This window comes from Sylvia atricapilla, chromosome W (genome assembly GCF_009819655.1).
Source record: "Sylvia atricapilla isolate bSylAtr1 chromosome W, bSylAtr1.pri, whole genome shotgun sequence".
Taxonomy (NCBI): Eukaryota; Metazoa; Chordata; class Aves; order Passeriformes; family Sylviidae; genus Sylvia; species Sylvia atricapilla.
Genome location: NC_089173.1, coordinates 8,441,176 through 8,585,354, shown reverse-complemented (window position 1 = coordinate 8,585,354; position 144,179 = coordinate 8,441,176). Strand labels below are relative to the sequence as shown.

At 42.9% G+C, this 144,179-nt stretch overlaps 1 protein-coding gene across 1 annotated transcript; it reads right to left on the bottom strand.

Moving 5' to 3' along the window:
* Window positions 1–42,366: 42,366 nt before the first annotated feature.
* LOC136373304 (zinc finger SWIM domain-containing protein 6) lies at window positions 42,367–142,229 on the bottom strand. Its single transcript, XM_066338199.1, has 13 exons — window positions 141,878–142,229; window positions 131,694–131,842; window positions 131,025–131,175; window positions 116,000–116,179; window positions 114,221–114,397; window positions 113,787–113,933; window positions 111,472–111,618; window positions 109,025–109,285; window positions 105,696–105,831; window positions 98,742–98,899; window positions 98,057–98,220; window positions 46,162–46,243; window positions 42,367–44,874 (listed from the first exon to the last, which is right to left on the bottom strand). Exons 1-13 carry the CDS (start codon window positions 142,197–142,199, stop codon window positions 44,012–44,014), a joined length of 2,937 nt encoding a protein of 978 aa, XP_066194296.1. The 5' UTR covers window positions 142,200–142,229; the 3' UTR covers window positions 42,367–44,011.
* Between the last annotated feature and the right edge of the window lie 1,950 nt (window positions 142,230–144,179).

Genomic DNA, 144,179 nt, shown 5'->3' with positions numbered 1-144,179 from the left:
ACGGCCTGGCATCTGTTACAATGGTCTCACATCCCCAATGTCCGCAATATCCCCAGCCGGGGTTATTACAATAGCTTTTTCCTCCGTTTGAAGCTGGGCACCAATAGGATAGGTATGTGTGTGATGAAAATGGAGAATGAGGGTCTACCTTTGGTTGTCCTGGAAACAAATCGATAATACGAAGCACGAAGGATGGACTGTTTGGTGTGGTGATGTCTCTGAGCACCTTACCACTGGTAAGATGTCTCATGACCCACCTGAATGGCTGGTGCGGGTAGAAATCTGAGCTGGCTTGTCCTCTGGCGACAAACCCCAGCAACAAAATCACATAGGCATATCGTTGGTGCTTGGATCTCGCCCGCGCGGGTTTTCTCTGGTGCTTTCTGATGGCTTGGTGGTGTGTCTCGTTCCTCTGGCAACAAACTTAAATCGGTTAGTTTGCACTGAGTTTGTTCCTTTACATTGTTAAAAGCTTTGCTCGGTTTCGCTGTAAACTTTATAAAATCTGTTATCTCCGTTTCCGAATCGGACTCGGAGCTCTCTGTAGAGCTCGCCGTGGAGCTGTAACTCCCTTCCGTATCGGAAGTGAACTGGTGGTAAGCTTCCGGTTTACCATGCTTTTTCGTCGGACTCCGCCCCCGTTCCGCCTTCCGCGGGTGGGCTCGGATGTCCCCTCTACTTTGACTCCATTCCGCCTCCCGCGCCCGGCCCCCCCCTTCCGACCGGGGGTGACGCCGGCGCCTTTCGCGGGGGTAGTCCCACGTTCCCCCTTTTTGCTCGCTCCCGCGCTTGGTAGATGACATTGGTAAAGGTCCTTGTCCGCGCGTCCGCCACCCCCCCCGCTCTCCCGCGCATGCGCCATGTAGGTCGGTGGCTCCGGATTTCCTCCGACCCCCCACGCATGCTCGGTCGCGGGGTTTTGCACTTCCGGGTTCGCATCGCCACGTGGCGCCCTCCCCCGCGCGCGCTCCACGTGGCCGGCGCCATCTTGGCCACATGGCGGGGGGGGTAGCGGCGATTGGTCGCCCCGCCCCCGCGCCGGACCATCGGCACCATATTGGCCATATGGCGGGGGGTGTATTCCCTCCGCGGTATTGGCCAATCTCTCGGCGTCTCGCGCTTGCCGCGCGAGTTCTTCCCAGACGAACCGCGTACGCTCCTCCGCCCGCCCACGCTGCATCTCAGCGCCAGGAGAGACTGCCGTTTCGGACCGCGCCGGACCGCCGCCGCTCCGCGCGCACGGCGCCGCCGCCGGTCCTAGCGCAATGTCGCCGCTCGGACCCTGGACGCGGCAAGGAAAAGCGGTCGGGGAAGCCGCGGTTTTTTCGGGGGTGTTCGGATCTGGGGGCTCTCGCGGGGGGATTTGGGGTTTTTCCGCGTGCTCCGCGGCTTTTATGCATGCATTTGTGGAGGGGGTTACCGCGTCTGATTCCCGCTTTTCCCCTGGGGTTTTTGCAGCACTGCACCCCCCCCCCGTCTCTTCTAGGGCTTCTCCGGAGGGTCCTGCGCCCCCTCGGTCCCCTCTCCCCGGCTGCTTAGCCGTGAATAAACACGTTTTTGCAGCGTTCCAAGCCTCCTGTTCTTCCATTACTTTTCGCAACACTTTTTCAACTTTTCCCCATGCTTTTAAAACTTTTCCGCTGCCGGTGGCTTTTGTATCTTCAGCCAGGGCAACTGTATATTTGTCCCACCCCTCTGAATTTAATATATATATTGGGCGTTTTATAACGCCAAAATCCGATAATCTTGCAATAGCAAGAAATAATTCCCTTTGGTCTCGCTGTTTCCAGTGGACCGCAACTGAACTCACGACCATCGTCACGGGCTTCATGCTGTCCGCGGGGTCCTGGGGGCGTCCCCCCTTTTCCTTCTCCTCTGCAGAAGTTCGGACCGGCCGACTCCTACCCGCTGTGCCTTTTCCAAAGCGTAGCTCCCGTCCTCCGAGGTAATCGTTCCCGGGTTTCGGCACCACTTGTAGCAGTCCGCTGTTTCTGCCACAGTGGAGGCTTTGGTATTTAGACATACAGCACGACTTCCACTTTGCTTTCATGAGTGGGTCGGGTCTTGTAACAGACGCATTGTACCAATATGGCAGACGGTTACAAAAGACGTTTATTAAGTAAAAGGTTCAGGTTATATACCCTCGGGTCTACTACTACGTCAAACAGGATATTGCCACACTTCCTGGGTTAGTAGTTGGAGTGGAAAAGTACTGGCACATGTTAGTAGAGGGTCTACATTCCTTTCAGGGGTAGCTTATCTTGAGAGGGGGATGGGGCTTGCTCTTTTCCTCTCCGTTACAGCCCGAAATCTTCCGCGCCGCCTGTCCCTATCTAACCACAGCGGCAATTGACACTTGTTGCTCTTCCCCCATCCTGCAGCAGATAGGTTATCTGATAGTCCAGACAAGGTGTTCAGTTGCTTAACACCCTCTGTCTCTACAGCTGCTATCCCAAATGCCCACCTGAGTCCCTTTGGGTCTTTGAAATACCCATTTCGGAGGAAGTCTATGCCCAAAATGTGTGGTGCCTCTGGGACAGTCACAATAGGGTGCCTCTTCCACTCATTTCCAGTCAAACTAACATCAGCTTCCACCAAAGTAAAACCTTGTGATCCCCCTGTCACCCCAGCAATAGAAACAGATTCTTCCCCCACATGTCTTGATGGGAGCAATGTGCACTGTGCACTGTGTCAACCAAGGCCTCATATTTTTGTGGTTCTAATGTGCCAGGCCAATGAATCCACACAGTCCAAAACACACAGTTTTCACTAGCCTCTACCTGGCTAGAGGCAGCGCCTCTCTAAGCCTGATTATCCATATGTCTTTGGGTGATTTGAGCTACCTCCTTCTTAATGGAACTTCCCCTCTGAGTCTTGCCGTCCAACAATTCACGCAGCCATTGTGCCAGATCATCAATAGATTTCTTGTCCCATCTCCTCATGTTTTCTTCACAATCACACAGGAGGGACCACAGCTTACCTCGTGGGATACCCCCTCCCTCTCTATCTGGGGAACGTCTGCGTTTGGTGCCAGAACCTCTGACCTGCACAGCTGAGATTTGAAGAAAGCCCTCTTTCATCTCTTTAATCTCGTCTCTGAGTGTATGGTGATTCTCCTCTATTTTACTTTCTAATTTCTACAGACAGGTTTCCACAGCTGCTATTCTGACATGTGTTGGGCCATGCACAGCATCTGCATATGCTCAAAGTTTCTTTGCCATATCCAGCACGATCTCCCCCATGTCATCCTGCTTCATTATTGCTAAAGCAGAAGAGTATTCTTGCGGCCCAAATTGTACAAGTGTTCGCCACATCACGGGTGTACATGGTACCAAATCTGGCTTCTTAATGTTTAGGCCATCTGAGAAGACAATCTCTGCCACTGTCATTTCTATCAAGCATTGAATCCCTTGTTCTATGGTCTTCCACTGGGTTTGCTGCATGTAGAGATTGTCTGCACACAGATATCTTTGTGCCACACTTCCCAGGACCCGTTCCCAGAGACTGCAAGGGGTAACCTCCCTCATCATTCCTTGGTCGATAACTGGATCATGTGACAGAGATCCTAAATGCCTCACTTCAGTGCCATCTAGCATTGTAGCCTCACCTGCAGCATCCCAAAGACGGACTAACCAACTATTTATAGATTTATCAGGTCATTGAGTATAATCCTTTCTTAGGCCATGAAGGTCCTTCAGGGAAAAGGACTCAATAGTGGCTCCTGATCTTGTGCCAGTTGATTGCGCTTCTGATTTTGTGTCAATTTGTTTGGCTTCTGATTGTGTGTCAGTCGGTTTGGCTTCTGATTGGGTGTCATTGGGAGGCATTGAGTGTCCTTCACCTAGATCATCATCACCTGGTTGATCTGTTTTTTGTGTGCGTTTCTTTACTGGAGTGACTGCCAGTGTCTTAGACTCACTGTCTGGTTTAGCTGCTGACTTAGGCTGTTAGCATAGGAAACACATAATCATGGAATGATTATATGCGATGCTTTATTGAAGAGCTCTGGGAGTCGGGGTACAGACCCAAATCCAACTCCAACGAGGGCTCAAAAAGTATACAGTTTTATATCCTTTTGTTATACAACTCTATGTTAATCATTAACCCCCCATTGTTCTATTGTATGCACCCAAGCATAAATTTTGGTAAATATCTTCCCTTGTGATTCTCACGATTCTGGTTTAAGGTAATAATCACATTCAGCTACCAACAATCGTTACAATTATATCATCTATCATATGATGATTAGGTACAGTTTCACCTAACCTAGTAGAGAATAGCTTTATTTCTAAGATACATAGGCCTATGTACAAATCGTCCTAATCCTCCCTCCCCCCCAATTACCCAGGTAAGGTTATACTTGATTTGGTTAAAACAATAGCATGAAAGCCACATCCTGGTTGCAGTGAAGCTGAGGTTCTATTCCCCAGGTTTGCAGCTGCAGAAATAATTTTAATTTTAACCCTATACACTACCAAGGCTCCCTATCTGGTTTAGCTGCTGACTTAGGCTGACTGTCTGGTTTAGCTGCTGTCTGAGTAGCTAGAGTGTTGACTGCAGCCTGAATGACTCGGGTAGCTGCTGATTTATCTCCCTGCCTCCCTGCCCCTATCTGCTGCCCTACAGTATCTAGCAGTGTGTGATAAGCATATGCTGGGGCCCAGCCTATTGCAGTGAGCTTTTTCTCATTAGAATCATCATGGCAGTTCTCTCTCAAGTATTTCCCCACCTCAGCCAGGTTCTGAATCTGTTCACATGGAAAGGCCCAGGCGATAGGGTCGGAAAATTCCTTCAGGGTTTGGCCCATATTTCCACACCACTCAGGATTTTCCACACCTGTGCCTACTTCTGGGTCTACTTCTGGGTCAGGGGTCTCATCAGCCCCTCTGGAAATCTCAGACCTCTCTCTGGACCAGCTACAAACAATACAGAGGAAGCTCACAACATGAAATACCAGGAAGGTGGTCTCTTTAACATTCAGGGGACTCTGAACATTCCCCAAAAGTGATGTAACTGATTCAAAAGAGAAGAGGGACAGGAAGGGCTGAAAAGTTTCATCCCCTATTCCTTCTCTAACAAACAGAGCGCAATTATTCATAAATCCCCAAAACATGCTGCCGGAACTAGGACACATGGTAGGACGAAAAAACCATAAACCAAAAATACCTGGCACAAACTCCCGTACTTTCATAAACTTCCTATAAATCATGATCAGTGAGCCCAACAAAATAGCAATCCTAATTCGTGCACCTCTAGTGTAAAAGCTATGTGTTAGGGACAACATTGGAGCTATTTCTGGATAAGAAAACAAACCTAGGGACCAGAAAGGTATTAAAACCTAAAAAAAGCTTAGGGAACAGAAACACAGAAAGGACTCTATTCCAGGAGACATTATGAATTCAAGGAGTAACATGGCTACTGACTGCTATATCCTCACACAAAGTACAATCAAAATGCAATCAAAAATCAGTACAAGTTTTTTCCACTCTTGTGCCATGCAGTTGGGCACCAGGTATGTTTGGTTTGGCAATCAGGACAATCAGGACCTTTGGCAATCAGGACAAACAACAATAATTCTTGAAGCTTGGTCTTTAGTAATGCCAAAGTGTCGAATCAAAGTGGCAGCATTTTGGTGAAAAAAAAAAAAAAAGGCTCAATTTAGCCTGTTTTATCTTATTAGGTAGAATAAATCATTGCACAGGCATTGCTAAAAGGTCAACTTGCCTGTTCCCTTCAGCCAATAATCCAGGAAGAACTCTATGTGATTGAATATGCATAATAAAATAAGGACAGGTTCTGTTTTCTAAGGAAAAAACAAGGAGCTGCAACCAATAAATAAGTTGTGAATTTTCAATCTCTTTCAAAACTGATGCTTCAGCTCTCATTACGATTCCTGCAACATAACCTGAATCTGTCACCAGATTAAAAGGAACAGAAAATTTTTGAAAAGCTCTGACAACAGCAGCAAGTTCAACAATTTTGGGGGACCCCTCAACTGTGGATACATCTGCTCTCCAGGCACTAGAAGAGGGGTCTCCATACTATCACTGATTTATGAGAGGGACCAGAACCATCTGTGAATACTGTTAAGGCTTGAAGTGGAACCTCACTCCTCTTTGGTTTTTCTATCAATTGAAATAAAGGATGTATTGAAATTTTTCTGCTGAATTCAGCAAAGGCCATCTGAACAGCCTCTGATTCCTGAAATATCCAATTCAAATAAAAGGTGATAAGAGGTAGGAAAATAGTGGAAAATTCCACTCCTGCAAGAGAAGTGAGTCTTTGTCAGGTCTTAACAACCAGTTGAGCCATCATTTCATGTTGGGTACTGATGGTTTTGGTCATTTGATGTGGTAAAATATCCATTCAATGATAAGCAAAGGGTCCGGTACCTTGGAGTCTCATTGATAAATCAAAGGCTGGGGCTGTTTTGTTGGATGCAAAATTATTAAAAAGAAAGGCAGCTCAGGTGCCCAGTATGCAGCTTGCCGGTTTACTATGGCACCAGTTACACACTGCAGCACCTGCTGAGCTTGTAAAGTAAGTTGTCTAGGTGATGAATAGTCTGAGTCTCCTTTCAGCAGTTCAAACAAAGGACTTAGCTCTGCATTTGAAATCCCTAACAAGGAGCACACCCATTTGATTGTTCCCAAAAGTTTTTGCGCATCATGTAAGGTGTGAATATTTGTCTGAATTTGCAGAGCTTGGGGGGAAATTAAATGGACTTCAATGTGCCACCCCAAATACTTCAACGGAGGGTGTTTTTGTACCTTTTCAGGAGCTATTCAAAGCCCTGCCTGATTTACAGATTTGGTGACAAGGGCTAAGGCTTTCTCTATGACTTCCTCTTGTTCAGCTGATACATGAATGTCATCCATATAATGGTACAAAAATACATTGGGCATTTGTTGATGAACAGGACTGATGATCTTGGCAACATACCACTGGCAAATAGTAGGGTTGTTTTTCATGCCTTGAGGTAAAACAATCCAGTGATATCGCTGTAAGGGCACATGCACATTTGTGCTTAGAACTGAAAAGGCAAATTTAGGAGCATCATCAGGATGTAAAGGAATATCAAAAAACCAATCTTTTAAATCAGTAACAGTCAAGTGCCAATTTCGGGAGATCAAAGTAGGAGATGGGAGACCAACCAGTAAGGTCCCCATGTCCTCCATAGCTGCACTAATTTTTTGGAGATCGTGGAGCAAACACCACTTGTCAGTTCGTTTTTTGATAACAAACACAGGAGTATTCCAAAAAACTGGTAGAAAGGACAGTATGCCCTTTTTGAAGTTGTTATTGGACCAACTCCTTTAATGCACATGGTTTTTACAATGGTAGGGGCCATTGATCCACCCAAACTGGATTTTCTGTTTTCCAGATTAGTTTTAAAGTGCGCTTCAGTGGCCTCCACTAAAAGTCTGATTGAATTCTGAAGCCCCACTGGGACAGAAAATCCCTTCCCCATAGTACCATTGTGTCAGGGTCCGCAAACATATGCAGGGAACCTGATGGTTCGTTTTAGGATCTCAGAGCGCAAAAGACACAGCGGGGGACAACTCAATACAACAAAAATGCACCTTTATTTAGTGCCACCAAAATGCGATAGTGGGAGAGAAAATAGAGAATAGTAAGAAAGATAGAAAAGAGGGTAAGGGGATTATAGCTACCAACGTGGAGGGCCGAGTCCTCGAGGCCGAGATGCCTATAGACGCGGTTCTTCTCCAGTGGGGTGTACAAGAAAGTGAGCAGGGGTCTCCAGGGTTTTATAGGTTGGTCAAGGCGGGGACCAAAGCGAGTGGCACAAAGCCAAAGCAGGAGCCACCTGTGCTGAGGCAAAGCAAGGGGCCCAGGGCCAAAGCAGGAGCCGCCTGCATCAGGGTTGGGACAAAGGAGAGTCACAGGGCCAAAGCCGGAGCCACCTGCATTGAGGTTGGGTGCTCAGGGACAAGCTGCACACCGTGCGTGCCGTGCTCTGGTACGGAACGACCAGTTTGGGCAAGTAGCCTTGGCTCAGTCCACTGTGACCAGTTCCATTGTTCTTGCACTCCGTTCTCATGGAGATGCATACCAGTCCTCCAGGACTTGGCAAACGTTCCACCTCAGCCAGGCCAGGGCTCCTTTCAGAGTCTGGGGTCTCAGTCCTCAGTCATTGGAGATGGTCATGAGGCATATCACATCCTTGGACAGACTCTGACACATTGGCACTGGTAATACAAATGGTTTGACTGAGGTTAGATGTCCCTCGGGGCCTTTGATCTGTTTCAAGTGGCAGCTTTGGTAGCTATAACTGCTTCCTCCAGTGCCTGAAAGTGCTTGGGGCACTTCAGCAAGCGACCATTGTGAAGGCCATTTGGCTTGAGATATAACTGTAGTGTAAACCCCTGTGTCTATGAGGTTGACAAGTGTTATCTTTTGTCCTTTTAATGTCAGAATACATCAGCATGTGGAGTGTTGTTCTAGTATAGGTTGTACCCAGCATACTTAGGATGTTCCAGTAGACCCAAATCCCCCGTGTCGCATTACATCTGTGAAAGGTACACTCATGGTTTGAGGAAGTAAAATCAATTGAGCTATTCGAGTTCCTTGGGGCACGGTGCAAATAATCCAGGTGTCCAGGCCATGATCATAATTTCATTGTCAGATTCAGAGTCAATAACCCCAGGGAGAACAAACAGCCTCATCAAAGAGGTGGATGATCGACCTAAAAGCAATGCATGCCTATGCTGCCCTGATGGTCCAAAAACTCTTGTGGGAAGCAAATGAACAGATGAATCAAATAACATTACTGTGATGGAGGTTGCCAGGTCAAGTCCGGCACTCCCTGGTGGGGTGAGTTGTAAATCGGCAATGGTCTGGTGAAGGCTACTGGGCAGAGGCTTGCTGTGGTCCGCTCTGAGGCATTGGCTGGGGCATTTGTGTCTGCATGTGGTGCCACCCTGCACTCTGGCTCCAGTTTCCTGATATCAGACCCTATTCAAAATCACAGTTGGAACTACATTGATTAGCATAATGTCTTCCTTTACAGCACCAAGGGCAAATAAATACCGGGAGCTTTGGATATGCCCCTCTTTTTCAAAACAGTCTTTGTTCAAATGCCCAGATTTTCCACACCCAAAGCACGTTTGGGGGTGCCCTGGTGTAATCTTCAAAGTTGCAAAAGCATTAGTTATACCAACCCCCACAGCTTCATAAGTAACTGCTGCTGTATGCTGAAGCGTGCCGAGGCGATTACATGCCTCTATAATTTCCAGCAAGGTGGGTTCCTCCTTAGGCAAGGACTTAAGCAGTTTTTTACAGTCCTCATTAGCATTTTCAATGGCTAATTTTAAAAGCAACACCTCTCTGGCCATGTCATTCTCAATTTGTCTTTCAAGAACTTGTTTTAAGTGGTCAATAAATTGTATATAAGGCTCAGCGGGTCCTTGCTTTACATTGGTAAATACTTTTTGGGGAGTTGCAGCATCAGGAACCTCAAAAAATGTGGTACGCTCAGCTTCAGTAATACCCTCAAGGGCTTCTCTAGGAATGTGTGCTTGCCGAGTGGGATCTGAGTGAGCCCCTTCTCCAGCCAGCTGGTCAGTCGTGAGGGCTGCGATAATCTGATTTGCATTCCCTACAATTTTTACAAGCAAAGCTTCTAATCCCTTTTTCCACTGAGCATCAAAAATGGCATAATGAGTTGGGATTAATAATAAATTCACCAGTCCCTTTAAATCATGAAGGGTCATAAGATGAGTTGACAACGTAGACCATAAAAGATTGGCGAAATAGGGAGACCCCAGTCTGTGTTCTGTAGCCATGTGGCATAGTTCCTTAATTTCCAAATAAGTGAGAGGTTCTCACTGCAGGTTGCTTTCCCCTGGCACCATGAAGCCTGACTGGAGATTTTCGTTGAGATATCGAAATCCCCCTCCTTAAGAGCCTTTTTCTTTAACTGCACCCAGTTATCATGAGGGTCAGGAGGGACTAGGTCAGGCTCAGCATCAGGATCTATTGGTCTCGGATTGAAGAGGTCCCCCTCCTCCACACTGCTAGAGCCATAGTCGGCAGTATAGGCTACTAATGACCGCAAGACAGGATGTCTTCTCCTCCCTTGACTGGGCAGAGGGGGAGTTGATGGCTGCAGCCGCTTTTTGGTATCAAGGGCGCCAGTTTCAAGTGGGCAGGGAGAGTCAGAGCGGGGTAGGGGGCCAGGGGTATCCGCAGAGGATACAGCCTGAGACTACTCTTGCTTTTTCAATGTCTCAAAAATCACCCTCCAAGACGGGAGCATACGCATGGCTGGCTCGTGTTCTGTAGTAGCTAAATCATAGAGCTTAATCCCCCCATCATCTCAAACAGCAGTTGTAAAAATAGAGGAGGCAGTTACGTTGGGATGCTTAAGAGCTACCCATTTAAGAATAAGTTTCAAGTCCAGCTTTGGCAAGGATTTGCCATGTTTCACAAGCAAAGCAAGCATTAGCTCAAAAATGCCTCTCTCTGCATTAGCCGTACTTTGTCCTATGTTTCCCCTGGCTCACCTCCTTCTCTGTGGAGGGATTATTTCAAGCCCACTCCTGGTTCTCACACCAGCACATGCAGTTCCAGGGGGCTCACCGACAGCAGCACAGGTAGGCTGGTCTTGCTCCTCACAAGGAGGCATCAATTATTGGTGACTGAGAGACAGGGACATCCAAGTTTGGATCAGAAGCTGATTTTATTGAGTATACAAGGCATTTATATAGGGTTTTACCAGTATGGCACTTATATAGGGTTATATTTTTGGTAACAATTTCCCACTGGTTATACATTCTTCATGACACCACATCACCTGGTAATATTATCTTATCACAAAGTTTCACAACATGTTTCCTGGTCACTTCTTGCCAAGGGAGCATCTATCTGTGTTTGCCTGTCCCACAGTTTCTGCTCAATCAGGCCTAAGATATCAGGCTCGTTTATCAGTTCCATTGTACTCTCTGTTTTATTCCCCATACCTGCCTTTGGACTTTGCTCTTCATAACATCCAACCAGGGGACTGGGTCCTGGTTAAGAAGTGGAAAGAAGCACCACTGGTGGTGAAGAGACGTGGACCTTTCCAAGTGTTACTGACCACAAAAACAGCTGTCAAGACAGCTGAACATGGGTCAACCCATCACACCTGGGTATAGGTCTCTGAAGCCCCAGAGATGTGGATATTACAGTGTGGAGGCTGTTAAGCCAGACTGGACAGTGTTGATACAGACACACTCCCCTGGAGAGAAGACAGACAATAATGTAAACACGTTTCCCTGGAGAGAGAGTAGTCAAGCCAAAGAGTATATATACACAACCTCCTAAAGGAGAAACCCTGGCAGACAGTTATGGTGAGGAAATGTGTTCCCTCCATGAGGCTTTGTGGTTGATATGTTAATCAGTTATACCCCATTTGGTCTTGCCCTACTTCCTCCTTTATACCCCAGACGAGTGGTCCATTTTTGATCCTTCCCCTGATTGGTTAATTTCTCAATCTTCCACTCGATTGGCTCAGATGTTTTACCCTGTCCCCTGCCTTCCCTATATAACCCCCTGTTTCCCCTGGCCCTTCAGCACTTTGTCACTGGACTCCTCCTAAGAAGAAGCTGAATAAAGCCTCCTGCAGAACTCCATATGAAGGCTCCATCTCTTCCTTCAGCGTTGTCCCAAAGAGCTGATTTCACTGCAGACCTTGAAATCACTCAGCAGGCAGCAGAAGCACCTGTGCCCCTGGAACATCCTTCTAAGGACGCTTGTCCAGGAAGGTCGCGGCACTCTGACCATCACCCACCACAACATCTCAGCTGGAGGAGAAGGATGGCGGGCCGCAACTGACACTCTACAGGAGTAGACCGGAGCAGTAGCCAGTGCACTGACATCGGGGGAAGCCTCGTGTGCCTACCCAGACTGCTGAAATAGTCTGTATGGGCATCCTTCCTTTTGGAACTCCAGTCATTGGAGACTAATCCTTGCTGTCATTGTTTTCTTTATGTTAAGCTGTTTCTGTGCCTTCACTTGCCACAGGTGGTACGGAAGACAATGTGAAAATTAGATTGGGAAATTAGATTACACCATTAAATGTTATTCTTAATAATCTTACCTTTATATTGTCAGTTAGGTTTGGGCCAGAGATGGGAAAATCATTTTTTAGTCCTAGAAGAAGAAGTAGTGAGACAAGGGGTTAGAAATTAGAGGGTGATTGATTAGAAATAGATACTTAGATGATGCATATTTGTTAATATTTGCTGCATTTGTGAATGTACTGTGCTGGTTGCTTGCGAAGAGAAGACAGGGTGTACGTGCAAAAGCAACATGAAAGAATGCAAGGATGTGTGATAAGGAGAAGGACTGTCTGCAGAAGCAGGACAAAGAATGCTAAACTTGCAAGGCTACAGAGATAACAAGGCTCCTCGGACCCCTAGAACCAGATTAGACCAACATTATGGTTTGGACTGTGACCAGGGCATTAGAGAGCATGCACAAGGAGACGAGGTGAAAAGTTCAACCTTGATGAAGACAACTTACTTCATCCCATATGACCACCTGCAAGACCACTAGAGTTAACTGTGCAATTGTGAAAGACTATTAAGATAATTAGCATATGAAGTGGGGCTAGGGGGAGCTAGGAAATGAATATACATAGATGTATATCAAAACTTAATGCATATGCAACATTTTAGAGGATGCAACATTTTAGAGGATAACCCTACACTGATTGAATACATACCTACTCTCTAACTAACTCTTATTAGTTGTGGAGTCTTTCTTTTCTGCAAAACAGTAGCAAAAACTTTTAACCTTAGCAATTGCTGGGTCTGTAGAGGGCCAGGAGGATCTGAAGACTGGCCTTGTCAGCCAAGTCGAACTTCAATGGTGGGACAGCACCCTGAGTGAGGTCCATAACAGAATGAGATTTTGGGATCAGGAAGAAAGTCCATGGCAGCTTCATTCTTCTAAAAGAGGCATTTATTGTCTAAATAGAACAGGAGGCATATACATGGGAAAAAGTGTTTGTAACTCCACTTTATCTTTGTGTTTAGATTGTTGGACCTCCAATTGCCCACGTTATGATTGTTTCAAATATCAAGGCAGATGGAATCAAGCACATGTTAAGCTCACTAATGGTAGGTGGGCAAGGAGTTCCTACCATACTGTCCTGGTTTAGGGCAAATTTGGGAGGAAACCTCTGAATGGGGTTCCTCTGGGGAGCAAACCCAAACGGCTCCTCCCCCCAGTTGGTCTGGGAAAAAAAAATTCCTCAGAGAAAAGTAGAAAAAACTATTTATTTAACAAACAAAATACCCACAAGCATGAAGAATGAAAAAAAAAAATTAAACAACAAAACCTCTTGCTGGTACAAAGAGAGATGGCAAAACTGAGGAGGTTCTCACCAGGAGTTAGCTCGGCTCTCTCTCAGTCTTTTATCAATCCCAGTCTCTTTGGTGCTGGAAAATGCCAAGATCCAGGCCCCGGTGGGCCACGGATGCCAGATCCCAGTCCTTCTCTGGATTTTCAGTCCAGAGCAGATTTAAACAATCACAAGGAAAAAGGAAAAAAAAACCAGTCCAGGAAGCTTCTTTGCCTCAGCTAGGTAAACTAACTAAAACAAAAATAAAGCCTCTCCCTGGTCAGTGTACGAGTATCCAATGAACACACCGTCCCAAGGAAGAAGGGAGAAAAGGAATGTGTAGGAGTGAACAGTTTTCAAAACAAACTGTGAGCGTCTTCTTCCCTGCTCACCCTCTGAACCACTCTTAAAGGTACAGAACACAACATGAAGCACACACAGAACAGACGATTGGGGATACAGAGGCATCATAGTCAACCCAGGACATTCCACCCCTTATCACCATATTGTCAACCTACTAAAACTAATTGAATTCTAACTCTACATACACATCCATTATACATGCATATATCTATATAAAACCAATATACAGCTATATACAGACAATGGCAGTGACATTCAACAAAAAGTGATATTTATACATGGTTCTTACCCAATAATCAGATCTCCCTGAGGTACACATCGTGTTGTTCCATCTTTCTGCATTATCCACCATGTGCAACCTGGTCCCTGAGCAAAGACAATCCCACGAATGGGTTTGTCTGTATTTGAGGCAGAACTGATCCAAACTGTCTTCCCTAACAAACCTCTTACATGTACTACAGGGACTTTATCTCCCTCTACTGTATGCAAGAGCTCAGATTGGACAGGGCCTGCTCTGTTGGTGGAACCTCGGGTGTTAACTAACCAGGTGGTCTTTGATAGATGCTGCTCCCAATTCTTGAAAGATCCCCCACCCAATGCTTTCAAAGTGGTTTTTAACAGCCCATTGTATCTCTCCACTTTCCTGGCAGCTGGTGCATGGTAGGGGATATGGTACACCCACTCAATGCAATGTTCCCTAGCCCAGGCGTTGATAAGGCTATTCCTGAAATGAGTCCCGTTGTCTGACTCAGTCCTCTCAGGGGTACCATGCCTCCACAGGACTTGCTTTACAAGGCCTAGGATGGTGTTCCGAGCAGTAGCGTGGGGCACAGGATAGGTCTCCAGCCATCCTGTGGTGGCTTCTACCATTGTGAGCATGTAGCGCTTGCCTTGGCGTCTCTGGGGCAGTGTAATATAATCAATCTGCCAGGGCTCCCCATACTTATATTTGGACCATTGTCCACCCTACCACAGGGGCTTCACTCTCTTGGCCTGTTTGATTGCAGCACGTGTCACAGTCATGGATAACCTGAGAAATACTGTCCATGGTTAAATCTACCCCTCGGTCTCATGCCCACTTATAGGTGGCATCTCTGCCCTGATGACCTGAGGCATCATGAGCCCATCGAGCTAAGAACAACTCTCCCTTGTGTTGCCAATCTAAGTCTATCTTTGACACCTCTGTCTTTGCAGCCTGATCTACCTGCTCACTGTTTTGATGCTTCTTGTTATCTCTGCTCTTGGGAACATGGGCATCTACATGGCAGACTTTCACAGGTAGCTTTTCTACCCTGGTAGCAATGTCTTTCCAATCATCCGCAGCCCAGATTGGTTTTCCTCTACATTGCCAATTAGCCTTTTTCCACTTCCTCAACCATCCCCACAGAGCACTGGCTACCATCCATGAATTGGTGTAGAGGTAGAGCTTTGGCCACTTCTCTCTTTCAGCAACGTCAAGGGCCAATTGAACGGCTTTGAGTTCAGCAAGTTGGCTTGACCCACCTTCTCCTTCAGTGGCTTGTGCAAGCTGTCATGTGGGGCTCCACACGGCTGCTTTCCACTTGCAGTTCATTCCCATGAAGCAACAGGAACCGTCAGTGAAAAGAGCGTAGCATGTTTCTTCTGCTGGCAGTTGGTTGTACGGTGGAGCTTCTTGCGAGTTACCAGGTAGAGAGGGCTCACAATCTGGCTGTACTCAGGGATGTGCATTCTCCAAAAGCCTATGGCGCCTAGGAAAGCTTGTGTTTCCTTCTTGGTTGGTGGAGACATTGCTGTTATCTTGTTGATGACATCAGTGGGAATCTGAATCCATCCATCTTCCCACTTAATTCCCAAGAATTGGATTTCTTGAGCAGGTCTCTTAACTTGGCTCTTCTTGATAGCAAAACCAGTTTTCAGGAGAATCTGAATGATCTCTCCTTTCTCAAACACTTCATCTGCAGTGTTTCCCCACACAATGATGTCATCAATGTACTGCAGATGTTCTGGAGCCTCACCCTTTTCCAGTACGGTCTGAATCAGTCCATGGCAGATGGTAGGACTGTGCTTCCACCCCTGGGGCAGTCGGTTCCAGGTGTACTGCACACCCCTCCAGGTGAAGGCAAACTGTGGCCTGCATTCTCCTGCCAAAGGAATGGAGAAAAAGGCATTGGCAATGTCAACACTGGCATACCACCTTGCTGCCTTGGACTCCAGCTCGTACTGGAGTTCCAGCATGTCCGGCACAGCAGCGCTCAGTGGTGGAGTCACTTCATTCAAGGCATGATAGTCCACAGTCAATCTTCATTCTTCTTCAGATTTACACACAGGCCAGATGGGGCTGTTGAAGGGTGAGTGGGTTTTGCTGACTACCCCTTGGCTCTCCAGCTCATGAATCATCTTGTGGATGGGGATCACTGCATCTCAAGTTGTTCTGTACTGTTGGTGATGCACTGTGGAAGTGGCAATTGGCACTTGTTGTTCTTCCCCCTTCACAAGTCCTACAGCAGATGGATTCTCTGATAGTCCAGGCAAGGTGTTCAATTGCTTAACATCCTCTGTCTCTCCAGCTGCTATCCCAAATGCCCATCTGAGTCCCTTTGGGTCTTTGAAATACCCATTCCTGATCTTGTGCCAGCTGGTTGGGCATTTGATCTTGGGCCAATTGGTCCAGCTTCTGATTTGGTGTCAATTGCTTCAACTTCCGATTTTATGTCAGTTTGTCCGGCTTCTGATTGGGTGTCATCGGGAGGCCTCAAGGGTCCTTCACCTGAATCATCATCCACTGGTTGATCAGTTTTTTGTGCTCTCTTTGCCCTGGCGACTACCTGTTGGAGTCCAGGACATCCCCTTGGATGGCCTGGGACCCGAGGAAGGGAATTTGAGCCCTGGACAGGGGGTGTGGAGCCGGTCCAGGGGGCTCAGAGACCTTGGCACAGAGCCCAGGAAAACACCGGGTTTGATTTTAATCCATGGGAAAAGCTTCCAACATTGCAAAAGGAATTACAAACCACAGGGATGTGAAAATAGTAGTTTAGCACAGTAGACGATACAGAATTCAGTAGTTTTAGAATTTGTAGAATAGAAGTAAATGGGGACAAGATGGTGGAATTTGGGTGGTACCTCATGTACTTCTCCTTCTTCCTCGTCCTCCATCTTTTGGGGTGGTGATGGCACAAAGTAGTTAGAGTGGATTGGAGCAAAGTAGAAATGTCACTTTTTATGTGGGCACTGGGCATTGGTACAAAATAGTAAATAACCAATACGTAGTTATCTGTATAAATGTTAGGGGACATCCCCTGAGGTGGGCAGTCACCTCGTGTCCCAGCTGCTGTCCGGACCTCGGCTGGGGAGCAGAGAAAATTCTGAGATATCAAATAATAAACAACGCGAGAAACCTGAAAACAGACCTTGAGGACTCTGCTTTTTTACACCGACGCGACTCGGGGCTTTTAGAGGGCCAAGGACTTTAAACCACCTAAATCTCGAGTGGGGAAACCCCCCCGACAACTACCAGTGTCTTAGACTCACTGTCTGGTTTAGCTGCTGTCTGAGTGACTGCAGTAGCTACTGATTTATCTCCCTGCCCCCCTGCCTCTATCTGTGCGGTAAGCATGTGCCAGGGCCCAGCTTATTGCAATAAGCCTTTTGTCCTTGGAATCATCCTGGCACTTCTCTTTCAAGTATTTCCCCACCTCAGCCGGGTTCTGAATCTGTTCACATGGAAAGTCACAGGTTATAGGGTCAGAAAATTCCTTCAGGATTTGGCCCATATCCTCCCATTCTCCACACCACACAGGATTTTCCACACCTGAATCTACCTCTGGGTCTACTTCTGGGTCAGCAGTCTCATCAGCCCCTCTTGAAATCTCAGCCCTCATTCTAGAGAAGCTGCAAACTATATAGAGGAAACTCACCAGCTGAAATACCAGGAAGATAATATCTTTAACATTCAGGGGACACTGAACTTTCCCCAAAAGTGATGTAACAGATTCGAAAGATAAGAGGGACAGGAAAGACTGAAAAGCTTCATCCCCTATACCTCCTCTAACAAAGTGGGTGCAATTATTCATAAATCCCCAAAACATGCTGCTGGAAGTAGGACACACGGTAGGACGAAAAAACCATAAACCAAAAATACCTGGCACAAACTCCCGTACTTTCATAAACTTTCTATGAATCATGATCACTGAGCCCAACAAAATAGCAATCCTAATTCATGCACCTCTAGTGTAAAAGCTGTGTGTTGGGGACAACATTGGAGCTACTTCCGGATAAGAAAACAAACCTAGGGACCAGAAAGGTATTAAAACCTCAAAGAAACCTAGGGAACAGAAACAAAGCAAGGACTCTATTCCAAGAGACATTATGAATTCAAGGAGCAACATGGCTACTGACTACTTTATCCCCACACAAAGTACAACCAAATGCAATCAATAATCAATACAAGTTTTTTCCACTCTCTCGTGCCCCACATTGGGCACCAATCTAAATTTATTGTCCTGGTTTAGGGCAAATTTGGGAGGAAACCTCTGAATGGGGTTCCTCTGGGGAGCAAACCCAAACGGCCCCTCCTCCCAGCTGGTCCGGGAAAAAAAAATTCCTCAGAGAAAAGTGGAAAAAACTATTTATTTAACAAACAAAATACCCACAAGCATGAAGAATGAAAAAAAAAATTAAACAACAAAACCTCTTGCTGGTACAAAGAGAGATGGCAAAACTGAGGAGGTTCTCACCAGGAGTTAGCTCGGCTCTCTCTCAGTCTTTTATCAATCCCAGTCTCTTTGGTGCTGGAAAATGCCAAGATCCAGGCCCCGGTGGGCCACAGATGCCAGATCCCAGTCCTTCTCTGGGTTTTCAGTCCAGAGCAGATTTAAACAATCCCAAGGAAAAAGGAAAAAAAAAAACAGTCCAGGAAGCTTCTTTGCCTCAGCTAGCTAAACTAACTAAAAGGAAAAAAAACCTCTCCCTGGTCAGTGTACGAGTATCCGATGAACACACCGTACCAAGGAAGAAAAGGAATGTGTAGGAGTGAACAGTTTTCAAAACAAACTGTGAGCGTCTTCTTCCCTGCTCACCCTCTGAACCACTCTTAAAGGTACAGAACGCAACATACAGTACACACAGAAGAGACAATTGGGGATACAGAGGCATCATAGTCACCCCAGGGCACATACTTACCAAAAGGATTTTGAAGGCTGTAAAGCAATGGGGAAGGACAGGTTTTTTTACCACGTATTTTTAAGCTGCCCTCAAGGTAATTATACAAGTAGGACACATGTTTTCCATGACAATCAGTGGAAGTGGCACAACCAAAGTGGAACTTGAACCTTTTTTAATGAGATATGGTCCAGATCCAATAAAACAGATCTGGGATCTAACTGTAGGTGGAAACCTCATGTGGGAGCTTGGAAATGCAAATATTTTGATTCTTATGGTGGCGTAACTATTGTTGGAGGAACATTAGGCCCAGGAAGCAAGCTGTATTTTGATCCACCAATTGATGATGAAAATCGGCAAGGCCCCTTTGCCGACAGTACCTGGGCTTTGAAAAAGCATTATTGGATTTGTGGCCAACATGCTTATAAGAGGTTATCTCCAAACTGGTCAAGAATATGTCATGTAGGGTATATATTAGACCATTATTCTTTTTGTTACCACATCTTCAGGGAAATCAGTTATATGTATATGTATATGATGATCTAATCAGAGAAAAGCGGTCAACTGATGTATCCCTGGCTGGAGGGAGTGCCCAAAATGTGGAAAAGATGAATGGCCACCTGAACTAATCATACAACAGTATGGACCAGCCACTTGGAATCCTAATGAATTAATATCAGAAGCCAGAGAACCCATTCATATTTTAAATTGGATAATTAGGTTACAAGCTGTCTTTGAAATAATAACCAACCAGACAGCTACAGCTCTTGACCTTCTTGCTGACCAATCCACTCAGCTGAGGAATGTGATATTTCAGTATCGGATGGTATTAGATTATCAATTAGCAGAAGAAGGAGGACTGTGTGGAAAATTAAATGACTCAAACTGTTGTTTGCAAATAGATGACAATGGAAAAGTGGTGAAACAAATAGCAAAGGGAATAAGAAAGTTAGCACATGTAGCAGTCTAAAGGTGGAAAGGATGAGAATGGGACATGTTTTCGTGGTTACCTGGGGGACTATGGGTTAAATGAATGCTTTTTTCCTCTTGTGCTGTAGCAACTGTCTCATCTTTTTGCCATATATGATCCCTTGCTTAGTGCAACTTATTCAACGATGTGATCAAGGAGGCACAGGTAGTAGCCAGGCCTGCTAATCCAGAAATGACTACAAAAAGACAGAAAATGATGTCACTGCAAATAATTGCAAAACCAAAATGGACCCAAGAACAGAAAGTTAAATCAATGATAAGGTTTGAGTTTTGTAAAGACAATTATTGAGAAAATAAGAAGAAGAGGGATTGAAAGGAATGAGAAGGAGGCATCTTTACAAACAAACTGTGGGCCTGATGGTAGATAAGGCCATATATGGAGAGGTGAAAGAAGCAATGGGGGGAACCATAAATTCCATAGGAATTCCACCAATTGGCCCAGACTGTTACTCACTCAAGACTGTGCTAAATCTCTGGATTTAGAGAAAAAGAAGAGACACAAGGAAAAAGAATGGAGGGGATTGGGGTACACATTAGAAAGGGGTCTATATTAAGTGGTTCAGGAAGCCAGTACCTCTCAAGTACCTCAGCCAATGGGGAAAGAGAGAGGGAAATGCAGCCGGGAAATTAGGATAAAAAGGAGGCTGCATCCTCTAGCAATTTGAGAGACGCCATGGGAAATGCCCATGGCCTCTCCCTTTATTTGAATAAAGTTGAAGCACTCCTCTGTCTCCTTTTTGAACATAAACTTCTAGTGTTTGTGGATCAATTTTCCTGAGGTTGTTTAGGAAGTTTCTGATCTGGGGGTGGGGCAGTCCCTGCCCAGCTTGGAAGGCAAATGGTTGTGGGTTTTGGTGCTGGACTTCTACTGCCTGGGGAACTTGCTGCTACTGCTGAACCTCCCTTGCTGATTTGATGCCTTAAGTTTTAACTTTCATGTTTTTTAGATTCCGTGCTGCCTAACGGTGTATTAAGTGCTAGTAAGCTCTCTTCACCTAGTAGGTAGACAAAACAAGTCCTTTTCCTGCTAGACCAAGGACAACGAGTACAAGTTTCAGGCCCAAAAGCATAAACAATGGTGGATTGAAGAAAGAAAACAAGAAGGATGAGGCTTCACAACCTGAAGCTGTAATTGGACAATTAAACCCCAATATGCAAATGGACCAAAACTTATCAAAGTGTAAGACCTCATGACCGGTCATCCATTTTGTGACCACTTTAAGTCTACCTTGGGTGTAGCCCTGGTCAGGCTTTTGTGCTGCCCAAGGTGTAGGCTTAAAGGCCCTTCAATAAAAATCTACTTTATTCTCTAGCTCTGTCCAGTCTCCGTTTCAGGTCAGCATTCCCAAGGCATCAATTCTCCTTACAGCAGGTAAGCCACTGCTCACACAAGCAGCCATTGGACTGGGAGTTTTCAACACCCGCCATTGCTGGGAGAGACCCTCACCATCTGCATGGGTACCTAAGGGGAAAACCGGGCCTCAACCTCCTTCCTCTTTCCAGAGGGAGAACCTCCCAGATGCTTGCTGGAGCCTCAGCTGCTGCTGCCACTGTTGCCAGGACAGCACATGGGGCACGTGACAGCCAGGGGAAAACTAAAACACCTCCTCTCCACCTTCTCTCTCTCCCTGAGGCCACCATTGCCCACTGAGGAGGCTCAGAGCTCACACTGGCCACCCTCTGAAGCTGCCTGAGCCAATAGCGCCCCCTGGAGCTGTGGGGGAGTCACTGCAGCCTCTCTGCCTAACACAAGCCATCAGCGCCCCCTGCCGGTTGTGGTCGTAGCTACACCAAAGGGAAAAATTGCTTGAATGGGCAGGAAAAATATTCTTATTGGGTTTTCTGGGGGGGAGGGGAGGGAGGAGGGTTGTTGCTGCTGTTGTTGTTTGTCTTTATATATAATATAGCTAAGAACTTATTCTTTTTCCTATATCTTTGCCTAAAAGCCTTGTAATTTCAAAGTTATAATAATTTGGAGGGGGGAGGTAATCTTTTTCCATTCCAGAGAGGTCCCTGCCTTCCTTGGCATATGCCTCTTTTAAACCAGGACAGCTATATTGCCATTTTTCCAAATTATATGCTGCATTAAAATAATATTAATTGTCGCAGTGTGCTGGCTCTCTCACCCTGGCTAGCCCTGACACCACGGCAATTTAGGTACCTTCCAGTCATTCCAGCTGGTAGAGGGGTCCACCGCTTGGGACCCAGAGAGCCACAACCACCCCCAAAAGATGTCTGGCTAAAAACAGCTTCTTGGGGGGTCAGGCCGCTCCTCAGCTGGCAGAGGGGCTTCTCAGCAGGAGGGCAGAGCAGTGATTTTTCAGCTCAGTGATTTCAGCTCAGTGTTCTCAGCTCCTGCCCTTGTGAGTTTGCCCCTCTTTTAGCCAGCCGTGATGAGAGAGAGAGAGGTCTCGTGTGGAATTTCCGCAGGTGGTACTTTATTGCAAAGGTACCAGCGAAAGGGGTCCAGGGACAAGGTACCCTCTGCCAACCAGAGGAAACCCAGGGGTTTTTATGGGACACCAGGGTGGGAGGAAAAGAGTACAAAACCAATCAATTGTAACAGATCTACATAAGATCCCGAGGGGGCTTGTGGGTCTCCGGACAGGTCGCCGTGACTAGAAAGTTTGTCTTTTGTCTTAGGGGCTCTGGGTGAAGTTGCAAAATTCTTTCTTAACTCCTCAGCTTGGCTCTCTCCAGGGCAAAGCATCTGGGGCTCTGCCCACCCCCACACCAGTGATTATATCACCTTCGAGACACTGTGGGAGAAAGAAAGAGGGGATGCTGTTGAGGGTTCACCAAACTGGGTTTATTGCTCCACAGGGGAGACCACTGCAGCCCAGTCTGTCAGCCTCAACAGAGACCCCGAGCAGCCCTGTGCAGTATCTTTTATTTGGGGGTAGTACAAAGGGTTGGGTTCAGTGAAGATCCAATCAACAATAACATGGGAGTGGCTCTGAATATAACAGACAAATAGAGGGACAAACCAGGTTGGGGTAGGAGGGGGAAGCCGGGATCCTGTCCAATCACTCGAGGCCCTTACTGGAATTTTCCAGGTGCAGGGAGAGGCTCCAAAGTGACAGACAGGACCCAGGAGTTATATAACATATGATTGATGGGTAACAGTAACTGGGATAAACCAAACGGGGGATCAACAAAGGGAGTACATGGAACACACCATTACGTAGAACATAAAGTGAAAAAATATATAACCAGAAAATGCACTGCCACAATTAATTACTGGGAAATTTGTTTCAAATTCAGAAATAGAAGGCTGGATTCTTTTTCAATAAAAATATGTATTTTAATCAGATTGAAGGCATCTGAACATAATACATTTACTTCTAGTGAAATCTACTCTATGGAATTACAAATTTAAGTTGGCAGGACTCAGAAAGCAAGATTTCCCTTTATGTAAGCTGCATCTTGGTTTTGATGCACTGATGTTACTTATACTCACTTATAAAAATGTAATTGCTACTAGACAAACCTGAAAGAAAATTTCAGCTCAAACTAATTTAACAGAACACTAAAGCATTTGTCACAGGCAGAATGGGAGCTTCAGACAAAGTTTTTGAGACAAGTTCTAACACTGAGTCATGAGGTGCAGAAAGGACCCCCTGGCTTTCTAAAATCCTTCTCAGAGAGGAGTCTGGGTGCAGCTGGATCCAATCTCAGCTCCAGAATTTGTCAACAGTTTATGTCTGAAGGATTATACAGATGTAATTGAACCTTTTTACAACTTTGTCCCACAGGATTAAGGATGACAAACCAGATATATTGATATAAAATTATTTATTATGATAATGATTAGGCTGAAAGATCTTAATCAGAATTATTTACTACACAATATAGGAGTTATAACTACTAGTATAGTATAATGTAGTATAGTATAGTATAGTATAGTATAGTATAGTATAGTATAGTATAGTAGAACATACATACACACCTTCCAAGAAGGACTGTGTTAAAAAACCCTCCTATTAAAAACTGGGACTGAGCTTTTATAGTAAAAACTGATTGACTGTCAGTCAGATCTCTCCAGGCCAGTTGTGTTAACTCAGAAGTTTTAGATAAGTTATCAGTAGTATCACTTGTTTTTTCCTCACCATGTCCTCCACATCTTCACCTCACTATCACAATGTTTAATTTTGGGATTGATAAGTCAGACTGGTTTGAGCATTGTTCAACAGCAAAAGCAGCATGACTCCCCTTCTCCATTCACCACTAATAGCTTTGCAAAGAAGGCGTTGTTCAAGTTGTTTTACTCCCATTCCAGGAAGAGCATTCTGCCACAGCATTATTGAAAAGTGACTTTTACACAGACCATTGAAAGCTTTCAACATGAAACTTTGTACGGATATAAAAAGAAAATGATGCAATACGAATTTTCAATAGGACCGAATTTTACTAATGCAAACCACTTTCTACACTTATAAATACTAGGAAGCCAATATTACTTTTCTATATTAAAAAGTCCTTCAGAATTTCATCTGTACTGCAGAAAACTGTTTGTTGAGTTTCATCCAAAGCACTGATTGCACACATTCAGAAATTCGAATGCCAATACATACCCATATTCCTCTTTATGTAGCATCTCAGCAAAATCTATTTGCCAGTAATCTCCTAGGAGATGTCCTGTTTTTGTTATCCTTAATACAACTCTTTTGCTCGTGTCAAGGTTGTTTCTACAACAGATTTCACACTTGCTTGTTATAGATTGTACAATCAGTCATTCCCCTTCCTATTATTACCTTCCTCAGATGTTTTAAAAGATTTTCTGTTCCCCAGTGGGTACTTTCATGCTCTCACTGTGCTATTTCTTGAAGGAGCAGGGGTGGAACCACAACTTGTCCCCCTGGGGTGACAGCCCACCCACTTTCTTTAACCTCAGCCTTAAGAAACTTAATTAACTTTTGGTCTCTATGATCATATTTTGGGGTAATGAGTCGTTAAAACCCGATATGATCACAGACAAAGACCCTCTGACTAATTAAAGTTAGAAAGTGGTATGATTATTCACCAATGGGTGGCACAGGAGTCATCTCTGAAAGGCGTGACCTCCCCAAACAAGGTTCTTTGCCCTCTATTAATTTTCCAAGATCTTACATACAATACATATGCATAACCCCAGCACCTCCCGTCCCCGTTCGGTATTAAAATGAGGCTATTAGTCCTTCACACATGCGCAGTTCTTCTCTTGAATTGGGTTGGTGGCCTCAAACTGGGTCAGTGGTCTCAAGGGATGAAGTCAGGAGAGTGTTCATCAGGTCTCTGTGACCCTCTGGCACAATCCAAGATCCCCTGCTTCGTGATTGATTGATATAAAGTCCAGGTGCTGGCCATTGTTCTACTGGTTTCAATCTGTTCTTATAATGGTTCACTTACTCCACTTCCTTCTATAAACATGCTCATAATATAGCAATTAGCTCTAGCTTAAGCATCTAATAATCATTAACCTACCATTTGCTTATCCAACTTACACCCTGATCAATATAAATTGTTTCTGACTCAGCTAAAATCTTAATTCTTTAAAATCATAGTTCAGTGTTGGGGGTTAGGTTTGTTCCTTTTTACTCTAAAGAATTTTTTCCCCATAAGTTACCAAGAAAACTAAGTGTTGATACTTAACACTACTTAACAAAAAACAAGGGATGGTCAAAGCTTGGAGGGAGAGATAACGCAAGTTTTGGGGCAGGTAAAGGACAGCTTGAGGTAGCTTGACACTGGTTTTTTTTTGACATTCGGGGAGAGAGAACCGCTGGGTTGCTGCTCGCTGCTAGAAGAGTTCTCTCTCTGGAGGAGTCCAGTCCTGGGAAATCTACCATCATCTGCTCGCCCTGGAATTCTGAGCTTCTCTGCCGCCCTGAGGTAGCTGGGCCAGCACTGCCCTGCCGTCGCAGTTTCGTAGGCACTGTTCCTCTTGCTACAGCATAACTCCGCATCCCCCTGCCCTGCCAGGACACCCTGCCCCTGCCTGCTGGGACATCCTGCCATTCCAGCTACCAGCCCGGGACTTTTCCACTGTTTCCAGCTTGGTGCACTGAAGATCCTACAAAGGCACCGAGATCAAACTGCCCTGGGTTTTTGTGAAGCAAAGCCCTCGAGGTTCTTAGTACTGTTTTTGTTATTAATGCTGTAGTCGTTGTTTTTGTTTGCTTTGTTACACATACTAGTAAAGAACTGCTATTTCTATTTCCAAAATCTTTTGCCTAAAGGCTTTAAACCGCAAATTTATAATTGGAGAAAAGGGGGTGGTTTACATTCTCCATTCCAAGAGAAACTCCAGCTTTCTCTGGCAAATATCTGTCTTCCCAAACCAAGACATTGAGTAAACTTGAGCAAATCGATTTGTTTCTGTTGTACCAATGCAAGAATGCTGTCCTGGTTTGGAATAAATTAGGGAAGAACCTCCAAAAGGAGTCCCCTAAACCAAAACCTCCACCACCCCTTCCCCCCCCCCCCCCCCCCCCCCAGCCCTGGGTTCAGGAAGGAAAATACCTTGGAGGAAAAGTGGAAAAACTGGTTTATTGACAAAAAACACTCCCCAACACCGAATAGTGGGAAAAGACAGGTTACTGTGATGATGAGGAGGGTGCGACGCGTCTGTTGCAAGCCCCGGGACTTCTCCAACTTCTCAGGTCAGGTCAGGTCTGGAGCCGTTTCAAACCTTGGGGTGGGGAAAGAAGGAAGGAGGGAAAAAAAACCAAACAGAAGCAGCAGGGGGAAAAAAAACCGGCGGCAGGGGCAGCCAGAGAGCAAAGCAAAGCAAAGCGAAGCCAAGGCAAAGGCAGCCAAGCTAGCAAAGAAAGAACAGAAACAGGAAAGAAAGAAAGAAAAAAACTGCAGACACCCGCCCAAGAGGGAGGGGGCAGCTGCGAGACATAACAATGTATCCAAGATATGGGATGGATATATGGGATAGGAGGCAGGTCAACCCAGAACATTCCACCCATTATCCCATATATCCATCCAATTAAAACTTTCATCTCACTTACTCAGACCTTTGACACTTGCACATTTCCATCCATCTTACTTGCTCAGACCTTCGACACTTACACGTTTCCTTCTGTTTTATGTCTAACTGATCTAACACGCAGACAACGGTAGTAACATTCAGCACATATCAATCTTACCCCATATTCAGATCTCCCTGAGGTACACATCGTATTCTTCCATCTTTCTGCATTATCCACCATGTACAACCCGGTCCTTGAGCAGAGACAACTCCACGGATGGGTTTGCCTGTACTCGAGTCAGGGCTGATCCATACTGTCTTTCCCAACAAACCTCTAACATGGGCCACTGGGACTTTATCTCCATCTACTATATTAAGGTGCTGGGACTGAGCAGGACCCGCTCGGTTGGTGGAACCTCGAGTGTTAACTAACCAGGTGGCTTTTGCTAAATGCTGCTCCCAATTTTTTAAGGACCCTCCACCCAATGCTTTCAGGGTGGTTTTTAAAAGCCCATTGTACCTCTCCACTTTACCTGCAGCTGGTGCATGGTAGGGGATATGATATACCCATTCAATGTCATGTTCCCTAGCCCAGGTTTTAATAAGATTATTTTTGAAATGAGTTCCATTGTCTGACTCAATTCTCTCGGGAGCGCCGTGCCTCCAAAGGACCTGCTTTTCAAGGCCCAGGATGGTGTTGCGGGCTGTAGCATGAGACACAGGGTAGGTTTCCAACCATCCTGTGGTGGCTTCTACCATGGTCAGCACATGACGCTTGCCTTGGTGGGTTTGAGGCAGTGTGATGTAATCAATCTGCCAGGCCTCCCCATACTTGTACTTAGACCACCGCCCTCCATATCAGAGAGGCTTAATCCGCTTGGCTTGCTTAATGGCAGCGCACGTCTCACAGTCACTGATAACTTGAGAAATGCTGTCCATGATTAAATCCACCCCTCGGTCTCGTGCCCACTTATAGGTGGCATCTCTACCTTGGTGACCTGAGGCATCATGGGCCGATCGTGCTAGAAATAACTCTCCCTTGTGCTCCCAGTCAAGATCTATCTTCAACTCCCCTATCGTTGCAGCTTGATCTACCCGCTGAATATTTTGCTGCTCCTCATTAGCTCTACTCTTGGGGACATGGGCATCTACATGGCGAATCTTCACAGGCAGGTTTTCTAACCGGGCAGCGATATCTTTCCACTCTTCAGCAGCCCAAATTGGTTTTCCTCTACACTGCCAGTTTGCCTCTTTCCATTTCTTCAGCCATCCTCACAGAGCATTGGCTACCATCCAAGAATCAGTGTATAGACAGAGCCTTGGCCACTTCTCTCTCTTTGCAATATCTAGGGCCAGTTGAATGGCTTTGAGTTCAGCAAATTGACTGGATCCACCCTCTCCTTCAATGACCCCTACGACCTGTCGTGTGGGGCTCCATACAGCTGCCTTCCACCTCCGACCCATCCCTATGACATGGCAGGAACTGTCGGTGAATAAAGCGTAACATATTTCCTCTGCTGGCAACTGGTCGTATGGCGGAGCTTCCTCAACCCGGGTCAATGGTTCTTGTTCTTCATCTGCAACACTGAAACTTTCACCTTTGGGCCAGTTTGTAATTACTTCCAAAATTCCAGGGCGTTTCAGTTTCCCAACTTGGGCATGTTGTACAATGAGGGCAATCCACTTGCTCCAGGTAGCACTGGTGGCATGGTGGGTGGAGGGAACCTTTCCTCTAAACATCCACCCTAGCACCGGTAGTCGGGGTACCAGGAGGAGTTGTGCTTCCATACCTATAACCTCTGAGGCAGCCCGAACCCCTTCATAGGCTGCTAGAATTTCCTTTTCTGTTGGACTATAGCTGGCTTCCGACCTTTGGTAACTTCAACTCCAGAATCCCAGTGGTCGGCCTCGAGTCTCCCCAGGCACCTTCTGCCAAAGGCTCCAGGACAGACCATGGCTCCCGGATGCAGAATAGAGCACGTTCTTCACGTCCAGTCCCGTCCTGACTGGGTCAAGGGCTACCGCGTGAGAAATCTCCTGTTTGATCTGAGTAAAAGCGTGTTGCTGCTCAGGGCTCCACTGGAAAGTGTTTTTCTTGCGAGTTACCAGGTGGAGAGGGCTCACAATCTGGCTATACTCTGGAATATGCATCCTCCAAAAACCTATGACACCTAGGAAAGCTTGTGTCTCCTTCTTGTTCGTTGGTGGAGACATCGCTGTGATCTTGTTGATGACATCAGTGGGAATCTGACGCCGTCCATCTTCCCACTTAATTCCCAGGAACTGAATTTCTCTAGCAGGTCCCTTGACTTTGCTCTTCTTGATGGCAAAACCAGCTTCCAGGAGAATCTGAAAGATCTCCTCTCCTTTTTCAAACACTTCAGCTGCAGTGTTCCCCCACACAATGATGTCATCGATGTACTGTAGATGTTCTGGAACCTCACCCTCTTTCAATACAGTTTGAATCAATCCATGACAAATGGTAGGACTGTGCTTCCACCCCTGGGGCAGTCGATTCCAAGTGTACTGAACACCCCTCCAGGTGAAAGCAAACTGAGGCCTGCATTCTGCAGCCAGAGGAATAGAGAAAAAGGCATTGGCGATGTCAATAGTGGCATACCGCCTTGCTGCCTTGGACTCCAGCTTATACTGGAGTTCCAGCATGTCCGGCACGGCAGCACTCAGCGGTGGAGTCACCTCATTCAATGCCCTGCAGTCCACAGTCAACCCCCATTCTCCGTCCGACTTGCGCACAGGCCAGATGGGGCTGTTAAAGGGTGAGTGGGTTTTACAGACCACTCCTTGGGTCTCCAACTCACGAATCATTTTGTGGATGGGAATCACTGCATCTCGAACTGTTCTATACTGCCGCCGATGCACTATAGAAGTGGCGACTGGCACCTGCTGATCTTCCACCTTCAACAATCCCACAGCAGATGGGTCATCCGATAGTCCAGACAGGGTGTTTAATTGCTTAACACCCTCTGTTTCTACAGATGCTATTCCAGATGCCCATCTGAATCCCTTTGGGTCTTTGAAATACCCATTCCGAAGGAAGTCTATGCCCAGAATACACGGGGCCTCTGGGCCGGTCACAATCAGGTGTCTCTGCCAGTCCTTTCCAGTCAGGCTCACCTCAGCCTCCAACAAAGTCAACTCCTGTACTCCCCCTGTCACCCCAGCAGTGGAAATTGGTTCTGCCCCCACATGTTCCGATGGCACCAAAGTACACTGTGATCCAGTGTCAACCAGAGCCTCATGTCTCTGTGGCGCCGATGTGCCAGGCCATCGAATCCACACAGTCCAAAACACACGATTCTCCCCAACCTCTACCTGGCTAGAGGCAGGGCCCCTCTAAGCCTGATTATCTTTCTTTCCTTGGACATATGTCCTAGAGGTTCCCTCCAGGGGATCAGACATATCATCATCGTCCTGGCTGCAGACAACTGGTGCTGCTCTCTGTTTAGTAGGACTTCCTCTTTAAATCCTACCTTCTTTCAATTTACGCACTCGTTGTGCCAGAGCAACAGTGGGTTTTCCGTCCCACCTCCTCGTGTCCTCCCCAGCTTCACGCAAGAAGACCCACAACTCAGTTTGCGGGGTGCGCCTTCTCTCCCCAACAGAGGTACACCTGCGTTGAACACCAGGGCGTCTAATTTGAATGGCTGAAATTTGGAGGAAGTCCTCCCTAATCTCTTCCCTGAGTTTTTTGTGATTTTCCTCTAATTTATCTTCCAATTTCTGCAGTCGTGTTTCCACAGCTGCAATCCTGGCGTGAGTTGGGCCATGTACTGAATCAGCATATGCTCGAAGCTTCCTTGCCATATCGAGCACGATTTTACGTGTCTCCTCCCGCTTCATTATTGCTAGAGCAGAAGCGTATTCAGATGGTCCAAGTCGTACAAGTTTTCGCCACATCATGGGTGTACATGGTACCAAGTCTGGGTTCTTAGTGTTTAGGTCATCTGAGAAGATAATCTCTGCCACTGCCATTTCTCTCAAGTGTTGAATCCCTTGTTCTATGGTCTTCCACTGGGTCTGCTGCATGTAGAGATCGTCTGCACACAGGTATCTTTGTGCCACACTTCCCAGGACTCATTCCCAGAGACTGCAAGGGGTAGCCTCCCTCATCATTCCTTGGTCAATAACTGGATCACGTGACAGGGAGCCCAAATGCCTTGCTTCAGTGCCATCCAGAATTGTAGCTTCGCCTGTAGTATCCCAAAGATGGACTAACCAACTAATTATAGACTCATCTGGTCATCGAGTGTAATCCTTTCTCAAACCTCGAAGATCCTTCAGGGAAAAAGAATCAATAGTGGGTCCTGATCTTGTGCCAGCTGGTTGGACATTTGATCTTAGGCCAGTTGGTCCGGCTCCCAATCGGGTGTCAGTTGGTTCAGCTTCTGATTTTATATCAGTTTGCCCAGCTTCTGACTGGGTGTCCTCGGGAGGCCTTGAGGGCCCTTCACCTTCATCATCATCATCCTCTACTGGTCGATCAGTCTTTCGTGCTCTCTTTGCCCCTGCGACTGCCAGTGTCTTAGACTCCCTGTCTGGTTTAGCTGTTGTCCTGGAGCCCAGGCTATTAGCTGCAGCCTGAGTAACTGGGGTGGTAACTAGCTTATCTTGCTGTTCCCTTTCTTTTATCTGCTGTCCTTCAGTATCTAGCAGAATACGGTAAACATATGCCAGGGCCCAGCTCACTGCAATAATCCTTTTCTCCTTAGTATTACCACGGCACTTCTCTTTCAAATACTTTGCCACCTCAGCTGGGTTCTGAATTTGTTCAGATGGGAAGTCCCAGACTATAGGATCAGAAAATTCCTTTAAAATTTGGCCTATATCTTCCCATTTCCCACTCCACTCAAGATTCCTCTTTGTGGGCTTTACCCCTAAATCAGGAGTCTCATTAGCCCTTTTAGAAATCTCAGCTTTCATTTTATATAAACTGCAGACAGTATAGAGAAAACTTACTAGATTAAATGCCAGAAAGATGGTCTCTTTAACACTCAGGGGAAACTGAACATTTTCTAATAGAGATGTAAACAATTCAAAGGAGAAGAGGGAAGACAGAGGCTGAAAAAACTCTCCCCCTGATTCTCCCCTAACAAACTGAATGCACCACCATAACAACGAACTAAACACTCCTGGAACAGATTTAAGCATCTTAACAGCCCTCCTATAAAGTATCACAAGCAAGCCCAGCACAATGAATATTCTGGTTAGTTCCCCACGGCCCCAAAAACTACGTATTAGGAGCAATACCAGAGCTTTTTCTAAGTAAGGAAATAACCCTAGGTACCACAGAGGTATTAAAACCTCAAAAACCCCTGGGGACCAGAAAGATTGGCAGGCTTTCACCCCGAATGACATTATGAATCCAGAAAAAAAATCCCAATACACCCACAAAACAACTAGAACCACCAATATTATTATTAAGGTTTTTCCACTTTCTCTGGCCTGTTTCCCGGCCAACACATCAAGAAATGTCCTGGTTTGGAATAAATTAGGGAAGAACCTCCAAAAGGAGTCCCCTAAAACCAAAACCTCCACCACCCCTTTCCCCCCCCCCCAGCCCTGGGTTCGGGAAGGAAAATACCTTGGAGGAAAAGTGGAAAAACCGGTTTATTGACAAAAAAACACTCCCCAACACCGAATAGTGGGAAAAGACGGGTTACTGTGATGATGAGGAGGGTGCGACACGTCTGTTGCAAGCCCCAGGACTTCTCCAACTTCTCAGGTCAGGTCAGGTCTGTTTCAAACCTTGGGGTGGGGAAAGAAGGAAGGAGGAAAAAAAACACCAAACAGAAGCAGCGGGGGGGGGGGGGGGGGGGGGGGAAACGGCGGCAGGGGCAGCCGGAGAGCAATATATGGGATGGATATATGGGATAGGAGGCAGGTCAACCCAGAACAAATGCCTATTCCTGCAACCCCTTTTGCTCTTTTGTCAGCAAAGCGATTTCCCAGTTCAGGAGTTGTTTTCCCCTTTTGATGATGTCTGCAATTCATAATAACTACCTCTGTATAGATGGGCTGGATAGATGGGCCGAGTCCAACAACATCAAGTTTAACAAGTCCAAGTGTCAAGTTCTGCACTTTGGCCACAACAACCCCCTGCAGCACTGCAGGCCAGGGACAGAGTGGCTGGACAGTGGTCAGGCAGAAAGGGACCTGGGGGTACTGGTCAACATCTGACTGAACATCAGCCAGCAGTGTGCCCAGGTGGCCAAGAGGGCCAATGGCATCCTGGCCTGTATCAGGACTAGTGTGGCCAGCAGAAACAGGGAAGTCATTCTTTCCCTGTATTCAGCACTGGTGAGGTCACACCTAGAGTACTGTGTCCAGTTCTAGGCCCCTCAGTTTAGGAAGGATGCTTGAACACATCCAGAGGAGGGCAACAAGGCTCATGAAGGGCCTGGAACACAAGCCCTATGAAGAACGGCTGAGGGAACTGGGGTTGTTTAGCCTGGAAAAAAGGCGGCTCGGGGGAGACTTTATCACTCTCTATAACTACCTGAAGGGTGGTTGTAGTCAGGCGGGGGTTGGTCTCTTCTCCCAGGCAACCACTGACAGAATGAGAGGGCACAGTCTTAAGCTGCACCAGGGGAAGTTTTGGTTAGACATAAGGAAAAAATTCTTCACCAAAAGAGTGATTGGACACTGGAATTGTCTGCCCAGGGAGGTAGTGGAGTGACTGTCCCTGGATGTGTTTAAAAAAAGACTGGACGTAGCACTCAGTGCCTTGGTTTTGATGCCTTATATTTTTCAAATCCCATACTGCATTAGTGCATAACTCTAAACTCCATATAAAGTGTTAGTTAACCGTCTTCAGATTTTGGTCAGACAAAACAATCTCTCTAAGCCTGAGATCCAAGGACACCCTACTGCCTCAGGCCCTGAAAATTATGAACAAAAATGAATTGGAGGTAGCAAACTGGAGGCATATGACTTCATTATCTGAAGCTGTAATTGGAGGATTAACCCCTGATATGTAAATGGACCAAACTTATTTCTGTCAAAAAAACTCATGACCGTTGTCTGTCTTGGGTGTAGCCCCTCTTGGAGGCTTTGACTGCCCAAGGTGTATCTATTGAAAGCCTTTAACAAACACCTACTCTTATTCTCTAAATCCTGTCTAGCCTCTGTTCTAGGTAGCCACTCCAAGGCATCAGTATAGTTGATGAGGAGGTGTTAGGTCATAGGTTGGACTTGATGACCTCAAAGGTCTTTTTCAACCTAGTTCATTCTGTGATTCTGTGAAATCCCACACTAATCGATAACTCACACCATCAGCTTTCTTTACTGGCAAGGATGAGTGTGTTGTATCTAGATTCACATTACACCAATAACCCAAATTTAATGAACTTTTCAATTATAGGTGCCAATCCTCTGCAGACTTCTAACTTCAGTAGGTATTGTTTCTGCCTTACTGGCATAGCCCCTAATTCGAATGTAATACAGGCTCACCTCTTTTGGATCTCCCAGGAAAATCACTGGCCCACACTATTGGAATGACAGCATCTTCAGCTTCTCTGGGAATTTCTCCATAATTCTCCTGTATGAAAATGGCAGCTGCTTCAACAAATTTAGATTCAGGAATTATAACTTTCACTCTCTCTTCTTTGGAAAATTTGATTTCTGTTGCTAATTTCTCCAATAAATCCCCACTCAATAGTGGCTTTGGGGAGTTTGGCATATAGAGGAATTGGTGAGTCACCCAGTGTTTTCCTGACTTAAATGTTAAAGGTTGGAAGAAAGGCCTTGTTTCACTTACCCCTGTGGCACTGATCACATTTACAGTATCTTGACTCACTTTCCCTTTTTAAAGTATTTAACGCAGAATATGTTGTCCCCTGTTGGGGGTTAGGATTTTTTCTTTTGTTTTCTTTCTCTTTGGGAATTTTCTATTGTTGCTAAGAAACAATAACAATGAGTACTTAAGAGAGACAAAATATGTAGCCATGGAGAAGGAGGAGGAGTGCAGCTGGCTTTACTGTCCTAGCTGAGGGGCATTCTCTTGAGAAGGGCAGAGACACCTCGAGATTTTGGCCAGGTGGTGAGGGGCTGGGCTCAGCTCTCACTCTCTCGTTCTCAGCATTGGAGGAGGCACAGCCAGTCTGTGGTCGCTGCCTGGAGGATTTACTGCCACTACAGAGTTTTTGTCCTCCCATTACTTCTCCTACTGTGGGTGAGCCTTTGCTCGTTAGAGCAGCTGTTGCACTGGGACTTTATTAACACCTGATCTCACTGGAAGGGACCTTCACCATCTACTCCAGTGCCTCAGGAAAAAACCCAGGACCCTGAGCCCCTCCAAGGGAGCCTCCCCCAGCCCCGTTCAAGCCCCCTGTCACTGCCCAGCCCCACCATTTCTCTGCCACTGCTTTGGGTTTTTCACTACACTGTAGCCCTGCATCCCCTGCCTGCTGGGATGCCTCATGGCTCCTGCTACAGCTGTGGAATTTCTGATACATCTTGTTTATTACTCTGGGATTTTGCTGGTCCCTGCTGTTCCATCTTGCTGCTTCTGAGGTTCCTGCTACAGCTTATTTCGCTATCCAGAGGGGCACCAGGACCAGCTGCCCCTGGGGGTTTGTTAAGGAAGCACTTTTTCATCCCTTCCGTTGGCTGTGCCCGCCATTACTCACGTACAGAGAGTTGGCTGAACTCGCACCACAGTGCCCCCTGCAGCTGCGGAGGAATCACTGCACCTGCCCTGCCTGGCTGGGAGCCACCAGCGCCCCTGCTGGCTGTGACCATAACTACACCAAAGGAGAAGGTGCTTGACAGCTGAGAGAAGGCTGTTACTAGGTTTCTGGTTTTGTTTGTTCTTGCTGCCATTGTGGTTGTTTGTTTTCCTTGTTATACATATACATACTAGTAAAGAACTGTTATTCCTTTGCCCATATCTTTGCCTGAAAGACCCTTAATTTCAAAGTTATAATAATCCAGAGGGAAGGAGGTCATATTTTCCATTCCAAGGGAGATTCCTGTCTTTCTTGGCAGACACCTGTCTTTCAAACTGAGACATCCCTGTATCCACCAGAAATTCAACATCATCTTTCCCCAGCTTAGCTACAACCAATTGGTCAGCTGGGGAGGATGATCCCTTCAGTCCCTTTCAGTTCCCATTCACAGCTAAGTCAGGAGCTGAGGGTGTCCTTTTTGCCTGCATCAGACACCCGTTCTTCCAGTCAGGGTTTTGTGTGTTAATTGCCCTTTCTACCAAGTTAGCTACTTTAACTGGATTTTCTTTATATTTTCCCACAGTGGACTTGCACTGTTCTAACTCTACAAGAGAGTATGGAACTTGGATATATATATTGGCCCCTGATTGCCCACTGCCTGCCTTAACAGTGCTTGTAGAACCAGTTCTTCCCTTTTTGACCTAGTGTGTTTGGCTATTGAACTACATTCCCTTATGGCTCTTCTTGCTCTTTCCCCTCTTTCACCTGTTCAAAGCAGCTGTTGTCTCCTCTTCCTCTACAGAAGAGCTACCTGAGTGAAAAGTGTTCGATTCCATTGAATCTGCATCGATCTCAGCCAGCCCTGGTACTAGGGATAACTGACCAGGACTTGCTTTGCCATAGGAGCCAGGTGGTGGGCCTGGTCCTGCTTGCTTCGATGATGTCATCTCCTGAGCCAGCTCCCCAGCACACAGTGTTGCCATGGAGGGCCTGAGAGTAGGAGAGGTGCAACTCCCTTGGTGGGAGGTCCCCTCTCTGCCTTCTTGGTGGAAGGCTCTGCCCTCCAGCTGCGCCTCTAGGGGCGGTGCCATTGGCTGCACATGCTGACTGTCTCCTCCCCTTGCCCTTTTTATCAACAGTGGCCTTGCCAAAGCTGTGTCTTCACCCTCCCCCCTGTATGCCCCCAACCATGGCTGCAGCGACCATGGTTGGGGATGGGCCAGAGCCACAGTCAGAGGGATGGCCAGAGGTGCAGTGGCTGGGGCCGCAGCAGCCAGGGCTCAACCGGAAGCCAATGGGGATGCCTGCATCATCCCTGGTTGCCAGGGCCACCCCCCCCATCTCTTTATCATCAGTGGCCTTGCTGAAGCTGTGTCCTCCCCCCAGTTGCTCCCACCCATGGCTGCAGCAGTTGTGGTGGTAGTGGGGGAGGGGCCAGAGCCATGGCCAGAGCCTCGGAAAGCCCAGATCTCAAAGTGAGAGCCACTAGGTCTGCCTCCACCTCTTCCCTGCCACTCCCATGGATTTAACATGGGCCCTTTCTTCCTATCCTTTTTCTCTTTCTTCTTTAAAAGCAATATATGCCCTTTCTTAGATCTCTTTAGCTTTTCATCCTGTGATATAACAATAAAAAGCCTCACATAGTCAAATTCTAAGAAACAGTGCATAGCAGTGTGGACATGGATGGTGGTTGCTGCTACCTCTCCCCAAAAAGCATCTCTTCTCAAGAAGCCGCTTGTGTGGGCACACAGGCAGTCACTCAAGTCCACACTTACACACACACCACAGATAAGTCAACGAAGAAAGACGGGAAGGGTCTCCTGTATAAAGTTCCAGTGAAGTTTATTTTGCAGACTCACGCTGAAGGGTTCCAGGGAAAGAAAGATCCAGATCAAAAGAATGCCTAGGGTTAAGTATGGGGTCAGAGGCCAATGGTCTGTGGGCACAGGGCTGGTAGGAGGGCAGGGAGAAGGCCAGTGACCAATAGGAACCATGAAGGAAGACCATCAACAATACCACAACCAATGGGGAAACAGGGAAAGGAGAATCCTCTTGAACCAGAGACATATATGAACAGTAGAGGTGGGCAAGACCAACAGGCAAATGGGAAAAGCAAAACTCAGGTAGATTAACATAGTGCTGCAGAGTGACCTGGGGGAAGCATTTTTGCTCACCCTAAGCTATGAAGTATTCTCGAAGCCTATGGTAGATTCTTCCAAGGCATCACCCTAGAAATTTCCCTGACTCGCTCAGGTGTGACAGAGGGTCACACTTGCGGCTGCTGTTAGGAGCACGAAAGGACGAGGCAGGCCAGTAGGAGGTCAAGCAGGAAAGCTTCTACCTTATTTTTCTGACTCCAAAATATATACAGTTTTACAGACAGGCCAAGATTGGCTACACAGGTAGCCACCTCTTCGACCTCGTTGGTGAACATCACCATCAATCATCTTTCTCCTCCTAGACAGGAGAAGTATGTAAACAAAGATAATTTTCTAAAAACATACATAGTTTACTTGAAGCTGTGTGAGAACAAAATGCAAACAGTGAAAAGCAAGCAAACTTGAGGCAACACTCAGGGGCCTCCACAACTCCTCTGTTTTGTTTTACTAAAAAGGCTTCTCCAATGGATTTCTGCAGACACTTAACCAAACAGGGAAATATAATTAAAATTATAAAATCAATAATCATAACCCACAAAATCCCTTTAAAAAAGATGAAGCCCATCCTGTCAACCCCCATCATCCGAAAAGTTCATTGACCCAGTCTAGGTTATTCTCAACCTTCAATTCCCTTACTTGCTCCCTCAGCTTCTGGATGTTTGTGTGGATAGATTCTGAGTGCAAAGAAAGGTTGAAACAGCACATCCCTTCAAAGTCCTGGCAGCCATGTCCATGGGCAAGCAGTAAAAAGTCTATTGCTGCTCTATTTTGCAGTTTTGCGTGCCTGGTAGTCTCAGTGACACTAAGAAGGTCACTGAGTGCAGTGGAGGTAGCATTTACCTGCTTACTAAGTCAACATCCCAGGTGAGAAAGCTCACCGAGACCCTTAGCTGTGGCCACCCAAGGTAAAAATATGCTCTTTCCTTTATTACAATTATAAACTTGACTATCCCAATTTTCATCAAATTCAGTATATGATCTCTTTTGGCATGCCATTTTCCCTTTCTGTTTCCAATTTTGAAGTAAATTTATGTTTGGGGTGAAGGTAGTAAGCTGGCCAAGGCTACAGGGACCCCCTTGGAGGCATGAGGAGATCCTGGCCCATACTCAGTAGATGAAGATCAGACCTGTGCCCTTGGGGCTGCAATTCCAAACATAATATTTGATCATACTGAAAATCGAAATGGGAGCATGAAAAGATCTATTAATCCCCTCATTGAACGTCTCACACTTTTCCATAGTATAATCAGAGCTCTCATTCCCTCTTTCAGAAGAGTCCAGCTGGAGAGGGCAGTGCTAAACATCTCAGCTGTTATCAAACATATTGAACAGCATACTGCAGATGCCATTTCAGCCTTACAGGAGGAAGTCCATGGTCTGTCTCCAATGGTTTTGCAGAACAGAATGGCTCTCAATTTCCTACTGGCCCCACAAGGATGTGTATGTGCTATCATTAACACCACTTGTTCTTATGTGGACCAGAGTGGAAGAATTAAGAAGGATTAGGCTGAAATTTGGAAGCAGACTCAAATTTTCTAAGAAGTAGCTTTCAGAAATAACACCTTGAACCCTGACTATATCTTCCACACCCTCACATCATGGTTACCAAATTGGGCCTGGATAAAATAAGTGTTCATAGTAGCTGTAATTATAGTTAGCATCTGTATGATAGCTGGTGTGACAGCCTGTTGTGTAAACCGGTGTTGTGGTCAAATATGGAGTAGAGACTAGACAAGGTAGAGTCTTGTCAGCCTCTAAAAAGGAGGGAAAATTATGCCAAATTGAATGTTTGCCTTTCTTCTTTTATATATTCTGTGTATTCTTTACACATATAGTTGTAGCTCTATTATTATTTTTGTAGCTTAGCTTCAGTATTTTTCCTTACCTTACCCAGCAGGCAGAAAGACAAAACACATTCCAAAAGCTTCTAAACTGGGGATCTGAGGCTCCTATCTTATCTTGTTTTTTCCTAGCAACCAAGGTTGAGACCAGCTCTTCTAGACATATTTTTATAAACAAAGTTTAATTCCCATCTGAAAGAGGAGGATTTAGAAGGAGCTTGAACCAAGAGGGAATTACCTCACAAATTATAACTCTAATTGGTGATTCTTGTCAAATATGCTAAACTCCAAAACCTATAAAAACTGTATATGCATTATGCGGTGGGTGCATCTTCGGTGCTTTCCACCTGGCAAATTGTGCACCTAAGGATTGTTATAAAGGTAAACCCTTTTTTATCACCCCAACTGTGTCTCGCTCATGATTTTATGACCAGCGAAAAAGGCATCAATGTACATGCAATCCAGGTTTAACCTTACTGCTACAGCATTAAAACCAAAAAAATTTGAGATTAAGACATTAGGTACTCTGAAAGAAGCTGTCTTGGATTTGAGTTGCACCTTAGTATCTAAAATCTGAGTGTCCCATGTATGCCTTTCTCTTTGTCATGTTTGTCCTGGAGTGACTTTATGATGCTTGTATCCCCAATCGTCTGTTCTGCTTATGTTGGCTATTGTGTTCTGTACCTTTAAGACTGGTTCCAAGAGCAAAGTGGGGAGAAAGAAGCAGCACCGAGTTTGTTTTCAGAAACTGCACTCACTCCTCCACATTCTGCTCCTGGACTGTGTTGTCTGCAGCATGGATGGACAGTGGGACAGAGATCTCCTTTGCTTTTAGTTGGTTTTTAGCTAGCTGAGGCAGAGGAGTTCCCTGGACTGTTTTTTTTTTTTTCTTTTTCTTGGGACTAAACCTGCTCTGCACTGAAAAACCCAGAAAACACCCGGAGCTCAAACCTGTGGCTCACTGGGGCCCAGGACAGCATTTTCCAGTGCCAGAGGGACTGATAAGAGACTGAGCTAGCCAAGCTACACTTTACGACAGGGACTTTCTGGGTTTGCCATCTCTTTGGACAGCGAGAGGCTTTATTGTTTCATATTATTAATTTTTTGTGCTTGTGGATACTTTGATTGTTAAATAAATAGGGGTTTTTTTCACTTTTTTCCAAGGAAATCTTTTCCCAAACTGGTTTGGGGAGGGGCTGCTTGAGTTTGCTATTCTGCAGGGACCCTGTTCGGAGGTTTACTCCCAGATTTGCCCTAAACCAGGACAACGTTGAAAAATTTTACAGTTTTCTCTAATGGGAGAAACTGATGTGGAAATTAAGTAAGCGTTGAAACACCAAAAAGCTAAACAAAGGTTTATTGGGTAATAAAATTAATTTGGGTAAGAAAAATCTTTGCTGGCTTCTGTTCAGGCAGAATCAATAGAATATAAAGGAATCTGAAAATGAACCTATGAGTACAAGTCAGTATCTTGGGCAATCTCATAATACAGAGGTAATATAATATCTTTCAGGATTTCACTCAGCTCACCAAAAGAATGAAGATTTTAACATGATGTGAACTGCACTGTGCAGCACCACTGGGGATACAGACATTTCAATCAGTCATGAAAACAAGACAAATAAATTTTGATCACTTCTGAAAGAAGAATAAGCCGTTGTGCTTGTCAAAAGCAGGTGGCAATCATCAAGATCTTGTTTCATTGTAAAGCCCTTGTCTTCAAATAGGCTTCAGTTTTGCAATCCACAATATCCATAATGCTGCATTATTCGTAAGAGGCAAAAAACCCCAACACCCATACAAATCCTTTTACAGAATGGAGCATCCTTCTCATTCCTTATTGTCTGTAGCAGAAAATTATTCTAAGACAAAGTAATGAAGGAAACGTCATGCAAATTCAATACTTGGAAGGCATAGAAGTTACAGAAGCTACAGAATGTTAGTACTAGCAGATCAGGACAACTCAGCTGTTAGCAAGGCTTGGTAAAGGCTCATATATTTACATGACAAGTTGAGGTCTTTTACTCATTAATCTTCCAGGGACACAAGTCTCACTGTCAGAATTCATGGGTACATTGGCATCTCTGATAGTTGCTTGCTGCATGCTAATTCTGTTTTCAGCTGAAGATACTAAAAAAAACAAAGTGAAGGTGTTCAGATCATGTAGTCAAATATGACATCATATAACATACCTAAGATGATAAAGATCTTGGTAAAGCAGAACACTCCTCTTGAATTTTCAACCATTCTGTATCACATGATTCACTGAGGGCTGGAAAACTTACACACATCTTACAGAGCAAAGACTCCAAAGATGCAGAAATGTTCTGTTAGTTGGTGAGCAAGAACTCCATTCTGAGTGGAGTGAGTTGCACAGTTCAGAATACACAAAATGCTTTATAAAATCCAAAGAATAGAATGAACTGTCCTTGTATATATCTGCAGCACATCTCAACTCTCATGGTCACCCATATAATCCACTGAGTGGAAACATGCACCCACACACTTCCATTCTACCAGGGCAATATGTCAAGGCTTATGGTTCATTGTATGGACCACACATCTTCAACTGCAGGCAGCATTTGGTCCCTCTGACACACCAAGTCTTCCTCCATGAGCAAAGGAGCTGTTGTAATTGTGAACACTACTTTTCCTCAGCAGATTTTTGAGGAACAAAACATTTCTTTCTTGGTCATATTGCTTATCACCATAATGCACCAAAGTTGCAAGCTGGGCTTTTAAGATCTATGAACTATCCATACATAATCTAACTCCAACAGACACCATAAAGGAGGCAGAATCAACTTTCAAAAAACTAATTTTAATCAAAACAAACAAAAAAAAATTGTTATCAGTAACAAGTTTATAAAACAGTGATTTAGTTACATAAATAAATTGATATCATTGTATCAAATCTTAATTTCAACTTCATGAGCATGTTTACATGGGTAATGAAATACAACCTTTTTACCTATTATAATAAATAAAATGGAGAGCATGAAATAGTTTTTCTAAAAAAAAATACCTACAAACATACCTCTAGCATGTTCTCTAATGAAGGGAAAAAGAGACACTGGACAACTTTTGCACCAAAACGAAAACTGTTTTAAAAAGCACAAGGATACAGAACCATCAGCTAAAGCAGAGACACGATACTGCAATCAAAGTTGGTATTTAATAATACAATGAATAGTTTGGTAGTTAGATCTCCAGTTTGGTTAATTTAAAGCATTAAGACAAGGCAAGATAAAAGGCTGCTTTTGTTTGAGTAATTCTAGATAAAGCAAAATATATTAGAAAAATTAACAGAAAAGTAGAACAGTCATACCTACACAACTTTCTGTCCTGCACAAAGTCAAAATACCTATGCAGAATATATATAATATATATATATTTGTGCACAAAGGTTAGCTTATTATTAGCACACTGCAAAGACGTAATGTATCACGTCAATCTTTTTGCATTTTGTGTCAAAAATTATATTTCTTAATGTTTCCTAGATTAGGAGGCACAAACCCCAATTCCGGCATGCTGTATTCTTAATGCTAAGGCTTACTGCTCTGGCTGTGTATTTTTTTGTTGTCCCTCTTTACTATAGTGCCTCTTACAAGCATGTGTTTATGTGTGTATACATATATATATACATGCATACATACATATATATATACATACATACATATATATATATAAAACTTCCCCAGTAGGTATCATTCTAACCATGCAATCCAAAAGATGGTTCTGAATAGATGCCCAGCATATAGTTCACCACCTGAGCCAAGCCTGAAGCAAGGCGCACTTTAGTCCTTCAGATAGTTTTTCTTTAAAACCAAGCTACTGCAGCTTCAAGTATTTTGTATTACATAGAGTTGATTTTCTTTATAAATTAGCGTTAGATTTCTTCAATATTCAGACATATGCTATAATATATATACAGTACAATAAATGCTCTCATACTTTAAAAAATTTATTTTAATAAATCCCTGAGAATGTATGTTGACAGTGGCTAAGTTTCCACATGCACAAGCATTGTGTGCCATGCTTCTGGATGAACAGCACTGCAAAGCCACATGGTCAGCCTTTTAACTACTAGTATTTCATTTGTTGATTTGTTTAAATATGTTGAAATATAACAATGAGTTACAAAGGAGTAAAGCTGAATCCATTTGAGGTACTTATCACAAGATGGAGGTGTTTTGTTTGCTTTTTTAAGCCATTACAATATATGTTTTGTTTTTGAGGCTGTGAACATATAAAGAAAGAACAGGAGAGTGATGTGGGCTTTTACCACTTGACAACATATACTCAGTGTAAACCAAACCTTTTTTAAATCTCCCTCACACAAAACAGAAAAAAGGAAAAAAAATTAAACACACAAACTTTCACAACATGACAGTTTAGTTTTCAAACTCAGTATATCTATACACATATAATACCGATGTGGTTTTGGCTTTGTTTCTTTAAGTTCAAAAGGATACAAAGACAGGCTCAAGTAAAAACAAACCACCTCCTCCTTTCACTCATTTTCATCAACCAAACCGCTCACGAACCAACATCATCAGTTTCTTTTTGCCTTTGTAGATTTGTTTTAGGTTATCAATAAACTGTGTAAACTGTATGTGTCCATCATGAGCCATTAAGAAGGTCTCTCGGGCCTTGCTGAGGAACTCTATAAACTCACTATAGTGTCGTGGGCTGATGTGAGTGAGACGTGAATGAGTTGTGTTAATGTAAGCTCCGATCGTGGCATCCAAGAGTTGTCTTAAAGGGGCTTTGTCCAGTGACATGAGCTTACCAGAATTCCTCCTTCCATGGAGTCCCACCATGCCAGGAGTTGCCAAAGTACACCTGCGCAAAATATCTGACAGTACTGTTGCACACTTGACACTTTTGACCACCAGAGGTATTACAGCTGCTAGCTCATTTTTCCCAAGAGAGTGGCTGAGCGCACATGCCCAGAGAACATCGTTAATGGCAGGGTGTGTGTCCTGATTGTAACTCAGGTTGAGATGCGTTATGGCCAAAGTGGCCAGCTTATAGGCCCGCATAGGGTAACCACGGTGTTCCATGTATCGTGCTATAGTAAAAAGCTGTGAGTAGCTCATGCTGGTTGTAGCAGCATCTAGAACAATTTGGTAAGCGGTCTCAAAAGCTATGTGATCCTTTTCACACAGAGTCAGTGCAGAGAGAGCACAGTTTTGAGGATCCTTCATGGCACACTGTAGAGCAAGTGTTCTAGCACTGCTGGCCAGCTTCTCCTGCTGATGACAGTCCAGATGCAGACGGACAATGGTGCTGTTGGACATCACTGTTGTAGCAACAATACTAGTGGCTTCTGTTGGAGTGAAAAGTGTAAACCAGTTTTGCATTATACTATCCAATGCATAAACACCTGGGGAGAGAAAGAAAACATTAAGCACAACTGACAAAACCTAGCAGATATAGATGTTCAGAAAAAGATTATATTCAAAGTTCTAAGAGGTTGCCAGTACACTGAAGGAGACCAGCTTCAGCAAGAAAAGCTAAACCAGATAAAATGTCTGCAAAAGGACAATAAAACAAAGGCTAACTGTGTACACTCTGTAGCAATAACTGAAATGTAGGTAACAAAAAATTCTGCAAGATAAGCTTTTATATCCCAGTGAGAAAACTGAGCTGTTTTTCTTATTATCTAAGACAATTTGGATAACAAGTTCTGGCTCATTTGTTTTTATCATATCACTCAAAATCAGCCCTCACACCAAACACTTAAAAGGCAATTTTAACTTCTTTTCTTAATGTGCATCTCACGGTACAGCACATGCACAAAAGAATATGAAAGTATGCCAAATGTCTCATTCAATAAAACATCATGACATTTAATACTAAGCACAACTTTAAAAGAAGTAAAATAAAAAATCCTAGCCTCTACCCTCTCCCAACAGGCTTTTCAGATACATCTTGTATCGAATTGATATGTTCTTGAACGTAAAGATTTTTGTTAGGGAAATACTCTGAGCAATATCGTAGAAAGTCTTGGGTTACATTAGTGTTTGGTTTGCTTTCCAGTGCGGAAAAGAGGCATGCACAATGCCATAGCCACGTAATAAATAAGCATTACACTCTAAGCTTAGCTTGGATTTACAAAGGGGCTTAAAAAAATGAAACCAAGAAAACAAACAATGAGAACCCCTTCATGACATCTTGTCTGCCACACAGTGGGATGCAACCTCAGCATTTCATTCACCTGTTTTCTGGTTCATCTTCCCCACAGCTAACAAGATGGTGCTCTCACCAGTCTTTTGGAGCCTCATCCTTCAGAGCAAGCAAAGTTGTAGCATAGTGTAACATCCCATAACCACTACCCTTTTCTCTGCTGCAGCCTCAAACCCAAACCAAACATGAAGGGAAGAAAGGGAAATCTGGGTTATGGATGCCCCTACCTTGAAGGGGAAAAAGTTATACTTCATTAATCAAGTGTTGTCTCACTTGGCCTTTGCCTATTCTATTACATGCTCAAAAAACCCACTCATCACTGACATCATTATGGTCTTCTAAAAAGGGGATTTTAAAGAGGAACAGAAGGTGGGAGATATTTGCAGAGCCTGAGTGTTGACAAACAAGATAAAGCCCTCTAAGGTTAGCTTTTTGCCTTTTTGTCAAAAAGGCAGGAGCCCTTGAGAAGCATCTCAGAACATACCTATTTCTGTTGCACATGTTACCAACCACCTCACCATTTCCCGTCTTCGCCAATTCAATGTTGTCAGTGTCATCCGCATCACCTATTAAAGCAACACAAAGTACAAATTCATCCTATTGTAAAACCAAGACAATAAACCAACAATCAGGGATTTAAGTTACTCAAATATAATGAGCTTCAAAATGGCAGCCTCGTGCCTTCTCTGCTCTGTTACCTCTTTTTAGCTGATATGTCAAAAGACTTGATAAATACTACTCAGCTATCTTAGAAGAGCATACAAAGTAATTCCAACTGCAGGTCTTTCTAGGCTAGAGGAGAAACTCTATTTTATTTGGGGAGAAGAAAAAACCAAACAAAAACCCCACCACCCCATAAAAAAGCCTTCTTGCCCCCAACCCACAACAAAGCCCAATTATTCAATTATTCAAATTAAATTATCCTGTGTCTCCTCCCTCTATGTATATAAATCTTTTAAGTGGAAACATGTCAACTCCTGTTGGGCAATCTAACCAATCAGATTTTTCCCTCATCTGCATTTTTTGGTCATTGACTTCAACAATACAGATAGGAGTCTGTGCACTGTGATTTGACTGGCTGCTTATGCTGCAAAGATACATATATACACACTTCCAGATATATCCCAGTATTATGGGGCACAAGTTATATTCTCCTCTAAACTTCCAGTTGAAGGTAGCAACACTGGAAGAAACAGACAGGTCCAGTCTATTATTATGTGGCTGTGCAGCTGTTGTCACCACCATAATTTGGAGGGTTTTGACAATGGAATGGCCTACGCAGCACTGGGCATGCTGGAATCAGACAGAACTCTCATTTCTCAGCAAAGGAGAGTTCTTGCTCAGGAACTAGTGGGGTTCATTGGCAGGGCTTTAAACTAGATGTGAGGGAGAAGGGGGACTACATCAGGCTTATACCTGCAAAGCTGTGGGATGAAAGGTCAAGGTTAGAGGGATGGAGTGCAAGTGAGAGTCCTCTGGTGATGACCCTGAAATGTGCCAGCCACAATGGAGCACACTTGCAGTCATGGAAATGAGCCAGGGACTCGTGAAGTAACAGAAGTCAACAGGGAAACACCATGGAAATATCTCAAAAGAATTAAGGGATGTTCTAGGAAGGATACATGGCTGAATGCCCAGCTGAGGTGCCTTTACACCAATGCATGCAGCATGGGCAACAAACAGGAGTTGGAAGCCACCATGCTGCTAGAAAGTTATGACCTTGTTGCCATTACTGAAATTTGGTGAGATGAATCCTATGACTGGAGTGTGACTATCAATGGCTACAGGCTGTTCAGAAGAGACGGGGAGGAAGGAGAGGCAGAGGAGTTTCTCTCTGCATCAAGAGGTGTATTGTGAAGAGTGGGAACATTGCTAGACACTCAGCATCCTAACCAGGATTAGAACAAGAGAATATTAACCCTAAAGGCTCTGCTAATTTGTGTGTTTGCTGAGCATGCTGTGAAAAAAATTACCTCAGTGGAAGACCACCATATGAGTGTGTAACATACTGTGATTGAAAACAATCACATGAACAGAATGCTTGAGACATGTTTTGTGTGTTACAAAATTAGCAGAGGCCCTGAGGACCAATCAGAAGGCAGTTACTTATCTGTAACAAAATTAAACTAAAAGGGAGTTTGCATGGGAAAGAGACAGACAAGAAGAAGAGAAAAGCAACACCTAGAGCAGAGGTCAAAGCTATAACACTGCATCAGTGTGTTTTCTCCTAGCTGCCATATTGATATTGACATTTTGATTTTTTATATTCAGATTATTTCTTACATTTAGATTTTTCTTTGCATTTGATGTCATCACCAACAGTGCAGAGTTGTCTCTGAAAAACCGCCATGAGCAGGTCAAAAGCCTGTGGATAAGGACCAGAGATCAAGGCAACAAAGGGAACCTTGTGGTTGGTGTCTACTACAAGCGACCTGATCAAGGGGAGCCTATTGACAAAGCCTTCTTGCTCCAGCTACAGGAGACATTGCACTTGCAAGCTCTCATCCTGCTGGGGGATTTCAAACCATCCCAACATCTGCTGGGAAAGTAGCACGGCAACCTGTAGGCAATCTAGGACACTCTTGGAATGCATGGACAACAACTTCTTGAGCCAGGTAATAGACAGCCCTACCAGAGGGGATGTGTTACTGGATCTGTTGGTCACCAACACAAGTGAGTTAATCAGGGACGTCAGGACTGGAGGCAGCCTGGGCTGCAGTGATCACACATTGGTGGAGTTTGCAGTCCTGAGGGATATGGGTCAGGTAAGGAGTAAAGTTAGGCCCCTGAACATTAGGAAAGCAAACTTCCAGCTCTTAAGGGAGATAGTCAGTGGGATCCCCTGGAAGACTACCCTCAGAGACAAGGGAATGGAACAGAACTGGCAGATCTTTAAGGAAGTCTTCCATAAAGCACAAGAGCTAACAATCTAGAGAATCAAGAAATCAGACAAAGAAGACAGGAGACTGGTACATCTGACCTGCTGGTCAAAGTAAAGGGAAAGAAGCAAATGCACAGGCAGTGGAAACTAGGACAGGTATCCTGGGAAGAGTATAGGGATGAAGTTCAGTTGTGTAGGGATGGGGTGAGGAAGACAAAGGTAAAACTGGAACTGAACCTGGCAAGGCATGCAAAGAATAACAGGAAGGGCTTCTATAGATCTGTGAACCAGAAAAGGAAGGTCAAAGGAGGTGCAGTCCCCTCAATAAACAGTGCTGGAAAACTGGTAAGAACAGATGATGAGAAGGAGGCTGAGGTACTCAAAAACTTTTTTTTTGCCTCAGTATTTAATACCTCACAAGTGGATGGACAGCAGGAAAGCGACTTGGGGAGCACAGTCCCACTGTAAGTAAAGCTCAGGTTTGTGACCACCTGAGGAACCTGAATGTGCAAAAGTACATAGGACCTGATGAAATGCATCCTAGAGTATAGAGAAAATTGGCTGATGTAGTTGACAAGCCACTCTCCATGATATTTGAAAAGTTGTGACAGTCAGGTGAAGTCCCAAGTGACTGGAAAAAAGGAAACATTGCACCCATCTTTAAAAAGGGTAGAAAGGAGGACCCTGGGAACTACCACTCTGTCAGCCTCACCTCTCTGCCTGGGAAGATCCTGGAACAGATCCTCCAAGAAGCTGTGCTAAGGCACATGGAGGACAAGGGAGGTGATTCAAGACAGCCAGCACAACTTCACCAAGGACAAGTCCTGCCTGACCAACCCAGTGGCTTTCTATGATGGAGTCTCTATATCAGTGAATGTAGTGGTTTCAAGTTCGCCTATTTTGGATTTCCAAAATCAGTGTAGTGGTTTGAGTGTCTCCTAGAATTATTAATTCTTTTTCTGCTGTGAGATAGAATTATGAGAGAAGCAAAGCAGGCTCAAAACATAAAAGGGTATAAAGACAGGTTATTGAGGGTTAGGTTTGTCCCTTAAAGAATTTTTTCCCCATAAGTTACCAAGGAGACCAAGTGTTGGATACTTAAACAAAGAGGTGGCCAAAACCCGGTTGGGGAGACTTTTTTCTTTATCTGTTAGGGAAGGGGCAACTGCCTTCTCTGTTAAAAACCGGGTGGAGCAGTGTTGCTTATCAGATGGGGCAGTGTTGCTTATCTCGGTTCTTTCTTCCACTACCCCCATGGGAATATCTTCTGTTAATGGACCATTAAAGCTCACCAATGGCATGACACATTACATCATACTATAGTAAGATGCTCTACCCAGGGAGGAGGAGTCAAACCATCTTCACCTAGATAAAAACCAGTGAAAAGTGTCACCAGACTTCCAGTGTTCCCACAAGACTCCCAAAGGAAGACTGGACCCATCTCTAGACCCTTGTCTCCACAAGACCATCTCTGCTTCCAACAAGACCACATCTGCCACTCCAGGAGGGCTTACTTTTTGGACTGTTTCCAACACCCTGACCAACAGGGCCTCAGGTTGTATTTCTGACTCTTTCAGAGTTTTTCTAGGATTGCTTATTTGTTTGTTTGCTTATTCTTCTGTACTACAACATTTGTATTTTTAATATCCCTAGTAAAGAACTGCTATACTTATTTCCAAATCTTTGCCTGACAGCCTTTTAATTGTAAATTTATAATAATTTGGAAAAGAGGAGGAAGGGGGCTTACATTCCAAAAAAATTCCAATCTTCCCTGGCAGATACCTGTCTATCTAAACCTTGACACAGGTTTATTAACAAAATTACAAGAGAAAGAAAAAATAAAAATCAGAATGAAAGCTTCAAAACACTTCCCCTCCCCCCACAATTTTATTTTTCCTTCTCACAGACAATGTATAGAGACAAAATTTAGAACCCTTGGTCAGTTTACTACTTAAAAAATAGTCTTTCATCAGTTCATTTAGAGAGAGAAGTCTCTTTTGGTCTGCTATGGAAACTTCCCACAAGACAGGCAGTCTTCTTGTGGCTTTTAATTTTCACGAAAGCAGTCACCCGGGAATCTGCAGTTGTGACATCCTTCCCATATTACGCAGCCTTCCCACAGTTGCATTATGGGCCATGATACTCATAGGGTGCTATTTTAAAAATGAACAGTCTATAAGCAAAGGGGGTTTTTTATCTCTAGGAACTGAGATCTTTTTTCTTTCTGGGGGCAAATTTTTGTCTCATCTCTCTCTGTTCAAGCTTCTCATAAGATTACAGCTACTTCAATATTTACTTAGTTCACTACAAATACCTTTGCTGAGATTTATAATTTGAATACTCTCATCTCCCCAATGCATATTTTCCATGATTTAAAGGGATATTACAGTTTATTACTATGGCTTACAAAAGAATTTCAGCTTAAAACTAAGGCATATTTTCATTCTCTGCCATCTAGGCTTCAACTTTTCCTTCACTGATTTTGATGTATTCATATTATCTCTCTACATGTTTCTGCTCTGTCTCTTTTCTCTCCCTCAAAGAAAATTTAATATTTTGCAAGTTTCATCTGTGTAAAAAAAGAGTTAAATCTCTCCCAGGTCTGCAGAAGGTATAATAGTTCTTCTGGGCAGTGACTGAAAGTAGTAAATTCAGGCTATGCCAGAGCTGAGCCACAATCTCTCATGCAGCTGAGCCCCTCCCTCTGCAAAGGGTCTTGGTAGCAGTGATTGGAGCATGCTAGGGGGAGACAGCTAAGATCTCATAGCAGCATGCCCGCAGCTGGGGCTTCCCCCCCTTCCTCTACTTGGCACCTGCTGGAGGAGAGAGGGGGGAGGGGGAACCGGCCTGGCCCTGCCAGGCCTCCCAGGGCCGCAATAGATAAGTGAATTTAGAGGCAAGATATTAACAGCCGCTGAGCCCGATCTGGCTGGGACGGAGCTTTCTCTCCTTCCCTCCCCCTGCCCAGCAGCCACTGGGCCCAGCCCTGCTGGAGCTGCAACAGCATCAGGGCCTGACCAGGCTGTGCCATGCCCAGGGGCCAGGTGGCAGAACGGGGCTAGCCCCGCCGGCCCCCGTTACTTCATGCCAAGCCAAAAAGCTTCCCGAGATTTTCCCCAGTTTTTAACCTGTGTTTTCAGAGAAGCATGTCACCTTTCTAGTGGCTTCACCAAATATCAATATTCAAATCTAGTCACTGATTAGTTTTGCTATGGCTCTTCCCAGAAAAATAATTTCTGTGCAAAACTAACACAGTGGACAATGGAAGGGCTGCAGATGTCATTTATCTGGACTTCTGTAAAGCCTTTGACACAGCCCCCCACAACATCTTCCTCTCTGAGTTGGAGAGAGATGGATTTGATGAGTGGACTGTTTGATGGATAAAAAAGTGATTGTACAGTCACATCAAGAACATAGTGGTCAATGGTTCAGAGTCCCAATGGACATCAATGATAACTTGTGTCCCTCCAGGGATCTGTACTGGGACCAGTGTTAATTAAAATCTTCTATATTGACATAGACAAAGGGATCAAATGCACCCTGAGAAATTTGTAGATGACACCAAGCTGAATGGTGCAGTTGACACACCTGAGGGGTGGGATCCAACGATTTATCTCTCTGGACAAGGAGTACCTGCAAAGAAGTTCTCTCATAAAGCCAGCAGAATCATGGAAAAAGGACTATAAGCTCTTATTGCTATGACCATATTTTATATCACTTGTAGTCATTGCCTGGGCAATCACCAACTGTATTAATTTTAAAAAGATAACTGCCAGATTCTGCACTTGAGATGAGGCAACCCTGGATATATGGATTGACTGGGGAACAAGCACTGTGGAAAGGGACCCGGGATCCTGGTTGATGGCAAGTTGAATGAGTGAGCAGTGTGTCCTGTCAGCCAGGAGGTCCAACTGAGATGTCGTGGGTTAATGCTAGTGGGATGCCAGGCACCCACCAAAGGCACTCACTCACTCCCCTCCACAGCTGGACAGGGGAGAGAAAGTTTAACAAAGGGTTCATGGGTTGAGATAAGGACTGGGAGAGATTGCTCATCAAATACCATCACAGGCAAAACAGGCTTAACTTAGAGATATGCATTGAATTTATTACACTAACAAAATCAGAGCAGGATAATGAGAAGTAAAATAAAACCTTAAAAACGCCTTCCCTACACCCCTCCTTCCTTCCAGCTCTGCCTCCTACCCCAGCAGCACAAGGAAACAGGGAATGCGGGTTATGGTCAGTTCATCACCCATGGCTTCTCCCACTGCTCAGGGAGAGGAGTTGTTCTCCTGCTCCACTGTGGAGTCCCTCCCATGGGAGACAGTTCTCCATAAACTTCTCCGATGTGAGTCCATCTCACAAGCAACAGTTTCTGCAACCTGCTGTAACTTGAGTCTATCCCACAGGCAACCATCCTCCCCAAACTGCTGCATCATGGGTCATTCTTCCTCGGGGTGCAGCCCTTCAAGGACAGGCTGCTCCAGCATGGGAGCAGGGCCCCTGTCTCCATGGGCCTCCCTTGGGGTCACAGCCTCCTCTCAGGCATCTACCTGCTCTGGCATGGAGCTCCTCCATGAGTTCTGGGTGGATCTCTGCATCCCCGTGGATCTCCATGGGCTGCAAGGGGACAGCCTGCTTCACTGTGTTCTTCACAACGGGCTGTAGAGGAATCCCAGCTCTGGTGCCTGGAGCACCTCCTCTCCCTCCTTCTTCACTGACCTTGGTGTCAGCAGAGTTTTTCTTCTCACATGTTCTCACCTCCCTCTTCTCTGGCTGAAATTACAACTGCACCACAATTTTTTTTTTCGTTTTTCTTTCTTCTTAAATCTGTTATCACAGAGGCATTACCACCATTTCCAAGTGGCCTAACCTTGACCAGTGGCACATCCATCTTTGGAGCAAAGAGAGATTGGCTCTGCTGGACATGAAAGAAGCTTCTAGCAGCTTCTCACAAAAGCCACCCCTGTAGCCCCCCTTGCCTCCCAGTACCAAAACCAAGCCATACAAAACCAATACACTGGACTTCCTTTATCAGTGTACGCACAAATTGAAGGCTAACACCCTTCCAATGTCCATGAAGAATTTTCAGCTTTCCCCTGTGAGAGAGTGGACTGTTAATGTTTAATGGTTTAAACAATCAGCAGGATGTTTTGCAGCTGATGAGCAAAGTAACCAATTAGTTGCAGAGGGTGTGCACACCCACCACCTCAGGCTACAAGTTGGGTGTTGAACAAGATAAGGGCTGATAAGAGGCAAATCCTGCCAGGTGGAATAGTGCTTTTTATCATGCCAATGTCCTTACACAAAGTGACTCAGGTGTGAAAATTCTCTTCCAGAGAAGCACTGGGACATTCACACAGAACATTCACATGTAGGCCTGAAGGCATTCATCCCTTCTGATGGCCCATAATTGACTCAACTATGCTGACCTAAGAGGCAGCTGTAATGTCTTAGAAGGTGTCATAAACCATCAAAGACTCGCAAAGTTTCTAGTGATCCACAGCATTACAACATTAAGTGTGAAACTCCCCGCTGAGCCTGAGCATATATTATCCCATAGAACTTCGTGTTTCTTAGGCTTTCCCCATCCCTGATGGATCGAGACTGCAACCATCACTTCAACCAACGGACATTGCAATTGCAACAACGAGATCTCATCACTGGACTCATGGGTCATGACTTTATACCTTTCTACTCTTATCCTTTCTTTCTCTTTCTTTTCCTTAATATATTTCCTTACATGTTATGCTTTTATATTGCTATATTACAATAGATAATTGTGAGAGAATAGATTATGGGACATTAGGAATGGGGCTTCAGTCGAGCCTCATCCCTAATGGGGTGCAGCTGTGTAAGACAGGTGACCAGCATTGAAGGAAAAGAAGTGCAGAATGCTGATGTGTATTGACCAATCACAAAAGAGCAAAAGGGCACACAGGTGTTAAGCATGTGAGAACGAAGGTATAAAAAGTTGTACTGGGGAATAATAAAGTGCTGATGCTTGCCACCGTTTTTGGTGTTAGTTGTGTGTCCTCCGTCAGATAATGACCAAATGACTACAAACCTGCTTTCCATTGCACTCAAATTGTTCTAAAAAAACCCCTACATATATATATTTATAAACACCAACCATTCAGTGTCATTTCACTCTAATCCACCCCAAGGGATCTATTAGCAAGAACCTGGGTTATCCTTGCCTTTTGAAGTCTGTTGTAACACGCATCATAACACCTCCAAGTAGACTGAATTCAAGAGAAAACAGAGGGTGTGGAAAGATGGCTGAGGGTAAAATTAGAGGAAACTGAGATATTATATTCACATCCTAACAGAAGTTATAATGGTACAGAAATTATAAGGTAAAATGCAGCTGCTTCTCCCTGGATGGAATGTGGTTGGCATGCTGGAAACCTATTCCATGATGATTCCCAACAGCCACAGTCTGCAGCCATAGCAACTGCTAAGGGGAATGGAATGGAGGGTGGAGCAGAGTGGAGATACTGTGGCCAGTCTCTGTAGAAATCCTTGTAGGGAGAGCAACTCAAAGCTGTACTTTGCAGCTGATAAAGCCCATAGCACCTGTCACCCAAGGGAGAGAGATGTCTTGCTGTTGAGCCAACAACTGTGGTGAAATCATTCTTCCTGGATGAACTTGGTTCCTTATAGCCTAATTGTGATATTAACACACACTTCCACTCTAAAGTTATCTCCCTCCAAGGTATGACCACCCCTCACTGGGCATGCACTCTAGATTTTATTAACTATATATCTTTAAGACTGAAGTGAGACAATTTTACACCAATTAGTAACAAAGGTATACATGACTAGAGTCACTCAAGCTCTACCTAAACATAACGAAATAGTATAAAAGTAAGTCGAGAATGGGGGAGCAGTTAGGGAAGACTCCATCATAACTACTGGATTAAATTGATGGGCTGAACCTGTGTTCTCCCCCATAGGGACACCTATTGGGTAAGAACCATATGCTAGATGCACTGAATATTTTATTGTGGATTAGACCTTGTCTCTGTATTGCTTTGAATACATTTTTGCAGTCAGATACTATCACCAACACTCCTCAAATCTTAACCTGTCACAATTTTATATTAATAAAGTGCTATTCCATAAACTGTTAGTGTGAGTCCTTCACAGACATTAGCAGTCACCAGCAGTGGGTAACATACTTGAATAAAGTGGAAGAGGGGTCTCCATTATGATGTTAGTGTGTGTCCCTGAATAAGTCATTAAATCCAGCAGGACTGTTCAGTGAAGGATTCCCCTAATGGGACCCTGATAGACTGGTCCAGCACAAGGGTCTTGACTTTCCAGGGGTGCTGACAGACAAATCAAACACTATGGGTCGAGGAAATCTCCCCTTTTCACATGACACAGGGTTATGGACTGAATTTTGCTATTGGTGAAGAAGGAAAGAATAATAATAATAATAATTAAAAAAAAAAAAAAAAAAAAAAAAGCTGTGAATGACTGCTCCTACATAGAATCATAGAATATCCTGAGTTGGAAGGGACCCACAAGAATCACTGAGTCTCACTCCTGGCCCTGCACAGGACAACCCCAAGAATGCCATCATGTGCCTGAGAGCATTGTCCAATTTTGTTGTCCAAATATTTCTTGAACTCTGACAGGCTTGGTGCTGTGACCACTTCCCTGGGGAGCCTGTTCCAGTGCTCAACCACCCTCTGGGTGAAGAACTTTTTACTAATATCCAACCTAACCCTCCCCTGGCAGAGCCTCATGTCATTCCCTCAGGTCCAGTCACTGGTCACCACAGAGATCAGTGTCTGCCCCTCCTCTTCCCCTCACAGGAAGTTGTAGACTGCCATGCGGTCTCCTCTCAGTCTCCTCTTCTGCAGGCTGAACAAACCAAGCAACCTCAGACACTCCTCATATGACTTCCCCTCTTGACTTCACCATTTTCATAGTCTTCCTTCGGATTCTCTCTAATAGCTTTACATCCTTCTTATATTGTGGCACCCAAAAGTGCACATGGGACTCGATGTGAGGCTGTATCAGCACAGAGTAGAGCAGGACAATCGCCTCCCTTGACTGTCTGGCAATGCTGTGCCTGACCAGGTCACGGTTGGCCCCCCTGACTGCCAGGGCACACTGCTGACTCATATTCAACTTGCCATCGATCAGGACCCCCAGGTCCTGGTCTCTTATGAGGAGACACTGCAGAACTGGGCCTGTTTGGTCTACAGAAGATTGAGATGGGATGTCATCAGTACATACAAATATCTCAAAGGTGGGTGTCAAGTGGATGGTGACAGACTTGTTTCACTGGTGCCCAGTGACAGGTTAAGGAGCAGTGGACATAAACTAAAACATAAAATGTTCCACCTCAATATGAGGAAGAACTTCTTTCCATTAAGGGTGGCAGAGCATTGGAATGGGCTGCCCAGGGAAGGCGTGGAGTCTCTTTCTCTGGAGACATTCCAAACCCATTTGTATACATTCCTTTGCAATCTGTTCTAGGTGACCCTGCTTGGTAGGGGAATTGGACTAGATAATCTCAAAAGGTCCCTTCCAACCTTAACTGTTCTTTGATTCTGACTGTGTCCCTTTCCACAGCTCTGCTTTCCAGCCTCTTGTTCCCCAGACTGTACACACATCCAGGGTTGCCTCTTCCCAGGTGCAGAATCTGGCACTTGTCTTTGTTAAACTTCATATGGTTGGTGATTGCCCAGCCCTCTAATCTGTCCAGGTCTCTCTACAGGGCCTCTCTGCCTCTGAGGGAGTCAGCAATTCCTCCCAGTTTAGTATTCTCAGCAAACTTAGTATTCCTTTGAGTCTTGCTTCCAAGTAGTTTATGAAGATGTTTGATATGCTAAGGCCTGAACAGCAGGCTGTGTTGGTTTTGCAAGGCCTGGTTTTAGGTAGGGGAGTATGGGGAACAAACGGAGGTGCCTTCTGTGAGAAGCTGCTAGAAGCTTCTACCACATCTGGAAGAGCCATTCCCCGATGGCTCTGAAGATGGGCATGCTGTTGGCAAAGCCTGGGCCAATTAGAGATGATGGTAACGCCTCTGTGATAACATATTTAAGAAGAAAATCAAAACAAAGTGGGGGTGCAATTTGAATTCCAGCTAGAGAAGAGGAGGAGGTGAGAACATGTGAGAGAAACAACGTGGAAACACCAAGGTCAGTGAAGAAGGAGACGGAAGAGGTGCTCCAGGTGCCAGAGCTGAGATTACTCTGCAGGCCGTGGTGCAGACCATGGTGAAGCAGGCTGTCCCTCTGCAGCCCATGGAGGTGCACAGATGATGCAGACGTCCACCCACAGCCTGTGGGGGAGGTGCTCACGCCAGAGAGGATAGATGCCTGGAGGAGGCTGTGATCCAGTGAGAGACCTGGCGGAGAGAGGGGACACCTGCTTCCAAGCTGGAGCAGCCTGTCCTTGGAGGACTGCGCCCCGTGGAAGAGTGACCCAGGCCGCAGCAGTTTTGGGAGGATTGTTTGCCCGTGGGAGGGACTCACGTTGCAGCAGTTTTGGGAGGACTGGTGTTTATGAAATTGGAACCACACTGGAGAAGTTTACGGAGAATTGTCTCCTGTGGAAATGGACCCCACGGCATAGCAGGGGAAAGACTTGTCTCCCTGAGCAGTGGAAGAACATCTCGGGTGATGAAGTGACCAAAACACCCATGCCCTGTCTCCATGCACTGTAGGTGAGAAGGAGGGAGGGGGTTGGGGGAAGAAAAGGTGTTTTTAAGGGCTTATTTTACTTCTCATTATCGTCCTCTCATTTTGTTAGTAATAATTCAATTTGTACCTCTAAGCCAAGCCTGTTATGCCCTTGGAGTGTTTTCTCCCAGTCCTTATGTCAACTCATGAACCCTTCATTAAATTTTTCTCTCCTCTGCCCAGCTGTGGCAGGGGAGGGTGAGTGAGCAACTTTCATGCGTGTCTGACATTTGGCCAGTGTCAAACCATGACACAGGCCTAAGCCTGAAATTACTTACAAGATGAATCTTGAGCATGATGTTATTAACACCATCAAGGTTCTTTAGTTAAAAATAGATTATTAAAACATTTATATTAGTTGTTCTTAATGCCAAACCAGTTGGTGTAGAGATGTTTGTATAACCCTGTGTAGGATATATCAAGAAATGCTTTCAACACATATCCCTAAAGACTTGTTAGTAGAATATTTTAAGGTTTAGGCTCTGGCCAAGCCCGGGTCTCAGCTGATTGGGAAGTGGGCCATTAGAACCAGATGTTTTCTGCACAAAAAGGTAAGCAAGTCATTTGGACTTGTCAGTTTGGGCCTATAAAAGCTGGACCCCTTTCTTGGGTGAACTGGAGACCTCACCTATAGGTGGACGCACTGTGTAGGATTTTCCCAATTGCCCAAAAGGGTTCTCCAGGTCCTCACTGCAAAATGGGGCTCCCCAGCAACTGCAGACTCTGGATGATGGTAAAGGATTTAGGCAATTGGTAATGTATCTTTCTTGATCACTTATTCTCTCTCTCATACAGTAAAGATTACATGCACTACCTTGTTTATTTTTACTTGTTGCTAAAGCTAAGTGAGTAATAAGCTTATTGTTTTACTAAATGTATCCTGCCTCTGTTTTGCCTCAATATTAACAGTAAAATAAGATCATTCTTCCTATTGGTGTCTATGTCCATTCTATTGCCCCCGTTGATTGGCAAAACAATGCTGAAGAGCACTAGCCCTAAGATGTATCTCTGCAGAACCTCACCAGTGATCTGTTGCCAGCCTGATGTCACCCCATTCACTATAACCCTTTGCTCCTGACGCATGAGCCAGTTGCTCACTCATTGCATGGTGTGTTTATCCAGCTGTGTGCTGGACATTTTGTCCAGAAGGATCCTGGGAGATGCAGTATCAAAAGCCTTGCTGAAGCCCCAAAAGACTACATCAACTGGCTCCCCTTGATCACTAAATGGGTAACCTTGTTTTAAAAGGAAATTAAGTTTGTCAAGCAGGACTTCTCCCTCATGAAACCACACTCGCTGTGACCAATGATGACATTGTCCTTCAGGTGTTTTTCAATGCTTTCCAGAATAATCCTCTCCATAATTTTACTATGCACTGAAACAAGACTGGCAGGCCTGTAGTTTTCAAGGTTACCCTTCTTGCCCTTCTTGAAAATTGGGACAGTGTTTGCCAGCTTCCAGTCAACTGAGACCTATCCAGATTCCCAAGACTGTTCAAAAATTATTGAGAGGTCTAGTGATGAGATCAGCCAGCTCCTCCAGTACTCTTGGATGAATCCCATCAGGCCCTATAGACTTATAGGGAGCCAGCTGGAGCAGAAGATCATGCACAAGTTCTGGATCACCTGGGAGTTTATAATTCTCACAGGCATAGTGCTCCAGCTGGGACCCCCCTAGCCCATCGCCAGTGTTGAAGACCAAGGTGAAGAAAGCATTGAACATATCTGGCTTGTCCATGTCCCTGTTTGTAAGGTGACCATACTCATCTGTAATGGGCCAATATTATTTCTGCACTGCCTTTTGCTACTGACATATTTTTAAAAGTTCTTTTTATTGCCTTCCACAGTTCTGCCCAGCTCAAACTTCAACTGAACTTTGGCTGCAGGAATTCTCCCTACAGTGGCAAGTAGCATCTCTGTATTCTTCCCATGTCACCTGACCTTGCTTCTACTTGGCATACACCTTCCTTTTTTGCCTTAGCTCAGCCCGCTTGACTGCCAACATTTTGGAATTACCTGCCTCTGTGTTCTTATGAGTTGGTGCTTAAGAAGTAACCAGCCCTGATGGACCCCAGCACCTTCAACAACGTTTTCCCAGGGAACCTTGCTAGCTAGTTCCCTGAGCAGCCTGAAGTCTGCTGTCTTCGTGTCCGGGGTTGGAGTTTTGCTGGCACTTTTCCTCCTCTCACCAGAGATTTTAAACTTGATTTCTTTGTGGTCGCTTTGGACAAGATGGCCACCAATCGCCACTTCACTCACAGGCTCCTCTCTGTTAACAAGCAACAAATGAAGGAAGGTGGTGTGGTTTTACGTTTGCCAAATTTAGTGTCTGTAGTAAAGCATCCCCCACACCCCCAGCAGCTGTTTCCATACAGAGATAAGTTTGACTCACCCCTTGCATTTCTTATAAGGAAAAGAACCCAGAAACTTCTTTGCTGTTCTGACAGGGATTGGCTCAGTGCCAAGAGAGAAGCATCTATTGGACCTTGTAACCATTCTTCAAACCCTTTATCTCTCTATTGGCTACAAGCCAAACTGTCCTTCCTAGAACATTCAGTATTTAGGAAAGAGCACAAAAGGAAGAAGGCGGCTTTTTGGAGTGTTTTAGCAAGGTGTCAGAGGTTTCTAAGAAGCCTGTGCATGGCTTATCACTTGTTTTCTGTATCATTTGTTATTTTGTTATTTTTCCTTATTAAACCTTTTGTTTTACAAAACACCTCTGAAGAGCGGTCTCGCTAATTAATTACAGCCACTTCTCTGCAAAGACTGCACCCTCAGAGATTGATACATTAGCACATAGTTTATAAGACTCTGGCCACGTGCTAACCTGTATCAAGTCTCTGCTCCTTTTTAACTTTGGGAGATAGGATTTTGGAGAAAAAGGCATAACAGGCCTTAACTTAAGGTAAACAGATAGATTTTATTAACACACACTAACAGAAGCAAAAAAAAAAAAAAAAAAAAACCCACAAATGAAATTTCTAAACCAACCCTTTCTCCCACCACAAACTGTTCATGTTCTACAATCAATGAAAAAAGGCAAAACTCAGAACTTCAGGTTAGTACTACTTATAAAATAGTTATTCATTCAGTCTTTGAGAGAGAGAAGTCTTTCTTATTGTTTTGGTAACTTTTCATAAGAGAAACAGTCTGCTTGTGACTTCTAACACACAAAAGCAGCCCATCCAGGAAATTCTGCAGTTGTGGAACCTCCCATATTCACATAGCCTTTCCCATGACTACACATATGGGTCCTAGACTCACAGATTAGGGTGTCACTTTTAAAGATAACTTTGAAGACAAAGAATTCTTCATCCCAGAGAACAGAGATTTTTTTTTTTTTTTTTTTCATTAGCAGAGGGCTTCTCATCTCTCTCTGGTCAAACCTCTCATGGGATCACCCAAATCACAACTTCTAATTCAATATTCACTCAGTAAATTTCAGATACCTTTGCTTTAAAATCCAAAAATCATCTCCCCAATTTGTATTGTCTACGATTTAAAGGAATACTTTGGCATATTCATATTACAGTCTGTTACTAAAACTCCCAGGAGATTTCAGCCTAGGACTCAGGCAACTTGTCATCTCTCCCACTTAAGAAGTCACTCTTCATTTAATGACTTAGATATCTTCATATTGTCCCTTTACATATCTCTAATTCGGCCTTTTCTCTCATCTCTGAGAAGGGTTAAAGTTTAAGAAAGTTTCCATCTGTGTCAGGAAAGAGTTAAAACTCTCCCAGGCCTGCAGTGATCTCTGCCGCGGCAGCCGCAAAGATTTCAAAGACATGCCTTCTCTTCCACGCTCGATCTGATGGCGTGAGTTGATCGAAGCTGCTCTCTAGGGCCCGGCGTAGGGGGGGATCCCATCCTCCCCCCGGGCCAGGAGTGGTGGCAGCCACGCCCGGGGCATGGCCCAGCCACGGCCCGGTAACCTCCATCTCGGCCCCTGGCATGCGGCCAGCACTGCCGAACTGCAGCACTGCCACCGGCAGCCGGGGGAAAAGTGCTCAGCTGGCTCTGCCTCCTCTGAGGGCAGCGGCTCCCCGAGGGCGGCCGGACGCGGCCACTCTGGGGCAGCAGGGCCTAAGCCAAGCCCTCCTCGGCTGCCTATTATGTTAGCTGGTAGCCAGCTGGGAGGAAGAGAGCGATCCTAGGCTTCCTTTTAGCTTTTAAAGGCTGTGTGACCCAGAGGTGTATACCTGCACCAAATTGGCCATTCTGATTGTCAATTCAAAGGAAATCACTAATTGCTCCCCACCACCTGTGCTAAACCAACACAGAAGGCACCTTTCCTAGTAGTTCCTCTTAGCAGCGGTACCATGATGTTGTGATGCAGGTATTTAGGAATCTTCTGGACCTATTTATGCCAGAAGTGTGGTGTTCCCACTTAACATATAGCAAGTTGAAGTCTCCCATAAGGACAAGGGTGGTTGACTTAGAGGTGTCCCTTTGTTCCTTAAAGAATAATTCATCAGCATCTTTGTCCTGGCTGGGTGGCCTATAGTAGACTTCCACTGAGATATTAATTTTAAAGAATTAAGGACTTTAGTTAAACTAGATATTGCTGACGTAGACTTCCCTTTACATTTTGAAGAATAAAGGACTTTAGTTAAACTAGACATTACTGACGTAGACTTCCCTTTTACTAACTAGACATTGTTGAGGTAAACTTCCCTTTTTTTAACATAAGCCGGATTTAAGGAACCGATAAATCAGGAGACCTGTCAACTTAATCAATAGACTCCAAGAACACAATGTGATCATAAATCAGATAGTCTTGAGAAAACAGGATCCAGGTGTCACCAACACTAAAAGGTTAAAAAGGCAAAGCGAGGAAGACGCATCTTACTTCATCATTTTGAGACCCCACCCCCTAAGAAGGACCACCGACCCATTTCAAAGAACAAACTACGCATGCTTAATTGCTTTTTGGCTAATTACCATATGAAGCGGGGAATGGGATGGACCAGAGTCATGAATATGCATTTGTGTTTTGGGTATTCAACACTTTTGTACATAAAAAGACCCTGTGATCATCTGTAAATTGCGCGTGTGTATTTGGGAGCTATCCCTCACGCTGCCCGGCGTCGTAATAAACATACACTTTCTAACTTCAAACTGTTAGAGAGTCTTTGTCCGTCATAGTTGGATATTGGTATTAGATCAATATCCATATTTTTTTTAACAAATCATTTTGGCGACCGCGGCAGGACACTGCTCTCTCTGGCCGAGGGGGCCATCGGGGTCTGGGACCCCTCAGGGCGCCCGCCCAGAATTTCCTGGGAAGAGGGGCTCCCGTGGCCCTGCTGACACCCCCGGGGAAAGACCAGAGCCTGCTGGAACTACGGACAAAAGGTATGTTTAAAATATTGGGAACAGGTACCTTGGAATAGAGGCGGCTTATAAGTCATAAGAGACGTCTTATGCAAAGCAGAAGCCTGACTGGGTTTTGGAAATTCCGCGGAGTCTTGTAAATGGTTGGTTGTGTTCCAGGTAGAGCTGGTAACTTGTGGCTTCCTCCCGTAGAGGGGGAGGGCAGCAGCGGCCCCAGGGCCGTAGGTTTTATTGGTTTTAGGAGCAGTGGTGGCTCCGATCTCGGCTTGTAGTTTAAAGGTGCGCCTTGGGGATTCATACTCTGAAAGGCCGGCCCGAGTTTTGGGGCACGGAAGGTGCTGTCTTGGGTCGTGGTCCCGCGCCGAAGGTGTCTGTGTGGTGGTCCTGTGGTTTTGTGATTGTGTGCGCTTTGGTGAGGAAAAGAATCATTTGTGTACCGTATGTATTGTGGTTTGTAAAAGTTTGTGTAGTACGCGTTTTGGTTTGTGTGACTTTGCTGCGTGTTACTAACCTTTGTGAGTGTTTTTGGATGTTTTGCAAGTTTATAAGAGATTTTAAAACTCCCGCCGATCCGCGGAAGAATACCTTTGAGAAAGCGGAGGGATTTGAGTGCTTATGTCGTGATTGAAGTGTATCATGGACTGTATAACTAATGGTGTAATTTGAATCAGTGTGTTGTTTAGTAGAAAAACATCTGTGGGTGAACAAATTGTTGAAAAGAAAAGAAAAGAAAAAAAAAAAGAAAAAAGAAAAGAAGAAAACCCCCCCAAAAGAAAAAAACAAACCAAAACAAGCAAGGCTAAGGGGTTTTCCTTTTCAAAGTGAATGCCCGACACAGCCGCGGTGATTGGGGGTGATTTGTTTCCCCGGTAACCGCAGAGGAATCTAGGCTTGCGCAACCTCAAGCCACGTCCCTTAGCTCTTCGTAAGACGCGGAGAGGTTTTGGCGAGTGGATGTTTTAATTAAAAAGAAATATTCTTATCTGTTTGTGAGGTTTGCGGTTGCCAGTGTGTGGTAGTATCTTAAAGTGCTGGTGGCTTAGTCTTCAACCACAGAGGAGCAGAAAAGCAGTGTAAGATCAAGGGCTCGCCCGCTTCCCCGCTTTCCTGCGGAAGGGTCTGTGCTACGTCCCGGCTGAAATCTGTGGGAATTTTGGCTAGACCTTGTTAAATTTTTTTTGGTTCAATGTGTTTAGGGTCGCAAGGGACCCCGGCTGTTTCTTTTGTGAGCCTAAAACTGTTGGTGTTTGAAGCCAGGTCCCTGCAGAAAAGGGAAACCCGATCTAGCAGCTTTTGATTGTGTGCAGAGAACGGAAAGCCCAGTGCCAGCCGAAGTGGCCAAGGGATTTCAGTAGAATTGTTGGATTCCTGCGAGAACTCGGTTGATACTCTGCAAAGTTCACATTTGTTAATCTTAATTATTTTAGTAGTAATATACCCAAGGCAAGGCATAACAGAAGACCCGGTTTTAATAACCAGCAATTTGGGGTCAAGTGCCTGGCTGATTGTGTAGTGGTTTTTTTTAAGAGGAATTTTTTTTTTTTTTCATTTTTTTCTTTTTTTTTGTGTGTCAAAAGGCATTGGGAAAAATAGGATCCTGAATATGGGGGCAAATGAAAGCAAAGAGATTCCCAGAGGAAGCCCTTTGGGGTGCATTTTAACACACTGGAAAGAGCTGGTGGGCTATGATGTTACAGGAGGGAGCTGGTCAAGTTATGTACAAAGTGGTGGCCACTCTATAAACTTGATGAGGGAGTGAAGTGGCCAGCAAATGGTACACTGGACTATGAGACACTATTACAGTTAATGCTTTTCCTCCGGCGGGAACAAAGGTGGTCAGAAGTGACATATGCAGATATGTTTTTCAGCCTTCGAAATCACCCTGAGTAGCAAAGGCATTGTGGAATGAAGCCTCTATCTGATCCTTTAGTGTGGGGGTGGGCGGAGTCCTGGCTGCTTTGCCCTGGAGGGAGCCAAGCTGAGGAGTCAAGGAAGAATTTCGCAACTTCACCCTGAGCCACTAGGACAAAAAGACAAATCTCCTAGCCACGGCGACCCGTCTGGAGACCCACAAGCCCCCTCGGGATTTTATGTAGATCTGTTACAATTGATTGGTTCTGTACCCTTTTCCTCCCACCCTGGTGTCCCATAAAAACCCCTGGGTTTCCTCTGGTCGGGAGAGGTTCCTCGTCCCTGGATCCCTTTCGCTGGTACCCTCTCAATAAAGTACCATCTGCGGAAATTCCATACGAGACCTCTCTCTCTCTCACCACGGCCGGCTAAAAGAGGGGCTAACTCACAAGGGCATGAGCTAAGAGCACTGGGCTGAAATCACTGAAAGCTGAAATCACTGAGCTGAAAAATCACTGCTCTGCCCGATGCTGAGAAGCCCCTCTACCCAGCTGAGGAGCGCTCTGACCCCCCAAGGAGCTGTTTCTAGCGAGACATCCTTTGGGGTGGCTGTGGCTCTCTGGGTCCCAAGCGGCGGACCCCATCCACCAGCTGGCATACTTTAGTACTGGCCCTTGAAAAGGACAATAAAGCTACTAAAGGGAAGCCCAAACGTTGCTGCAGCACCTGCTCTATAAATCAGAGGTGCACACATCCTGACAAGGTATATCAAGTAGAGGCTTTGGAACAGGAGACAGAAGACATATTTAAACCACCTCCAAAAAGACAGGCAAGGGGGAGGGTGGGGGGAAATGCAGACTTCATCTTCCCTTGGAAGGACAGCAACTAAGGCAGGGATTTCTCCACCCACTCCTGAACCATACCCACCACTGCCTAGCAGTGGCAGTGAGTGGGATGAACCTGAACTTCCCGTCAGCCCCCAAACTTCCCCCACAAGGGCCTATAGCATCCAGGATCCGAAAACAAACCACAGGGATCATACAAGCATACATACAAGCAGATAAGCAATGACCTCTGATGGAGAAACAAAACTGATTAAAGTTCCCTTTTCCTCAATTAATTTAGAGATCTGGGGAAAGAGTGCTAAGGGTTATCGAAGTGATCCAATAGGGGTTGCTAAGAAAATGAAGTTTATTATTAAGCAGCATTTACCTGATTGGGCAGACCTCCAATTGCTGCTTGATGCCTTAACAGAAACTGAAAAGCAATTAGTTTTGAAAGTGGCTAAAGACCCAGGCTGGGATCCTAATAATGATGAGGGGTTGGGACAATTAAAAACATACCAAAAGTTGATAGTAGAAGGGCTAAAAAGAGCAATCTTCAAAACCATAATTTGGTCAGCACTATATGCTGTCAAACAAGGCTCCTCCCAAACACCTTGTGAATTTCTAGATGACCTGCAAGATGCGATGCACCGACACACCACCCTGGATCCTGGATCTAATGAAGGGACACAGCAATTAATAAATTTATTTTTAGGACAGCCTACAAGAGACATCAGGTGGAAACTCCAGAACATCTGGGGTCCAGACAGCCGGAATCTAGAAGGTTTACTGGATGAGGCCTGAAGAGTTTAATTCTTAATAGACAGCAGGGCAACATTTTCAGTGCTAAATAAGGCCCTTATACCTGTAACCAACGACTATGTTATGGTAAAAGGAGCGACTGGCCAATCTGAAAGAGGTTACTTTTGCGAACCACTGGAGTATAAATTGGGAAATAATGGAAAATTCTTCAATTTTTATATATGCCTAAAGCTCCATCTGCACTTTTGGGCACAAAACTGCTAGAGCAGGTGGAGGTAAAAAAAAAAAAAATTAAGAATGGGGAAATTATTTTGGAGGTAAAGTATCAACAATATTTAGAATAATGATTAAAAAAAAAAAAAAGTATCAAGTGTTTCCTGGAGTGTGGGCTTCTGACATACCAGGCAGGGCAAAGAATGCACTACCAGTACAAATCAAACTTGAAGAAGGAGAACAGCCAGTAAGAGTTAAACAATAACCCCCAAAAGAAAGAAGATAGAGAAGGGATTAGTACAATTATTGAGAACTTCCTGAAGATAGGACTACTGAGGGAGTGTCAGTCTGATTTTAACACTCCTCTCCTGCTAGTGAAGAAGCCCCACGGCTCATACAGGCTAGTACAGGACTTAAGGGCTGTTAACAAGATAACTTTAAACTTGTATCCAGTAGTTGCTAATCCTTATACCTTGTTAAATTATTTAACTCCCGAACTAACCTGGTTTACCGTTTTAGATTTGAAAAATGCTTTCTTTTGCCTCCCTCTCCATGAAGCCAGTCAGAAAATCTCTGCATTTGAGTGGGAGAACCCCAAAACAGGATGGAAGAACCAGCTCACATGGTGTGTGCTTCCCCAGGGGTACAAGAATTCACCCACTATATTTGGGGAGCAGCTTGCAAAGGACTTAGAGTCTTGGGTACCTCCACCAGGAGAAGGACAGTTGCTCTAGTATGTGGATGACCTCCTAATAGCCACCCAGACCCAAGAAACATGCGTGGACTGGACGGTAAGCCTCCTAAACTTTTTGGGCCTGCAGGGGTATCGAGTATCTCAAAAGAAAGCCCAAATAGTGACCTGGGCTATGAAGTGAGTGCTGGACAAAGAACCCTAGGGCAAGATCGCAAAGAGGCAATATGCCAGACCCCAAAGCCTCAGACAGTGAAGGAACTGAGAACCTTTTTAGGTATGACAGGATAATTATGGACTATTTGTTAAACCTCTGTATGCCTTGATCACAGAAGGAAGCAGAGACCTTCAATGGATGAAAGAAGCAGCTCAAGCGTTTGACCAGCTAAAGAAGGCCCTCATGTCAGCACCAGCCTTGGGACTTCCAGATGTGAGTAGGCCATTCTTTTTGTTTTCTCATGAGAAGCAAGGGATTGCTTTAGGGATACTAGCACAAAATCTGGGTCCATATCGAAGGGTAGTTGCGTACCTCTCTAAACAGCTGGATACGGCAGCTAAGGGGTGGCCAGGGTGTCTCAGAGCCGTCGCAGCAGTGGCAGTGAACATCCAAGAGGCACGCAAGTTCACCCTGGGTCAGAAGATGTGCTAGTGTCTCACACAGTGTCTACAGTCCTGGAAACGAAAGGGGGGCACTGGCTCTCCCCACAGAGATTCCTGAAGTACCAAGTGATACTGGTGGAACAAGATGATGTTGAGATTGTGGTAACTAACATTGTGAACCCAGCTTCCTTCCTCAGCGGCAGTATGGGGGAACCAGTGATCCATGATTGCCTGGAGACCATTGAAGCCACCTACTCCAGTCGCCTGGATCTGAAAGATACCCCGCTTGAAAATGACTGATGGGAGCAGCTATGTCATCAGTGGAAAGAGACATGCTGGGTATGCAGTTGCCACAAGCAGAAAGGTAATAGAGTCCAAACCATTACCAACAAATACCTCTGCACAGAAAGCTGAGATAATTGCCTTAATTCGGGCTCTGGAGCTGGGAAAAGGAAAAAGAATTAACATCTATACGGACTCAAGGTATGCATTTGGAGTAGTTCATGCACATGGAGCCATTTGGAAAAAGAGAGGACTGTTAAACTCACAAGGAAAGAACATTAAACACGCACAAGAAATATTGAGACTGTTAGATGCAGTGCAACTGCCTGAAAAGGTAGCCATCATGCACGTCAAGGCACACCAGAAAGTGAGCTCGGAGTTGGAAGAGGGGAACATGCTGGCGGATAGAGAGGCAAAAGAAGCAGCAAAAAGTAAGATAACTGATGACTTCTATTGAAGGTAAGCCAATATACAACAAAAAGGATAAGAGACTTATTAAGGCAGAAAAGGCAAGTTATAACCAGGAGGGATGGGCTGTGACAAAAGAAGGAAAACTTGTAGTACCCTCCTATTTGTTGTGGTCATTAGTACAGAGGGAACATAAGAAAACACACTGGGGACAAGTAACTCATCAGTGTAGTCTTTGCCTCCGAACTAATCCCAAAAACACCCCAAAACCTAAAGTGGGACAAATTGGGAAAGGCTGTGGACCTGGGCAACAATGGCAAATTGACTTTACAGAGCTGCCCAGGAGGGGAGGATATCGTTACCTATTGGTGTTAACTGACACTTTTTCAGGATGGCCAGAAGCCTTTCCTGCCAAAACAGCTAAGGCCCGAGAGGTAACCAAAGCACTGTTGCAAGAAATAATACCTCGTCTTGGAGTTCCAGCCACCATATCCTCAGATAGAGGACCACACTTTATTTCAAAAATTGTACAGCAAATAAGCAACCATCTGGGAATAGACTGGGAATTACATACCCCATATCATCCTCAATCTAGTGGCCAAGTGGAAAAATGAACCACTTGATTAAACAACAAATAGTGAGACTGGAGCAAGAAGCAAATTTGCCCTGGCCCCAGGCTCTCCCATTGGCATTATTGCGAATTCGGACAAAACCAAGGGCAAAAGAGAAACTGAGCCCTTTTGAAATATTATATGGAAGGCCATATGCAGTTCAAGAAGGAACAACACCCATGCAAGTAGGGGCACTAAATAGACAACTCAGAGAAATTGAGAAACGTGTCTGGAGCTCAAAACAGGGAATTAGATGGGCCAGTACATGATATACAACCTGGGGATTATGTATATATTAAGTCTTTTGCAGAAAAGACCTTGGAACCACAGTGGGAAGGACCATTCCAGGTGCTTCTTACTACCTTCACTGCAATCAAGGTCAAGGAACTGAAGGCCTGGATCCATCACTCCTGAGTGAAGAAAGCCCCAGAAGGAATCTGGAAGATCACACCAGGCGATAATGAACTGAAGCTGAAGTTCACTCGGAATCACGAATAGATGTATTAACAGTATGGACATTATGTGGAAAGTTGTAATTATTGCAGTAATTCCCTTAACCATAATGAGAGTCAATGCAGTACCACGCAGATACAATGTGACTGAGATAAATAGGTGTCAAAGGAGAGCTTATGATGCTTACTCTCGTAAGGCTCTAAATAAGATGCTAAAAGTCACGAATGCAAGCTTGTGGGAAGGAAGAAATGTTTGGGGATGTAAATATGCATTCGTACAAGATGGGTTCCACAAGGCTTACCACCCACCCATGAGATCCATCCGCATTAGTCCTGAATGTTGTGACAAATGCTTGAGTAAATGTCCACAGTTTCCACTCAAAATAGAGGGGTGTGCAATAACCACACATGATGCCTCAGTGGACCTGATACATCCAATAGTCCCCTTAGGATTAAACCATGAGGGAACTGTATTGTACCCTTCTGAGCAGAGGATGTGGGCACGAGAAATTGAAGGAAAATGGCAAACTGTTAATCTAGAGCCCTGGACTGCGAGGAAGGTGTCAAAGACACTTGCTTAGATACAGATCAAAATATTTGTCACTTTGAAACGCATCCAGGTGAACAGAAAACTTCACTGGTATATACAGGACAAGGTTGTGTCTGTCTAAGGACAGCGTGCCCCATCTTAAGAATAGACAGCCAAATTGTAAAGGAGACCAAATTTAATTTGTGTGTTTGCAATTTTGTCAGAATTAAGGGATGTGATTTTTCCTATCGAGCACCTGTAGTATCACAACAATACTGTGCAGAAGATACTGTCTGTGCCCATAGGGATGAATTTGACTCTAGTTGCTCAATTGATGAAACACCCGGAACTGAGAGAGATCTTAAAGGAAATTAGAGAAGGGGGCAAAAAGACATTAATTACAATTCACCATGATACAGAGACCATCAAAGGAGTTTTTAAAAGGTTTGAAGAACATTTGTCTCATCATTGGTGGGATGTTCTTTTTGGGTGGTCTCCAAGAGCAACTGGTATACTAAACACCTTAGTCCACCCCATAGTTGTGTTGACTTGTTTGGAATTGGAGGATGCTACGACGAGTAGCAGCCTTAACCTTACTAACAAAAGCATGTGGCTTAGTCTTGAGAGACACCAGCTGTGCGGCTTGGATAGATGAAGAAGACTCTCTATATTGAGTAAAGGAATTTACTCACTTTAAAGAAGAAGTGGGGAATGAGATATTAATTTTGAAGAATTAAGGACTTTAGTTAAACTAGATATTGCTGACGTAGACATCCCTTTACATTTTGAAGAATAAAGGACTTTAGTTAAACTAGACATTACTGACGTAGACTTCCCTTTTACTAACTAGACATTGTTGAGGTAAACTTCCCTTTTTTTAACATAAGCCGGATTTAAGGAACCGATAAATCAGGAGACCTGTCAACTTAATCAATAAGACTCCAAGAACACAATGTGATCATAAATCAGATAGTCTTGAGAAAACAGGATCCAGGTGTCACCAACACTAAAAGGTTAAAAAGGCAAAGCGAGGAAGACGCATCTTACTTCATCATTTTGAGACCCCACCCCCTAAGAAGGACCACCGACCCATTTCAAAGAACAAACTACGCATGCTTAATTGCTTTTTGGCTAATTACCATACGAAGCGGGGAATGGGATGGACCAGAGTCATGAATATGCATTTGTGTTTTGGGTATTCAACACTTTTGTACATAAAAAGACCCTGTGATCATCTGTAAATTGCGCGTGTGTATTTGGGAGCTATCCCGCACGCTGCCCGGCGTCGTAATAAACATACACTTTCTAACTTCAAACTGTTAGAGAGTCTTTGTCCGTCATAGTTGGATATTGGTATTAGATCAATATCCATATTTTTTTTAACAAATCACCACAATAACATTCACTTTATTTGTCCCTTAATCCTTATCCATAGACTCTCAAGTGTGTCACTGCCAAATGCAATTGCTAAGTCGCCCCTCCCCCCCCCGGCCACTCAATGATCTCAGAAATGCTCTTTAGGACTCAGCCTTGACAAACAGCCCTGTGACTGAGCTCCTCTTGAGCTTGTCCGACACTGTTCACTCCAGGAGCTGGTGCTGTCTAATGAGCTCCTGGTTTTAACAAACTGCCTTGGATTTTTTTTATTATTATTATTTTTTTTTCCTGAATAATGTTACCAAACAAGTTATATTTCTTAGAGAAGGAGTCTATGCAGCAGTGGGGGAAGATGTTAGAAAATTCTTTTAACTAGAGCACAATCATGTATGACCCCAATATCCATGGTTAATGCTTAGTTTGGTACCATGCAGTGCTTAGTACAAATGCCAGAGATTATGTGGCCTTGTGTTAACTCCCTACATTTGTGACTAATAGTCTTGTGCTAGCTAATGCTTCCTTGTTTACTTATATTAGTGATTAATATGTACTAGCAGATGTCTTAGTTTTGAGAACAGAGATAGAGTGCCAGAGCAAAGAAGGATAAGAGAAGTGCATCATAACCTGACCACATATTTGAGATACTCTCAAGAAAAGAAGATTCATCAGAAAGATCCAGGACCATTAAAGGGATTTTGAGGAATGGGATGTTCCCAAATGACCCCCAAAGACCCTCCTAAGACCCCTACTCCTATCCAAATTAGTTCACATAAATAATTAGCATATATGCATGTATTCAGGAAATGTAATATGTAATAGAAATGTGATGAATATGTATTAGTTTCATTATATAACGAGCTCTGTTAAGTTGCTGCTTATGCATGCTTTGAGGAGAAATCCCCATGCATCCAGCACTGTTAATACAGTAATGTCAGCTTTCTAACTAAACAAATTGGTTGGAGAGTTTATTTCCTGTTCTGGGACAATGAATATTACATTAAATAAGGTATTTTATTTTAAGGTATTTTTTGCCTGCACATGTCACACTGAGAGAAAGTATGCAGTGTGAGGCTGAGAGGTTTATGTAACTGGTTGTGGGCTTGGGTAAGATCATGCGGTACTACAGGGACGCCTGGAGTGCAATCTCAGTTTTGAGAAAGGTTATAAAAGGTTATAAAATGGTTGTAAAAAGTTTTAAAATTATTTGAAGGTGTCAAAAGGTTTTTAAAGTGTTAAATACAGGAGCAGGGCTATCTTAACAGTTCCTGGGATAAGAGATCCCAAAAAGCTCTCCATTCGTTTGTGTCCTAAGGAAGTGAAAAAGCTTGGGGGGACGACCCTGATGTTAAAACAACTTGTGAAATATTGTAATCATTGGTACCTGATGTATAAGCTTGATGATCCAGAATAGTGGCATGTTAATGTCATTATAAATTGTAGGCGAATCCGTGGATGCTGGGACAAGGAATTCTGCTGACTTGTATATTCTAGAACATGTGGTTTTATTGCAAGGGTCGTGGGTAAAAGGGCCTTGCCTTCAGCCACCAGCCTCGGCTGAAGGGAAGTCCCAAAGAGAGAGGGAGAAAGAACAGCAGGGTGAGAGCTAAGAGAGAACGGAGCAAGAGAGCAAGGCGGCAGGGGGAAGAGAGAGAGCAAGAGTAGGGGGAAGAGGAAGAGTAAGAGAGGAGTTCAGAGGAGAGGTAAGAGAGTTAAGAGTTAAGAGAAGAGGTAAGAGCGAGAGGTCTTTGTTACAATACATTATATCTCCTTTTGTGATGAATATTCTAATTTACAGTGACCAACCAATATAAGACACAAAATCCTATAGAATTTACATACAGCCTATAAGAACTACTACATTACCATACTGTGTTATATTTTAAACTCTAAAAACTACTCTTTAGACTTCTGTTTTGCTACATTGACCTTTGGATTCCTTAGCCAGCAGAAAGGTATTGTTCAAACAAAAGGGATTCTCCTTCAGCTAGCTAGGCTATTGTTTTCAGGTTATATAGTAACTAAGACTCAGTATCCTACAACTCAAAGTAAGCTTTCATTTCTATTTCGATTATAGGTTTCATATTTTCAGAATCTTTTCCTGAGCAATCATATTTATAAGGTTTCCCTGATTCATCTTCCCCAACAATAAATTATAATACCATTTTGCAACTAATTCTGTTTTGTAGAAGGGAAGGCAAGTGGAATGAAGCCCCTGATGTTGATTTATTTTTTGATTTGCAGAAAAAACCCTGATTTTTAGAAGGAATGTATACATGTGCCTAGAGATCCAACGATTTTACCATTAGAAAAGGAAGATAAGAAACCACTTAAAAGGTGTTGCTCTGTCTGTAGCATAGGTAGATGTTTTATTAAACACAGACAAATGAGGAGATGATGTGGATTGATTAGTGTATAAGGGGAGACCAAATAAGAAAGAGGAGAAAGACAGGGAGCAGATGTAGAAATGGAAGAACAAAGTGACTGTAGTAGTAAAAGTCTTAGCTGTGACAGCTAACAACTGACTTGAAAGCCTCACAGGCACAAGTAACCCTGACCTTAACTTGATCAGCCCATACCTATGATAGAAGGGAAACATCTTTGGGAGAGAAGGCACTGAGAGGCCGAGAGACTTAGCTGCAGACAATGGATGCCAGCCAATCCCTGACAAGCATGTACAGAGGCAATGATTGGTCAGTGAACTGGGTGGCACCAAGATTCAGGTGTCAGTCAGAGTCAACAGTATAAAAGCAAGTGGTGAACAATAAAGTATTGCTATTGTCGCATGAACCTCAGAGTGTCATGTCGTGTCTGTCTCAACTGCAACAAATGGTGACCCTGACATGATGGTGATAGCCTAGCCATGCAGAGAGTGGGTAGATGTAGCTCAGCGAAGAGATAGCCTGGAGAGCTGCTGGCAGCATGAAGAGCTGCGAGAGTCCGGACCGCTGTAAATAGAAAGTATCCACTGGGGACATGGGCATCTGAGTCCTGACAGAAGAAAAAGCTGCAGTAAAGGTATGGGCCCTGTTTTATGTAAATGGGATAAAATATGATGAACTGGCTCTGCAAACATTACTGATGTGGTGCAAAAGCCATGGACTAGATGCAACCCCAGAAGCCGCTTTTAACATTCAAACATGGGAGTGGGCTGGTGAATTGATATTTGAGTTGCCCTCATGAGGTGACAAAACCACTAAAAATATCATGACGACCTGATGGCAGGTGTTTGACACATTAAAAGTGATAAAAGTCAAGCGGAATGCGAAAGCAGCAGCGTGCACGTCACAGGGCTGCCCTCTGAAATATCCCAAAATAGCAGAGAGAGTTTGCTGTGGGCGCTGCCCACCAAAATATCCCAAAATGGTGGAGCACGGGGGGAAGCGGTTACGGGAATAGGTGCCACATCGAGTTCACAAGCAGGAAAGACGAGCGGGAAACCAGAAGGGGAGTGGCTTTCATCCAAGCTCCCTATCCCCTCCTGGCTCTGCACGTGGCCCTGACACACGCAGAGTCTCTGGCGCCTGGGGCCACGGGACGCCACGCCAAAGATTTGTGTCCTGGAGGACTGTGTGCAAGGTGCTCATGGCTCATGCAACCCCCACAGACTGAACAAAGAAGGACGCTTGTGCCACCATGGCAGTCATGTGAACCCCTCCTGCACTGCCAGTGAATGACCATAAGTCTGTCAAGGCTGTGGGAGGAGAGCCAGAAGATGGCCTCTGGTCCCGAATCCATTTGATCCTGGAGAGGACTCTGAACATATCACAAAAGAGCTCGAGCTGCCCCGCACCACACACAGCATCAGCTGGAGCAGTGTTGTGGCAAGTGGCTGGAGCTGGGACAGTCCTTTCCAATAGCATGTTCCCTCTCTGCCTGACTTCTGCGAGAGTGGAGCGGCAGTGGCAGTGGGAGGTGAAATGAATAAAATGTAAGAGGTTCCCATTTTTGACACAGTCTGTCATTTGTTAAGAAAGTTATGCTGTTTAAAATGTTATGCCAGTTGTACCCTGTCTGTTAAGAAAGCTATGCTGTTTGTACCAAAATCTGTACCCTCAAAACCTTATTCCAAGTTGTATACCCCCTCTAAAACCCCGGGTCCCCTTCCCCTTCCGTCGGGCTAGACTGTCACCATTCCCCGCCGGCTCCTCGAACTGCTGGCCCCGCCTAATAGGAAAATCCAAGGACTTCCATGGTGCACCGCTCCAAACCGAAGTGCAGTTGCCGGCAAATGGACCCAAAAGCCATGACCCAGCACAAAATCCAGATAAAAGAGAGACACTAACAACAACGAGAAGACCCCTCAGCTACCTAAGGACTGAATTCTGCTTCTGCCGCCTCGCCATGACCAGAAGGAGGCTAAGAAACAGTGACACCCCTAGACCACACGAGCCCAGTTGAGTTCCTGAAGATTCCCACGAGGCCGGAGCTTCTGACTCTGCTGCGAGAACAGCAGATTCGTCTGACACCTCATCCTCAGCGGCGGCCCGGATGAGAACGGCGAGGAGAACGGCGAAAAGGGCGAGAACGACGAGAAGGGCAAGAACGGCGCCAGGAGCGGCAACGGCGCAGGCGACCCCTCGAGTTCCCCCTTGAAAAAGCTGACTAATAAAGGCCTTTCAAAGGAGCAGGTCTCCTGGCCCATTTTTAACAGGAGGTGTGAGTGCAAAGCCGCAGGGGCGCAGCACCATAGCAGTAGTGGTGACAGCGAGCACATAGTAAAGCTGCGCCGTGCCATTGAGCAAGTGGCACAGCCAGGGGACGGGGGCTAGCAGCAAGCCACCTTCTTAGTGGGTCCGACAAGACCCCTTGCAGCTCTCTGCATGCGGACAGTGAGGAAGTGACCCAGGGAGCCCAGTGGCACCGGCAGGGCCAACACCGGCAGGAGCAGCACTGCTTCCCTGCTCCCCACACACGGCAGGCTTTGCCTGGTGAGGCGTGGCCACCATCTTGGGCACCGGCGGAGCCCTGCAAGCTGCCCCAGCCCGTGCCGCTCCAGCTACAGCCAGGGCTCCTATCTGCTGCAGACCCTAGTGAGCTGACACTGTGCTGGACCCTTACTATTAAGATTGCCTTTTTTACCATGCCACCTTGTGATCCCCTGCATTGCTCTGATTGCTTTTTGTGATAGATGCTCCTGTAATAATTCTAAATTGCAAGCTATCCTTTCAAATGGAAATAACCTGATATGTTTTTTCAAGGTACCCTTTTAATTAATGAACCGAGTTGCAGAAATTTTGTCCCACTTGAAGAAATTGGAAGAATGACTCCCACCTTGCTGCTTCCCTGATATGGAAAAGGTTACTGCTGGAATGAAAGACCATAACCTTCTCATCCTGCAACAACTTCTGATTTAGGGCTTATTATCTTCTGAAACTACTTAGGAGTTATTATAATTGTAATGTCCCAAGCTCAGATTTATATACCTTCTCTGAAAGAAAATAAGCAAATTTAAGTATTGTTAAGTCATTTTTTGCTTTTGTAAAAACTATATTTTCACTAAATGACTGTTTATCCTTCAGTTATATTAATAAAAGTTTGCTTGTAGGTATTTTAGGGAAACCCTCTCAGTCAAGGCTTGAGGCTCTGGCCAAGCCCTAGCCCTGCCTGACTGGGGATTATACAGTCAGACCCAGGTGTTTCTGCACTGAAAGTGTAATCAAGTAATTTTTACTTGCTAATTTGATCTTACAAAAGCTGGAACCCTGGAGGCTGAAAATTTCAGGCTTTCTGAGCTGAGGGGTGCTGACCCTCAGGCAAGCATCACATTTGACTTGGGGCCTTGGAACAGGCTTCTGAGATTGTGTGATGGCACAGGGGTTATGGGTGTGTGGTTGGAGTGGTGTTGTGTGATCTCACAGGGTGGAAACTTAGGTTTGGGGTTTTGGTATATAGTGATGTGTGTGAGCCAAGATGGAGAATTCAGGGTGCTGAGTTCTTCTTCACCTTCTTCTTTCATCTTCTTCACAGATCTGGGTGGCTTTCTCTAATTGGATGAAAGATGTCTGCATTGGGAACCTCACATGGTCACTATTGGGTCAAAAACATAAATAATATAGGTGTCACTTTGATATTGGGTGATTATCTCTTAAATAGCCTTGGTAAGAGTTAGAGGCACTCCATTTTGTCTCGTTTCTTTACCTGGCAAATTGGAGCTCACGCTTTAAATACTGTAAATAGATAAGATATAATAAACAGCCAACACCGAACTTGACTCTATGTTTCCTGTGTCTTTCATCCTGACCTCGGCGGAGATAAAGCAGGCAGAACTGTAACAGACCCCCTTTTTGAAGTAAACTTGGAAACCTTGTCCGCAAAAGGTTCTCCAAGTCCTTGCTGTAAAATGGGGCTCCCCAGCGATGGCAGACTCTGGTTGATAGTAAAGTATTTAGGCAATTATAAGTATTACCTTGCTGATTTTTACTCAGTAGTGCTTGTTGTTTTATTAGATGTATTGTTTTACTTTTCATGGTAAGAAAAGTGCATGTTATGTTAAACACTCTCCTGAATTTAATAGGTTGAAATATGTTCATGTTATAGTTGTTAAAACAAAAAAAAAGGAGTGCAGGGATCATATATATCCCCCATGAAAGCCTAATGTTGGTAGTTATAGATGCAGACTATACAGGACAAATATGTGCCATGGTATCAACATCTACTCCTCCTGTGGCCATCCCAGCTAAAAGTCACATTGTTCAACTTATACCTTTTAAGTCTTGTGTCCCTAAAACAGATTCAAAGCTGCAAGGAGACTGAGGCTTTGGATTGACAGAAGAACCTCAAGTATACTGGACTCAGATCGTATCTGATAGAAGACTCAACTATGATACCTGCTACCTGGGACATTTTGATCATTGATTTGAAAGACTTTCTTTATCATTCCTTTACACCCTGATGATATCCCAAAGTTAGCATTTGCAGTGTCCTCTATCGATTGTGTGACACCAGTCGAGAGGTGTCAGTGGAAAGTGCTGCCAGAAGGTATGAAAAATAGCCTAACAATTTGTCAATGGTATGTTGCACAGGCACTCTCAATAGTGAGAGAAAAATTCCCAGAAGCATACTGTTATCATTATATGAATGACATCTTGATAGCAATTCCAACCAAAGAAGGCCTTGTGCAGATTTGGCAGAGTATGATGCGAGCACTGCAAGAGTTTGGGTTGCAAATTGTACCAGAAAAGGTGCAACAGCAACCCCCATGGAAGTACCTGGGAGTTAATATATTAGATCAAACAATATAACTGCAAGCAATTCAATTTTCAATCAAAGTTCAAACCTTAAATGATGCACAAAAACTTTTGGGTATTATCAGCTGGGTAAGACCTTATTTAGGATTAACCACCCCACAATTATCACCCTTGTTTAATATCCTCAAAGGTGATCCTGAATTAACCTCTCTGAGGAAATTAACTCCAGAGGCAAAAACCACACTTGAAACAGGAGAGCGGGCCATAACAAACAGACAAGTTTATCGGATATTTCATAATGTTTGTATTACAGGGCTTGTTGTTATTGCTGATTTACATGCTACAAGTATCATTGATCAATAGGAACTCAGTGGTCTGATCCACCACACATTGTGGAGTGGATCTTTTTACCCCATCAACCTAAAAAGACAGCACCTACTATTTTTTAATTGATTGCACAATTGATTATCAAATGCTGTCAAAGGTGTTTGCAGCTGAATGCTCAAGATCCCTCAAAAAATTATTACAAGAATGCAAGAATATTTTGAATGGTGCTTTGCAAATAGCAAAGCGCTACAAAGTGCTTTACAAAATTTTACAGGGCAAATTACCTATCACTTACCCAGTCACAAACTCTTGCAATTAAGTGAGACCACTGTGTTGCCTCTGAAACCACTAAACCATCATACACCCCTGAAAGGTCTCACAGTTTTTACTGATGGGTCTGGAAAAACAGGAAAAGCCATCGTGACCTGTAAAGATGAAAATGGGTGGCAAACACTAGAGGGTTGCAATAGTGAATCACCTCAGCTACTTGAATTACATGCTGTAGCCACGGCTTTTCAATGTTTTCCTCATGTTCCTTTAAATATTGTAAGTGATTCTGCTTATATTGCAGATATCACACAATGACTGAACCAAGCACTATTAAAAGAAATTGATAATGCTGCACTATTTGAATTGCTGAAAACTTTGTGGCATACAATCCAAGCCAGAACATGTCCCTATTATATATTGCATATTTGGAGTCATACAAATTTGTCAGACTTTATAGCGGAAGGTAATGCTCGAGCTGATTGCCTAGCTAGCCCTGCCTGAACAGCACCACAGCCAGATATGCTAGCACAAGCATCACATGCCTTTTTCCACAAAGATGTTTGAGCCCTACAATGACAGTTTTTGCTAACAGAGGCATGCAATATTGTTAATACTTGTGCTGACTGTCAAGGCCACATTGCACCACTGCAAATGGGGGTTAATCTCCATGGTCTGCAAGCCTTACAAGTTTGGCAGACAGATGTCACACGCATCTCAGAATTTGGTCGCCTAAAATACGTGCACGTTTCAATAGACACCTCAACTGCCATATGGGCCTCAGTTCACACTGGAGAAAGAAGCTGTGATGTCATTGCACATTGACGAATAGCCTTTGCTGCCCTAGGCATTTCCCATACTATAAAAACTGACAATGGCCCTGCATACATATCACAGAACACTCATCAATTTCTACAACTCTGGGGTTTGTCACACCACACTGATATTCCTCATTCCCCTACAGGACAAGCCATTGTTAAGCATGCCCATGGCACTTTAAAGAGTATCCTTGAAAAACAAAAAGGGGGACTGTGTGGTGAAACCCCACAGAGTAAGGTGGCCAAAGCTATGTACACTTTAAATCATGTAACAATACGGACACATTCCCAAAATCCTGTCATTTAAAACCATTTTTTATCATTACAGTCCTCTAGTGACATCCAGTCACCCAAACCTAAGTTACTGGTACAGGACCTCACTAACAAATTGGAAGGTCCTTGGGACCTTGTCACTTGGAGGTGCGGGTATGTCTATATTTCCACAGATGCTGGCATTCAATGGGTACCTGCTCGGTGTGTGCGTCCTGCTCTACGCTCTGCCCTGGATCACAAGCAGCAATGCCTCCCTGACGGCCCCACAGCAGATGCCATTTTTGGTGTTGGATTTACAAGCTTGGAGGGAGTTGGCAGGGACTTACTGGGAGGATCCAGAAAAGGTTTCTAAGGTTGTACAAACAATCATTAGGACACAAGATCCTTATTGGAATAATTTGCAGGGTATACTGGCTGCTTTAATAACTCATGAGGAAAAAGGCCTGGTGACTGCTAAGGCTAGGGAAGAAGCAGAAAGAATTCATGCTCAGGGTGTGCATCAGGGGTCAGTAGAGGATCATTTACCCTCTGTGGCTCTGAAGTGGGATCCAAATAATCAAATCCAGCAAGACTTGTTAACTAAATACCAGCATTTGATTTTTTTCGGAATGAAACATTCTATCCCAAAAACTAAAAACTTGTCTAAATTATACCAGATTGTACAACGAAAAGAGGAACCTCCTACTGATTTTTTTAATAGACTTATGGAAATTGATCAAAAATATACTGATTTGAACCTTGAAAAAATGGAGGATGCTGCACACAAAGCACATATATTTATTGGACAATCAAATGCTGATATTAAATGGAAATGGTAAAAGTTACAAGCAAAGAGTCCAGAAACCCAAGCAAACTGTTGCAAGTTGCTTGGAGTGTGTATACCAGTAAACAGGAAGTAGAAAGGAAAAGAGAAAAGTAAAAAATGTAAATGTTTGGCATTGGCAATAGCTGAAGGAATAGAGGGGGAAACTGACTGGGGGACAAAGACCAGGACAAAATCCTCGAAGGCTAGGGTGAAATCCTTGAATGAGGCTACATAAGAACCAATGGACAATTTGTAAATGAATGAGGCACTGGAAAAGAGAGTGCCTAAGGAATAGAAACAGCAATCAGGGAAACTGTTAAATGCCAAGAGATGCCAAGGGCATGGTAAATAGGAGTGAGGACTGAAGGGGATGGGGGGAAGATTTGAAATATTCCACAACAGATACCCTGATTACAATAAAGTTGGGGAATGAGGAAATAGAATGTCTTGTAGATACTGGAACTACTTACTCTGTTTTAAATACTTGACAAGGACAATTAAGCAAATACATTGTCTTAGTGGTTGGTGCAATATGGCAAAAGGAAAATCAGCCTTTCAGCCTTTCTTTCAACCATTAAAATTTGAAATTAGTAAATGAGTGTTAGCCTATCAATTTCTTTATATACCTGAATGTCCTGTACCAGTACCAGAATGAGATGTATTGAGTGAATTAAATGCAGAAATTTCATTTGAAAAGGGAAAAATCCAAGTTCCTATTCCTGAAGAAAAGGTCTTGGAGACCCAAGTCTGTCTGTTACAGAATCCTGAATCTGAAGCAGAAATACCCTGGAAGTGGACAATGCAGTCATCCCATTGGTATGGGCCACCTGAATTCCAATAGAGCTAGTGTAGTGGATTGAAAGCAAAAACCAGTGAGACACTCCAAGTCAGAAATACAATTTAATAGGAAGGAAAAAAAAAGTAACATAAAATAAATGCAATAATACAAAAGACCACTGACAGAGTCAGAATACAACCTGACACCCTGTTGGTCAGGGTGTTGGAAACAGTCCAAAGTCAGCCCTCCTGGAGTGGCAGATGTGGTCCTGTTGGAAGTAGAGATGGTCCCATAGAGAAAAGGGTCCAGAGATGGGTCCAGTCTTCCTTTGGGAGTCCTGTGGGAACACTGGATGACTGGTGAGACTTGTGGCTCCTTTTTATCTGGGTGGAAATGGTTTGGCTCCTCCTCCCTGGGTAGAGTATCTTACAATGAGATGACGTAATGTGTCATGTCATTGGTGAGCTTTAATGGCCCATTAACAGAAGATTTCCCAGGGAGGTAGTGGAAGATTGAGCAGAGATAAGAAACAATGCCTCACCCGGCTTTAACAGCTGGCTTGTTATCAGAAAAAGCAGTTACCCCCTCCCGTCTGGAGTTACAACAGATCAAGAAAAAAACCACCTCCCCAGCCAGGTTTCAACAGATGGAATAAACATTTTTATTTTTGGTTACAAACCCCAAGACATTATCCACCCCTTATTCTATTACTATCTGCATCATACCTAACACAATGAACCTTTACACTCAATTCTCACTTAAGATTAGGTTTCCTTGTGGTATACAACTGCTTCCCCATTTTTTTGCATTACCCACCAAGTGTAACCAGGTCCTTGAGCAAAAACAATCCCACCGATAGGTTCACCTTTGCCTGAGGTGGGGTTAATCCAAATGGTCTTTCCTAAAATACCTTGCATGTGTACCACAGGGACTTTATATCCATCCACTGTGTGCAAGGGTTCAGATTGGGCAGGACCAGCTTGATTGATGGATCCTCGAGTGTTGACCATCTATGTGGCCTTTGCTACGTTCATTTCCCAATTTTTGAAGGTCCCCTCACCAAGTGCCTTCAGGGCAGTTGTTAGTAACCCATTGCACCATTCAACTTTCCCGGCTGCTGGTGCACGACAAGGGATGTAATATATCCAGTCAATGCCATGATCTCTAGCCCAGGTGTTTATAAGGCTGTTCTTGAAATGGGTCCCATCGTCTGACTCTATTCTCTCAGGGGTGCCATGCCTCCACAGGACATGTTTTTCCAGGCTCAGGATGGTGTTTCAGGCAGTAGCATGAGGCACAGGGTAGGTCTCCAACCACCAGTGGTGATTTCCACCATGGTCAGCACATAGTGCTTGCCCTGGTGGGTTTGGGGAAGGGTGATGTAGTCAATCTGCCAGGTTTCCCCATACTTCTATTTGGACCACCACTCACCATACCATAGGGGCTTCACCCGCTTGGCCTGCTTGATTGCAGCACATGTTTTACAGTCATGGATAACCTGAGAAACACTGTCCAAGGTTAGATCCACCCCTCGGTCTCGCGCCCACTTATAGGTGACATCTCTGCCCTGATGACCTGAGTCATCATGGGCCCATCGAGCTAGGAACAACTCTCCCTTGTGTTCCCAATCTAAATCAATCCTTGACACCTCTATCTTTGCAACCCGATCAACTTGTTTGTTGTTTTGGTGCTCCTCATTAGCTTGACTCTTGGGGACATGGGCATCTACATGGTGGACTTTCACAGGAAGCTTCTCCACCCGAATGGCAATGTCTTTCCAATCATCCGCAGCCCAGATTGGTTTTCCCCTACACTGCCAGTTGGCCTTTTTCCATCTTCCCAGCCAACTCCACAGAGGACTGGCTACCATCCATGAATCGGTGTAGAGGTAGAGCTTTGGCCACTTCTCTCTTTCAGCAATGTCCACAGCCAACTGAACAGCTTTGAGTTCAGCAAGTTGGCTTGACCCACCTTCTCCTTCAAAGGCTTGTGCGACCTGTCGTGTGGGGCTCCACACGGCTGCTTTCCACTTGCGGTTCATCCCTACGATGCGACAGGAACCGTCAGTGAAAAGAGCATAGCGTGTTTCCTCTGCTGGCAGTTGGTTGTATGGAGGAGCCTCTTCAGCCCTTGTTACTTGCTCCTGCTCTTCTTTATCTGTGAGAACAGTTTTCACCTTCTGACCAGTTGGTAATTACTTCCAAAATCCCAGGGCAATTTGGGTTCCCAATATGGGTGCGCTGTGTGATGAGGGCTATCCATTTCCTTCATGTGACATCAGTGGCGTGGTGGGTAGAGGGAGCCTTTCCTTTAAACATCCACCCGAGCACCGGTAGTCAGGGTGCCAGGAGTTGTGCTTCTGTGCCAATCACCTCTGAGGCAGCTTGAACTCCTTCACAGGCAGCCAAGATTTCCTTCTCTGTGGGAGTGTCGTTGGCTTCAGGCCCTCTGTAACTTTGGCTCCAGAATCCCAGTGGTTGGCCTTGAGTCTCCCCAGGCACCTTCTGCCAAAGGCTCCAGGACAGACCATGGCTCCCGGCTGCAGAGTAGAGCACATTCTTCACATCTGGTCCCGTCATGACTGGGCGAAGGGCTACTGCATGAGCGATCTGCTGCTTAATCTGAACAAAGGCTTGTTGCTGTTCAGGACTCCTGTGGAAATCGTTCTTCTTGCAGGTAACCAGGTAGAGAGGGCTCAAAATCTGGCTGTACTCAGGAATACGCATTCTCCAAAAGCCTATGGCACCTAGGAAAGCTTGTGTTTCCTTCTTGGTTGGTGGAGACATCACTGTGATCTTGTTGATGACCTCAGTGGGAACCTGAATCCATCCATCTTGCTATTTTACTCCTAGGAACTGGATGTCTCAGGCAGGTCCTTTGACTTTGCTATTCTTGATGGCGAAACCGGCTTCCAGGAGAATCTGGATGATTCTCTCTCCTGTCTCAAATACTCCAGCTGCAGTCTTCCCTCACACGATTATGTCATCGATGTACTGTAGATGTTCTGGAGCCTCATCCTTCTCCAGTGCAGCCTGGATCAGTCCATGGCAGATGGTGGGGCTGTGTTTCCACCCCTGGGGCAGTTGGTTCCAGGTGTACTGCACACCCCTCCAGGTGAAAGCAAACTGAGGCCTGCATTCTGCAGCCAGAGGAATGGAGAAAAATGCATTAGCAATGTCAGTAGTGGCATACCACCTTGCTGCCTTGGACTCCAGCTCGTACTGGAGTTCCAGCATGTCCGGCACAGCAGCGCTCAGCAGTGGAGTCACTTCATTCAAGCCATGATAGTCCACAGTCAGTCTCCATTCTCCGTCAGACTTGTGCACAGGCCAGATGGGGCTGTTGAAGGGTGAGTGGGTTTTGCTGACCACCCCTTGGCTCTCCAGCTCACGGATCATCTTGTGGATGGGGATCACGGCATCTTGATTTGTCCGATACTGCCAGTGGTGCACTGTCGAGGTGGCAATGGGTACTCGTTTTTCTTCTACCTTCAGGAATCCTACTGCAGATGGGTTCTCTGATAGTCCAGGCAAGGTGTTCAGTCACTTAATGCTCTCTACCTCCACAGCAGCTATCCCAAAAGCCTATCTGAGTCCTTCAGGGTTTTTGGAATATCCATTCCTGAGATAGTCTATGCTGAGGATGCATGGGGCCTCTGGGCCAGTCATGATGGGGTGTTTTTGCCACCCATTCCCAGTTAAACTCACTGCAACCTCCAATACAGTCAGTTGCTGGACCCTCCTGTCACCCCAGAAATAGGAATGGATTCTGTTCCTACATTCCTTGATGGCATCAGGGTACATTGGGCCCCAATGTCAACCAACGCTGTATATTTTTGTGTGTCAGATGTGCCAGGCCATCGGATCCACACAGTCCAGTAGATCCAATTGTCCCTTTCCTCTACCTGTCTAGAGGCAGGGCCCCCCTATTCCTGGTCATGGCATATGTTGTTCTCTTCCTGTAAATATGTTACTGAGGTCCCTTCAAGAGGATCAGTCATATCATCATTCCTGTACCATCTGGAGTTCCGTGAACAAGAGACCGGAGCAGTGTTGACTCTAGATGAGCTTCTTGTGGTAGGTGTCTCTCTTTTCAGTTTCATGTACCTGGGCTGCTAAGGAGGACGTGGGTTTTTCATCCCACTTCCTCATGTCTTCTCCATGCTCCCGAAGAAAAGACCAGAGGTTACCTCGTAGTATGTATCCTCTTTCCCTGGCTGGGGGATGCCTGCTCCTGATGGCAGAGATTCTCTTTGGCTCTGGCGAGATGTGGTAAATTTCTTCCTTAAGTTTTTTTTTCAGTTTCTGATGTCCTTTTTCAATCAAGCTCTGGACTTGCTCAGCCAGTCTTGTTTCCACAGATGAGACACGGGTACTAACTGGGGTGGTGACAGTGTCCTCGTAAATTCTTAGTTTATTAGCCAAGAAGCCCACCCTATCTTCGCCTTCTATCCATTGCAGCGTTGCCAGGTAACATGAGTACATCTCTGGTCCAAGCTGTGCAAATCTCAACCACATTTGTGATGTGCACTGGACACCATCTGGGCTTTTAGAAAATCTCTTGTCTTCTGAGAAAATGATCTCCAGCACAGCCAATTCCCTCAGGCATTGGATACTTTGTTCCATTGTGCTCCATTTTCCTTGGTGCACCTGGAGGTCTTCTTTACAAAGGTATCTGTCCTTCAGACTTGTTAGCAGTCTTTGCCAGAGGCTGAGAGTTTCTTGGGTTTTCCCGATCCCTTGGTCAATGACCACATGCTGGGACAATGATCCCAGTTGCCTGGCCTCACTTCCATCCAGAATGGTGACATTGGCTGCAGTGTCCCAGATGCGGAGCAACCAGGTAACCAGGTCAGGATGGACTCATTTGTCTGGCGGGTGAATTCCCTCTACAGGTCCCGCAGTTCACCCAGGGATAGAGAGTGAGTGATGATCTCTGGCTCTGTCTCTTCTGCTGGGTGCGAAGGTCCTGCTGCATCCTCGTCAGTCACTATGCGGACGGATTTGCTCCTTGATTTCTTCTTCTGAACAGGGGCAATGGCTACCAGTTTAGGCTGTTCCAGTTCAGTGACGGTTTGTGTGGAGATGCTGAAGGCACCTTTGGTTCCTTTCTCCTCTGTGACAACCTGTGTAGACATGGACCTTGTTGCTTTGCTTTTAGCTTCTTCTCTGTGACAGTCTGCGTGGACATGGACTCTGTTGCTTTGCTTCTTTTTTCCTTTCCCTCTTCCTCAAAAAGACGCTGCATCACACCATGTAGTATTTTGATTCTAAGCATGGTGCGGGCCATGCAGAGAAGACAAAGCAGAACTAACAATAACATCATGCTGTCCTTGGCATCCAGAGGGTACTCAATATTTTCAAAAACTGCTGTGTCAGGCCTGAAAAACTGGAAAAAAATCATTCTTTACCCCTCCCCACAGCAGCTGGGTGCGATTGTGGAGGCCCCAGATGTAGCATCTTAGACCGGGCCAAGCAAACAAAACTGGGTATATATTCTGAATGATGTTCATTGCCTCGGAGGTTATAATGCAGTGGACATAATAGACCAATAAAGCAATTTTAGTACCATACCCTGGTCTACACAGGAGCATTAAGACTGGCAGATAGTGCCCCATGTGTGGAAAAATATAGAGAGATAGGTATAAGACAGATGTAAGCATGTTGAGCATCATAAGGAACAGGTATCTTCTTCAATACAAAATTGTAATTGTGACTTTTCTCAGTGCCTCTTGCCCCACATTGGGCGCCAAAAATATGTAGTGGTTTGAAAGCAAAAACCAGTGAGACACTCCAAGTCAGAAATACAATTTAATAGGAAGAAGGAAAAAAAAAAAAGTAACATAAAATAAATGCAATAATACAAAAGACCACTGACAGAGTCAGAATACAACCTGACACCCTGTTGGTCAGGGTGTTGGAAACAGTCCAAAGTCAGCCCTCCTGGAGTGGCAGATGTGGTCCTGTTGGAAGTAGAGATGGTCCCATAGAGAAAAGGGTCCAGAGATGGGTCCAGTCTTCCTTTGGGAGTCCTGTGGGAACACTGGATGACTGGTGAGACTTGTGGCTCCTTTTTATCTGGGTGGAAATGGTTTGGCTCCTCCTCCCTGGGTAGAGTATCTTACAATGAGATGACGTAATGTGTCATGTCATTGGTGAGCTTTAATGGCCCATTAACAGAAGATTTCCCAGGGAGGTAGTGGAAGATTGAGCAGAGATAAGAAACAATGCCTCACCCGGCTTTAACAGCTGGCTTGTTATCAGAAAAAGCAGTTACCCCCTCCCGTCTGGAGTTACAACAGATCAAGAAAAAAACCACCTCCCCAGCCAGGTTTCAACAGATGGAATAAAATAAACATTTTTTTTGGTTACAAAACCCAAGACAGCTAGGAATGCAGAACCGGTAAAGATCCTTTTGAAGCCAAATGCCAGACTTGTAAGACAATACACTTTGAGACTGCAAACTAGGAAACGAGTGGAATCATTACTAGAAACTTTTATTGAACACAAACTGCTTGTGGAATTCCAGTCCCATTTTAACACTCCTATTTTGTCAGTAAGGAAACCACACTCGAATGAACATTGGCTGGTACATGATCTTAGGGCTATCCATCAGATAGTCCAGGATGTGCACCTGGTGGTAGCCAATCCTTATACTTTATTGACAACCTTGAAGAATTCGGATCAATCGTTCAGTATTAGACATAAAGGATGCCTTCTTTTGCATCCATTTAGTAAGTGAAAGCCAAGAGCGGTTTGCTTTTGAGTGGGAAGGTCCAAAGACTGGGAGAAAGACTCAATTGGTATGAACTCTGTTACTGCAAGGATTCAAAAATAGTCAAATTATTTTTGGTAGTTAGCTAGCTAAGGAATTAGAAGGATGGCAGAAAGAACATGAGGGTGTAACATTGCTGCAGTATGTGGATGGCATCTTAATAACTTCCTTGACTGCAAGTGAATATATGGAACTGTCCATTAGTTTGTTAAATTTCCTAGGACAATCTGAATACAAAGTTTCCAGGAAAAAGGCTCAAATTGTAAAACAAGAGGTGTTGTATTTGGGATTTATTCTTTCACAAGGACAAAAGAGTCTAGGCCAGGAAAGAAAAGAGAAAAGATCTATCAAATTCCTGAGTCCCTTTCTAAAAGAGAATTAGTCCCTTTCTAAAAGACAACTGAGAGCGTTTCTGGGAATGCTCCCAGGTGGGGTTGCCTATGGATACTCAACTTTGAGTTGATTGCTAAACCTCTGTATGAGGCAGTTAATGAAAAGGATGAAGTCCTCATCTGGACTCCTGAATGCAGGAAAGCCTTTCAGGAACTGAAACATGTTTTAATGACTGCTCCTGCATTGGGACTACCAGACTTAGAAAAACCTTTTGAACTCTTTGTGCATGGAAGTTCTCATTTGGCATTGGGGGGTTGACACAATGGCTGGGATCCTGGAAAAGCCCTGTTGCATACTTTTCTAAATAACATGATGATGCCAGCAAAGGATGGCCATCCTGTTTTAGGGCAGTAGTGGCAACAGTCCTCCTAATCCAGGAAGCAAAAAAATTAACCCTGGGACAGCAATTGACTGGTTTTGTGACCGATAGTTACAGCAGCATTGAAACAAAAAGGACACTGGTTATCACCAAGCAGGATGTTAAAATACCAGTCAGTTTTGCATATAGGTAAAGCCTTATAAAATAAGGGCCTTGTTATCCTTGTAAAATAATGGCTCAGGCCTACTACTTATGCTAAGTAGAAGGGAACTATGGGAGAGTGATTCAGCTGGAATAGGGGTAGAGAGACATGAGAGACATGCTGCATGACTGCCGCATGTCCACATCATGGTGTATGGTGGTTGGTTGACTTGGGCTTGTTGTGCCTTAAAACTATGTAAACTGATAAATGGCTAACTGCTTAAAAAGGCCTGTTTTTTTGCAATAAAGGGGCTCTCCTTTGCACCTGCCTGGAGACTGTGCTGCTTTGCTTCGTACAAGTCAGTATTGTTAGAATAAGATGATGTGTAATTAAAAGTAACTAACCTTCTGAATCTAGCAGTGTTCTTAGAAGTTGACCTGGAAAAAAGGGGAATCAACCCATGATTGCTTGCAGACCATTGAATTGGTGTACTCCGGTTGAGATGACCTACAGGACACTCCCTTGGAAAAAGGGGATTGGGAACTCTTTGTGGATGGGAGCAGCTTTGTGGAAAATGGAATCCAAAAAGCAGGGTATGCAGTGGTAACTCAGCATGAGGTAATAGAAGCCAAAACCCTAACCCCCAACACATTGGCTCAGAAAACAGAACTGATTGCACTGATGAGAGTGATAGAGCTCGCACAGGATAAGATGCTAAATATTTGGACTGACTCAAAATTTGCTTTTGGAATGGTCCATGCCCATGGAGCCATTTGGAAAGAGAGGGCTGTTAGCCTTTCAGAGATCCCCGGTGAAATATGGACAAATAATACAGAGATTGTTAGAGGGAGTGCAGTAACCTTGAAAGGTGGCAATATTGCATTGTAAAGCTCATCAATTTGGAGACACCCCAGTAAATACTGGAAATTGTCTGGCTGATAAAGTGGCCAAGGAGGCTGCTGGTGGGAACACCCTATTAGCCTTACCTGAGAAATAGCAGCATTTGGACAAGGAGGTTGCTAATTATCAGGCTGAAGAAGAGAAATTGGCAAAATTGTTAGATGCTGAAAAGAGTCCTGAAGGACAGCGGAAAACACTCAGCAAACAGGTAGTAATTCCTCAACATCTTATAAGGAAAATCACAGAGGAACAACATAAGGAAACTCATTGGGGAATAGAGTCTATGGTAGAAGCAGGAAAGCCTCAAGTGTTGAGCATACAAATCATGAAAAGCATTGTTAAAAAGTGCCAGACCTGTTTAAAGAAAAATATACATCAAAATAGATGGCAAACATCCGTGACTGCTAAGAAAGGAAATTGTCCATGAGACTATTGGCAAATAGACTGCAGAGCTTCCACATCAAAACAGGTGCAAGTATTTATTGGCACTGGTACATACTTTTTCAGGATGGCCAGAAGCTTTCCCTTGTCACACCAACAAAGATAGGGAGGTGGTAAACGTTTTGTTGAAGGAAATTATCCCGAAATTTGGAATGCCAGTGGGAATGTCATCAGACAGAAGTTCTCACTTCATTGCTAATAGTGCAAAACCCAGCTAAAATGTTAGGAGTGAAATGGAACTTGTGCACCCCATGAAGACCTCAGTCAAGCAGGAAAGTAGAAAGGATGAATCAGAGTATAAAGAGACAAATTATCAAGATTTGACAAGAATCATATTTTAAAAGGACAGACACTCTTCCCTTGGCCTTACTGAGGGTATGAATTAGAACTACATCCAAGGAAAGGGTGAATCCATAGGAAATACTGTACAGGGGACCATATCAGGTTAGAGAAAGCAAAGGGAATATCCAAATCAGTGGGGATCAGAGTCTAACAGAATACATTATATCCCATGGGAAGGTGTTGTTTTCTCTCCGCAGATACGCTGTGCTGGCAGCATCCACGATGTTGGACATCGCAACCCATCCTTACCAACCTGGAGACTGGGTGTACCTCAAAACCTGGACTGATGAACCTCTCCAACAAAAGTGAAAGGAACCATATCAAGTGCTGCTAATTGCTGTGAAGGTGCAAGGAGTAGATTTATGGATCTACTATAGCCAAATCAAGCCATCACCAGCACCAGAAAGGACTGCTGAAGCCACAGTACCCACATACCTCAAGTTAACCAGACATAAATTTTGTTGGTTGTAGTTTTGTGGACTGGAATAACAAGGGTTAATGCCGATTGTATTCAGCCCATGTTACCTCAGTGAGAGGAAGACAGAAACATCTGGGTATTATTGGCAAGGAAAGTGATGAATTCATCCTCCTGCATAAGTGCAGGGGATTCAGTAGGATCAATGTATAACTACTGCTTGGGGGGATTTCCAACTCCTTTAGAAGTACTGAAAAATGTCATCATGTTACAAAACTTTAAAACAGAACTTTTACAAAACTGTCACCAAAAACTAGGAAATAAACTCTCCAACCAATTTGTTTAGTTAGAAAGCTGACATTACTTTATTAACAGTGCTGGATGCATGGGGATTTCTCCTCAAAGCATGCATAAGCAGCAACTTAACAGAGCTCGTTATATAATGAAACTAATACATATTCATCACATTTCTATTACATATTACATTTCCTGAATACATGCATATATGCTAATTATTTATGTGAACTAATTTGGATAGGAGTAGGGGTCTTAGGAGGGTCTTTGGGGGTCATTTGGGAACATCCCATTCCTCAAAATCCCTTTAATGGTCCTGGATCTTTCTGATGAATCTTCTTTTCTTGAGAGTATCTCAAATATGTGGTCAGGTTATGATGCACTTCTCTTATCCTTCTTTGCTCTGGCACTCTATCTCTGTTCTCAAAACTAAGACATCTGCTAGTACATATTAATCACTAATATAAGTAAACAAGGAAGCATTAGCTAGCACAAGACTATTAGTCACAAATGTAGGGAGTTAACACAAGGCCACATAATCTCTGGCATTTGTACTTAAGCACTGCATGGTACCAAACTAAGCATTAACCATGGATATCGGGCTCATACAGGATTGTGCATGTAGTGGTTGACCATGGCTCAGTGCCAGGTGCCCACTAAGTCGCTCTATTACTCCCTTTCCCAATGGGAGAGAGGAGAGAATAAGATGGAGAACAACCATCAGGGTGAGACAAGGCAGTTTTTTTAGAGTGAAAGAAAGAAAAAAGCAAGATTCTGTGCACACACAAACTAAAGAAAAAAAAAGTCAATCTCTACCTCCCATTAGCAGTGATGTTCAGACACTTCCTGGGAAGCAGGGCTTCAGCACGTGTAATGGTTTCTTTGGAAGGCAAACATTGAGGAATCACAAATGCCCCGCCTTTCCTCCTCTCTCCCTTAACTTTATATATTTGAGCTGATGTCATATGCTATGGAATGTCCCTTTTGCTAATTTGGGTCAGCTGGCCTTGTTGTGCCCCCTCCCAGATCTTGCCCACTCCCATCCCTTTGATGGGGGAGAAGGAATGTCAGAGGGACAGCACCGCTCAGCTGTAGCCAAAACACTGGTCTGTTATCAACACCCATCCAACTACCAATGCAAAGCACAGCACTGTAAGGGCTGTGAAATTTACCTCAGTCAGACAGGATACAGTGCTATAGCTAAAAGAATTTTCCAACATCTTCCCTCACAGCTGCATAGACTCCTTAAAGAAATATAACTTGTTCAGCAGAAATAGCAACCAAAGTGAATAATATTTTTGTTCTCAAACTTTCAAAGAAAGTTACTGACCCAAATTGAGGCCAGGATGGAAAATTACTATGACCAAAGTCCACTGTCTTTTGGGCCTATAAACAGCAGTCTAAAGTGAGAGCCTTTGAGCTTTCACAGACTGCAGTGGGCTGCAACCAGCAACCTCCCACTGAGTGGAGCCTTTCAGAGTCAGCAATCTCAAATTTGCTATACTCGGAGGATTACCAAACAATGACAATGGATCCTGGGCTGATACTCCTACTCCTCAAGGCTCAATCCTTTGCCTGCTGAGAAGATGCAAAGGCATATGAAGTGAGTATTTCACTGAATTAGATGGGAATTTTTCACAGGTATCTTCTACAGACTCTTTATGTCTGTGTATGTGAGAGTGTGAATATGCTGTAGCAAATGTACCAGGAATGTTGCTCTTCCTAGATTCTCAAGTACATTAGATTTTGTCCTGGGTTGTAGTTTAGGATGTATTCTATCACCATCTTCAGTTAATGGCCCATCAATGCCTTTTGCATGACTCCCTCCGGGAGTTATCTCTCTCTTTAATGGGCCATTAAGGCTCTCTTCCATGACTCATCATCCCATTGTGAGATGCTCCACCCATGGGGAAGAGCCAAGCATTCTCACCTGGATATAAGCTGGGATTTGGGACGGTAGAAGCAGCTTTCACCCACTGGATTCCCAGAGGACTGGAGCTACCAGACCTTTCTACAAGATTTCTGTTTCAGGAAAACCACCTCGTCTAGACTGTTTCCATCACCCTAATGAGGTTATATTCTGACTCTGTCACTAGTTTTTCTTTTTGTATTTATTTCATTTTATTTTATTCTATTTTATTTTCCTTTTCTTCTCATTAAATTTTATTTCTGACTTAGAGCCTCTTACTCGGTTTGTTTTCAAAACCACAACAGATTTGTAAGTAAGTTAGGTCTGTGAGTTACTGTTGTGGTATAGTAAATTCTATATGAATCCTTTGCTAAATTCTTTGACTTAAGTAATTGGTTAAGTTAAATGATGTTAAGTGCTGCTAAGTTGAAGTTAAATTAAGTGCTGTTGGGCCTTTAGACAGTTTTCCTTTTTATCTTTACCCTCTCCTATCCTTTTGTCTGTGCCTCCCCCTAGCCTCCAAGTAGATAGTTTTGGGTTTATTTTGGTTTTGATTGATTTTGCATTTTTGTTTGCTTTTTTCTCTGTTTCTCCATCTAGTAAGTAGTAGAGTGAACCTTGCCACAAACTTTGTCATGCTGTTGTTTTTATATGAAACTTGTTTTTGTTGATACCTTTGCCAGTGATTCTTTAAGTGGCCTTAAAACACTCATTCACAACAGCTCTGTACACTCCATCCCCTCCATTACACAGTCAGCTACCCCCTGCCTTTTCTGCCCTGTCCATCCCTCCTAAGGAGCCTGTAACCTCCCAACATGGCCACGAACACCTTTTTGTAGGGAAAACATCTTCTCTTTTTGTATACTTTTGCTATAAATATTGCTGTTATTGTGTGTGTCTAATTCCATAGTGTTGTGCTTTCAGTAAATTGTTATCTCAAACAATAGTCTCTGCTTTTGTCCCTCCCTTACTGGGTGGGGTGAGGGAAGGGGAGTGGCTTATTTGGAGTTTAACTTCTGGCTGGTGTTAAAACCAGCACACTCACTAAATAAGCATCAAGCGATCACCTGTACTAACTTGCTCAGCAGTTCTGCCAGCAGTACCTGTCTGCGTGTGTGTTGTAATACTTACTGACATTGATGTAGCATGAAGCAGGAAAATGGAGAAACAGAAGCCCCTCCTGTACCTGCAGATCTCAGTGTCTGTGCCAGTAAGCTTCTGAAGGACAGAATACACCTGAGATGCTCCATGTCCATTTGGCCACATTTTCCACAGCTAGTTTAAATGCTTTCCCTCTGCTGAGTCACATAACACATGCTGCCATTAGAAATAGAGAGAAAGAACCCAGGAGTCCAAATATTACTCCCAAATCTAGACTAATATAAGAGGTTTTTCTGTCACGGAAATCTCATTGACAGAGTTGTGATATTGCTGTTATCACCTCCTCAGCCCAACAACGACAAGTTGGCCTGGTGAGGATGCTGCTGTTCAGTTTGTCATGTGAGGGGAGAAATGGAGTTTTATAGGGCAGATGTCATAAGCAGTCAGTTACTAGATAGCTAACATAGACAATCTAATTGCCATTGTGTCAGAAGGCAGGAGAGGGGAAAGCATCTGTAGGCCACTGAAGACATTGCTGACACTGTAAGACTTCTATAGGAAAAATGTTACTGTAGAAATCTATACAGCTGTGAGTTACTACCAGAAAACTGATATGCATCTTCCTTCTGGAAAGCAAACTACCTTAAAGGTAGTTTTTAAAACACCTTAGTAAGCTTGGGGCTGACAGTGGACGTGTTCTACACCAGTTTATTCCAAACACTGGATTTACGAGAAAGTACAGGTTCATGATATTTCTTTCACTAGATCTTACTGAAGACATTCTGATGACACCATCACCCACACAGGGGTATCCATGAACACAGTGATATCCAAAGCGTGCTGCTACCACTGAATAATACTTGGTAAATGCTTGAGGTGATCTTCAAGTCAATCATAAGGATCTTTCTCAAGTAAACAAACATTTAAGCCAGAAACGTGATGTGACGGAAATAAAAAGAGAGCAGATTTCCACAGCAATCTTCAGAATAGGAAAGGAAAAAGCACAAAGCACACAGTCTCAGCTTTCTGACCTTAGCTTCTGAAAATCTAGAATAGTCAAATAGTAGCTTTCTTTGGCATGAGAAGCAACCAGGATAATATCCTTTCCCCAGAAGTCTTATCTTTGTTTACTGAAGCAGAGTAATAAATGGCTTTCTAATCATTGAATTTTTTTGAGTTTTTGTTTTTCTTGTTTCTAAGAACTCCCTGAAGAGGGATGAAGAGATTTATTTTTGTTGAAATGAACTGTGCAAACCCCAAGATTCATCAGTGTAAGGCAATATTACTCCGGATACCTAATATGTGAAGTCTCTCACAAGAACCCAAAAACTGATCTGAGGTTCTTGCACACATCAGGCTGAGACTGATACAGATAACCATTCTACAACTTGTGGAGTGCATGATTTGATGAAAGAAGTGACAGGGCTGCTGTTGGTACAGTCTGCCTTGAAACAGGTCATTATGATTGACCTTGGCTTTCTCTAGTAATTCATCAAGCAGTTACCAAGTGTCATTTGAGGTAAAGGAAGGGAAAATGGGAGGAATGACAAGAAATGTCTCAAGGCCATGGAAAAGATCTGCAAAAGCAAGTCTAGAGGAGGGACATATAGATGATTAGAGGGATGAAACAACTCTCCTATCAGGAAATGCTGAGAGAGTTTGGGCTGTTGAGTCTGGAGAAGAGAAAGCTCTGGGGAGACCTCATGGCTGCCTTTCAGTACTTGAAGGGGGCCTATAAGAAGGATGGGGACAGACTTTTTAGTAGGGCCTGTAACAATAAAACAAGGGCTGATGGTTTTAACCTGAAAGTGAGTAGATACAGACTAGATACAAGGAAGAAGTTTTTTAAAATGAATGTGGTAAAACACTGGCATAGGTTGCCCAGAGAGGTGGTAGATGCCCCATCCCCAGAAATATCCAAAGTAAGGTTGGACAGGGCTCTGAGCAACCTGATCTAGTTTGAAGATGTCCCTACTCATTGCAAGGGGGTTGGACTAGATGGCCTTTAATGGTCCCTTGCAACCCAAACTATTCTGTGATACTATTATTTCTGGCAAGCAGAATAATTTTGCTCTCTAGCCATCCCTACATATACTCTCAAACCCACTGCATTAGTCCTTTCTTACCCCTGAACAGAGGAATGCCCTGCAGCCAGCTGCTCCAAGCTCTCTCTTCCACTCAAATGGCAAAGGGACTGAACAGATCCTTGCTCTGTATTTTCCAGTTAACTGTGCTTTACATCAGAAAACAGAATCAAAGAATTCCAGACAAAGACCAAAGAGGATCTTTGAGAGGCTCCTCAGTGACTTAAAGAGAAGTACTCTGGGTCAAATTCCTGTCTTCTACTGTAGTAATAATGAACGAAGGAAATACCTGAAGGCCCAACTCCAGAGAAACTTTCAGAAGAGTGATGTCTGGCAAGTTGTCCATGAGTGTTGCTATTTTAAATGCATCCTGGGCAAGTTTGAAGATGTGTGATGAGGAGTGAATATTTTTCTGAATGGATTCTAACACTGTTTCCAGCCTCTGAACATCACCTGCAAGGTGTAAACAGAATCACCAAAACAGAACAAGCTTCCAAAACATAGAGAAATGCATTATAATTGAGCTTGCCTTTGCTACGAAATAGTACAATATTTCAATTATGCATATTTTGATTTTATAAACCTTCCATAACGAAATTACATGAACAAAAGACACAAGACCACAAATTCCTCTAGTGCCTGATGGTGCTAGTGTAGTACATGGCCAAAAGTCATAATTTGTGAATTTTAGAAGTGATTTGTTTACTCCTGGGTTTCACAGTCTATATTGTGTCAGAAGAACAAAAAGCTGTCTCATCAGCATCAAATCAAGCCCATCTGGCTACTATCTAGCTAGTTTAACCACTTTTCTAGAAAATTAAGTGACAGGTTTAAGTCAGTTCAGTTTGTTTTTCCCATTTCAAGCTCCTGTCAGACTGCCATTTGAATTCCTAAACACAAGTTTTATAATCTGTTTATTTCATGAAATATTAAAAGCATACACTTAGTTGAGTACGTAATTGACAGCAATGTACCTTTGGCTGCTGTCAGCATGGTAGATGCCAGCTCACACTGCTGGGATTCGATGTGACTTAGGGTGAACCAGCGGGGATACCGGTTTGGAACAACTGATGCGATGTGGTGTGGACGGGACGTATCTCCTAAAGGAGCCATAGATTCCAATACTAGCAACCTGGAATAAGAAAGAAATACTCTTTCATCAAATCATTATTATATTAGATTACTCATAAGCAAAACTAAAGCTACAAAAACACTCGACCTTAATAACCATTAAATGTGCAGTTTTGGGTATAAAGATATTGAAAAACCATTTATTTTCTTGGGGAATCTTAAAAGTCCATTTGCCAAACTTGCCTACATCAGTGGGCATCTGTAAGAATTCACAGGACAATTAAGCAGTTGTGCTGGTTTTGGCTGAGGTAGAGTGAATTTTCTTCATGGTGGCTAGCATGGGGCTATGTTTTGGATTTCTGGCCTTTGCTGCTTTTCGCACTGCCAAACTGGTGAGGAGGCTGGGGGCGCATGGGAAGTTGGGAGGACACACAGATGAGACAGGTGACTCAAACTGACCAAAGGGATATTTCAGACTGTATGGCCTCATGCTCATTATATAAAGTGAGAAGAAGGAGGAAGGGGAGGACATGTTTGGAGTGATGGCATTTGTCTTCCCAAGTCACCATTGTGCTTGATCGGTCCTGCTTTCCTGGAGATGGCTGAACACCTGACTACTCATGGGAAACAGTGAATCAATTTCTTGCTTTGCTTTGCTTGTGTTCATGTGTTTTGCTTTACCTGTTAAACTGTCTTTATCTTAATCCAGGAATTATTTTGCTTTTACCCTTCGGATTCTCTCCCTGATCCTGCTGGTGGGGGAATGAGCAAATGACTGCATGGGGCTTGGTGGCTGGCTGGAGTTAAACCATGACAGCCATTCACTAACCAAGGAAGCAGAGACTTTCTGCATCATCCATAGAGTTGAAGCTTTTTTCCCCTGCCTTGTTTCAGTTTTTGAACCACAGTCCTCAGGAAGGAAAGTGGAGTAGTTCTCCATCATACTGAGAACATATAAGTATTTTCCAATATTTGGAATATGCTTTCTTCACTTGCATATGCTCAAAGTAAGGGAGAAGGATATTCAACAAGTCATAAGGTTTTTGACCTTTCAATAAATTCAGACATACAAAAAAAAACCCCATTTTGCTGTTCAAATATGAAGTAATTTTAAGTCCTTAAACTGTAGTCTACCAATAATAATGTGCATGTTAATATGAAAAAAGATACTTCCCTTTTGTTTTGTATCAAGAGTCAAATTTCTTCCCTAGTACTACTGAGACATCTCTATATAGTTTTATATATGTAAAAATAAAATACATATAAATTCTCCAGCTGATTTTTTTCAAGAACAGAGGAGGGAGAAAAAAAATGCATTATTAAATTGTTTCAAAAAACAGGAAAAACCTTAACTAACATAATGCAAAAAGGATTATTAGGTTATGAGTAACAGTAAATAGACAAAGGTCATGAAAGGAAAATCTATCACTTTGAATTTCATTGCCTGCTTCTATGTTCCTTTGCTGTGAAAAGAAATGCTGTTGTGAATTGATGGCTTTCATGCAATCTTGGCAAGATTAGGGAACATAATAGCAAGCACAAGCAGATTTAGCATTCTTCACTTTTCTGTCCTTTGAAACATCAATTAATTAGCTAGGTTTTAGCAAAGCTACTTTGTGATTAAACATCACCATTAAAGGCTGACTCACACAGCCTTGGTTGAAATTCAGGCTTAACAGGGAATGAGCCAAACAAAGCCAAACATCTGAGTTCACATTCCAAGTGAACAGTCAGCTAGGTCACTGCAGATCCACATTCTCCAAGGCTGTACTCCATATGTTTCAATGCTGCAAGCAGAGAACTGTAGACAAGTGACCATCAAAGATAGCACACCCTGTCCTTGCAGCCCTGAGGTGCATGCATGAAAGGCCTTACAGTCTCAGATTCTATTGATTTCACACTGAGTGTTCCACACACTAAAAGAAGATTAAAAAAAAAAAAAAAAAAAAAAAAGACATAGCAACAGATGATGTTGAATGCAGAGAGGCAAAATACTCCAGAGTTGCTATCATGGGTCAATGACCTGTGTAGACTAACACTAAACACTTGTGTCTGCAGGGCAACTAGCTGTCATCTTGGGAAGTTAGCTTCTTTCATAAATGTTCAAGTGAAGAACGCTTATAAAAGCATGAGCAACCATGCAGATTTCTATGTGGAAACATTTTAGTCATGCCATAAAGGAAGAGATGGTTAAATTTCTCTCTTCTGATCCATTCCACCTCACAAACATGAGACATACATTTGTACTGGGTTTGCACAGCCAGGTTTTGGTAGTTGTGGAGGCTACAGGGGTGGCTTCTGTGACAAGCTGCTAGAAGCTTCCACAACATCTGGCAAAGCCAATCCCTGGTTGCTCCAAGGCAGCACATGCCACTGACCAAGGCTGAGTCAATTAGAAATGGTGGTAACATATTTAAGAAAGAAAAATAGAAATTGTTGCGCAGTTGTAATTTCAGCCAGAGAAGAGGGAGGTAAGAACATGTGAGAAGAAAAACTCTGCTGACACCAAGGTCAGTGAAGAAGGAGGGGGAGGAGGTGCTCCAGGTACTGGAGCTGGGATTACTCTACAGTCCGTTGTGAAGAACACAGTGAAGCAGGCTGTCCCCTTGCAGCCCATGGAGATCCACGGGGATGCAGAGATCCATCTGCAACCCATGGAGGAGCCCCATGCCAGATGCCTGAGGCTGTGACCCCGAGGGAGGCCCATGGAGACAGGGGCCCTGCTCCCATGCTGGAGCAGCCTGTCCTTGGAGGACTGCACCCCGTGGAAGAGTGACTCATGCTGCAGCAGTTTGGGGAGGATGGTTGCCTGTGGGAAAGACTCAAGTTACAGCAGGTTGCAGAAACTGTTGCTTGTGAGATGGACTCACATTGGAGAAGTTTATGGAGAACTGTCTCCCATGGGAGGGACTCCACAGTGGAGCAGGAGAACAACTCCTCTCCCTGAGCAGTGGGAGAAGCCATGGGTGATGAACTGACCATAACCCGCATTCCCTGTTTCCTTGTGCTGCTGGGGTAGGAGGCAGAGCTGGAAGGAAGGAGGGGTGTGGGAAGGTGTTTTTAAGGTTTTATTTTACTTCTCATTATCCTGCTCTGATTTTGTTAGTGTAATAAATTCAATGCATATCTCTAAGTTAAGCCTGTTTTGCCTGTGGTGGTATTTGATGATCAATCTCTCCCAGTCCTTATCTCAACCCATGAACCCTTTGTTAAACTTTCTCTCCCCTGTCCAGCTGTGGAGGGGAGTGAGAATGCGACCTTGGTGGGTACCTGGTGTTTGGTCAGCGTCAACCCACTACAACATTCTATCTTCCTGCTTTCTTTTTGCCTTACCCCCTAAAAACAAAATTTAGGTTTAGTTAGTTATTAATTTGGTTTGTATCAGGAGTGCTTTGTATACTGAAGTATCACTTTGGCATGAATGGAAAAAGTAACCAACGTTCTTTATAAGAATTTTTGAGAAGTTCTGAGGAACACAGATAGACATGGAATAGAAAGTGTCTGCATTTTCTGTCACTGCAGTTCAAGATAGCAGTCCACACTTCTTAAGAGTGCCAAATATATTAAAAAATATTAAAAATACATAAGTAAATAATAATAAAAAGCTGAATTCCCATCTGCCTTAAAAGTGATACCAAGACAGCTGTAGCAAACAGCCTTGGTTATGCTGATGTCTCCTGTGATGTTACCACACAGAAACTAACAGACAACTCTTTCTTATACTGTTCTGTTTGAGAAGTAACTTGTTTGGCTGAGATGGCACCTTCATGTCAAAAGATGGCTGAAGGTCCCCATAATCAACTAGAGATTTGGACTTTTCAGTGCCTTGCTTGTTTTTCCAGTTGAGAAAGGAAATTTCCAGAAAAGAAGTTATCAGTTATGATGTGTTTCTGGGGAAAGCCCAAATACTTTTTCAAGAGGAATGGCATGTTGTCATAACATTCGCTGAAGCATTCAGTGCACTGTGCAAAGCTACTTATAGATGTCTATTTTAGCCTTTCAATGTGGTCTTGGTAGTTTAGTTTAAGGAGGAAAACTCCCCACAGTATCTGAGAAACACTTTAAGGTAGTAACTGAAATTGAATACAAGGACACAAGTGTACTTTATAAAATTGATCTTTTTAAAATTCTAATTCTAAAAATTCTAATTGAAAAATTCTAATTGTAAGCAGCAAGTATGAAAAGTTGCTTCTCATATTTCTTACATTCCTTCCCTAACACCCACTATTAGACATGCTTGGAGGCAAAAAAAAACCAAACAGGCTAAGCAGACCTTTGGCCTGACTTGATGGTAGCTATGTTTTGTTCTTATGCATGCCTACCGATTTAGTCCTTTGAACATGGGACTATTTTCTCCTCATTTGGCTTTCTAGAGTGTGCTTGTTTGATAGGTTGGTGGCAGGTTGATAATATAGAGATGTTTTCATTATTGCTGAGAAGGGCTTACACAGAGCCAAGGTCTTTGCTGCTTTTTGTACTGCCATGCTGGGGAGGGGCTGGGGGTGCATGCGAAGTTAAGAGGAGACATGGCCGGTACAGGTGATTCAAACTGACCAAAGGGATATTTCAGACCATATGACATCATGATCAGTACATAAAGTCGGAGGAAGCAGCTAAGCAGCAGATAATGCTAAGACTGCCGGTGAGGTGCCTCTTTCCTCATTTCCTTGCCACTAGCATCATATACAAGCAACCACATCAGTAAGAACACACACATGTGCTAAAGCTGTTGTTCAATACAAAACCACAAGTCCCAGTAGTGGAATTTTAGAAGGATTTGTAACATAGAATGTTGGTTTATAATTGTATATAAACATTAATTGTACATTTATAAATTATACTGTAGTTAGTACAGACATCAATTGCTTTTAGAGATGACAGAACCAAATTGTTGTGGTTTAACATTGTTTGGTTTTTAGTTGGGGAGGGGAGTCCACAGGGTGTGGGAGTGGTTCCCTGTGGGGACCTGGCAGAACCAATCAACTGACTAGTTTTGAAGAACCAATCAGTTGGCTATTTTTTTGAAGACTGACACCCAGTTAAACCACTTAGAAGAGTTGAACACGCCTCTCTGGAAAAACACATTTAGAAACTAACAAAGCCCAGGAAAAGCTCTCTTGCTTCTTGCCTTTGAACAGGTAACTGGCTGGGCTGGTGCCATGCAGCCAGCACGGCTGAGCCGGGCTGGGCCAGGCCAAGCTTTGCTGCAGCGCTGACCCCTTCCTGGGAAGCCCATCGGGCCCCATCCCGGCAGGGCATCTGGGGCCCCTTCCCAGCAGGGCCGAGCCTCTTCCCAGCAGAGCCTGCCAGTCCATGCCACCAGGGGGCCATCCCAATGCCAGGAGCAACCATGTGGCTGGGACCAGCACCAGGAGTGGCCCCGCAGTTGGCCCTGGGGGTGGCCCCGAGGCCAGGAGTGGCCAGGGCCGGGAATGGCCACCACCATCCCAGACCAGGAGTGGCCACGGGGCTGGAACTGAGTGGCCGAAATCAGCACAACTGAGACAGCATGGCTGCCTCGTCATGGCTTGCAATGAACTTTGTTTAGCTTTTTTTAGTCAGCCATGCTGCAGACAGGACAAAAAGGGCAGCAGCAGCTTTTCTTGTTTTCAACACTCCGCATGAAGAAAATCACTGAGTAGAGCCAGCAGACAGCATGGCATGCACGGTGTCAGTGGAGGCTACATGACCAGCAGGGAGAGGCACAATGAGCAATCTGCAATCTCTCTGATGCAGAGCCTAGATGAGATTAACCTTTCAGTGCTGCAGAACTCTTTGAAAACTGTTTCAATTGATAAAGCTTGAGAACAAATGAACCTACAAACACCAATTCTCTCCTGAATCAGGAAAAAGAAAGGGTGAAGACACGTAGAGAAAACAACATGGGACACTGAGGTCAGTGAAGGAGTCAAATTCTAGATGGGAGAGGATTGAGGAGATGCCTTACTCTTGGGCTGAAATTCTTTTGTAAGGCTTTGATGAAGATATATTTGATATATCGGACTTTGTTTTTTTCCCTGTAATTCATGGAATGCATTGGGGGATGTAGCATTTTAACTACAGCCATGAGCAGAAACATCAGTGTTGAAATAAGCAGATGTTGCAGTAGCTTTGATCCAGTGAGAAGTTTGAACAGAGAGAAATGAGAGAGATGAGAAACCTTGCCCCAGGAATAGAAGAAGAAAACCTCTGTTTCCCAGAGATGGATGAAGAGAACTTTTGTGTTTATGCTAGAACAGCTCATCCTTAAAATAGTACCCCATAAGTTGACATGGCCCGTAAAAGCAGCTGTGGGAAAGCTGCAAGGCATGGGAGGGATTTTCACACTGCAAACAGATTTTCCTTTCCTGGGCAGCTGATTCGCTGTGACACTGAAGCCACAAGAGAACTGTTTCTTGTGGAGAAGTCTCCATGGCATGGCAAGAGAGATTCCTCTCCCTAAGAGAACCGAAGAAAGACTATTCTAGAGGTGGTAAACTGACTTAAAGTCCCAGGTTTTGTCTCTTTACATTGTCGGTGGGAAAGAAAAGAGGATGTGGGGTGAGAAGTGTTCTGAAAGTTTTATTCTGATTTATTTTTTTTATTTTAATTCTGTTCATAAAGTTTTCTTAATGCCCTTTAAAGTTTTGAGCCTGTTTTGCCTTTGTCCTCCTAATGCTTATCTCACAGCAGGAAATGAGTAAATAATTCTAGTGGGTGCGCTGGTGTTTGGCCAGCACTAAACCCAATACACAAAGTAATTTCTCCTTAAACAGAACAGTGCTTTTAGAAAAAAAGGCTAGGTCTTAACTACCGAGCTTTTTCCAATTTTTCAAACTGCTACTCGTGTTCTTTCTAGATGACTTGTGAATACATACCGCATGGCTCTCAGTGCGCTTTTGTATGCCAATTCAGCATCATGAGGTAGGAGACAGGTGAAAAGATACTTGGCAAATGTGTGCATTGGAACACTGTCTCGATGGATGACTTCACCTAAACCACTATATGGTCCAGCTGTGGGAAAGAAAAAGAGAATATTAGTCTTTACAGACTGTTAAAACTCAACTTCTGGACCTTTAGAACCCATTCATTACACCTTGAGTTAGAGTTGGTATTCAGAGACAGCTTGCTGTACAATAGGTAAATGTCTATTGATATGTCCGTAAAATATATTACAAGTATATTAAATACCATCTATTCTTTGAGACAACAGGATACACTGCAAATTATATAGTACTAAGCACACTACCAGTGCATATACAAATGACAGAATGGTCCCAGGGCTCCATGGGGCTCATTCAGTAAATCTATGGTATGCAAAAGTAGCTTTGCTTCTGTGTAGTTATATTGTGTACATTAATTCCTATGTACCCTCTATTGGTGCATAACTGTGTTATTGCAAATCCACAGGAAAAAAAAAAAGTGGCTACAGTGGAAAACCAGGTATCTTCAATTGAATTTACATGACTAATCAGTCCAGCAGCACCTGATCCTTATTAATGTCTCACCTGGCATTAGGCATTTAAATAACCCTTTCATCTAGACTTAGTCTCCAAAGAAGACTAGGTCAGATCTTGAATCAAAGCTGCTTTTGTTAGTCTATTATAGCCACACAATCTTAAAAATTATATTTGTTGTGGGGAAACTATTCCCATTGTTGGGGCAATAGATTTTGCTCACACTCAGTGCAGTACTTCATAACAGCAGTGTTAAGACTGACAACAAAAATGACAATTATAAACAATTGCGTGAAACTGCTTGCTGAGTTCTTAGTATTCATAGTGCATAGGAATTCCATTTTTGCATTTTTTCCTGCAACCTTAAAACTTATTCATATTAATAGGAACATTGTGACAAGCAGTTTTTTACTTCAGTGGCTAGAGGTTCAGATGTTAAACATCGCAAGATACAGAATAGGAATCTTACATTAAGTATTATTGGACAATTATTGCACAAATAGCAGCCAGCAGTCCTAGAAGTTACCACTTCCTCTTCTACTAGAGATTCCAACCCACTGCACTTGGATGGATGAATGACTCTGTGAGCACACTTCTTCATTGCAGTCACGTGTGTCATAGTTTCCAGCAGTGGTTCAAACTAACAAGAATGACCATTCACTGAAGCAGATGAGGAGTACTCACAAAATTTATTCAACCACTTCTGCTGCATGGGATGACAAACTCGATGAGAGAGAGGTGTTAACAACTTAGACCAGCACAGCTGTTTCAGCAATATTTTTGACTGATGCCTTAGCACAAAATGCAAAGATAAAAATCACTAGGCATGAAAAAAAATCTGAGCTCCATAGGTGGGCATTTCTGAAAGCTGGAGCTGATGACAATCGAAACATCAATGAAGATTAAGTAGGTGACAGTGAGTCTCATACTTTTTAAATTGAAAGCCATTCAAAACTAGCTGGCATTGCTTGTATGAAAGAAGCCATTTCATGTCTGTTTGCCAGTTGGTGGTCCATTCAGAAACTCAGTTAGAAGACAAAGAATAAATGACAAAGCATTTATATGAAAAAAAATTTTTGCCATTAACTTAGCAGTCAAGCAAAAAAATAGAACAGTACTTGCAACACAGTCAAGTTCTGCTTTCCCATGCATTCAAATGGTAGCTACACACAGCATGCATTAATCTGCATTAACCTTCATTAACAGCATAGAATACAGCCTAATATTGGAATAAACTTTCTTTACCATATCTACAGAACTTCAACTATAAAACCACAATTGATATGATTAGAATCTTTAATCACTGCAGAGTTTTTCCTCCATGCGATTCGGCAGTTTCTACCTAATTTAGAGTAAACTTAAGTTATTGCAGAAAAGCCAGATTTCTCAACACACAGTAATGCAAGACCATTGTTGCATGCTGCTCACCACAGTAATTTTGTAGGCAGCTAGTTTAGCAGGTTTGCTGCTATGATCGCTTGTTTACTACTCTAAGAAAAAAAGTATATCACTGATCACAGTTGTAACCTAGAAGTATCAGAGAATACTTGAGAGAAATCCTGCCTTTTCCTCACAGCATCCTGACCAGTAAACAGATGCAACAAATTGATTTTGTAATCCATATGATCCATCTATGGTGGTGAATAGCTGGATCCAGCAAGAAGCTATTCTTGTCCAAAGGCCATAAAGCAGCAACTCTCCATATGATGCAGCTTCTCTACAGTTTCAAATGGTACCACCAGTAGGTGCCAGTCTTTAAGGATCTGGGCAATAATAGTGACTCAAAGCTGAGAACCCTAAGCAACAAACTGCATCTCCTCCATTAAAGGAATAGTTTTAAAAGACAAATGTCTTACAGAAAGAAAGCAAAACCTGACTGCTGTGTAACAATCTTCACAAATTACCTAGAGGAATATCAAACTCCCCATCATCCCTTGAGAAAGCACTCAAAACTTGGACCATGCCTTTAGATACTTAGTTCCTTATATTTCTTTTCCTCCAGTTAAAAACCCCCCAAAACTAGAATAGCAATCTTAGAACCCACAAGAATACTCTTTGAAAATAAGGCTTAAGTGTTATATGTCAAGCCTTTTTAAAAGCTAAGGCAAAACCATGCACTTTTTGTACAGAATTTATTGCAATACACAACTGCAGTTCCCAAACACAAGTTGTCATAATCAAAGTTTAGTCACAAGACCAGGCCATAAGCCTTAATATTTGTCCATATATTTCAATTTTCAGGTATGATACAAACTTCAGAGGCAACTCATATTCCTATTTGCTACAAAGGAAATGTTATATTTCTGTCCAGCAAATTTAAGTGAATTTTCTGAGCTCTTCACTGGGGAATAGAGGCAAAAATCTTCATACATTTACAAAGCTGCCAGTCCTTTTTCAGGATACAAATGACATTTTGAAATTTACTACCCAAGAACTGTTGATGATAACTGATGTCTATAATATTCAATTATGAGCCTGGGTTGTATAATTAGGATACTGAACAAATCTAAAGAAAATGCAATAAAAATTAAAAATAAAGGCTTATAGGTTAGTAGATGCCTTATCTCTACAGTCATGCGATATCTGAAGTATGTTTGATTTTCATAAGAGATTGGAAATAAAATTTTGCTGGAATTCTACATCAAAAAACATCTTAAGTATATAAGGCAGTTTCCACTGGAATACTAATTCTGTGGGCTTGTGTAAGTGAAGACAGTTTTAAAAAGCAGTTAGCATTTACGTTGAGCTACCTTCTAATAGGAAGACTGCTTGTTTTCGAAAAATCTTCACCAGAGTATCATCCAATTCAACTTCCTGTAGCTTAGAAATGAGCTGCTCCTCATTTCTACAAATCTTCTCTTGTGCATACAAGCCATCTGGCATTATTCGTTGCTGTCCCAGCCCTATCAATGCTACTTCCACAGCCAGCGTTAAATAAGATTCTCCTTCTTCTAAAAACTTGTGTGAAGGCAGGTGCTGGTACTCCAGAGATTTGCATTGCCCCATGTTCTCTGTAAAGGGCAACACAAAAAACAACACATCAGGAAATCATTAAAATCCATAATCTGCCTATAATGCCACATTTTCAAATGCTTCCTCTGCCAGTATTAATTTTTAAAAAATATTTTAATTATGAGTGCAATCTCAATATCCAATCATCCAATATAAACTACCTGATGCAATTTCACATCTCAGAAATACACAAAACAAATAGGTTTTAAAAAATCCACTCTAGTAAAAATAAAAGTTTTCATTTTAAACTGCATGATTTAGAGAAAGGCAGTTTCTCCAGCTTTGTGTTAATAAGGCAAACATTGAATGATCTATTTCAATTTTTTTCCCCACCTATTTCTGCATCTCCTTAAAGCTTTGATGTTGTATAAGTGGAAAGGGAAGGTGCTTATACATCTGCATAGATTTCAGTTGAAGCTAGTAGGATCATGCAAATACAGTAGGCCTGGGAACTCCACAATTTTAAAGCATTCTGTTTGCTAAAGCTCTCTTCATGCTTTTTTGTTAGTTGCATTTATGATAAACACGCATAATGTTTCTGACTTTTATTAACACTAGAAATGCTACTTTTAGTAAAGATTACTTGTAAATTCCACACAGACCAAGCCATAATTGCTTTAAAGAGTACTACTGAATGATTTGGCACATCACCAATACACCGTATGACAAAATGCTATATCAACCTCTAGCAGTTTACAGTCTAGTTTGGGAACAAAAAGTTGCAACATAGAGATGTAAGGACATGGACAGCTGCAGCAAATGAGATGGCAAAATACATTTAGTAGATTGTATATATGAGTGTAGGGGGAATTTACATTTCAACACACACAACTTTTATTTCATGGAGTTGTTTTGGATTCTTTTTTCTAATTGCAAAGAATCTGATTTTTTTAATTAAATTTCTTCCAGAATTGGTGGATATGGGATTAGAAGTTTATTGAAGAAAATCTAATTGAATAAAATTAGTTTTGAGGAAAAGCCCCAAGGAGATTTGGGATGTACATATAAAGGATCTATAGGTAGAGGAATGACTCAAGTTTCTGACCACACAGAAGGTGATAAGAAACTACCACAGAGGTGGAAAGAGACTGAGAATAAGGAACAAATCAGTTAAGCTCCTGAGAAGCAAATACTGAAGTTAGAATGGGCATATACATCCTGTCTGAAATCATGTATCAATACTACAGTGCTATTTTTTAATTCATAACCTTTAAAAACCATGTACTTTATAGATCATGTATGTTATAAATTTTAAGTGCTTTGTCATCACTTTGAAGTATTATGTACACTTGTAGCTAAGAAGCCAAATATTATCCTGGACTGCATAGGAGGATTGGAGGTGAGATGATGATCCTTCCCCTTTTCTCAGCACTGGTGAGCCCACATTTGGAGTGCCATGTTCAGTACTGGGCTCCCCATGGACCTACTGGAGCAGATCCAGTGAGGGGCCACAAAGATGATTAAAGGACTGGAGCATCTCCCATATGAGATACTGAGACAGCTGGGACTGTTTAGCCTGGAAAAGAAAAGGCTCAGGAGTATCTTACCAAAATATACAAATATCTAATTGGAGAATAAAGAAAACAGAGACAGACTCTTCTCAGTGGTATCCTGTGACAGGACAAGAGGCAATGGGCACAAACTGAAATACAGGAAGTTCCATCTGAGTATAAGAAAACACTTTTTTACTGTGAAGATGGTTAAACACTAAGAGGTTGCCCAGAAAGGTAGTATGGTGTTCCTTCTTGGGACTATTCAAAACTCAGCTGGACACAGTCCTGGGAAACTTGCTAAAGGTGACCCTGCTCTGATCAGAGTAGGTGGACTGGACAATCTCCAGAGAAGCCTTCCAACCTCAACAATTCTGTGATTTCCTGTAATTTCTCCAAAAGAAGATAGAACAATGTATGTAAAGAGGGTTGCTGCTATAAATTCTTATTCAGTTTTATTTCAAGTGTAAAATACTGAATTGTCTTCAAGAATGAGTAACTGGTAATTTTTGAAGGCCTCGTATAACAGTTTTACTTTAAACATTTTCTCTACCTTGTGTTTTCTTAGGGAATGCAAATGTGAGTTCTTATACTATAAAGACACTGACTTTGAACTTAATTGGGAAAGGTAAGGTAGAAAAATGTCTTTGGTTACTGAAGACTTAGAGAAGACTGCTCCCTTTGCATGGCCTTACCCGTGAAGTCTGAGAATCCATGGAAGCTCTCATCATCCACCCTGCAGGCTTCAATCAGGCTACTGAAGAGGGTGCCAATTGGATCCAAAGGATGTCCCACCCAACCTTCAAGATTTGTCATTGAGGTTACTCCTCTTTGAAGAAGTTCTGTGACAGAAAAGATGGAGGAAGGAGGGAGGGAAAGAGGGTGCGTATTATCCCCTCAAAACATATAAATGGATTAAAATGCTCTTCTGCTTAGAAAGAAAAAAAATATCTCTCTGTGAATTCATTGCCCTTTGTAAATATGTTAAAAGAGGAAAAAATGAAAATGGACAAAGGCCAAACATTTTGAGCATTACCAAAGTACATTATGGGTCAAAAATTTCAATTGCAGTATCTTTTGAAATCTCTAACTTGATACCAGTAACTTCTGAAATGTCTGCTGAAAAATTATAGCAAAAACTTTTTTGGGTAAAATATTCACCACTGTTTCCTCACTCAAAAGATGCAGTACCATTTTTACATTTTAAGTGAAGCTGATGGCACTGAAATAAAATATTCTGAAATGTTTAGTTTTAATAAATGAAATATGAACTTATTGCACCTGAATATTTGTTGAAGTAATAAACTCACAATGACAGTTCCTAATTAAAAAAAGAAGGAAGAAAAAAAAGATAATGTGTTTAAATGAGATATAAAATATAAAAATTGTCCTTTAAGTGCATTTTTTGTCATTCTAAACTTTTGGTCAACAAATACCTTCATGGATACTTTGTTTTGTAGCCCTCATCCATCAATCAGTTACAACTTGAAAAAAATTGTTTAGCACAATGAATTGAAGGAAGCTCTGCTGTGGTAAAAGATGCTAGAGATGACTCAAAACCCTTTTATAACTAAGAAACTTATGTCAGTAGTTCCCCTTCAACTCTCCAGCTTTTTCTCCTAGACACATACACAACTGAACTGTGAGAGATCCAGGTGCATTATGGGTGACCATTTAAAAATTGTATACAACCCATTCATATAGTGATTTAACTTTAAATCATGCAGTTGATTCCATGAATGTCAGATTAGTCATATGAATGAAAGCTAAGTAGAAGCATGTGGTGGTTGCTGAACTGAAACTAGCTGCAGAATTATTCTGCTTATAAAGAAGACAAGCATATTTTGCACTATTAAACAAAATTGTTTAAATTTGAAACATAAGAGTAAAAAAACTGAAACAAAACAGTGAATAACAACACAGAAATTACAGACTTCATGTTAAGGAAAGATATATTACATGATAAAAAGACTAAGAAAAGTTCTCCTAAGTAATAATGCAAAGTGCTTTTAAGTTTTGTTGAAATCTAGGATCCACAATAGTGCTCAAAATTTCTTCCTTGGGTATTGAGAAATGAAGGCACATAGGAACTGCCAAATAATTTTTTTTTCAATCAGATATCTATCTAGTCTTCAATTTCTAAATGAACATTTCTGGGAAAACATCTGCACATACATTTTAAAAATTTATACATGTGACTTCACACTGGTATTTTTGCCTACAATGCATGGGGATGCACACAGTTAAAAGTAGCAACAAAGATCTAAAATAAATTTTGAATTAAAAGTTTTCTTGTAGTAGCTGAGAATGTTATTCTAGTTTTTCTGCATGCATTTTTAACCACAGTCACCCTTTTCTTTTTCCACTACCTTTTCAAACCTATGACAAAGTTCAGTAAAGGATTATTTTTGGAAGAATGCTCCTTCAGAAAATAGGGGTAGTGTTTAGAGGAACACCACAGAACATTTTATAAAACCAGTGTTTCAAAAATTTGATTTCCAACTATGTGAATCCACTAAAGTTTTAAGCATCATCAGAGACTTTTGAAAGAAGATGCCAAACTTGATAAATTTCTGTAGTGCAGACTTTGACTTGTCAACTTTAGGCTTCCACCTCAGAAATATATAGGTCTGCTAAATTACACATCAGAGGAGAAAGATTATTTTAAATACCTGACATTCCAAATGCAAATCTCTGTTTAAAAGCCTATAAACTTCATAGGATGAATAATAACTCTGTGTAACCAAAACCTCTGATTGGAATAAAGGCTCCATCATGTTAGACATTTTGCAGAAGGCGGAAAAGGGCCCTTGCCCTGTAGAGCTCACAATCCAGCTTTAAAAAAACCTCCAACATCCAGAATGTAACACTATCACTGACTGTTTGGACTGAAGAATTAAAGTCACCTCTTTTGCTTTAGTTTCAAAAGCAGTTTTCTCATGCAAAGTTCCAGTCTGGTGTTATTGTCACCTTGTCATGTCCTTTGCCCTTCTCTCTTCCCCACATTTACCTTTCTTTTGAGCCTGGAACATTTCCAGCTGTTTCTGCTGCTGCCTTCTTAGTGTATTAACAATAGCTATTGCTAGCCTCAGTGCTTCTTGTGGGTATCCATGAGATCGTAACGCATCCACCCTCGCACAGGCTGTAGGAACATGTTCTAAAATGGAGACAATAATTGAGGAATAGCAATGCTTCCATGTCTGCAATAGCCTGTTTTGCTAGGTTAGTCAAAAGGGCATTTTTGTTTCCTTCAATTTGTTTTAAAAACTTTGCAAGAGAGAGTTAAAGGACTATTTCTGAGCAAGCATTTCAAGGGAGCCTCTGTTGTTTTTACCAGGCTTTTCATTTAGCTCCCTCCCTCCTCCCCAAAAAGAAAAAAAAAATAATGCCATAGAAACTGAACAAAGCAAGTCATGGAAATGTCTTTCCAGTTTAGCTACTTACCATGCCAGAGGGGCCACCCTCGAGAGTCAAAGAGTGAGTTTTCAGTGTGTTCATGGTAACAGTAGTTGGTGTATAGGTCACTGCTGATAATGTGCTGTAAGTGGCTGTCCTGCCAGTGCAGTTCACATGCCTCTATGGCTCTAGTGAACACCGTCCGATGTGGCCTGTTTGATGAATCTGGCATTTTCAGAAATTCAGAAAGCTGCATCAGCTTTTATTCATTCATATGTGAATCAGTCATTCACAGTATTCTTGTCTTCTGCATATTCACCAACCCTTAACTGATGGCAGTCTACCTTGACCCACTCTGCAAGGAGCAGACCACAGATGACATTTCACATCGTTACCCAACAGCTCAGGCAAAGTGTGTTCCATTCCCTTTGCATTCAGAGAAATCTACAAACCATCATGGCTAATGCTAAATAGGACATTGCAAAGGGAACAGCTAGACATGAAGGACATTAAACAACACATACAGAATTCCCCTAAAAACAGACTAGAAAGTATATGGCACACAGCTAATCAAGCATCCCCAGCTTCTCTCCTTCTCAGACCCAGAGCCACTAGGATGAGTGACAGATAAACATCACATATAATATTTTCTGTTGTTCTCTTTGAGAAGTAACATTAACTTTGATCACTTGTATAAATCTTTGTCATAAACAAAGACAAATACTGCAAAGAAAGCAAGGTACTGAAGCCATGGGACTGACAATCCTTTACTGGACATCTTCCTATGGCAAAGGTGCTCTGTCGACATGGCACTGTGTCTATGAATGTCAAAATGTCATGTCAAAATTGCTACTAGCATGCCCAGGTTGGTCTGAACATCACAAGATCCAGAAAGCCAAACACCTCTGTAGGAAGTTACATGTTGCATGAACTTCTGTCCACAGCTAGCTGCAAGATTTAAACATGAACCAAGTCTATTTCCTTCAGAGGTAAACTTCCAAGAGAAAGAAACAAGGAAAAATCCATCTAATTCTACCACCTTTCACAAGCATTTAATTTTAACTTTTATTAAATATGTATCAAAATATTGAGAGGTTTGATGATTATGAGGGTTTTTTTTTCCCAGGGAAATAGTCTGCATCTTCCTCAGCTATTAGCAAAGTAGCAATCTTTGGTTGAAGATGACTGGAGAAGGCTTCTGTCAGGTTTGATAATCACATTTTAGATTAGAAAGCATGATATCAAGTAAGAGGAGACACCTCCTCCAAGAAGGCAGTGTTGTCTCTGCACCCCCCCCACACCTGTCAATGCAGACTATGTAACACAGAGCACATCCCACAAATAGATGCTTTAGTTTCTCACATATTCAGTTTAATGCAGTCACAACAGATCTCCCTTTAAGTAAGTATCAAAGGCTTTGTAACTGAAAAAAAAAACCCCAAAAAAACAAAAAAACAAAACAACAAAACAACAAAACAACCAAAAAAACCAACCCAGCACCAGAAGGGATATAAGATTATAGTCAAGCAAAGAAACGACAGGCTTTTTACATGACGTACTTCAATTTTTATGCAACAAGTATTTAGAAGGACCGAGTGAAAAGTTCGAAGACCTAACTGGCTTTAAAACATTGCAGCCCCAGCACAAAAGTGAACCCTATCTATCCTTTTTGCAAGGACAGTATCAATGAAAGTAAGTTTGGCTGGTCAATCCTCAACAAGAAAGTTACTTGTCCCAGGAAAGACTGCTGTATTCTGCTGCAAGGCCCAAGTATATAGGATAGAGGTTATATTATGTGTTGCAGTCAGTGCATATATTTAGGCTCACCTTGGTTAGCATTTGCACCCGGAGGCAAAGCATTGGTTAAATTGGGCAGCTCATTTCCATGGTTTCCATCTTCCCAGGGACAAACATCCACACCATTCCATTTTTTCAGCTGTGTTAGCCAACTGACCTTCTGCTCCAACTTGCAGTGGGGATTTAAGACTATACACATCCATAGGGCACCTGATTTTAAAGAAAATTGCTAAATTAGGTTTTTTATTAAAAATGCAGCAGCCAGTGGCTAATTGCAAACTTTTATTCTGTAACACTTTTCCTCCTCTCTAAGGCTACACTGCTTGTTTCCCAGCTATGCCTGACACCAGGCAGACTGAATTCCTGATGCAGAATCTTGGAGCTGGTGTGGCCCATCCAAAACAATTTAAAGACCATATCAAGCCAGTCTTCTCAATTAAAAGGCATTAAATGGTTTTTTTTTATTAGGAAATCCATAGTTCACAATGTATGGCCCATCAGACAAAAGCAAACAAAAATTCACATAAAGTTACAGCAGGAAATTACCCAAGGTTTTCTTCTAATTTTTGTGCAAAAACTGTGTTTCTTCCAGCTTCACATTACAGGAACCAAATAAGTGTATTAGTAAGACATGCATTTTTTAAACATATACTTCCACACTTGAAACCCAGCAGAAGTAGAGATCCAGTAAACACTAGATGTGTGCAGTGTAATAGCAATAAGATATTTTTGCTGCTCATACTTCAGTTATTTGGTTTCACTAGAAAATTTCTTACATTTTTTGTATACAGAGCTCGAAGGGAAAGCTAATTTGCACTGGCATTTCACATGTACCATCACTTTAGAACCTGCTTCCTGATATTATAGAGCAGGGCAGGCATAAATACATCAGGGTCATTAACAACAATTTTCAAATGGAAATATTTTTCTCTAAATCATCTGTTTCTTCATCAGGGTGAACTTTGACACAAGCATGAAGACATCTGAAAGTATTGTTCATTTGCTCATTAGGAACATGCCTTGTACACTACAAGAGATTTCACAGAATCACAGAATATTCTGAGTTGGAAGGGACTCACTAGGATCATCAAAGTTCAACTCCTGGCCCTGCACAGGATAGCCCCAAGAAAAAAAAAAAGTAAAAAGAATATGTTTAAATTATGTAATCTTCACGACAGGCTGATAAAAAAATAAAAATGCAGCTGGTTCTTCCAAGAAATTAGAATTCTCATATTCAAGCATTCTTTTGCTAACTAAGAATGCAAGATGGATACCCAAAACACAGGTCATCATATTACATTCATTCCTAAAGTAACTCAGTATGTTGGTATGCCACAGCACAGGAGCCAGTGGAAAAACAGAGCTTCATCCTTAAGGCTTCAAGTCTGCTACTATTCAAGCTGACATGGAATGAGGAAGCAATATCCAAGAAATATGATATGGTATAGTGCAGAACACCAGAGAGCCACTACACTAATGCACATTATTATTACACGGTAGATACACACAGTAGAACATTCAGCTTGTTGGTTTTTTGTTTGCATTTTTGGGAGGTTTTGTCATTGTGTTTTTTTTGGTTTGGTTTTTTTAAGCACCATGGGAGTAAATAAAGCAAATACTGTTTTAAAAAACTTTCTTTAAAATTAAATCATATTAGTTCCTTTAGACACACTGCTCAACACACTTCACTCCCCAGAGTCAAATTATAGAATAGAATCATTAAATGGTTTGGGTTGGAAGGGACCTTTACAGGTCATCTAGTCCAACCTTCCAGCAATGAGTAGGGACATCTTCAAACTAGATCAGGGTGCTCAGAGCCCTGTCCAACCTTACCTTGAATATTTCCAGGGATGGGACATCAACCACCTCTCTGGGCAACCTATGCAAGTGTTTTATCACCCTCATTGCAAAAAAATTCTTCCTTATATCTACCCTCTTTCAGTTTAAAATCATTACCATGTGTCATATTATTACAGGCCCTACTAAAAAGTTTGTCCCCATCTTTCTTGTAAGTCCCCTTTAAGTACTGGAAGGCTGCTACAAGGTCTCCTCGAAGCCCTCTCTTCTCCAGGCTGAACAGCAACAACTCTCTCAGTCTGTCTTCATAGGAGATGTGCTCCAGCCCTCTGATCATCTTTGTGACTCTCCTCTAGACCTGCTCTAACAGGTCGATGTCCTTCCTGTACTGGGGACTGTGATGGGACCTTGCACCCCTGACACAGCAAAAGCTTATCTCCTTGTAACGTATGGCTAGGTTAGGCTGGAATGATTTCTCATGTGATAAATTATCTCAGCTGAGAACCTCCGTAGCCAGCAATACACATCCTGGCTTGAATAGTGAGAAAGGAAAATCTAAAATTAGCGACTGCAAAGCACAAGCATTTTTACAACTATAAAAGACCACTGATTTTCATGAAATCAGAAATCTCTTATACACTCTCTGAGTGTGTAGAGAGTTCTCCTCGATGTTAAGAGGTTGGAATTGACTTACTTCCCTGGGACTGAGAGAAATTGGGAGATTCCCTGCATACCGCTATCATTCGTTGGTAAGTGACATTGATTCCTAATCTATACTATTTCTTTGCTAGCTGTAACATAAGGTACCTTTATTATTATCGTGCACTGTATTTATCTACTAGTAGTTCTTTGTGTTATCCTGTGTAGTAAGTTATCTAAGTCTTATGTCTGTTTCCCTTGGAAGTCTTATGTCTGTTTTCCTTGGCCTGTTCAAATAAATAATTCATGTTGTAATAGGCCTGATCAATCATTATTAAGAACTTGTGAGCAAGAGCGGGTTTTGGGGCGCTGGCCACCTCAATAAAGCTACTGCCTACTGCCAGAAACCTGGAAAGGCAGGGATTTATCTAAACTCTCCCCTGTCCATTCATAACAGGGACCCCAGAGTTGGAGGCAGCACTGCAGGTGAGCTCTCACTAGAGCAGAGTAGAGGGGGAGAATCATCTCCCTTGCCCTGCTGCCCACACTGGTTTGGATGCAGCCCAGGATATGATTTGCATTCTGGGCTGCAAGAGCACATTGCTGGCTCATGTCCAGCCTCTCATCCACCAGCACCCCCAAGTGCTTCTCTGCAAGGCTGCTCTCAATCCTTTCATCCCTCAGCCTATATTGATACCAGGGGTTGCCCCAACCCACGTGCAGAACCTCACGCTTGGCCTTGTTGTACCTCATGAGGTTCTCGTGGGCCCACTCCTTGAGCTTGTCCAAGTCATTCTGAATGGCATTACAACTGGTTCTTCTTATTAAGCATCAATGCATTCAGTACTGCCCTAGACAAAGGACTATATTTCTTGCAACATAAAAAACAAAACAGAAGATGAGGCACATTGGAAAGCCTTGTAGAATAGTTATATTTGGCTTATTTATTTTATAAATGAGTGATTACTTTAGAGCACTGAAGAGTCACTGTACCTCTCAGCATCTAAAAAACTTTTAAAAAGACAATTTAATACTTTGTAACCAGATTCCCAGTGATTTCAGACTGAAGCAAAAGCAAATTGGAATATCTTAACTACATGCAGCAAGTATTTCAATCATCCAGCAAGGTGGAGTGCACACTACTGATTACAGTGTGCCCCTACAAAATGAGTGGCTTTTTTCTGCATCTCAGAAACAGCACTAGAAGCAAAGGAATTCACTTGCCTTCTTCAGAGGCTTCACTATGCATGTGGTACATCTAAGAGGCAGAAAAGGGAAAAGATACTCCAAAATACCAAAATCCTTTAAAAACTTATTTGGTTTAAAGAGGAAGCCTCAGAAATCCATGCTATTTTTATGCAAATGAACACAAGGACAAGTGTATTTCTAATAAAGCCCACACAAACCACTTAAGGAAGAAGCCTAGAGGATATTCTTCCTACTTCATTCTGATGCTGCTCTATAGAAGCTGTCACCACCAGCCTGAAAGCTTACAATGCCCTCAAAGGATTCTCTGTTTTCTGCCTAATGGCTCCTATATGGGGAAACTACTGATCATACTTACCCTATACTACAGATAAGGCTTATGAAAAAATGAGTAGCAGCTAGCTGTAATTAACTTGTGGGGAACATATCTAAATCCCTTTCTTGTGACCTCAGCGTGGAAACTGTTGTTGGCAACAGCCTATACTCAAAAGAAGTTTGCCAAAATACATTCCTGGCATTCTCAAGTAAATTTACCTGTTTAACTAGATTTAATTATGTCACCTGCAATATGAACAAACGCCTCATTAAATGGAAAAGAAAAAAAGAGATAATATGTTTGTTTTTACATATTCTGGTTTTATAACACAGTTCACATTTTTGTTTCTTTTTCCCCAGGCACCAAATATTTTTTATACCAGATCTCAGAAGGCTGACACATCCCCTCCTCTTCCTCGCCCCCCAAACTAAATTAAAAGTAAGGTTCTGATTTGGATCCATTGACTGTGACCCATGTCTTTCCAATGTGAAGCTCCTCATGGCACAGTGGCAAAATATTACAAAGCAATATACAAAATTTCCCTCCCCAGAAAATAACTGGAAGATAAGTCATGCTGTGACTGCAATTTGATATTAATTTCACAAGGGAATGAATATCAGAACTGTCATAATGGAGTGAGGAATTGCCTATTTTGGTTCAAAAAACACTAATCCTTTCGACCTGGAAAAAGCCAGCTTTACCAAAACAGACCTTTTGTTCAAATAGCCCTCTTTGAAAATGCATGATTGTCATTCATCTTTAGTGGACCTCACACTAAAAAGAAGTAGGTTTCATTACTGCTTTGCACAATGGATGCATGCCTTGTACATACAGAGGGAACATCAGTACTTTTGTATTTCTCAATAGACATCCATACCTCTGAATTCACGAGGGAGAAAGGAACAGCATGCCTTTACACTGGTCAGGATTTAAACACACAAATTGAAAAACATTAAGAAGAATTTAGTCACTGTAAAAGTAGATGTTGTAATAACTGTACATCTTGTGTATGCATGTATTTATGAAGTCAAAGAAAGTGCAAAGAATGTATATAGACTCTCCAAGGAGATTAAGCATTGTTCACTTTTCATATCTTACTCTTATCCCAGTAAATGGGAGGGTGGTGGTGGAAACAGTTTTAGTGGGGGTTAGGACACTGACAATGACTGAAGATCCAGCATACAACTCTGTTAGACTGATTGCAGTCTTCTCAAGAAATATGCTTTTCCAAGAAATCTTATGCTATCTTGTAAGGGCTACTGTAATAGCCCTGGTTTGGGTCAGCATTTCCTCATTTACAATACCTGTGTAATTAGTGGATGAAACTTGGTCTTGGCCTTAGAATTTTGCTGTATACTTAAGATCAATCTATTTGCAAAATTAAAATATACAAGAAACTGATGTATGTTTGGCATGCCTTTGCTCTTCCCATTAGTCATAGAGTCAGCCACAGAATGGTTTGCATGTTAATGCATGTCTCTTAAAAAAACTAAAAACTCAAAAGCTATGAGGTTGGTAACATTTGATTATTCCAAAGAAAGTGGAGCCAGGTAAACCAGATAATTTCCTTTGTGCAACAGACAAATTGGCATCAGCACTCACTGCAAACTTGCCATGTGCCCCATTTGAGCCTAATCAATTCTATTACAAAAACATCATTTTCCAGCACTGGAAGTGTCAGAAAAGAAACAATAGTAGGAGACAGAAACTATGATTCATGTAAAAAAGAAGTGTCAGCAAAGGATTTTAAAGTGAAAGCCTCTTAAAGTGCCACACCCACTTGGAAAACTCAAAGAAGTAGTGTATGATATTTATTGCTTCTCGAAAAGAAGGAAAAATGCCTTCAGAATAACTGGCAAATCCATCTCCCTCCTCCAGGAATGGAGAGATCTCCAATAGAACAAAGCATACTGAGAAGTCACACTGGGGAATGCTCCAATTGAACAGTTGATTTTATGAAGTATCGAAGATAGGCAAAGCATTTAAGTGCTGATCTCAACAAGAATCACAGAATCATTTAGGTTGGAAAAGACCTCCAAGATCAAGTGCAACCTTTGACCAATCTCTACCATATCAACTAGACCATAGCACTAAGTGCCATGTCTAGTTGTTTCTTGAACACCTCTAGGGATGGTGAGTCCATGACCTCCCTGGGCAGCCCATTCCAATGCTTAACATTCTTTCAGTGAAGAAATTATTCCTGATGTCCAACCTTGTGGTAGTTTAGCATGGATGTGAGTTGTTTGTTTTTTTAAGGAAGCTATAGCAGATGTTGACAGCTTGGTTGACTAATTAAAGAGTTAGTTACACCTCTGGAAAACTCAGGCTTAAAAACAGAGGATTTTAGGTGACTGGTCTTTTCTCTTCTGGTTGGCCAGAAGTTAACATCATAAGTTAGGGGACTCGGTTGGGGCCGGGCCCGGCCGGGCCTCCGAGGGCCACTGCCCCGTGAGCAGCAGCCCAGGCAGGTTGTGTTGCCTCTTCCCTCCTGGGCTGCAAACAGGGGGAAGGGAAGACTGCAGATCGACAGTGCTGGCCATGTGCCAGACACTGTGGCAGAGGGGGGCCCGGTCGTGGTTGGGCCATGCCTCAGCCCTAGCTGCCGGCACTGCTGGTCTGGGGGAGGATGGTATCTTTACCCCCCGCTGGGCACTAGGGGGGAGTTCGAAGCGGGCTCACACCATGAGATTAAGTAGAAAAGAAGGCATCCACCAGCCTTTTATATTGGCAGGGTTTTAAGTTTCTACATCCAGCAGAGATTATATGACTACTGCAGGCTTGGGCAAATTTAACTCTTTTCTAGCAACATGAAGCTTTTAAAACCTAACTCTTTCCAGAAAGAGAGACAGAGTAAACATAAAAAAGACCTTGCATAAGAGTCAGATGGAGAGAGTAAGTAAAAGACTAATTAGAAAAAGGATAGAAGAGTTGCCTGCTGGCTGGACTTCTAATTAAGCCATAGAAATTAACTCTATATGTAAATTATCCTTTAAATCATGAAAAAAAAAAAAAAAAAGCATTTGAAGAAATGACTGTTTATTTACGGATTTTTGAGCAAAAGCATTTGTGATAGACTGAGTAATATTGCATTAAAATTTGTGATTCCTGCAGTTCTATGACATGCCTGAACAAAGAAAGATAAGAAGCCCTCTGTGCCAGTGAAAAAGTGAGAAGACATCTCTGCTCCTTAAAATGAAAAATCCTTTGCCTTTGAGTTGTACATTTTTAAAAGTGACACCCCAAATGCCTGAGTTCCCATAACCCATAAGCAGCTTGAGAAACTGCTAATTAGAAAAGACTACATAGAAGCAGAGTCTCCCCGAGCGGCTGCTTCTGTGAGAGTTCAGACACACAAGAAAAGTGTTCTAAGTTGTCAGTGAAAGAAAATTCCATAATAAACTAAGAGAGACTCCTCTCCTAAAGAATTGATAAACAACTATATTCAAATAGTGAAATTGACTGAAAATCACAGGTTTTGTCTCTATGTTGTTTGTAAAAAAATGACCACTTGTAGAGAAGAAGAGAAGAGTTTTAAAGGTTTCATTTTTTTTTCTTTTCTTATTTTCTTCTTCTTAGTGTGTCTTAATAAAACTGTTTACTTTTAAATTGAACCTGTTTTGCCTTTTTATCCTAATCCTATTTTACAGCAGAAAGATGTTAAACCGATACACTAAAATTGACAAACAAAATTCAGCGAACGTAAAACCACTACAAACCTGAACCTCCCCTGGCAGTAGCCATTCCCTGTTGTCCTGTCACTATGGCTGCCTGGGAGAAAAGGCCTACCCCCACCTGGCTACAACCTCCATTCAGGTAGTTTTAAAGAGTGAGACAATCTGCACTGAGCCTCCTTTTCTACAGGATAAACATCCTCAGCTGTTCCTCAAAAGACTTACTCCCTAGACCCTTCACTAGCTTCATTGCCCTTCTCTGGACATACTTCAGTACCTCAATGTCTGTCTTGTAGTGAGAGGCCCAGAACTGGACATGGTACTTGATGTGTGGCCTCACTAGTGCAGAGGAGACAATCACTTCCCTGGTCCTGCTGGCCACACTATTTCTGATACAGGCCAGGGTGTCATTTGCCTTCTTGGCCACCTAGGCCCACATTGGCTCATGTTTAGCCAGCTGTGAACCAGCACCCCCAGGTCCTTTTCCAACTGGCTGCTTTCCAGCCAATCTGCCTCTAGCCTGTAGCACTGCATGGCATTGTTGTGACCCAAGTACAGGACTTAGCACTTTGCCTGTTTGAACCTCATACTGTTCTCAGCCCATCCATCCAGCCTGTCCAGATCCTTCTGCAGACCCTTCCTACCCTCCAGCAGATCAATGCTCCCACCCAATTTAGTGTTGTTTGCAAACTTACTGAGGGTGCACTTTACTCCCTCATCCAGATCATCAATAAAGCTATTAAACAGGGCTGGCTGCAATATTGAGCCCTGAGGAACCCCACTAGTGACCGGCCACCAACTGAATGTGACACCATTTGCCACCACTCTCTGGGCCCGGCCATCCTGCCAGTTCCTAACCCAGCAAAGAATGCTCCTGCCCAAGCCGTGGGCTGCCAGCTTGTTAAGGAGAATACTGTGGGAGATAGTATGAAGGGCTTTACTGAAGTCCAGGTAGACACATCCATAGCCTTCCCCTCACCCACTAGGTGGGTCACCTGGTCATGAAAGGATATCAGGTTGGTCAAACAGGGCCTGCCTTTCCCCAAACCCATGCTGGCTGAGCCTGATCCCCTGGTTGTTCTGTACGTGTTGTATGAGTACACTCAGGATGATCTGTTCCATAACCTTCCTGGGTACTAAGGTCAGACTGAAAGGCCCTGAATCCTCCTTCTGACCCTTCTTGTAGATGAGCGTCACATTGGCCAACCTCCAGTCACCTTGGATCTCCATGGTTAGCCAGGACTGATGATAAATGATGAAGAGCAGCTTAGCAAGCTCTTCAGCCACCTCCCTCAGCATCCTTGGATGAATCCTATCTGGCCCTATAGACCTATGAGTGTCTAAGTGTCTCAGCAGATCACTAACTACCTCCCCCTGGATTGTAGAGGGTCTATTCTGCTCCCTGTCCCTGTCTACCAGCTAAGAGGTCTGGCTGCCCTGAGGATAACCAGTCTTACTGTTAAAGACTGAGGCAAAGAAGGCATTAAGTAACTCATCCTTTTCCTCATCCTTGGTGACAATGCTCCCCCTCGCGACCAATAAGGGATGGAGATTTTCCTTGGCCCTCCTTTTGTTGCTGACATATTTATAAAAACACTTTTTGCTACCTTTCATAGCAGTGGCCAGACTGAGTTTTAGTTGAGCTTTCGCCTTTCTAATTTTCTGTCTGCATGACCTAATGACATCCTTAAACATTTCCTAAGTTGCCTTCACCTTCTTCCAGAGGTCATAAACCCTCTTTTTTTCCCTGAGTTCCTGCAAAAGCTCCCTGTTCAGACACGTCTGTCTTCTTCCCCTCAGGCTTGTCTTTTTGACACAGAGGGACAGCCTGCACCTTCAAGATTTCCTTCTTAAACAATGTCCAGCCTTCCTGGGCCCCTTTGTTATTAAGTACTCTTTCCCAGGGTACTCTCTGAACCGGTGTCCTGCACATGCCAAAGTCTGCCCTCTGTAAATCCAAAGTCGAGGTTTTGTTGATCCCCTTCCTTACTTCATCAATAATCAAAATCATTTCATGGTCGCAGTGCACAAGACAGCCTCTGACCACCACATCTTCCACCAGCCCTTCTCTGTTTGCAAACAGCAGGTCTAGCAGGGCCCCACCTCTGGTAGGCTTGCTCACCAGCTGCATTAGGAAGTTCTCTTCCACATACTCCAGGAACCTCTTAGACTGCCTCTTCTCTGCTGTGTTGAGTTTCCAGCAGACATCCAGCAGGTTAAAATCTCCAAGAACAAGGGCTGATGATTGTGAAACATCAACCATTTGCTTCTAGAATAGTTCATCCACCTCTTCATCCTGGTTGGGTGGTCTGTAACAGACTCCCACCAGGGTCTCTGCCTTGTTGGCCTTTCCCCTGATTCTCATCCATAGGCACTCCACCTTACTGTCACTATCCTTGAGCTCTACACAGTTAAAACACTCTTTAATGTACAGAACCATCCCACCACCTCTCTTTCCTCTCCTGTCCATTCCGAGGAGCTTGGAGCCATCCATTGCAGTATTAAGGAAACTTCTCTGTCTAACCAACCAGGAGCCACTCTGGTACACCACGTGAGCTGGAACCGAAGCCCCTTTACAGCTACACCCCCCATACTCACACAGTCAGACCAGATTTCCTCCAGGTTTCCCATACCAGACTCTCCAACATCCAGATTCTTCAAATAGTTTAATCTTGGTGCAATAATTTAATAAAAAAAAAAAAAAAACAAACAAAAAAACAGCTGGGTGCTTGCAAGGAGAGACCCCAAACAAAGGAACCCCTGGGCTTTTATACCTTCACAGTCTAAGTGCAGGAAAGTCTGGGGGTCCTCAGCTCCTTGCTGTGTCTCTCAGTGTCCGGTCCTCTGGCTTAGCCACAGGTCTCTGTGTCCTTTGTTATACAAAGCAAAGCTGGCTGATTAACGCAATAGACTACCTCCAGCACTGATGGCAAGAGGGAATCATTTCCCTTCTGCACATTAAAATTTGAATGTGCATTAGGAGTGATGGTGGAAATCAGGAACAAAAATACTGTGTAATTCCTTAAATTTCTCTTTCTCTCTTGCTGCCTACATCTGCTCCAAGGGTTAAAGGCACATTTCTATTCAGCTGAAAGAAAACAGGTATTTACATTTTGAGATTCTATTCTAAATGATCATTAACTACCTGCTTCATGTGTGTGAAGTAATGAAAAACTCCTGCTCCCATCTTCCTGAATTTTCAGCATTCAGCACAATGAAAAAAGTAACTAACAAAGCACTTCTGATGTTTTGCATGAGCCCGTTGTTCTGGGTTATGCCTTTTTCAGTTTGTTTTAAAAACAGCTGCATCTTTGTGGACACTGCTATTTGACTAAAGGGTTTCGTAGAAGAGAAATTTGCTTGAAAGGTGTCATTTACAGTATCATAGCCTGAGACTACAATCCCCTAAGAGAGCATTTTGGTATCTGTTACATTTCCATTAGATGCCACTCTATGCACTTATAATACCCTATAATCTAATCACCATAGCAAGGCATAGGCTATTATTCTATAAAGCTAGGGTAAAGTATAAAGCACCTGTGAATGAATCTCACTGATTAACTTCCCTAATATCCACAAAACCATTCATTTGCTCATAAACAGTCAATTGAATATGAAAACACTGCTAATACTAGCACAAATAGTACAGAAACATTCCTCTATGAATAACAACATGATTCTTCACAATTTTAAGTAGTTGCCAGCATTTACAGCTAGGCAGTGAACACAAAATATGCTCCTGCTCAAAACAGAGACTAGATACTTTATCAAATATTTTAACTGGTAATACACAGTCTGTTTTTAGAATAAAAGTTAATGTCACTACTAAGTATAAATACACTACTCTATATCTAAATCTATCATAGAGATGAATTAATTACTCAGCTAATCCTTTTAGGAAGATGCAAAATTGGACAAGTTTGAGAAGTTTGTCAAACAAAGCAAGATATTCATAAAACAAAGGAATTAAAGCACATCTCATTTTTTAAGAGTGGAGCAAGTGCAAAACACTCCATTGTATGGTGAAAAAGGTCAGGAAAATTGTATGATTGCCACAACTATGTTCACAGAAAGTAAATAATCCACTATAAATGGCCAGAAAAACACATTCTGACTGGCTAGTTGTCGTGACAAGTAAAAGAATTACAAAAGAAAGGCCTCATAAAATCAGGCCTGCTCTGCTAAATTGCCAAAGTTAGCCTGTCACACCTTCTGAGTGATTTACAAGTTCCCATGTGAAAACAATCTTGGTATGAGAACTCATTAGCATAACAACCTATTCCTGGGGTAAAAAACAAATGTACCTGCAATAACAAGGGATTTGTCCCATGAGAATCAGTAAAGAAAATATGTAAACAATCCAAGAATAGAGAGATTTGATGGACAAGTAGAATACCTTTTACTAACCAATAGAGTAATTGGCAAGAAAGCTATTAACCAATTAAAGTTGCACATGAAGTCTGTAAAAACTGTATAAAATGAGTTGCAATAATAAAAAAAACAGCTTTTCCTGCATGAAGATAATGGAGTCTCAGCTGACTTATAACAATACCTAGTATGAATTCCTTCATATGATAAGATTTCCTTAGTTAATTTTACCTTCAAGTCCAAAAATGATGGTCGAGTTTTTACAAAAAACACCTTACTTAAAAATTTAGGATTTCCAATGTGATAAACTAGCATAGCTGGTTAGCTGATCTACTGCCTGGCTACCATGACTTCAAAATTCTAAGCTGATTTCTAGTTTTCTTGTTAAATTGGTCCAGCTCCAATTATAATATTCAGTTGCCTTTTGTTTGAATGCTAGAAGGATCTTCATTATCAAGTTTTAGTGTATGTAGGTCTCTTAAATCATGAAGGAGATAATCCTCCTTTGTCTTGCATGACAGGCCCGAGCAGATGAAGATTCTTGCATTTCTCACTTTAGATTACTTTTTCAATTCTTCAGTTATTTTTCCAGTATCCATTCAAGACAGAAAACTGAAAAATTCCAGATTGCTGGAATGCAGAAATTAGTGAAGATTCAGTAATTCCTCTCCATCAAGCTATTACTTCTCCTTAGCTCTAAAATTTACCAGAAGTGATATAAAAAAATTAAATAGCAGTTTAATGCTATTGAAGTATTAAAAATAGAGGAAGTAAAAAAAATAAAAAATAAAAAAAAATATATAAAAAAAGAACCAGTTTGGGCTCACAGTAAAACTCTGACCTTAAAGTTGTAAGTCACAACTACAGTTAGGGCCACAATAAGTTTTATACCAGCTCCAATGCAGAACAATTTTTAGAACATTTATAAGTAAATCAGTTCAACAGGAAACAAAAACTCCAAAAATTGTTTTAATATGGGTAACTTGAAGAAATTTGGCTCCTACTGTTGAAGTACTTTCCATCCAACTGAATTAAATGGAAACCCAAGCTTTCTGCATGGCATTAAAAATAACCTCCTAAACCCTAACCCCTCAATCTATGCTTATAGACCAAAGTTAATTACTTTCACCATTATTCCTCATAGCCAATAAAAGCAGTTTAACTACAGGAAAGAATAGCATCTTTGGAAACAGCTTCCACTTACTGTCATATTCCAACCTCATATACACTCAATTTCAAATACCATTATGACATATACCAATAATCTTCTACTGTTTGTAATGAAGGAGGAAGGCAATGATCCTCAAAAAAAAAAAAAAAAAAGAAAAGAAAAAAGGACAGAACCCATCTTTAAACAACGGCAGCCTGGCCTCATTCACTGGCTCTGTGAGGACAAATCAAAAGGGAATCAGAAAACCAATGGCAACACTGTATAGCTGGAACTGTGGTGGAGATGGGTACTGAAGTCAGTTTTCACACCCAGCTAGCAGCATTCCAGAATTGAATGATGTTACATAATTGTACTGGACAAATATAAACATTGGCTAATGCAACTCATGGGGGACTAAAGGAATTAAATCTACAAGGTACTGTAGTGGTTCTAATCAGAAACTAAGCCCAGCTGCACCCAGTCCCTCTGAGGACCACCTGGAACACAAGGGGCTTTAGTTTCTGCTAAATTTCTATACCCTTAATGCAACATTTAGCTTGATTTTTAACCTTTAAAATGTACCAAGAGCATTAAGGGTTTGGCTTTGTTCTCTGCGGTGTTTACATATTGTCCCAAGGGGCATCTTAGTAAGTTTTGAGTTGTTGTTTTTTGGGTTTTTTTTGTTGGATTTTGTTTCTTTGTTTGGGGTTTTTTGTTTGGTTTTGTTGATTTGCTTTTATATGCATATATATTTATTTTAATATTGCATGCCACATAAGTCAGGAAAAGCAATATTGACCAGAACACATCTCAAGACAGATTTCTGTAAGTCTAAACTTGAAGTGTCTTTCCAGATTAAATGACAGCACAGGTAACTACTCCAAGATCCATGAATCACAAGGCAATTCCATTTAGGCTGCATCTTTTCAATTTGCTTTGAGAAAGCCTCCAAGACAGCATCCAGAACTTTGCTACAGCTAAGATATACACATTAATTCCTTCACTCATACAATCAGTGAATTATCTTTTAGGGAAACAAATTATATTTATTATTGTATTGAAAATAATTGCTTTTATCTTCTATATGCTTACATACCAACCTGTTAGTGGTTTGTTCCAGCGCCTTACACCTAAGAAAACAATGCTGGTGGTTACTTAATATTATTCTTTCCACTTGCCTACTCACCTTTAAAATATTGGTGACATTTACCTTCAAGTTGTTTTTAACATCCCTTTCCTACCGTGAATTCCTATAGATTTTGAGAACTTCTGAAGCAGCAGTTCAAAACTGTCTCAGTGAGTTTCTTGAACACTTTAAAGCGTCTTCAGACTTTTAACAGTTTAAATAATTCCTTCCCTATTTCAGCATGTGTTCTCTCCATAGTACGTTATATCTGGTCACAACTGACCTTTCCTGTAAAGCAGTGTTAGTTGTTACAGCCCTCTGTTACTTGATCTCCTTTCTTACTCAATAAGGGACTTCTGCTTTTCTTTGTTGCTATCTTCTCATACTCTTAATGAATCTTTTCTTTTTGCCTTCTGTTTCTCTCTAGTTGTTAATCGATTTCTTCCTTAAGCTTTCCAGTTTAGCTCTAGTGGCTTCTATACTTACCCTCAGTTGTGTAGCTACATTTCCACTTTTTGTTTTATTCTTTTTATAGTTCCTCAGGTACTTACAACCTGTTGCAATCATACTTGTTTCATAGTATGCTTTCTCTCCTCCAACTGTAATTGTCTCATATAGTAGATCAGAAATTCTATTTCATCCAATCTTAACTGAACAAACAAACCTGAAGAAAATTCTAACTTGCTTTACCTAGTACCACAATAAGTTTACACCCCAAATATGTTATTGTCTCTTCATTATACACATGAACACCTAAATGATTTTGAAGTCTATGCAGTTACCCAGTTCATCCCAGAGTTGCCTATACTTGTCAGTCATTGCAGTTCCTTGTTGTGTCCAAAGCGACAGACGAGGGTCAGCCATGAACTGTTCTGTTATCAAGGTCAACATGCGAGCTCCATTTGAATCTCTCATCTTTAGCATCTCTCGCACCTAGGAAATGAGTCTTTTAATATAAACTTGAAAAAAAACCCTAAACAAACCACAGTACAGACAATATGTTGAAGTGTTAAACATTCCACCTCTGTTAAATAAGACATATAATTTATATATTTGATGTGAAAATTTTAAGTAGAAAAAAATAATCTGCTTTTCCAATTTTAACAATTTTTAGTTTCAGTATCCCATTGCAATTCCACAAACACACTTCTTCCACAAATAATCCACAGGTGTATTATGCAAGCTGCTGCAAGACCATAATTTCTACAGGTCTTTCCAACATTTTGAGGGTAGGAAGGAAGAGAACAGCAAAGCTGTAGACAGTTGAAATGCTACTTCATATCCTTAAACTAATCTCAAGACACACCAGATTGCATCCCATTGCATTAACTTGCTATCATGTTCCCAGGGCTTTGTCTTGTTTTAGAACAACAGGACTTTGAGTAAGACCTGAACAAGTACAAACTGGAGGGGGGGGAGAGAAAAGAGGGAAGTTTGAGTACTCAACATACCTTTGCAAAAAGCAAATTGAGTTGCTTCCCTGATCCATGGTATCCACCCTGGGAGAGGAAGAGTTTAACCTGTTCTTGGACCTGTTCCTCATCCAAATGCCAGCAGTTTTCATCATCTATGCTAGCACCTGCTGTTGGGTCAGGAGCACCTGCAAATAGCAAGAAGATAAATCATTATGTTCTATGTAAGGAAAGGAGGTTTGTGTGTCCAGGGCAAATGAGTACTGCAAAGGGTTTTGGATTTGTATATTGTCCCATTTTGGATGTCTTGACTTTAAAGGTTCTTTAAAATAGACATAAATTTCTCCTAAGTAGTCCTAAGCACTTAGAAATGACAGCCAATGAAAAAACAAGCAATATTTTATATTAAAACATTAAAATCAAAATTAGTTTCTTACTCCTGCCTCAACAGTTATTCTAAAATGCTTTTACAAACAAAATTACACTTATAATAATTTCAAGAACTGCAGTGTTAAAACCACTCTCCCCAGAACACCTGTGTGATTTCTGTACCTTCAGCAATCTTGCTCAGGTTTAAGTTACTGCTAATGAGCACTGCTATTGATGTACATGAGGAAAATCATCACTTCAGTGCCTTTGAGCTGTGATGGCTCTGCAAAGCTAAACAAAGAATAAAGAATAAAAAATAATCCCCAAGGAAATCCAAAGTCTTTAAGCACTAAAGGCATTAATATAAATAAGTTACAACTGTGTAAGATTGTGGTGCTTCTGAAGGAGCATTTTTACAATAGGCAACGTCATCAGCACACAGTCAGTTTAAAGCAACTCTACCTGAATTAGCTTAGTGCCAACTGAAGTGACTGGATTTATATCAGGCAGTGCTTTGGCCATAGGTTGCTCTAACTAAAATTTTGTAGTTGAGATCAGTGATTTTCCCCTTATGGCCTTTTCTAAAGTCTGACAAAAATAAAACAAGTTCTTGCAGTATCGAACAATCTACATATTTCTGAAGAAACCTTCACTTTTACTGGATATTTTTAACAGGTATTCTAACTGAAAAGTTAAAAAGCACTTATCTAGACTGTCAGGGGGAAAAATGGTAGTGCATCACCATTCTCAGATGCAAGGCATTTTAATCATGCCCAAGACTGAAGTAAACTAGGCATTTTGTTTTTGGGCTTGTCACAACTGTGTAATCTCTATCTCTATTACGTTTTGAGATGTTAGAAATTGAATTGCATCACACTATCACTTAAATCCCAGATCATGTTACCTCTGTAGCCAACATTAAAAGGATACTGGCAGGGAAGGAAAATTACGTGGTCAGATTTGTAAAAATTTGCTTTCAAAGAAGTCCTGAGAACATGAAAAGCAAAGATAACTACAACTCTTTAGATGTATAGAAACATTGATTCTATTGATTTAAGCCTTTATTTCACAATTGCATATCTGCCATGTAAGTGAATCTCTTAAGTGGTTGCAGAGAATGCTAGAATCTTTATTCAATGAAAATACAGCCAGAAGATTTAGAGGGTCGGAGGGATGTCTTGTCTACTAGTTGCTGAGAGATTAAAAAAGTCCTTCACCTCAGCAACTTCCTAAACTGCCTCCAACATCAGAGCCTACAGCTGTGAACATTGCATTACTGTCCATTTTTTTCTTTTTTATTAATAAGAAATTGCGTCTTTGAAGATGTGAAAGAACTCTTCTGCCTTCGACAGGAACCATAAGACTGTCACAGAAGACAGGACTCAAGTCCAAGACAGTACAAAATCCAAGGAATGAGAAACTTGCCCTTCTGCGAGTGCTTCCCTCTTTACTATGTTAGTATTAAAGGGGTTTAAATTCAGTCAGCTACATGTAACACATACTGATAAGTTTTCAGCTGCAAAAAATACATAAAAAGGGAAGTCAAGCCACATGAGATCAAACAGTGCAGTTGTTGAACAGTCCCAGGTTTGCACTATCACCTTGCAAATAGTTTAGCTATTTCATTGATCTAAAACAGGGGAAAGACCTGTGAAAAGGAAATATATATAAGCACCAATATACAAAACACACATATTTATCCCCCACTTGAAAGGAGATTTATCTTTAAATAATTTTGGTATTGTTACCGAACAACTTCTATTTCTTTAAAAAGGAGTCTATGCAGTAGTGGGGGAAAATGTTGGGACCTAATCAACAAGAGGGGAGATTTAATCTGCGAAACAGATAGTGGCTGATGGACAAGCTCTGGGTAATGTCCATGCATTAGAAAAACAATTGAAGTTAGCACTTGACATGCTTTGGTGCTCTCAGACTTGGGGGAGAAATTTAAAGCCTAGGAGAAAAATACATTGCTGAGAACTGGACACCAGGAATGCAGAATTTATAGACTATGAGGACATTTTGCAGAAACCAGAGATAAGGAAGAAACTAACAAAGACAATTCAGCAATTGTACTGAAACGCTCCTTATCTGGGAAAAAAAAATAAAAAGACTGAAAATGTGAACTAATTAGCATGAGAAGCAAGAAATCATTAATCAGTAGAGGATAGAATTCTAATTAGTAGAACTATGCAACTTCTAGCCAATGAACAATAATTCCTTTGTTTGCTAAAATGTATAAATAGTTAGAAGGTTTTATAATTGGTGCATATTATAGGTGGATTGATCCCCCATGTACCTCAGCACTGAATAAAGCACTGCCAACTTTCTAACCTAACAAACTGGTTGCAGAGTTTATTTCCTGGATTTTGGTGACAGTATGGCTACTTTTAACTTGTATTTAAAAAAGCCTAAGACTTCTCAGCTACACTTACCTATTTAGGGGAAAAAACAAATTCTTTCCATAACTGTTTACATTTTATAACAAAACTCATCATGATGCCATTTGGTTTTTGCCTTTTTTCTTTTATATGCTCTCTGTATTCTTCACACATATATTTGTAGCTCTGTAGCCTATTGTGTTAGTAGCTAGTTTTCCCAGTACTTTTCCATGGCCTTTCCGTAGACAGAAAGGCAAAACAAATTCCAGAGCTCCAAGCCCCGGGAGGTACAAGGCTCCAGTACTATCCTGGTTCCTTCTGGAAACGAAGGCTGAGAACAACTCTTCAAGCTACATTTCATGGATAAAGCACAGCTAGTACCAAGGGGGGGGGGGGGGGGGGGGGGGGGGGGGGGGGGGGGACGGGCGGGGGGGGGGGGGGACGACTCCAAAGAAGGAGCTTGACCTGGGGGGAATTGCATTACCACTTGTCCTCCTAATTGGGGCTTTTTATAATTTATGCTAATTTTCTAAAACCTATAAAAATGTATTCATCCCTGGAGGAGGTGGGCTTTTGTGGACATCTTTCCATAACTGCCCCTGAAGGCCTTCAACTAAAGATCCTCTTTTTTATTGCCTCCTTACTAAAATTATCTCAAGTTTCATTTCCAGGTTGGGAAAAAGGCAACAATCAGTCAGTTTGCACTATACCTTCCCCAGTGGCTCAGCATTGCTATACTTACACCAGTGCTATTTTCATGCCACTGGGTAAGAAGAGTATAAATGCTTAAGACATCAAGCTGAGGGTCTGAGCTCTACAATGCTATTCAGCACAGTACTACAGGTACTTCTGACTCAGCAATATTTTCTCACATGATCGTATATAGGCTACACTCAGTATGATCCAAATTTTTAACCAGAATGTATAAAGAATTTTCAATATACATGTAACTGGTACTAGCTGCAGTTTGTAATTATCTGATCTTTCAATATCATTGGCAGTCTTCAGCAATAGCCATTAACTAACAAGGCAAGGGGAAGGCATGTGAGATTGGGTGGAAGTCCAAACCCCATTTGCAGCCCTGGCAGCACCTAGGCATCCTGATGTTGCTGCTGAAGAAGCCTCAGCTCCCACTGCCCATGTTATTCTTGTTTTGGGGTTGAGACATGACCATCTCCACATCTCTCAACCAGGCACTTTACCAGATCGCTAAATTCACTTACAGTCAGGTCATTAAGGAAATTTCCCAGTCTGACCATTGACCAAAGATTTTCACTGCTGGGGCTGAAGCCCCTTGACAGAGAGTGGCTCGAGTGAGCTGATGGGTGCCCCACCTGACTCCCTACACACACCACACACAGTCAGACCAGGTTTCCTCACTGGCTCCACCTCAGGTTTCCCATAGCAGTCTCAGACCTCTGCTTCTTTTTAAGTAATTTAATCGTGGTGCAGTGACACAATAACAGCTGGCACTGGTGCCTCTGGAGAGGGACCCCAAACAAAAGAATCCCTAGACTTGTACTATGGTTTGTGCACCCATTCCAATGGTGATTTTGGGTCTGGGGTCTTCTGGTTGTTCATTGGCTTCTGCAAGGTCTCTGGGTGATTGATTGGCCAGTGCCACAGGTCTGTTTGCCCTTAGGCAGGGGGTTGGTGCCTGATCATGGCTCATTGCCTGAGGTTCCAACCATTTCCCTCACCTAGGGCACATTTTGCAGCTTGCACTGCACCTACACAACAATCTATTGGCCCTTGGTGTATTCTGTTGCCTCAAGTTTGCCCGCTTTTCACTGTTTGCATTTGTTCTCACGCAGCTTCAAGTAAACTATGTATATTTTTAGAATTTATCTATTTGTTTACATACTTCTCCTCTCTAGGAGGAGAAAGGTGACTGATGGTGATGTTCACCGATGAGGTCGAAGAGGTGGCTACCTGTGTAGACAATCTTTGGCCTGCTTGTCAAAGGTATATAAGATGGAGTCAGAAAAATAGAGAGCTTTCCTGCTTGACCTCCTGCTGCCTACTTTCTTCTTTCATGTCCCTAACAGTGACAGCATTCCTCACCAAGGTGAACACTGATTGATCTAGTCTGCTTCCTCTCCCTCTAGTACGCCCATCATTCTTGAGCAATAGATAAGATTTTTACACTGCCGCTTTTCTTCTGAAGACTTGGGAGGGAACTATCTTGATGGGAAAGATGGGTGCTACTCTCTTTACAAATGACTCGATGAGTGAGAGTCTTCAGGAGAAATGGGTGTTAATGTCTTTGAAATTAATCTTAATGTCTCTACAAGCATCAAGTTGCACAAGTTTGTTACAGAACCCAGACAGTTTGAACTCCTGAACTTCAGGGTAATAGGACAAATAGGTCCATGCAAAGTCTATTGCAGAACTCAGATAGCCTGAACTTCTGAACTTTGGGGAAAAATGAGGATACGTGTTCAGGGGAGAATATGTGATAGGTGGTTTGGGGAGGCTGTAGCTTCCTAGTACCTCAGCCAATGGGGAAACGAAGAGGGCAACATGCAGCCAGAAGTTTAGGATAAAAGGAGGCTGCACCCTCCAAAACCTCGAGAGAGACCCCATGGGATATGCACTAGTGAAATCTGTCCTTTTATTCAAATAAAGTTGCACAATTCCTCTATCTCCTTTGTGGACACTGGCTTTTCATAGCGTGACTTTTCCACACAATCTGAACAAGCAACAGGACTGCAGAAGGGAGCTGCCTTAGGAGCTGTGAAATAAAGTCCTAGCAATAGCTGGCAAGTAGATCTGAGGGGTCAACCCAAAGGAAGTGACATCGTTTAGGGTGCAATGTGGCCCCGAGCAAGCACAAGGCTTCAGGAGATGGACAGTTTGGCTGAGGAGAAGGTGGTGGGCAGCCCTGAATTTAATCACTGCAATGCAGTTTGGTACCAAGACCAAATTCCTTTCCCCAATTCTAAACTGAGGATAAGTGTTACTTAGGTGCTTTAAAGGGGTGTTAGGAGGGTAAATTAGTACCCAATTGAACTATGAAAGAGAAAAGCACTGTACACTAAATATTAAAACCTGTAATTAAACTGTGACACTTTATAGACACTAAGAGCTTAATCTCCCTTCCTTCGACCTCTGGCTTTGTTAACTTGTCATGGCTTGTTTTTTAAATAAGTTTAACTTCATGTATTTAAAGTTAAATAAAATAAGTAAAGTATTTACACTCAGTATATAGATACAGTCATACATACATACTCCTGCTGTTTTACTAAAATTGCTAAATTGCAATCTTAGTAATAAAAGCAGGAATACCGTGCACATTTTTTTTTGTAACACTGAACATACAAATACATTTTAAAAACAGGGCAAAAGCCTTTTATATTTATGGTCATAGCAGGTTACATCTTAAATATAATCAACTCCCAAGTTATAGGAAGCAGCAGCATTTTAAAAAATTAAGGACTTGGATCATTACATTAGGACTTTTAAAAGCAACTACTTTCAAACTGAACAACCACATTCAAAAACTGATGTGATATATAAAGAACTTAATCTTGAAAAGTAAATAGAAGTAAAGAGGGGGTTTGACTAAAATAGGCAAAGAATAACCTATATCACAAATTACTCAGGGTACAATAGTAAACTCAATAAGTCAAAATAAGATTCAATAAGACAAAGTTCTGGGTACTGCACTTGGGTCACAACAACCCTATGCAGTGCCACAGGCTGGTGGAAGAGTGGCTGGACTTAGGGGTGCTGATCCACAGCTGAATGAACATGAGCTAGCAGTGTCCACATGGGCAAGAAGGCAAATGGCATCCTGGTCTGTATCAGCAATATGTGTGGCCAGCAGGACCAGGCAAGTGATTGTCCCTCTGTACTTGGCACTGGTGAGGCTGCACATCAAATCCTGTGTTCAGTTCTGGATCCCTCACTAAGAGAAAGATACTGAGGTGCTCGAGTGTGTCCAGAGAAGGGCAACGGGGCTGTGGAAGGGTCCGGAGAGTAAATCGTATCTAGAGCAGCCGAGGGAGCTGGGGGTGCTTAGTCAGACAAAAGGAGGTTTGGGGGGACCTTCTCACTCTACCTGACAGGAGATTCTAGCAAGGTGGGGGTAGGTGTCTTTTCCCAGGCAAGTAGCAACAGGACAAGAGGACATGGCCTCAGGCTGTGCCAGGGGAGGTTCAGGTTGGACATCAGAAGGAATTTCTTCATGGAAAGGGTTGTCAAGCATTGTAATGGGCTGCCCAGGGAGGTGGTGGAGTCACCATCCCTGGAGGTGTTCAAGAAACAAGTGGACTTGGCACTTAGTGCGGTGGTCTAGTTGACAAGGTTGAGATCATTCAAATGATGGACTCTATCTCAGCAGTCTTTGACAACTTTAATGATTCTATGATTCTAAATTTTTGTTAATATAATGGCAGAATGTAGCATCTTCAAAGTAAGCTGCTTCCCTGGTCCTTATATGTGAAGTATCACAGGAGTTGTTTTAATCTTCAAATGAAACAACACCACATTATTTACTCAGCCATGCTGAATTTTTTAAACTTAATTTTATAAAACTCTTATGAATTTAAGTATACAAGTGAAATGTAGATTAATAATTTTTTATTAAATATAATCTCATGGCAGAATCAAGAAAATATGGGAAAACAATTACAACTAAAAGCATGTGTACTATGCAAATATTGAATGGTCCAAGCTAGAAACCAATGTTGTATGTTGATTCACAATAGAATAGTAACTGATTTTATAAACTTAGTGTGTTCAGAATTATTCTAAATAGCAGTTATATAGAAACAAAGCTGATAAAATTACTTATTGCAAAATATTATGCCTTAGATTCCCCAAATGATTCAAAGTTTAGACATAAGTAATTTCATCTTGTGATTAATTTCATAACTCTTGGGTAAAATATAACAACTATTCAGTGGTGAATAGCATTAAAGAAAAACAGGAACTACTGTGAAGCCGTGCTAATAAGAGAGAATATAAAGAAAGGACTGGTATGATAGTTTTGACTAAGTTAGTGTTAATTTTTTCCACAGTAGCTTATATGGGTGTATTGGGCTTACATGACCAGGTTTTGCTAGTCAGGAAGCTACAGGGGTGTCTTCTGTGAGAAACTGCCAGAAGCTTCCCCCATGTCCATCAGAGTCAGTTCCAGTCGGCTCCAAGATAAACCCCCTGCTGCCCAAGGCTGAGCCCATCAGTGAAAGCGGTAGCACCTCTGTGATAACATATTTAAGAAAGGGAAAGAAATTACAGCACAGAAGCAATTTGGGCCAGCATAGAGAGTAATGAGAATGTGTGAGAGGAAAAACTATGTGAGAGGAAAAACTATGCAGACACTAGGGTCAGTGGAGAAGGAGGGGGAGGGAGTGGTCCAAGTGCCAGAGCTGAGATTCCCCTGCAGCCCACAGTGAAGACCATGGTGAGGCAGCTGTGTCCCTACAGCCCATGGATGTCTACAGGGGTGCAGAGATCCACCTGCAGCCCGTGGAGGTGAGATATTAATTTTAAAGAATTAAGGACTTTAGTTAAACTAGATATTGCTGACGTAGACTTCCCTTTACATTTTGAAGAATAAAGGACTTTAGTTAAACTAGACATTGCTGACGTAGACTTCCCTTTTACTAACTAGACATTGTTGAGGTAAACTTCCCTTTGTTAACAGAAGCCGGATTTAAGGAACCGATAAATCAGGAGACCTGTCAACTTAATCAATAGACTCCAAGAACACAATGTGATCATAAATCAGATAGTCTTGAGAAAACAGGATCCAGGTGTCACCAACACTAAAAGGTTAAAAAGGCAAAGCGAGGAAGACGCATCTTACTTCATCATTTTGAGACCCCACCCCATAAGAAGGACCACCGACCCATTTCAAAGAACAAACTACGCATGCTTAATTGCTTTTTGGCTAATTACCATACGAAGCGGGGAATGGGATGGACCAGAGTTATGAATATGCATCTGTGTTTTGGGTATTCAACACTCATGTACATAAAAAGACCCTGTGATCATCTGTAAATTGCGCGTGTGTATTTGGGAGCTATCCTGCACGCTGCCCGGCGTCGTAATAAACATACACTTTCTAACTTCAAACTGTTAGAGAGTCTTTGTCCGTCATAGTTGGATATTGGTATTAGATCAATATCCATATTTTTTTAACAAATCAGAGGAGCCCCATGCTGAAGGTGGATGCGCCTAAAAGAGGCTGTGATCCTATGGGAGGCCCCTGCTGGAGCAGGGTCCAGGCAGAACCTGTGACCCTGTGGAGAGTGGAGCCCATGCTGGAGCAGGTTTGGTTGCAGATGTGACCCTGTGGGGGACCTACACTGGAGCCGCCTGTTCCTGAAGGACTGCACCACGTGGAAGGGTCCTACACTGGAGCAGTTGGTGAAGAACTGTACCTTGTCAGGAGGAGTCATATTGGAGAAGTTTATGGAGAACTGTTTCTTGTGAGAGGGTGTGCTGGTATGAAAGTAAACTGGTGGGAGAAATTAACCCCACTCAATTACCTTAAAGAGAGATTTCAGGATGGAGTTGCAATTTAATAGAGAGATTACAATAAATGCAATGATACACAGAAAACTGGCTTAAACCCACAAAGTCAGAGTACAACCTGGCACCCTGTTGGTCAGGGTGATGGTTGCAGTCCTATCAAGTGGTGATTGCAGTCGAAAGCAGTGGTCCTGTGGAAGTTTTGGCCCTCCTCTGGATCTGTTAAGTGGTGGTGGTGGTTTCCCAAATCCCCAAAGCAGAGATTATATATATGCTTCGGTTCATCTGGTAATGCTCAGTACCTCCCTCAGGGCATGGACTTTCACAATGGGATGATATAATACTGTGAGTCATTGCAGTTGCCTATTTTGCTGGTGCCATTGAGTCCATTATGGCCCATTAGCAAAGGTGACTACCTCAGGATGGGTGTAACTGTGCTGGTGCTTCCCCAGAGGGAGTTATCACAGCTGAGTCATTGGTGTAAAAAAAAAAAAAAAAAAAAAAAAAAAAAAAAGAAACACTACCCTGCCTTGCAGGGTTGCCTCTTTTTTTCCTTATCTCATTTAACATCCATCTTGTAGCCTGAGGTGTCAAGTATGCACTGGGCAGCTACTGCAAATGACCCATCATTAACAGTGTGTAAGAAATGAGGTAGAGAGGAGTCGAATATATAATTTGTTACACCCACATACTGCTAAACTGGCACTCTACTCCTGTAACCAGGACAGAGGGAACCCACATTGGAGGAGGGGAAGAGTGTGAGGAGTCCTCCCCCTAAGGAAAAAGCAGAGGCAGAAGCAACATGTGATGAACTGACCGCAACACCTTAATATAAACACCATAAAAATTACAATTAGGTTGAAAGGGACTTCAGGAGGTCACACTCCTGAGTGCCACAAAAAATAATATAAAAAAACCAGAGAGGGAATGGAAAAAAAAAAAAAAAAACCAAAAAAAACCAAAAAACCAAAAAACAAGCATCAAACTTACCATGGACTTGATTGATTTCTGAATTCTGCGAAAGTATTTCATCTGCTAATTTCTGAGCAGTTGGCAAAACTTCTGTGTGATGCACTGTGATCAAATACTGAACAAATTTTTGTAGTTGGTCTCTGTTCATTTGAAACAGTGTCTCTGAAATGGGAAGATGCAGTTTGACCTGATCTGGCTTGCGGATCCGGTATAAAGAGAGTGCCACAACGTGGGCACAGTAAAATATGTCCTTGTTTCCACAGCTACAGGTCACTGAGGTAATCTTGCAACGATCAAAGCTGATAGCTACATTGCAAACAGTTTCTGGCTCTGATTGCATTTCAGGGTCTGTCACAGTGCCACTCAAGTGGAAACCTGTGAAGGGAAAAAAAGGAGGGCTTACATTCTTAAATAAAGTGCCATATATCATTTTTGATAACCTTTAATTAATCAAGCAAAAGTCATCATGTATTTCTGAGAAAGAATATCTCATACAACTTGCTTTAATTTGAAGTATGATGAACCCTGTCGTTCTGTCATACCCTTTTTACATCAAACAAACTCAAAAGGAGATGGTTTACAAGCCCTCTGCCATTCCATCACAACATTCATAAAAGTTTGATAGTAAGAAAAAGTTACTTGGTAAATGATAGCTGCAGAAACAGAGTTGCATCCAATTAAGACCAATGTGAAACTCCCAGTAGGTCAGCAAGCTGGCAGCAATTTTTCAAACCTCACACCAGTCTGCACCTACCAGCAAATTTGCCCATTCTTTCAATAAGTAAGAGGAAAGTACTGCACTCTAGTGGCACAAACACTGGTCCTAATCTCATCTCTGCCATCAATTCACTGACACAAGTCACTTAAGGTCATTGCTTTCACCTCTCCCACCACTGAGCTGATGCTAAAGCTCATCATCAACCCAAGCAATCTGGTAGAGCAGCTATGTTGGTGTAGCTCTTGGGAAATGGAAACTGCTGCAGTTACCAATACACAGGATATCAGATTCATAACAATGAGACATGCATGCGCTGTTTCAGAAGTGTGCATCTCCACTTGGCATGATAAAGCACAAGGCAAAAGAATTGGTTTTTCTTATTTTTTAAGAAGATATGGTATACCATAAGAAAGATCTTTACTTCAGCCACTACTCCACAGAACACCCTGTTGAACCAAGATCTCAAATGTTGTTCTTTGAAGATTAGACCTGAAGCCATCTCTGTTTTCCCAACGTTAAGGCCCAGCTTTGGCTCTCAGTACTTTATTACTGCAGAATTTGGGTGTTTCTTTTGGATTTTATGTAAACATGACATTGAAATTTTGGTTCAAGCATTACGTCAGAGGTATAGCTACAAAGCAATACAAACAAATTACATATTATCAGTATTAAGCTTGAACAGACTGCATACATAAAATCTGGAATGGATATCACAAGTAAGGTGTTCTACATTAACTATTTATAATGGAAATAATATAAAACTACACTCCCTCAAAGTCCAAAACTGATTCAGTATTCTTGTATTTCAAGAAAAGTATGTTGTAGGAAAAAGTATCACTTGAATATTAGCTGGCAAAAAAGAAATATACGCATACTATAGTCCAAAATATTGCATCTCAAATTGTTTTTAAAAACCTCTTCAATCTACTGGAAATAAAGAGGAAAATCTAAATTTTTCCATTTGTTTATGCTGTGCATTTCAGAGCAGGTTGTGCAGTCAGTATCACTGCTTGGATTTCATTCAGCTACAGAAATTTGATAGTCTACTCAGAAGTCATAGACACAGACTCTTGATTTTTGCAAGGTAATGTTTATCTGTTAAAGTAGTTAGAGTTGAAGAGGCAGTAAGCTGTAAAGTGCACAGAGATGAAGGGAGAGAGGATGAAGAAGTCTAGGCATACTTGGCATTCCTGCTCTTGGCTCCACTCAACACTTAAACAGAGAAGGGGAAGAGAATTGCCCCTTGAATCATGAGCTTCTCCCTCTGACTTTCCCTTTGGTTTTTAAATAATCATAGCATGCTCCCATGAGTGCCCTCTCTCAAAAAAGAGGTATTGTTAAAACTTATCCAGTTCTATTTCAGGTCAATTTCCAGTAAAGAAGAGATGTATTGGTGGTCTCAAGGAAATTGTATATGAGATATATTTTTTAAATATCACTTGTCTATGAAGTATATATCAAAGTCTCTCATCTATGAACTGAGGAAAAGCGTAACACTTAAACACTCAAAAAGGGCCTGATCCTACTCCTTCCTGCTCTCAGTAAGTAGCTGAATTGGGTCTGGTTGAGCTGGAGTTCATTTTCCCATAGCAGCCCTCCCAA

Bases quoted from the DNA above. Each gene is read 5' to 3' on its own strand.
- LOC136373304 (XM_066338199.1), bottom strand. From the start codon at position 142,199: ATGCAATCAGAGCCAGAAACTGTTTGCAATGTAGCTATCAGCTTTGAT. The intron at 111,619-113,786 runs GTAAATGTGGGG...TTTCTGTCACAG, and splicing joins GTTCCAGGCTCAAAAGAAAG to AACTTCTTCAAAGAGGAGTA. The intron at 46,244-98,056 runs GTATTTCCTTCG...TTGCTTTAATAG, and splicing joins CTCTGGAGTTGGGCCTTCAG to GTGATGCGGATGACACTGAC.